Source organism: Taudactylus pleione, unplaced genomic scaffold (assembly GCF_031769625.1).
Source record: "Taudactylus pleione unplaced genomic scaffold, aTauple2 ptg000073l, whole genome shotgun sequence".
Lineage (NCBI taxonomy): Eukaryota > Metazoa > Chordata > Amphibia > Anura > Myobatrachidae > Taudactylus > Taudactylus pleione.
The window spans coordinates 8,328,675-8,464,275 of record NW_028284475.1 but is presented as its reverse complement, the minus strand read 5'-3'; the positions used below and the strand labels follow the sequence as shown (position 1 = coordinate 8,464,275).

Here is a 135,601-nt window from a genome sequence, read left to right as displayed (position 1 = left end):
CAGCTTCGGTTGCTGCTGGTAGAGCCTTTTTGGTTACGGTCCTGGAAAGCAGATGCAGGATCCAAAAAGGCTCTGGAATCCCTGACTTTTTATGGAAACATACTACTTGGAGCAGAATTGGATAAGATAGTAACTACTCTGGCAGCCTCAAAATCTGCCGGTCTGCATCAACAGCTACGTCTAAGCCTAGGAAGTCCTCTTTTCTGTCCATACGCCTTCAGGCAAAAGCAAAAGAACAGCCTTTCTCCAGACAGTCTAGTTCTCGCAGGACCACCAAGCCGCAAACTAAGAGGTCTTGGGTGGTCAGATGTCCAGTTTCCAAGCCGGACAACAAACCCTCCGCCTGATAGGACTGGCCTACTCCTGGGGGTTCCCAACTTCTTCAATTTGCGGACTCCTGGCATCAAACAGACACCTGGGTCCGAGAAGTCTCTCAGGGGTATGTCCTCACCTTCCTGAGGCGTCCTCCCAAGAAGTTTTTTTTAGTACCACTTCCCCATCAGTTTCTCTCAAGGCCATGGCCCTCCAGGAGGTCATTTACTCCCTGTTACGTGCAGGGGTGATAATCCTGGTTCCTGTAGTTCAACAAAGAAGGGGTTATTATTCCAATCTGTCTTTGATTCAGAAACCAAATAGGTCTCATCGCCCTATTCTAAATCTGAAAACACTGAACAAGTTTTTCCGTGTACCCAAGTTTCATATGGAGACTCTTTGGTCAATTGTTCTGGCAATGGAACCTGGTGATTTTATGGCTTCCCTGGACATTCAGGATGTGTATCTGCATTTGCCTATTACGCCATCCCACCAACAATTTCTGCGGTATACTGTTCTGCAGCAACATTACCAGTTTCAGGCTCTGCCCTTTGGACTGTCAATGGCCCCTCAGGTCTTCACCAAAATAATGGCAGTTATGACTGCCCACCTCAGGGGTCATGGAGTCAGAATACTGCCATACTTGGACGACGACCTGATATTGACAGTCTCCAGCTGTTCTACAACACAATCTTCAACTGACCATTGCCTGCCTAGAGACGCACGGCTGGATCATCAATTGTAAGAAGTCCAGGCAGAAAAGGTGTTTATTTATTTTGGCCCTATTATTGCAAGTGCGCAAATTGTTCCGTAAGTGAAGGGTATCCATTCTCTCAGCGATGCAGGTCCTGGGGTCAATGGTATACACCTTCAACATGGTGGAATATGCTCAGTTCCACTCCAGGCCTTTTGCATCAATTGATTCTCCCCCGGTGGAAGAACAGGTAATATCATCTAATACAGTGGTTCTCAAACTCTGTCCTCAGGACCCCACACAGTTCACGTTTTGTAGGTCACCCAGCAGGTGCTTAGGTGTAATTATTACTCACTGACATTTTAAAAGGTCCACAGGTAGAGCTAATTATTTCACTTGATTCAGTGTGGAGACATGGAAAACATGCACTGTTTGGGGTCCTGAGGACCGAGTTTGAGAACCTGTGATCTAATATGGTCCCAGAGTATCATTCTCACTCCAGAGGTTCGGCTTTCTCTCTCATGGTGGCTACAAAAGTCTCATCTGAACAATGGTCGCCCATTCAGGATCCCAAATTGGGTGCTCCTCACCACGGATGCCAGTCTTCGCGAATGGGGCGCGGTGAGAGGTCATCATACCTTACAAGGAAAATGGACAACTCAGGAAAGTCACCTGCCCATAAACATCCTGGAGCTTTGCGCACTATACAAAGCACTCATTCTGGCACAGGACCTCCTCCAAGGCAGGCCGGTCCAGATCCAGTCCGACAACGCGACCACAGTAGCCAATCTCAATCATCAGGGAGGTACGCGAAGTCAGGCAGCCATGAGGAAAGTGGCAAACATTCTGATCTGAGCAGAACGTCCTCTTCCGGCTATCTCGGCAATATTCATCCCGTGAGTCCTCAACTCTGAAGTGGACTTCCTAAGTCATCAGGATATACACGCCTAAGTCTTTTAACTCCTGGTGAACAAATGGGGTCTACCAGATGTAGACCTCATGGCCTCACATCACAGCTACAAGGTCCCCAGGTATAGGTCCAGGACCAGAGACCTTTCGTGGATGCGCTGGCAGTGAGGTGGGACTTCAAGCTGGCGTACCTCTTTTCTCCAATTTCCCTCCTCCCAAAGGTCCTCAGGAAATTCAAGCAGGGAGGTGGCACAGTAATACTGGCAGCTCCTGCTTGGCCCAGGTGCCATTGGTTCACCGACCTACTGAGTCTATCCATAGACACTCCGTTTCCTCTTCCTCTATGGCCGTATCGTTTAGCGCAGGGGGTCCCTGCTTGAATCCGGACCTACCTCATCTGTCTTTGTCGGCGTGGCTCTTGAGTCTTCCATCTTAAAAGCCAAAGGTTTCACCAGCTCTGTGATTCAGACGATGCTTAAAGCACGAAAGCCTTCCTCTGCCCGCATCTATCACTCCTTTGGTCAATGATGTTCCCACAGAGAGTATGACACTCAGGTTTTTAGTGTTACCCGGGTACTTGCTTTTCTCCAGGCTGGGTTAAACCTCTGTCTCCACCTGGCCACCCTGAGAGTACAGGTTTCTGCGCTGTCAGTTCTCAGAGTTCAGCCACCTTTTTGTCCCTCCAATGGCACCATGGGCTCTGTCTTTGGTTCTCAAGGCTTTACAGGCTCCCCCTAGTTGAACCTCTGGACTCAGTAGACTTTTAGTGGTTGACAGCGAAGACACTTTTTCTCCTCGCTGTCTCCTCTGCCCGCAGAGATTTGGCAGCGCTCTCGTCGCTCCCCTATTTAAACTTTTCACCAGGTTAGAGCTGTCCTCCGTACACAGGCGGTGTACCTTCCTAATGTAGTATCACATTTTCATGTGAATTAAGTGATTGTGGTTCCAGTTTCGACGTAGTGCCTCTGAACAATTCTGCAAGGTGCCCATGTGGTCTTCAGTCCTCCCCTTCTCAGGTTCTACGTCTTTGACACCTTTGCCTCTCAGGATGTTTCCTTTGGGCGGTGGATTCTCCTTTCTGCTCAGAAGCATCCCCACCCTTAAGGTAACTGCTTTAGGACATCCCCATGGTGATCCCTGTGGACCCTCTATGGACCCTGAAGAAGAAAATAATAGTTATGGTAGACTTGCAGTTAACTCTTTCTTTGAGGTCCAGAGGGCACCCACCCTGACTCAACTGGCTTCATTGGGTATTTTGTCTCTCTCTGACTGATTCCCTCATCTTCTGAGTTTTTCTGGTGTACATTGTTCTTCCTGCTCTTTCCTTCTACTGCCTTGGACTTGTTTACAAAACTGAATGCCTATGGGTTGGGTATATGTGGAGGCCCCGAGCATCCTGGGAGCTAAAAGCTTAACTGTTTGGTGCCTGGATCACTCCAACCACATTTCCCCATGGTGATCCCTGTGGACCTCAAAGAAAGAGTTAACAAAGGTAAGTCTACCATAACACTTATTTTCCTAGGCTAACACTCTCCTCTTGTAGCCTAATCCTCCCCCTAGTCCCTAACATTCCCTCCTGTGGAATTACACTAACCCATCCGTAGCCCTTCACTAACCCATGTGCCTCGCCAAAACCTCCGCTCCCGTAGCCTAACGCTTTGCTGCCGCAGCCTAACCCTTCATAGTGCCTAACTCGAACTTCCCCTCCCATAGTCTAACCCTTACCCTCCCCCTCCCGTTGCCTAACCCTCCCCCCAGTACATAACCCTAACCCTCCGCCTAGTGCCTAACCCTCCCACGCCATAGCCTAACCTAGAGCCTCGCAATAACCTCTGCTCCCTTAGCCCAACCATCCCCCTAGTACCTCAACTTAACCGCCACTCCCATTACCTAGCCCTCTGCTGCCACAGCCTAACCCTAACCATCTGGTCCCTGCAGAATGTCAACATTTCACGTGTTGACAATGTAAACATGTCGACTCTACAGATGCCGACATGGTCAATGTCGACATAAGTCAACATTATGACTACATCCCTCCAGATCTATTCTGTTAAGTTGGGTACACATTGAACAGGTATATCTGCAGATGATGGTCGTTCATTCACACTGAACGACCATCATCTGTCTTTGGCCGCGGGTCCCACTGACCAGGGGGCATGTCCTGCCCCCCCCTCTTCGCGCCCTCTGCTGCAAGTGTACGGACGGTCTGTAGACCGCCGTACACACTGCTTGATGGACAGATATATCTGCCATCGGCTGTGCAGCACACCCAAATTGATGTCTGTGAACGACGTCGTTCAGACATATCGCTGGTACGCACTGCCCGACGGGCACCCAATATATTGGCCGTTCAATTTACCAACCAATATATCTGCCAGTGTGTACCCAGGATTAGTCAAGTAACACACCTGTGCCTCAGCTAGATGATCTGGAAAAACATACCCTGTTGGGGTGCCATGAGGACTGGCTTTGAGAAACCCTGGTCTTAATAGAGTAGACTAGAGCTACTTTGTATCGCAAACTAATATCCATAAGACTGCGACCTTATCAGTTAGGCACCAGTGACTTTGGTGGTGAGCTATGACCCAGGTTTTCTTGTGCCTTTATAACTTAATGGTGACTGTTATTTAGAGAACTGAGGAGCGACGTTCTCATTAATGTTACTTCACAATGGCTGCCTATGGTCAAGTGGTCTACCTGAATAGTGCTAAGGCTTTCTGCAGTGCTTTATCACAAGATGATTACAAAGATGCATTTCCGAACTGTTCTAAACCTTGTGCTCTAACTGCATAACATATGTTCCCTGATGTGTGAGCAGCCCTTGCTCAGGTGGTGCACAGACCGGACAAGCTTAAAATGCCATTTGCGATTGGCTGCTATGAGATGTTTTGTGTGATGCGGTTTGCGTCTCATGGGATTGTCGCAGTAAGGGCTTCTCAATAAATCTCCTTTACAATGGCTCATTGTCTGGGGAGAAATCCACCTAATACAACTCCTGTCAGACTGATATTGGAACCTCAGTAAGGGGCCGTCTCAGAGTTTCATGCAAGTCGGGTGCACTGTATGTAACGCAAAAGATACAAGATCTTGACAGACATGATCAGGGAGGATACAGGAGGTAGACTTTTTGGGCCTATAAAGGATTAGACACCCTCATTGTGAAGGCAAGATTTTGCATTTAATCTCTCAGGCGTTTCCTTGTGGCCATTTAAACTGGGAGACACTTTGGGGCCGATTGTTGAGTTGAATGGATTTTTGCTCACGTACGCAGGTGGCGAGTTTTTGCGTAACTAAACTAAACCATAGTATAAATATGATAACACCGAGGGCCTGATTCAGACTCGTTCGCTAGATGTGGACGCTCGCTCCCAGCGTATGCAAATTTAGCTTAGGCAGGTGATCGCATGGCAAGGCATAAACGTCCATTATGTCTTGGCGTGCAATCACTTTGTGTATGCAGACGCCCACCAGCCATTCATAAGACGCCCACTTGTGCACGTCATCTCCCGGAAGTGCATGAAACCATCGGATGTGATCGCAGCGCTTGAGGTTGACCATACCCTACTACAAGCACTGCGAGGACTTCAATTTATATTTCAACCAAGTGACGTGTACTATGACGCTGGCTGTTAATTATGCACGCCTCTGAAATGGCGTTAAGATTCTCATGCACGCCTGCGTTTGCACCTCTACTCCCCCGTTTCCAGTGGCCTGCCCGTTACCACCCACAAACAGCTTGACCTGTCATTCAGCTGGGCTGTCTCTGCTGGGCGAGCGAGTGCTTCCCGATCGCTCGGACTAGTTCGCGCACGCACAATACGATGCATGCGCACATTGCAAAAGGGAAGCAGTCGGGAAGCCAACGGAGGGAATCCTGACTGCCGGCTTACCGACTGTCGAATCCCGGCAACAGTTAAATGACAGGCGTCGAAATCTCGACGCCTGTCATTTTACCTACGCTGGGAGCCTGGTATGGTTCTGGCCAGGTAAGTTCCAAGATCTCTGGTTTCGGGCCGACAGGCCGATGCTGAGTCCAAGCGAGCCATTGAGGCCCTTTCCTTTTCTGGTGATGTCCTGTTCGGTCCGTAACTGTACAGGATCATTGCCCTGGCCACGGGCGGCAAGAGTACATTCTTGCCTTCATCCACAGTGGCTCCATGTCGATCCTATTCGGGACCGTACTTCCGGGCCCCTACCAGCTTTTGTGCCAAAACCAGAGGTGCCTCATCTATGACAAGAGGTGGTTAAGTCCAGAGAACATCAGCCCTGCCTTGTACGTCGTCCGAACCCCAAGCCCGCAGACAAACCGGCAGCATGACTGTTTCCCGTCCCAGCTGGGGACCCCCATGGTGGGGGCTTTCCACTTTCGGTTCAAGGACTTTTGGTTCCAGACTTTTTTGGACGTCTGTGTTCGCAGTACAGGCAGGATATAAGAGAGTTCGTTTTTTCTCCAACAGGCCTGCCGTTCTCCATGCAGAAGCAACGGTTATTGCAGCAGGCACTATGCACCGTTCTGGTCTCTAAAGCAGGGATTCCCAACCACGGTCCTCAAGGCACATTAACAAGTCCAGGTTTTAAGGATAACCATAATTGAGCACAGGTGTCTTAATTAGTACCTCAGTTATTTTTATTTAACCATCTATGCTCAAGCATGGGTATCACTAAAACCTGGACTGTTCGTGTGCCTTGAGGACCGTGGTTGCGAAACACTGCTCTAAAGTTTTAGTTCTGGTCCCAGTGCATCAGTGCACTCAGGGCTTTTATTTGAATCTGTTTGTAGTTCCAAAGCCAGACTGTTCAGCCCAGCCTATTTAAATCTTAAATCCTTAATAGGACATTTTTAAGATCGTGCCTGTGTGGTTTAATATGCTGTGAAAAAAATAAGATTCACTCCGTTACTCTTACTAAACCTCTGCCAAAATGTAGATCGAAATTGAGTTTTACCATTGAAGGCAATTTCAAAGGGACAGCGCCACCAGCGAAAGATCTCCTGAACAAACTGAGGAGCCACAATAGGTGCCAAAGAAAGACTCTCAAAGGGATGATTTGGTCCATAAGCACCCAGATGTTTACGTTCCCTTTGAACGACGGGTCTATAACAAAGTCCATAGAAATATGGGCTCAGGGTTTGTCTAAAATGAATAGCAGGTGTAGTGGGAACCGATGGAGCAGGCTAAACCTATATCTTTTGCATCATGAACACGTTGCCAATAATTCTGGGGGCGATGTATCAAGCCTTCTAAAAGAGTGCATACGTTGCTCATAGCAACCAATCAGCTTTTTATCGGTTATTGTATAGAATGTACTTGATAAATGCTAGCTAGAAGTTGATTGGTTGCTATACAAAACTTCTCACTTGTCAACATCTACACTCTTTAGACTGTTTGATACATTTCCCCCTAAGTCGGGATCATCTTGATACGGGCATGATTGACGAAACATTAAGCTTGGCCCATGAATATTAACTTGTGATGGGTACTGGGCAAGATGAAAGTCTTCCCACAAGGAGGATTGATAGGGAACAGAGGTTGTAGTAGCCAAAATACACCTTGGACCAATATTGATTTGGGCTCTCTGGGAGATTTGGCATCATGAAAAAAATGAATAACTGCACCAGTGACTCGGTGTTACTCCCGGAACCCAGACAATAGGTGAGTTAAAGGTTAAAACGTGAGAAGAACAGAGACCCATCTCACTTGTCTTGGATTTTTAACACGGAGCAGACTGCAGCTATGTTTTTAAGATCTGTAGAACCAGTTCTTGGAGACCTAGAAACACTCTAGCAGTGTTTCCACGGTACCCCAGCCAGTTTGACAGGCGTTCCATATCTCCAATGCCATAATACTTCTCGGCTGGTAAAAATGTACAAGAGTTAAACTACTGTTAAGGAGAAATGCGTTAGTAACATTTTAATGTCTGGATCTATCTTATATATCTTATCTATCTATGGGCCTGATCCATCACTTGGATACATTTAGTTACATATAGACTTGTGTTTGTTATGCTAGATGCGGACACTCGCTCCCAGCGTATGCAAATTCAGCTAAGTGATGTCAAGGCAGGCGATCTCACGGCAAGGCATAAGCACGCCCACTATGTCTTGGCGAGCGATCGCTTTGTGTATGCAGACGCCCACTTGGGCACTTCATCTCCAGGAAGTGTATGCAACCATCGGTACATCGGAGTCCATCGGAACTGACCGCAGCGCTTGCGGTTGACTGTACCCTACTGCGAGCACTTCAGTGTATAATTCAACCAGGTGACGTGTACTATGACGCTGGCTGTTAATTATGCACGCCACTGAAATTGCGTTAAGATGCTCAGGCACGCCTGCGTTTGCAACTCCACTCCCCCGTTTCCAGTGGCCTGCCCGTGTTAGCCCCTACAAACGGCCTCTCCTGTCACTCATTCAACTGGGTTGTCTTTGCTGGGCGAGCGAGCGCTTCTTGATCGCTCGTACTAGTTTGCGCATTGCGATGCACACGCATACGCACATTAGCAAACATCGCCAGCAACGAGTGATCGCTTGCTAGTGACCGGGTCTGAATCTGGCCCTCAGTTTGACTACTCATGAGTTAGTCGGAATTGCTGTATGCCGCACTTACAGTACCGCTGGATTTGTGGATTTTTGTTCGCAGACCAGTAGAGCTACATACAAAGACTGACAAATCTGGTGTAAGAAAGGACCTGAGTTCTGATGTCGTTGCTTACATGTCTTAGCAACTGCAACTCGCCGACCCTCCACTTTAAGGTCTTTGCCGCTGCACTTGAAACTTTCAAAGTTGCTGCAGTTTTTAAGATTGACTGACCTCCATTTCTTAGCAAAGAAAAACAACATTTTTTTTTTTTTTTTTTTTTAGTTCAAACTGACCTGAATTTGTCTTATGGAACTAAGGACCTGATTCAGATCCGTTCGCTAGATGTGATCGTTCGCTCCGAGTGTATGGAAATTCGGCTAAGTGATGTCAAGGCAGCCGCTCGCATGGCAAGTCATAAGCACGCCCACTATATTTTGGCGAGCGATCACTTTTTGTTTGTAGACACCCACCAGCCTGTCTTAAGATGCCCACTTGCGAACATCATCTCCAGGAAGTGTATGAAACCATTGGTACATCGAGCCCCATCAGATGCGATCGCAGCGCTTGAGGTTGACTATACCTTGCCGCAGCACTGTGAGCACTTCAGTGTATATTTCTAGCAAGTGACGTGTCCTATGACGCTGGCTTAATTATGCACGCCTCAAACGGCGTTACAATTCTCAGGCACGCCTGCGTTCGCACCTCCACTTCCCTGTTTCCAGTGTCCTGCTGCTGTTACCACCCACAAACGGCTTGACCTGTCACTCATTCAGCTGGGCTGTCTATGCTTGGCGAGCGAGAGTTTCCCCATCGCTCATTTTCATTTGCGCACGCGCAATACAAAGCGTATGCATGCGCACATTGAATAACCGCTTGCTCCGAGTGATCGGGTCTGAATCGGGCCCTAATTTCAAGCACAAGCCTTGTCATCGCAATGTCTTGTAATAATGTCTTTATAGCATGAGAAACATACTTTCAGTCAGGTGTGTACAAACCTTTGACTGGTACTATATAATAAAATAAAACTCATTTGTAGGAGCTTAGAAAAAAAAAAAAAAAAAAAAGGCAAGATGAAACGCGTGAGTTCTTTCTATTTTTTAGGACATTTTCCTTCCATTCTTTACCTTCTCGTTCTGGACTCTCTATCATGGAAGAAACCAAACTCGATTGCCAGAAAAACAGACACACCTATCTACTAACATATAGGGCTTTCTTATGATCGTATTACAGCAGTAACACAATGGGGCATGGGCTCCACCCGCTCTCTGTGGTACTTTGTAGATAGAGTACACAATTCCCTAATATTTGCCAGTGGTGGAACACTGCTATTGATGGCACATTGAACTGGATTCCATGTGTTCAAACCTTGCAATGAGGGGGCCAACTCCTGATGCCAAACTCCTCCAGTCATAGTCTACGGAGCCCCCTTCCGTCTGAGTGAATGCATGACATGAATGGGTGCAAATAATATGCAAGAATGTACGGAATTTCCGCCGGTCAGTGATGTCTGCAGATGCATCATGGATCCTAATACGTGCCGGCTGATTACACCCCACACCATAACAGAGCCACCGCTGCCCTGCACTGTCACTTGTTTGCAAGCGGGGTCCATTTCCTCATGGGGTTTTCTCCAAACGCGTAATCGTCCATCTGCCAACACGGTTGGAACCTCGACTCGTTGGACCAGGCTACAAGTTTCCAGTCATCTTGTGTCCATGAGCTCAGGTTATGTGCAGAGTCTTGTGAGTCGTGTGGTCAGCATTGGGTCCTGAGTGGGCCGTCAACTCCTGTACCCCATAGAAGAAAGGAAACGTTGTAATGTTTGAACGCTGATGTTACTTGTAGCCCCTGTATTGAATTTTGCTTCTATCTGCGGCAATGTCGCATGGCGGTCGGACTCTACAGTGCGTGCCAGATGAAGCTGTCGCCGATTGTCCAAAGTTTTTTTTTTTTTGTGTTGACGGCCACAGCGGTATCACACGTTGGATGTCTTCCCTGAGGTGTAGATGCGTTATACCCTTGATATTGTTGCACAAGAAAATCCAAATTTTGTGTTGATTTCAAATATGGAGTGACCTATATCTCTGGCACACCTACTGTCGAGACTTATTCAAAGTCGGTTAAATTGTGATCTGTGAATTTATAGTGGAATATTGTTTTTATATAAACTAGGCTGTTTTTAAATATATGACTATATCTACAGTCATTATAATTAAATAACATTATAAAATATACTGTGTGTTTTTCTTGGCAAATTTGTATGCAGCAGGTGTGCAAGAATATGCTTGCAGCTGCTGGGTTCTGTATTGAGACGCAGCACGGTCGCAAATCAGTCGATTATCGGACTTCTGTGTAACGCTATAATCGCATAGAATGGGCACAGAAACAGATGCTGGAGCCACAACATCCACCTAACCTCAAATCGCGTTGGCGTGCCATGGAATTTGCGACTAAGCCGCACCAACCATCCCACAAAATGTGTCTTATTTGTATCAGTAATGCAACAAAACAATGTGAGCTACTCGGACTACGGACGCCTGCATTTCCTGGAATTTCTGTGTGTGACTCCGTGCCTGATTCATAATGAATAGCGATTACGCACGCAGTCTCACTGCGATCATATGCTAATCCATTGCGATCGCTATGCCGTCGCAGCACTACATAAGGACGCCCACCTTACCCACATCCGTAACAGAATAGCGAAACCATCGGACACATGGAGTACCATCGCAGCCTCACGCACACTAGCACAAGGGCAGATCTTACTCAGAAATTTGGAACATGACTGCACGCTATGGGAGCAGAAGCTGCGTATGCCCTCGCAGCGGATAAGTTAATGCCGCCCCTGCAACGGCATTCAAACGCACTGACACGCCTGCGTTTCGCTGACCCCCCACCCTCCAGCCACAACCCCCAAATGGCACTTCCATTCAATCACTGTACAATGGGTCTGCGCAGTTCTGATCACAGTGGCCGGCTCGCATACTGCGATGCATACATATGTGCAGAACTCAACAATCGGGCGATCGCGTGCATTTTAGCAGTTGCGTTCCTTGCAGTATCAGGCCCTCAGACACACTGGGTACACGCTAGATGATGTGTGTACCCAGCAACAACACGATATATTGGGTGGTCCGTTCACATTGCCCGATTTGATGTATGACCGCCCAATATATCGTTCACCCACCACATCCAGGAGCATGTAGGCCAACGGCTCCTCAGATCGGCCTGCACTGTAGGCTAATCTGAAAATGCATAGAAATAAGCACGGGAGCGCACAATAGTGAATACACACTTGGCGATTTGTCGTTCGGATTTGCCTCAAAATGACATCGTCCAATATATCGTCTAGTGTGTACCCAGTGTAAAGGCCCCCATACATCAGCAAATGATTGCAGCAATTTGCAATCGATTGTGTATAAAAATCTTTCCCTTTTACAATCGATTGCAAATTGCACAATTGCTGCAATCAATTACTGATGTATGGGGGCCTTAAAGCAGGGCATCCACTATACAATTTTCTGTCAGATATCTGGCTGGCTGGAATGAAAACCTGGTAATGTATAGGCGCACATGAGTCGATCATATGGTTTTAACCACTGAAAAAAGGACAAAAAAAAAATTGTATAAATTTGTGTAACCAGTTTGCCTGAACGACCATTTTTAGCTATTTTCCAGTGCTTGTGAGCAAATGGACGATTGTCATTTGCTCCCATACATTACCAGGTTTTCATTCCAACCAGCCAGATTGGACAGATATCTGACAGATAATTGTATAGTGTATGCCCAGCTTAATCCTGGCAAAATACAGAGTGCCGATACTAGTGACCCGCGCCATGCATTGTTACGCTTATTCTGCTACATTATACCAATTCCTTTTGTGACAAAGGTACTAATCTAGTGGACCTGGCATACTGTGTGTGACTTTATATGTGGATACGATGTGAATTAAGATGCAAGATTCTGGTAAAAGTCTGACCCGCTATATGTGGCGTCCAATGCTGGGTACACACTAGACGATATGTTGTTCTGATTCGTGGGATCAGACGACATATCGGGCACATGTAGTGTGTACCCGCTATGTCGCTGATGATGCGTGCTCCTGTGGGTTATCAGCGACATCCTCCGTTGGCCCTACATGCAGGTTCAACGGGGTGATGTCGATAGTGAGGGCCGTGTTGCCAAATGCAGCATGGTCCCCGCCCGTATCAGCAAGTGTGTTGCGGGTCCCATTGCTGTGGATGTCGGGCAGGGTCTAGTGTGTACCAGCTATGTCGCTTACGATGCGCGCTTCTGCGTGCATGCAGGTCCGACGGGCGATATCAGTGGGGGCCATGCTGCCGTTCTGTCGCTGCTGGTATTGGCAAGTGTATAAGCACCTGCCGATGCCGTAACTTCTGCCTGCTCCGGCCGTCGTGATATCGCGCTCAGTGCACATCATTTAGTGTGTTCCCAGCTTGAGGTGCACCAAAATTACAGGGTGGTCCATAAGTGTGGAAACAAAAAGGAAATGAGTATGGAAATATGAATCCAGTGTCTACACAGATATGCAGGGGCAGAATCCAGTGTCCTACCCATTGGCCAGGATGGCACTTGCCAGGGGCGCCGACCAAAGGGGGGGGTGCCGCCTGGCAGTGCCACCAGTAGCCAAGGGGTGGACAAATCCATCTGCCCCACAAGTTTAGGGCAGACCGTAGTGAGAGCGGTCTGCCCTACACAGTTTACAAACAGACAGCCGCCAGGGGGTGTCCGCTACTGGTGCACTTTATGGGGGGGGTGCCCGCTACTGGGGGCAATTTATGGGGGTTGGCCACTACTGGGAGCACTGTATAGGGGTGGCCACTACTGGGGGCACTGTATAGGGGGGGCTACTACTGGGGGCAATGTATAGGTGGGACTACTACTGGGTACTATTACTGGGGACACTGTATAGGGGACTACTACTGTTGGCACTGTTTAGGGGGGACTACTACTGGGGGCAATGCAGCATAGGGGGATTACTACTGGGGGCACTGTATAAGGGGGGTAGGGGGACGCCAGTACATTACATTGCCAGGGGCAGTGTGTGGGGGGTGGGTAACTTTTTAGGGTCTATCACCAGTATGGAGGCCATCTTAAATGCAACTCTAATTTTTTTAATTTTTTTTTCAAAGGGGAGTCATGTGACATATCAAACAGATGCAGAATTTCATAAGAAAAACAATGGTGGTCTTTGTTTTAAAGTATAATTATGCATTCTCGAGTTTTAACTGAGTTTTCTTTTGCAGTACAGTAAAAGTAGTGGCCTGAATGACAATGGCGCTAACCCAGACAGAACGTGTGGAGTTTTTTTTATAAGGGGGTGTGTGTAAATAAATGTACTACCAGCCCAGGTAATTGTGCTATCTGTCTATGCATTGCACCTTCCCGCCATGCGGGGGAGAGTGACTAGCAGGAGTCACTCAGAGACAAGACAGAACGGGCGGTTGGCTCCTCCCCCCCGCTGACGCGTCACACCTATATCCATACACAGCACGGGCTCCCGCGGGCGCGCTCCCGCTGCCGGTGACGTGACGCAGACGCTCTGCTGACGCCGCTCTCCGTTATCGCCGCCGACCCAGGCCCCGATACGGCTCCTGCAAGTGCCCCCCTCCCCCCCAATTAGGACTAGTGCTGAGTGACTTGTTGTACTTTCCCTGCTTCCCTCCCTTCTCCGTCCTCATGGCGGCCCCCTGCCTGTAACACAGTCGCACACCACACACACCCCCTTCCCTCCTCCCCTAGTCAGCGGCCGCGGGGGATTGTGGGGGAAACAACATGGCGGCTGGCAGCAGCGGCGGTGGCGGCGGCAACAAGGCCTCGGCCCTGGAGGCCACTCTGGACCGCAAGCTGCAGGCTGTCACCAACACCATGGAGTCTATCCAGAGCCTCTCCGGCTGGTGCATCGAGAACAAGAAGCACCACAGCACCATCGTGCACCAGTGGCTGAGGTGGTTCCGCAGATGTGAGTATGGCCCGGGGCAGGGGGGGAGGGAGAGGCGAGCTAGTGCACCCCTGGGTACCCCCCGTCCCCCAAACCATTGCACACGCCCATAGAGGGGGCCATCCTGTGGCTCTGTAGCTGTTGTGGAGCCATAAGTGTCAGCACACTTGGCTCCCAGCATCTGGAAGGTGATGGGTAGCACTGGGCTGTACATGTGCCCCTTACCTGCCCCCACAGTGGCCCCTGACTCCGCTGCTTGTCTGTAAAGTGTATGCAGGGGGTGCTGGGAGTACACACAGGGGTCTTCCTGCAATGCCTGGTGTCTGTGTTCCGCTACACATGCTCACAGTTCTGTATGTTAGGAAGTTATCCATAATGCATGTACTGTCCTTATTCTTGCTGCCACCCCTCTGAGTTGCAGAAAAAGTTCCTGTTTCAGAGGTTCCCAAATGCTCAAGGCACCCCAACGGTCCAGGTTTTAAGGATATCAAAGTTTGAGCACAGGTGGTTTAAATCCAATTGAATGAGGTACTAATTAAGTCACTTCTGGTCAAGCATGGATATCCTTAAAACCTGGACTGCGTTTGGGAACCTCTGCTCTATTTCTTTGACATACTATTCAAATGTCATTACGTTTTGTTGACAGTATGGAAGGGGGAGGGGGGAGAGGAAGAGGAGAGATTTTTTTGGCCGGCTGGGCCTGATGTTATTCCAGGAAGGGCTCATCGCAATCATCGGCATGGCAAATTTGCCAACATGGAGTAGAGTTGTGCGGGACACTTGCAGGGTTGCCGTAGTTGGCATATATGTGGGCTGCCAAGCCTCATGTCACTGCCTGACAGCACATCACCAGCGATTGGATCTCCCTTTATCTGTCAAAATATGGTGGGGGGCTCTTTAACTCATGTGCGCTGGGAAAAGGAAACCAAAACACATGAGTTAATACATATGATGCATGATGTACGTGATGTGTGGAGATTCTGACAGGTCAAGGTAATGTGTAAGAAATTAGGGCTTTTTGTGATTTATAATGTAAATTGAATTTTAGAACACAGTAGTGGATATGTCTTAACTTTTTCTTTTTTTAATGTGCTTTTCATGTGTTTATGATCCTTTAGATGTCTATTCATTTAGGAGTGATGTAGTGTGCACATCAGCCGTCCGTTATTGTACCCCCTAAAATGTGTATTTAAGTATGCACCTCTATGGGGCTTCAAACCAAAATGCCCAATTTAGGGCAATGGAGTATTGCAGATATCCATTGTAATATGCCCCTATTTCAACTGACCATTAAGTGTTAACCAAACCTCACTATAATATGCGTTGTCAAATTGCAGTTTATTTTTCTTTGTTTTTTTCGTGCGCGCTTAAATGAAAGTGACTTGTTTCCGTGTACACTTTGCTGTTGGGCATTTGAGTCTATATTTGGTGTGCAGAACATTGTACACTGTTACAATAGAGTATGCCTTCACTGTTTGTCATAAAACAATGGCTTAAACACACAGCTTTAATCATTTTTATCTGGTACAGTTTCAGGATGTGCACATAGATCTGTATGCAGCATTGACGTGCTAAGCAATTTCTCACTACTTCAAAACCATAAATGGGGGGCACACTTTCATACCCTGAGGGTCCCAGTAATCAGCAACAGTCGGCCACAATGAATCTGATTAATTGTTGTTCACATGTTTAATCAGTGTCTGCACTGTAAAAGTAGGATATGTTTTAAAGAAAAGTTAAGTTGGGCACATACTAGAAAATTGCAACTTTGGGTTGGCAATTTGACATCTAGGTTGTTGTATCAGGTCAAAGCACTGTAATATTTGTGGTAATGATTTTTGCACAAAAGTTTATTCTGTATGTGCTTGTTAGAAGTTTTTGGGACGTGTAGTTTGTATTTATTGACTGCAGTTTTGGAATGCTAATGGCAGCCTGGTATTGTCTTTGCTGTGTTATTATTGTCGTCTGTTTGTATTATTGGTCTATACTTTACGTCCCTAGAAATGTTCGTTCAGGCTTTCCAGCATGTAACCCCTATACCTTGCGCTGTTCCTGCTGGGAGTGTGGCGTTTGGTAATTCACTGTAGCTGGACTGCGCAAGATATCAGGGAACCTGCCGGATAGTATCGGCAATTCGGGGATCAAGTTGTACTTAGAATTCCACCCCCTTCCTTTTCCAGTCATGAATTTTGGCTTGAATTGTCCTTTTAGCCATGTAAGTTTTGATAGACGCCGATTAAGGTTTTCTTTGTGTTGTAGACCAAATGCAATGTGACACTTTGGGCGGAATTTAATTGATTCCTGCCCCCATCGCGCCCGACGGAGCTATTCAATTCTTGCTCCTGTCGGGCACGATCAACTGCCAGCGCTACATTTCAGCTCGCAGCCCCAGGGGGTGAGAGCTGAAATATGCGAAAAGTGACATGTTTGGGCGCCCAAACATCACTTTTCGCGATCGCGCCCAGCACTTTGGTCGGGTTTAGCTGCTATACGCGGCTAAACCCGACCACTTTGGGTGCGATCAGCACAAAAATCTGGAACAATTGCATAGCAGGTAGCGTACTCCTGTCACTTTAGACGGGAGATGCGGGCCGCGAAAACAACTGAATTCTGCCCTCTGTTTACTTGTACAGGTATTTGCTTTATTGATTGTCCTGTGTCTTTGTGCCTTTTGTACACCATTTATATATTCTGGGGACAGAGGAAAAGTTAAGGTCACAAAATTGGTTATTAAGCTTAAATGCTGGGTACAAACTTAGCGTTATGTACCCCGCCCGACATCGCCGGTGACGGGAGCTGGCATCAGCAGGTGCATACACCCTTGCCAATGTGGGCAGTGACGGTGGGGGCCATACTGCTGAATGCTACCGACATCCCCTTTTGGACCTGCATGTAGGGCTGACGATGCGTGCTTCCGACATAGCGGGTGCACACTAGGCGATGTGCCGATATGTCACTCCGATTCCGGCGGATCAGACGACGTATAGTCTAGTGTGTACCCAGTATGAATGAATCCAGCACAAAAACGGCCCAGTGCACAGTAAACATTGCTAAAGATAGGATTTGATATTTAAAATTAAGTACTTGCTGTGTTACTTATTACTTTATTACTTATTAAACTAAGAAATGTTCCCTGCAGTTCTCCTCGCACAAAGAGGTTTCAATAACTTAATATCAAATATATTGTCCTTTATAATAAGTTGCTGTAACACTCAGCTGCTTTGAGCATAATGCAGATTGACTTTGTTATACATCCCAGGAATTATATACGCAACAGTTAATCAATGTAATATGTGCCAATCAGTGCTCATATTAAATACTCAGCTGTGAATGGGTATTGCCTAATGTATTACTGTACATACTAAACTGTGCATGGAATAATATAACTATATGTAAAACTCTGCGCACAGTCACCTAACTTGGTGAAATGGTAGGGAAAATGTTTATTTCAAGGTAAAAATGTCAGGACACAGTGCAGGCCCTCTGGTACACCCCTACCAATGCATAATCACGCACTTGGAGAGGTTTAAATATCCCACTGATGTTTCCACATACATCTATCCCCTGTGCGCTGCAAGTCGTGTTACGCATACCGTGTGAGCGCCGTTTGCACCTCCGCGTACCTGTGCCACGCCGTTTGCACCTCCGCGTACCTGTGCCACGCCGTTTGCACCTCCGCGTACCTGTGCCACGCCGTTTGCACCTCCGCGTACCTGTGCCACGCCGTTTGCACCTCCGCGTACCTGTGCCACGCCGTTTGCACCCATTTTTTTAGCTTTTTAAGAAAATCACCTGGAAACTGTGGCCATATTATGCTATTTAAAACCCTCCAAGAGCGGATTATTATTTCGGAGGGGTGTACCAGAGGTCCTGCACTGTGTCCTGACATTTGTACCTTAGAATAAAGTTACCCTTACACCTGCTCGGGGGGCTGCGTGTTTGCTCAGGTAAAGCAATGCGAGTTTGGAATTGGATTGTAAAACGACCCCCTATATGTAACGTTGTACTTGGTGTTTTGTTGCACTGAAACCTATGGTAGAAAGGTTCTGTTGAAATGAATATACTGTTGTTCATTGTCTCGTGTATGTAACCAGTATGTTAGTGATTTGTGTCCTCCTTAACCGATGGGGGCAAGCCTTGAACTTTGAACCCAGCCTTTGTCAGCAGGTTTTTACTTGATCTAATGTGTGTTTACTGACCCGGAGACTATTCCTATTACTCTTTGAATGTTTTTTTTTCTATAAATTAACTTTTAATCCATGTTACATACAACATTCTTGTAGTTTTGTTTCGGGAAAAATTACTTAAAATATGAAGTGTGGTATGTAAGTGATGTTGGTAGGTTCACTTTAAACCTTTTTAATTACCAGTATTATTAAGTGGCCAAGTTTGTGTACACATTGCAAATGCTTCACTAACGTACCTCCACCCCCAAGTCTGTACCCCAGCTATTTTTCCAGGGGCTCCTCTGTACCTCTGCAGTCCTATCTGTATGTGGAATGGGGGTTTATGGGGGGGAACCATTCACCACATGCGCGCACACACCGCCTGCTGTCATTTAAGTGTCAAATTAAATAATTTGGCAATTCTATTTTACAGAGCCCTGGGAAATATGGCTGCCTGATCATTACTGTTTTGGTTTTAATCGATGAAATGTGCTTCTTTAATGTCTTCCTTTAAAGCAGTGGTTTTAAAACTCTGTCCTCAGGACCCCACACATCACATTTTCCAGGTCACCCAGCAGGTGCACAGGTGTATTCATTACTCACTGACACATTTTAAAAGATCCACAGGTGAAGCTAATTATATTACTGTGAGGAGATCTGGAAAACATGCACTGTTTGGGGTCCTGAGGACCGAGTTTGAGAACCTGTAGTTTAAAGTATTCAGATGCTGTTCAGTATTTATTTGTGGTTTATTTCCTTGACTTTGGCAGAGTTGGTTTGGAATTTATTTCTTGTTACTTTACAGCTTCCTAAACATATTTTATAATTTAACTTTTTTTTTTTTTTTTTTAAAAGCAAACAAATATAATATTTATACCAATTATATAGTCTATTTAGACTGGTGCCCCTTATACAGATTGGAAACATGCTCCCAAATTGTTAGCTTGCTGTCTGTGGGAAGCATGATTTCCCTGCCATAGGAAGGCAGTGTGGTCTCTGTTTTCTGGGTGCAGCAGTAAGAAGCTTATGGTGGTCGAGTACACCAATGTGATTCAGCCTAAAGTATGTTACTTTACAGAGGAGTTCCTAAAGTCATACACATGCAAAGATTGACTTGTTTGCTGATGAGCAAAATATTGTTGGACTAAATTGTTAAAAATGTTTGTCTGAATTGTATACTTAGGGCAGACGTATATAAATAACTGGTTCTTTTGCATAGACAGGAGGATATATACCAGTAGCCATCTGTCTTTCTATAGTCTGAGTGTGTATGTTTGCGTTCAATGTTTATGTAGTCCAGGGCTCGACAAAACCCGGGGGCCAAGTCGCCATGGCGACCAGATTTGGTTGCCCGACTACCTGTTTTTCAGCAAACCCCGAGCCCTGTAGTGCAGACCGCCAGCGCTGTCCACACTACAGAGTAACAAACACACAGCCGCCAGCAGCGGCTGTATGTTTGTTATAGCAGCCGATGAGCCTGTCAGACTCTCATTGGCTGCTGCGTCGTCCACGGAGTGAGCCGGCTGGAGCTCACTCATGAGCTCATGGGGACTACAGGGGGGGGCACTGCATAGCGGGACTACTACTGGGGGCACTGCATAGGGGGACCACTTCTGGGGGAACTGCATAGGGGTGCCCAAAGCATATTCTTGCATATGGGCCCACCACTCTCTAGTTTGGCCACTGCCGGCGGTGGCTTTGCTTGCCCGGGGTTTTTTGGATGCGGAGGGGTAGTCTTTCTGGGGGTTGGTTGCCTGGAGAGGCGGGTTAGCTGCTTGATGTGGCTGTGGGAGGGTGGTTTACCTGGGGTACCCCGTTAGTGGTGTGGCTATGGGGGTTGGTTGCCTGTATGGTTGCTCAGTAATGCTGTCACGGGGGGAAGGGGGGGTCTGGTTCCTACACTTTCATCCTGGCTCCTAGGTTTTAGAAAAGTTTGTCAAGCCCTGATGTAGTCACACCCTCATGCAGTGCCGGATTATCAAATAGGCAGAGTAGGAACTGGCCTTTGGGCCCCCGCGCCTTTTAGGGGCCCCGTGACAACGGATCAAAATAATATTGATTTGATCTGGAAAGAAAATAAAATCCAGCTTCTCTTAAATTTGTTTCCAAAAGATAGAAAAAATTAATCAACTCGAAGAAGCGAACTTCTCGTTAAACACTCTATAGAGAAAATACTGTATTAATGTAATGTACATAAACCATAGACATCAGATTCACAGTACAGTTTGTCTCTTCAAATTAAAAACGTATTGGGAGATAATTTGCGAGGGGGCCCCTTAGATTTCGACTGGCTAGAGGCCTCCACAGGCTTTACCCCGGCACTGCCCACATGCCCAATGCCCACTTCCATTACTGCAATATAAGCAGAGGTAGGAGAAGGGTTAGGATACCTACCGACAAATGTCTGTATCCTAACACTGTCAGGCTGCCGACGTCTGAATTTTGGCCACTGGGATCCAGAGCGTCGGCCATCCCGTTTGTATAGCGGATTGACAGTTTAATGATAAGGATGTACTGAATCCACTATTTTAAGATTTGGCAAAATTAGAAATGTTTTGGGGCCTAAAGAGGATTGGTAGATACCTGAATTTTCACCAGAATGAAATGAAGATATAAATCACAATAAAAATCCTATTGATGGAAATCACACAAACACGTCCTATATGGCCCATCGCTACCCGATCATACATTTGTTGCATGCTGATAACTATATACAGGTGACGGTAACCCTGAGATCACTCCTGACACCGGGACTCTTCTATTCAGGTATTGGTCATAGTCTGTATCCAGTTGGTAGAGATTATTTTTCTCCTCGGGCTTGCTCAAACACTTAAATTACTGTTTTCCCATGTATAAACCTCTGTGTCCCTCATTTCCCTGGGGCTAATCTTTGTCTCAGAAGGGAAACTCCCCCCCCCCCCCCCCCTCCCCTGTGTTAAGTGCGCTCTAGAAAATGAGCATTAACTGTAGTCTCTGGGATAATGGCTGGCCTGTAATTGAATAGCACCAGGCACGTTACCCTGGGGAGCAGACAATGCAAGTCAGCCCTTGGCTAATTGAATCTGCCCCAGATGCTCTGTCATTATTTTTTTTGAGTATGTGAGACCATGTTGGTTGCAGTGATACTACTATGGTACTATTATATTGCCCATCTGTAGGTTGAATCCCATTAAAAAGTCTAAGGGTAAACAAAAAGTTATAGAAGCTCTAAAAATGAGCTAGAAGTAAGGAATAAATGGCGTTGTATGAAGATGGTTATATAAACTCTCCTGACAGTTTTTTTTTATTGATGCTCTAGTGGAAAATTAACATCAGCTATAATCAAATCCATCCACAACCTGTATGTATGTAGTTCCGTCATCAAAAATGTCTTTGCTGTAAATGCGCGGTCATGGTAGCTTTCAGTGCGGGCACATGCATTCGCAGTGCTTAGATCAGGGCATAACAAATTTTTCTAAAACCTAGGAGCCAGGATGTAAGTGTAGGAGCCAGACCCCCCCCCCCCCCTTCCCCCAAGGCAGCAATACTGAGCACCTATGCCCTGGGCAACCAACCCCCATGGCCACACCACTAACTGTGTACCCCAGGTAAACCACCCTCCCACAGCCACATTACTGAGCAGCTAACCCCCCTCTCCAGGCAACCAACTCCCAGAAAGACCACCCCTCCACAGCCAAAAAACCCTGGGCAAGCAGGCAGTGGCCAAACTAGAGAGTGGTGGGCCCAGATGCAAGAATATGCTTTGGGCACCCCTCCGCAGTGCCCCCAGTAGTGGGCACCCCTCCGCAGTGCCCCCAGTAGTGGGCACCCCTCCGCAGTGCCCCCAGTAGTGGGCACCCCTCCGCAGTGCCCCCAGTAGTGGGCACCCCCCTATGCAGTGCCCCCAGTAGTGGGCACCCCCCTATGCAGTGCCCTAGTAACACCCCCCTCTTATACAGTGCCCCAGTAGTGGTTCCCCTGTGTAGTGTCCTTTTAAACAGTGCCCCCAGAAGTGGTCACCCCTATGCATTGCACCCAGTAGCGGCCCCATCCTGAACAGTGCCCCAGTAGTGGCCCCCCATACAGTGTCACCAGTAGCGGCTGCCCCCACAGTAGCGGCCACCCAAACTATGCAGTGCGGCCACCCCTCCTATGCAGTGCCCCTTAATAAAAAAAACGCAACTTACCTGATCCACGCTTCTGCCGACGACCGCCGCTGTCCGCTCTGCACCATGGGAGAGACATCATGACGTCTCTCCCATCACCTGCTGCGGGGTGAGCCGGAAGGCGGAGCTCTTGTGTGAGCTCCAGCCGGCTCACTCCGTGGACGCGCAGCAGCCAATGAGTCTGTCTGACTCATTGGCTGCTATAACAAACCAAACATACAACCGCCGCTGGCGGCTGTGTTTGCTACTCTTTGTGCACCGCGCTCGCGGTCTGCACTACAGGGCCCGGGGGTTGCTGAAAATCTGGTCGCCATGGCGACCTGCCCCCGGGTTTTGTTGAGCCCTAGCTTAGATTTATAAACGTACTGGGTTGTGTTATGTCACTTGGGTTTGGTCAGGACACCAGAGCTCAGGGTTTGCTTCTGATCTCTTGTTTAGCTGTGGTGTCCAGTTCTCGCTGTTACAGAAGTTGCGTGTCACCATAATGTTCTGCTGGTTCTCTCCATAATTCCACTGTAGATGTAGGGTCCGTAAACTAATGGTTATTACATGTTGATAATTTTAATCTGAAATGTTTTTTCTTTGTGAGATTTCCTACAGATTTATTTTCCGAGGTTTAGGGTTAGAAGTGATGGGCGGTTTTGTGCGCTGGGTGTAAATCCTTGCTTGTAGTGTGCATGGGCTTCTCGCCTTCTGTTTCTATATATGTTCTAGTGCTAATTAGGGGAAAGGCGATTGAACGCTATGGTAGATGGCACAATTGTATATTAACAACTTATAAGTCAAATTTCCACTGACGTTCCCTTGTTTTATACTGAGAAGCCATCTTTATGTATATTTAATGGTAGCCGGCAGAAGTGGAGTGAAACCACGTTGGCCCCCTCCTGTATGTTTAGGCTTTTGCTCCTCCACATTACCTCCTATACCAGCAGCGGGCATAGGGTGGGATGTTTCGGTTCTCCCACAAAGCGCTGTTACTCACAATCACTGATAGAGGTGCACAGTGCTGCTTGTAGTCACAGGATTGTCTCCTCAGTGGTGTAGCACCATGGCATAGTAGGGGTTAGGGGCGATGTGTGGTTGCACAACTTATTACCATACCCGAATTTCAGTTTTATTTTCTCCTCGCTGCCATTTGTGCTTATTGAATCCCCCACCGTCAATATAGTCATTGCTTGAGAGTAATGTCCTTGGTTAAAGCCACCTATAGGAAACAGGGAGTATAGCTGACAGCCATGACTGGTCCTTGGAGGTCCTATTCCCTCTCTGAACACCCTCGTTTCTCCTTCCCTCTTACCACATGGGGACTATTTCTACCTGTAGCTCAGAAGGAGAATGGTGCAGGTTCATTTGGAGATAGGAATTGTTTAGCACAATCGTATAGGAAAAGTTCCGGACTACAAGGGGGGAATTCAATTGCATCGCGCTGCCTGCAGCTCCCGTCTAAAGTGACGGGAGCTATTCAATTGTTTATGCCTCGGGCGCCCATTATTTCTGCTTGCACCCGTCTGAGGTGGCAAGCAGAAATACGCGAAAAGTTGGGCTTCTGGGCGCCCGTTACTTTGCACAGGTTAAGCTGCGTTACGTGTGTAAACACGGTCTATTTGAGTGCGATAAGTAATGGGCACCTGTGGCACTCGCACCCATTAGCATAAACAATTGAATATTACTTACGAGCGTGATAAAACCATTGAAGCCCTCGCCAAGGACAATGGGAATGCTTCTAGTGGGACGTTTAATGGTTAGAGAATGACAATTGTACAGAAAATCTTTCTTTTTGACTTGATATCTTTATGTACTGTTTCTGTATTACAAAGATGGAAAGCAGTTCATCCGATACATTGTTTTATTTCGGTGCCTAGACTAGTTTCATTTTATTAGAGAAGGTTTTGCCTTTACCACACAGGTCTGATGAGCGAGCATGCTGGACTTATTTCCTCAGGAAGCCAGCAGCGTTCTGATAATGGGCAAAGCTAGCTCTCATTGATGTTTGGTAGCCTTTGGACATACTGAATGGCGCCTCCTGCATAGTAGCCAAAGATCTGTAGGAAGACATCAGATGTAGCAAAGATTATTATTTTTAAATCAGGGACGCAACTTGCAAGGGAATCATTTCCATATCCGGCCACCTTTTCCCGTACTACCGTACGGCCGCTTCGACTGACTCTGAATGAGCTCCCTAATGTTTTTGCAATCTCTCTGATGGGTTTGTTTTGATTTTTCAGCCTAATGATGGCTTGCTTCACTGATAGTGACAGCTCTTTGGATCTCATATTGAGAGTCGACAACAACTGATTCCAAATGCAAATATCACACCTAGAATCAACTCCAGACCTTTTACCTGCTTAATTGATAATGAAATAACGAGGGAATAGCCCACACCTGTCCATGAAATAGCTTTTGAGTTGATAGTCCCATTACTTTTGGCCCCTTAAAAAGTGGGAGGCACATATAGAAACCGTTGTAATTCCTACACCGTTCACCTGATTTGGATGTAATTACCCTCAAATTAAATCTGAAAGTCTGCAGGTAAATCACATCTTGTTTGTTTCATTTCAAAGCCATTGTGGTGGTGAATAGAGGCCAAAATATGAAAATTCTGTCAATGTCCCAATATTTATGCACCTGACTGTGTGTGTATGTATGTATATATATAATATATATTGTATATATTATAGAAAAATAATAATGAAATGTGCGCCTAATAGTGTGGTATTTTAGAAATAAATGAATCAGTGCTCAAATGTATAAGTAATGTGCGTATCACAAAGTAAACAATCAAAAGCTTATCTGATAGTCAGGCAGTACTTCAATGGTCAGGCAACCTTATGCGCGTGTCCGAAAAGGGGCGTGTTCACGAAAAGGGGGCGTGTCTATAAGACGCGTCCCCTTTTCGTCATACTTGGGGGCGTGTACGGACATGCTTGGCAGCCCAAAGCACTGCAGAAAGGGAGAATAGATGCCGGGCGCATGCGCCCGGCGTCTATTCTCCGGCGGTGACCGGGACGACACCGCATGGGTGAGAACGGCACCCGTAGGCTGTGAGGGCAGGGTTCTTTTTGCCCTCCAGAAGGAGGGCAGGGCGCCGCGCCCCGCTAAAACAGCCTAGCGGGAACGCTATATATATATTTTAGTATGTTTGTTTATTAGTGTGCATATATGTTGTGGCAGGTGGCCACTGCAGAAGCTCCTCTTAGTAGCAGGATGCTGGGAGAGTAGCACTACCATTTCTTCAGAAAGGACCTTGTGTGACTTGATACGGTGCCAATTGGCAAAATAAACTTGTGTGGCTTATTTCATACCTGAGGCATGCCTTTCCTATTTCTATGTACAATACTCCTGAAGCAGCAGGCAAGAAGTTTTATGCAGCTCATTTAATGCTTCGCTACATAATACCAGACTATGCCTTACACAGAAGTAATAAACTCATTTTAAAAATAAAGGTCCATGGGGCTTATTTACTATGGTACAATTTTACAATATCCTGCACCAGTGCAGTGGGAATAAAAGCTGGTATTGTGTTTGTACACTCACTTTAAAAAAACATATGAAAAGCAATTGTCCTCGTATCTCAATATTATTGAGCATTTGCCTTTAGTTTGTGCTATTTGTGCAAGAGTTGATTACAATTGTTTTTCTCTTAACCACATTTGCACTGAAGACTTACGGCAATAATTTTTTTGCAATTCGGGCAGACGCGATGTGACGTTCTGTGACAGCGTGATGCCGAGGAATACCCAGTCTTGTTTTATCACGGTGTTTTCAATTATATAGCGCTACAGATTATGCTGGTTCTATAAATGTTAATAACACAGGGCCTGATTCAGCATGGATCGCATTTGCAACCGCGTAAGCAGATTAGCCGATGGTTATGTACTGCACATGCATATACACCGCAGTGCGCATCGCTCGCACTGCAGTTACAGACGCACATAGGAAGCCTTCGCAGAGTGCGTGACAGGCCGGGAGTGTTTGGGGGTGATGACGGGGAAGTGGCTGAAGAAACGGATGTGCCACTCCGTTGGAACGCTGTTGCATGGGGTTGCATAAATCAGCCACTGTGATTGCCTACGCAGCTTGTGTGCGACAAGACTTGTGATTTCTGAGACAGGTCAGAGCTGCTGTAATTGTACGTGACTGGCCGATGTCACAGATGTATACACAGGAGTGCGAGGTATTATGGAAGTGAGAAAGCAGCAGCGGGCGTCTCTATGCTGGCTGAGCGGTGGCAGACATTGGGATATTTTTGCAGTAGAACTTTATGCGATTGAGGAGCTGTGATCGCAATAGCATCCTGTTCAGAAAAGTTTCCTCATCAAGATTGGGTATAATTCCCTTGAGAGAGTGAAATTATTTCTGGAACCGTAACGACAGAGGATTTGCTGCTGATAATTTTAGTTTATTTACTTCTAATTACATTTATGTATAAGGTGGTCAGTTTTTACATATTGCTGAAGGACACCATTTAGTGTTCATGAATCAGAGTTTTTTTGGATGTCTAATAGTCAGGCTCCCTGTGTCAGTAACTGAAAGGAGAACACAATTGAATATTGTGGTACACATTGGGCACTGATATGTATCTACGGTTGTTAACCAATGTGTCTATGGGGAGGGTCGGCAGGTGGGAACCATTTCTGGAGCTGCGCTGTTTGGCGGCGTTGTTGATCAGACACTAGATCATTGGGGAGTTCAGCAGAATCACAATTATAGGGTTTGTAGGAGTATTTAAAGAATAATTGTTTTTTTCATGATTGCTTAGGTATAATGACATTGAGTTATTTTTATTTTTTAAACTAAATTTTCCAGTTTAAGATATGTTTTTATGGTGAATCTTCCCATCTTATATTGCTAAATTACCCTCTTGCCACGTGATTTACGTCGTCCTGCCTTCAAATGATGTCTGTTTTCATCCGTCACTGGTAAAGACAATCATATTATCTGCTCTTGTTTATGCCTTAAGCTGGGTGCACATTGTACAATATATTGACCAGTCTTACCATCCACAATGGGTCGCAATGACCATCTTATAGTGCAGAGGTTCCCAAACTGCCCCCATTACAGTCCATGTTTTAAGACTATGCTTGAGCACAGTTGACTTAATTAGTACCTCAATCAATTTGATTTAACCAACTGGATATCCTTAAAACCTGGACTGTAATGGTGGAGGTTGGGAACCTCTGCTATAGTGTTTACACCCAATTCATCGTCTGATGAATTGTGTGGTTGCATTTTCCCACCTGATGTGATGTACACTGCATTTTGCTAACATTAATACTGTAACTATATATCGTGCTGTCATACAGAGGATCGTGCAGTGTGTCCAAAGGCACGATATATCGTTGCATCGTATCGGCCCGGCGCAAGATTGACCGGTCGTCCCGCTGTGTACACAACTTAACACTTACCGGTTCCTGCTGCTTGTTACCCAAGTTAAGATTACGTTCATGGTAATATTTTGTGAAAAATATTAAAAGGTTTAATAGAAAGTTGAAAATGAAATACAGTACAGGTGAGCGCAGTGATCTGACTGTAGGTTATTTATACTGTATATATGGCAGTATGTGTGTGTATATACAGCTGTGTCCTCATGTCCATGGAGAGGCTTCCCTTATGTCTTAGAGCATTTTCCAGAGAAACATGGGATACAACTCTGCAGTGTGTAACTGTATGGTAATGATGTACTCAGCATTTCTGACATAGATTATTGCCATAGAAAAGACGGATGCTCTTCCTGCAGGGCTTCCCATTGCTTCATAGGACTTGCTGCATGTGGACGATCCCTGAGTGATAGGTGACAGGGAAATGCTTGTGGACGATCCCTGAATGATAGGTGACATGGAAATGCTTGTGGACGATCCCTGAATGATAGGTGACATTGAGATGCTTGTGGACGATCCCTGAATGATAGGTGACATGGAAATGCTTGTGGACGATCCCTGAATGATAGGTGACATGGAAATGCTTGTGGACGATCGCTGAATGATAGGTGACATGGTAATGCTTGTGGACGATCCCTGAGTGATAGGTGACATGGTAATGCTTGTGGACGATCCCTGTGTGATAGGTGACATGGTAATGCTTGTGGACGATCCCTGAGTGATAGGTGACATGGTAATGCTTGTGGACGATCCCTGAGTGATAGGTGACAGGGTAATGCTTGTGGACGATCCCTGACTGATAGGTGACATGGTAATGCTTGTGGACGATCCCTGAGTGATAGGTGACAGGGTAATGCTTGTGGACGATCCCTGACTGATAGGTGACATGGAAATGCTTGTGGACGATCCCTGTGTGATAGGTGACATGGTAATGCTTGTGGACGATCCCTGAGTGATAGGTGACATGGTAATGCTTGTGGACGATCCCTGAGTGATAGGTGACAGGGAAATGCTTGTGGACGATCGCTGAGTGATAGGTGACATGGTAATGCTTGTGGACGATCCCTGAATGATAGGTGACAGGGAAATGCTTGTGGACGATCCCTGAGTGATAGGTGACATGGAAATGCTTGTGGACGATCCCTGAGTGATAGGTGACATGGTAATGCTTGTGGACGATCCCTGAGTGATAGGTGACATGGTAATGCTTGTGGACGATCCCTGTGTGATAGGTGACATGGTAATGCTTGTGGACGATCCCTGAGTGATAGGTGACATGGAAATGCTTGTGGACGATCCCTGAGTGATAGGTGACATGGAAATGCTTGTGGACGATCGCTGAGTGATAGGTGACATGGAAATGCTTGTGGACGATCGCTGAATGATAGGTGACAGGGAAATTCTTGTGGACGATCCCTGAATGATAGGTGACATGGAAATGCTTGTGGACGATCGCTGAATGATAGGTGACATGGAAATGCTTGTGGATGATCCCTGAGTGATAGGTGACATGGTAAATGTGAATGCAAGAGCGGTGAAACATCTAAAGTTCACTTCTGATTTCACTGTAGCGTTGTTCTCTGCCTGGAGATGCTTGTAAGAACCGAGTGGCTGGTCTCTCTGTGTCACGCCGAATCACCTGTAATATGAACAAGCCTAACAAGTTAGATCTGTGCACATGTTACACCACATTCTTCTACATCAGCTTGGTAGAAGATCAGATCCTCACATAATGATGCTGCTCCTGTCCTCACCATATGCAGCGATGGGCGATAGAATGTAAAATGCTGTTACTGCAGTATTACATGTCATCCCTCCCACCGATAAGCTAACCCATCTGCTGTGTGCACCCCATGACCTTACAGGATCTCACAGGTTACAGATCACTGACCTCCCACCTCTGCTTCTTGATCTGCCCCATTAGATTTCGGTGGGAGAGAGAATGAGTAAGCCTATTTGTTGCTGTAGCGTGGTAAGCCTTTCTGCCTCTTGGCACTGGGACAGCTTGGCCCATGCCAGCATGGACTTACTTTTTGGAGTTTGTATGTTCTTTCTGTGTAACCTGAACCTAATATATACGTGCAGTAGGGTATTTGGACTGTAATCTCTAATGGGGCTGGGACTGATTCTGTGTAGGCAGCATTTCTTTAGGTCTGGAGATTCTTTCACAGTTGGTCTCCAGGAAAATGTCTGACAGAATTAGGGGTTGTGCTTGTCAAAACAACTATAGTTTTTGGTGGGAGTTCTGGATATTAGAGATTCAAAGATAAAGCTATCTTCTATCCCCAGTGATAGCATCTGCCAATAATACCAAAAAATGGAAGATCATGCATTTGGGTCTCAAAAATCCAAAGGCTAAATATAGCATTAATGGCACTATACTGGAAACTACTGAAGAGAAAAGGATCTAGGAGTCACTATTTCAGACTAAAAGGCAAGCAAACATTGTAACAAAGCAATGAGGAAGGCAAGTTGGATGCTTGGTTGCATAGGGAGAGGAATCAGTAGAAAGAAAGACGTGATAATACCATTGTATAGGTCATTGGTACGTCCTCATCTCCAATACTGGGCGGAATTCAATTCTTTCCAGCCCCTATCGCGCCCGACGGAGCTATTCAATTCTAGCTCCTGTCGGGCACGATCCGCTGCCAGCGCTACATTTCAGCTCGCAGCCCCTGGGGGATGAGAGCTGAAATGTGCGAAAAGTAACATGTTTGGGCGCCCAAACATCACTTTTCCCGATCGCGCCCAGCACTTTGGTCAGTTTTAGCTGCTTTACGCGGCTAAACCCAACCACTTTGGGCGCGATCAGCACGAAAATCTTGGACAATTGTATAGCGGCCCGCGAACTTCTGTCACTTTAGACGGGAGATGCGTGCCGCGAAAACAATTGAATTCCGCCCACTGTGTTCAGTTCTAGAGGCTATATCTCCAGAAGGATATTAATACATTGGAGACTGTACAAAGAAGGGCAACTAAAATGGTGCAAGGTCTACACCACAAATCGTTCCAGGAAAGACTAAAAGATCTTAATATGTATATAGTTTGGAGCAGAGAAGGGAAAGGGGGGACATGATAGGAACGTTCAAATATATAAAGGGTTTTAACAAGGTAAAGAAATTAGACATTCTTCAAAGAAAGAGAAGTATTAGAACAAGTTCTGAAACTGGAGGGTGGTAGGTTCAGGGGAAATATGAGGAAAAATGACTTCACAGAAAGGGTAGTGGACAAGTGGAATAGCCTCCCATCAGAGGCGGTAGAGGCTAAGACAATAGAGCAATTTAAACATGCATGGGATAGACATAAGGATATTCTTTAGAAGTAGTAAGGATCAATAAGGGTTGAGATAACAATATGTTTAAAAATGGGGCTGACTAGATGGGCCAAATGGTTCTTATCTGCCGTCAAATTCTATGTTTAATAGCTGGTGTAAGAGTTCATTATTGTGTGTGTGGCATCAACGTGACTATGTATAGTGATATTATATATCAGGTATGCGATACCAGCAGTCTGTGTGTGTAGATATTTAGATATATACAGGGATTCAATTAATTGGGAGTTGATTAGCACCGAGAGGGAGCTCCCAGAGCTTTTCAATTCACTGCAATACTTACTCCAACGAGAGGTAGTTAAGTCGGACAATACCTGGATGTTTAGCCACGAGAACCCGGCATTCTCTGACCAAAGTGCCAGCTGCGAGGCTGTCATCGCCCCACTAAGCCAGAAAACGGCCTCGCCGCCAGTACTTTATTTGTAGTTTTCCTCTCTCCCTCAGGAGGGTGCGAGAAGAAATTTATAGTCGCACTGAATTGAGTAGCTCCCCCCCGGCGCTATTCAATTCCCGCTGAATCTCCTTCAGAGATAGATAGATAGATAGAGATAGAGATATATATATATATATATATATCTCTATCTATATCTATCTATCTATCTATTAGTGTGTGTGTGTGTGTGTGTATATAGATAGATATATAATATTTCCATAGATGTGCACCGGGGGTAGAGGAAAGGTTGTCGAGCCCCTGCTTATTAAAGTGTCTGCGTTTACTCCATTTCCTTAAGACGATTCCCTACAGATATTTATACTCTGATCTGGTTGCCGCGGCTCCTTCAGATCTATTGCTCCCCACCTTGTAAGGTTTGGGATGATTTACACCTAGGGAGTTCCTCATCTGATTTTTTTACCTGATTACACCAATGCTTAAAGGTGCCCATACATGGCGCGGCTGCCAATCCGTCGGTAGACGGATCGTGCTGTCACCGCCGGCAATTGTGCGTTCCCCGCAGACTGCACGATATACCTGCTCCCCCCTCCTTCATCTGATTGGCATCGTACATCGCATCCCAGATCAGATGGTTTTGCAGGAAGATCTGGGGATGCGATGTACGACCCCACGGCAGCGCGATATCAGGTACGATATCGTGCCCATATACACGGCACGATATAGCACCTATATCTTGCAGTGTATGGGGGCCTTTAGAATACTTATTTAATTCTATATTCCAAAAATTTCATAGATAATTCCTCCATTAGGCTTATATTTCACCTGCTCAGAGGAGGTATTGTGTTCCTGAGGAGCTGGGGTGCTCTATAAAATGTGCACATCCAGGACCAACATTATTTCTGGGAATGTAGGAACATGAATCATTTTGGAACAAAATATTACAGTTCCTTGAAACCTTTAATGCTTTACCTCTAACTCTTCATATTATTCCTATGCTCTTCTGCAATTCTGAAATGTTGGGTTCCTGCGCTTCGGGGGCGATATGCCTTCTCTATATTTCCGTTCCTCAGTTATATAAACCATGGCAAAAAAAAGTTATACTTTGAAAATGGACTTTATCCATGGCCCCTTTAACTAAAGCTAAATCTACCTTACTAGAACTCCTTTACTTTGAGAGATGCTATCTCTTTTCAGACATAGAAAAGGGAGTATCAATATTTTATAGTAAATAGGGTCTCTGTATAGGACATTTGGATCCTGCTACCCAAGTGGATATTCTGGATGTTTTTGATAGCACTGCACGGTATCTGTACAGACCACTATCTAATGACAGTTCTACCACGTCCTAATGGACACCGTGGTTTTATGGATAGTGGTTTAGAGAGGTATACAACCTTGGATAGCTCTTGAATTCATATTTAGTGCTGAATGTCATTTTATAAGGACTTCCAATGGTAAAACCTTGCCTAGGTTACTTTTAACAATATCCTGGGCAGACCTCCCCCTTGCCCTCCCCCCTCTGTAATTGCAGCATATTTCTTGAACTTATTTGTTCCTGTAGTTTCTCACCATAACTATTGTATTATACGATCACTGAACCATCCTTCTTTTCAGTTTGCTTCTATGCTCACAATGTGACCTATAGAAAGTATGAGAATCACGCTGTGATTTCTCGTTCCTTTATAAGTGTTAAAATCCTCATAAAAAGATTTAAAATTAAAAAGTATCAGCTGATGGACAAACACTGGATATGGGGATCGGTATGAAATACCGCCGGACGCATGTTCAAATCCCGACGCTGGAAGACCAGCAGTGAAGATCCCGATGGGTAAGTATTCACTAACCTTACCCCCAAACCCCCCTTAGGAGTGCCTAAACCTAACCCCACCCCCTTCCCCACAGCCTAAACCTAAGTCTCCCGGTGAGGTGCCTAACCCTAACCTCCCCCCAGGGGTGCCTAACCTTAACCCCCCCCCCCCCCTTCCCCTAGCCTAACCCTCCAGGGGGTGCCTAACCCTAAGTCCCCCCTGGGAGCCTCTAACCTGTTCCTACCCCCACCACCCTCCTTGCGGCTGTCCATTCACGCCGCCCGGCTTATCTTCGATCGGTATGCCGGGCGTCGGGCTCCCGGCGTAGGTAAAATAACAGGTCTCTGGATTTCGACGCATGTCAATAGACCCTTGCCGGGATTAGACAGTCGGGAAGCCGGCGGTCGGCATTTCGACCGTCTGCTTCCTGACTGCATCCCCAGGATACGTGGCACTACTGTTACCACCAGGAAGTAAAGCAGAGGTGAGAGCATGATGCAGGTGAGGCTTGGGAATGTTTGGGTATACCGTATATAACCAGAGCATGATGCAGGTGAGGCTTGGGATGGTTTGGGTATATCGTATATAACCAGAGCATGATGCAGGTGAGGCTTGGGATGGTTTGGGTATACCGTATATAACCAGAGCATGATGCAGGTGAGGCTTGGGAATGTTTGGGTATACCGTATATAACCAGAGCATGATGCAGGTGAGGCTTGGGAATGTTTGGGTATAACGTATATAACCAGAGCATGATGCAGGTGAGGCTTGGGATGGTTTGGGTATACCGTATATAACAAGAGCATGATGCAGGTGAGGCTTGGGAATGTTTAGGTATACCGTATATAACCAGAGCATGATGCAGGTGAGGCTTGGGATGGTGTGGGTATACCGTATATAACCAGAGCATGATGCAGGTGAGGCTTGGGATGGTTTGGGTATACCGTATATAACCAGAGCATGATGCAGGTGAGGCTTGGGATGGTTTGGGTATACCGTATATAAATTGTTTTGTTGATGGTTTTTGTCCTCTGCTTCAACCATTCAAAGTAGGGTGCAAAACCCAACAACTTTTGAACCACTTACTGTACTGGTGTGCTAAGGGAATTTGGAAGCACTAATGTGACTTGTGTGACCTGTGCCAGGGGAAAGGAATGGAAATCCCTCACCTCAGTCTTAGGTTGCTGCGAATGACTTGCGACTGGATTAACCTCTCCCTGTCCTCCTTGGTACATGGACCTGGCCATGTTAGTCTACTCTGTAGGGTGGGAAATAGCTCCTGCGTAGGACTTGCGTTGAGCAGAAGGGGAAAAGCTCGGCTTGATCTTGATTTTCAGTATGAATACAGACTGTGGATGTGGGGTCTCACAACTTTTTTGTGTTTTAAGCCGGAGGTGTCACGTTTGTACACGGAGTCTTGTAGCAGCTGACGGTGTTTGTGTCAGGGTGAGAATGAGCATTGCCTATTCACCGTACATTATCACAGCTGCTATGGTGAGTCCCTTCCCTTTATGTGATTATCTAATGTAGACGGAAAACTGTCTCAGGTCAGCTGCTGGAGCCACCGACTAAAACGGTCACTAGTTCTGCCTCTGGTGATCTCCGCGGCACCTTTGGGGTTCGGCTTCTGTGAACATGGGGGAACTAGTGTTCTGGCTCAGATTTTCCTGAGGTTTCTCCTTTGCACAGTGCTATAGAGTATGATGGTGGTATATAATTTAAGGATGACCACAAATCCCTTTGCTCTTTTGGATCCTGTCTACTTAAGGGCCTAACTCCCAGCTGCCACGTTCCTTCATTGCTGGTGATTTCCAATTTTATTGTTTACTGAAAGTTTGTTACATTTATAACCTATAGGATAGTTGGTCCTTAAATGTGCCTTGTCTGGCTTTACTACTCCAGGTAATGTCAGAGGCTCGCTGGGCCAGAAGAATATCAAATTGTATAGGGGAAAAAAATGTAAACAATTTCAGCCCACAAGCATTGCTAATAGCATGTGATGATTTGTGCTTGCATGGAGTAGCACGCCTATAAACCTATGCACACACATACAGTGCGCACATTGGGGGTAGTCCAGTTCTGCCTGATGTAAAGCTGGCCACACATCTAAAGATTTTCTGTCCAACCAGCCAACTAGTTGATTGGTTGGAATGAGAATCTGGTAACGTATGGGAGTAACTGATGCTCAGCAATTTGCTCCTAAATGCCAGAAAACAGATGAAAATGGTCGGTCAGACAAGTTTGTGAAATGTTTGATCTAAACAATTTGTTCAAACAGTTTTTGTCCATTTTCCGGCGTTTGTGAGCAAATTGCTGATTGTCATTTGCTGTCATACCTTACCAGATTTTCATTACAACCAATCAACTAGTTGGCTGGTTGGACAGATAATCTTTTAGATGTGTGGCCAGCTTAAAGGTGCGTACACACTGGGCGATAAAGTGGACGACTGAACGATAACGTTATCGTTCAGTCGTTCACTTTATCGTCCATTTTTAAGCCCAAAAAGATGAACGATAACGACGATGCGCGTTCCCGCGGGTCGTTCATCGTCATCTCGTCAGGTTGCTGCATGTCAGGGAATGGGGGAGAGAGCCGGCGCTGAACGATATCGTTCATGATATCGTTCAGCGGCTGTGCTCAATGTCATAAACGACACTGAGCACAGCCTGCCGGGGACACACTAGACGATATCGCTCAGGGAGCATATCGTCTAGTGTGCATGCACCTTTAGTCTGTGCACATACAGTACATGCAGCAGCACATGTTTTCCTGAGCATCTCTATTGGGTGTAAAGGACAACTTGCGATGTTGATGGATGCGATGTTCCCCCGTTTCAGAACGCTACATCACATATAGTTGAATCAGGATGCGGTCATAATCTCGACCGCAGGGATTCCGACGCTCAACACTGGCGCCGTAATCCCCACACCTGGTAAGTAGTGTGGGGTTAGGGGGAGGGTTAGATTTAGGGTGAGGGGAGTGGGAGGTTAGGTTTAGGCACTAGGGGGGAGGTTCGGTTCAGACACAGGGGAGGGTTGTGATATGAAGAGGGGGGAGTTTTAGGATACCGACCTGACAAGTGTCTGTATCCTAACCCTGTCGGGATTCTGACCGATGGGAACCCGAGCACCGGCATCCCGTACCCAACCCATTGAATCACCCATTAGACCTGGGGTGTGCAGTAAGCTGCCCTTCAGCTGTTGAGGAACTACACATCCCAGCATATTTGCCACAGATTTAATATCAGGGCATGCTGGAATGTGTACTTCCACAACAGCTGGAGGGCCACTCATTGCCCACCCCCGCAATAACAGACCTTTCTACTGGTCTTCACTTATTTGTCCTTGTCTTATTTGATTATTGTATGTCTCTGCTCACTATGCTCCCTGTATGTGTATCCTGGAGTCCCCGTTTTTTCAAACTCCTCTCCTGCATAATAATCACAATAAGACCTTTCTTTATGACCCAATACATGACTCCTGCAAATCTCAGTTACTGGGCTTTTTTGGTCAAAATTCTGAATACATACAGGGCACCATTCATATGGTCAGTATAGGAGCTTAGCATTGTCTGACAGTCTGTGATGGTTTCCCAGTGAGATTATCATTAGAGCTGACAGTCTTTCTGCCCATATATGCTACAATTCATGGTCCGCTAGGTCTAATGCTGCCTAGCCACTAAAATACAGGCTAAAGACTGCGCGATTACCACATTGTAATCTTGCAGTCGTTTGTCAGTCTGTGATGAGCCTGCAGTGAACGAGCAGTCATTCAGTGCAGGCTCCTCAATCATCTGCAAGCATGCTCATCCTGACGTTACCGTCGGGTTGTCCAGCATGTTTGCACGATGATAGATGTCTAAACAACCAGCGAGAGCGCGCATTGCTGGTCGTTTCAGACATATTTGCGACCAATTACGATATTATCGTTCAATCGTATTTTATAATGGATGGGCAGCTTAAGATGGCTGCTTTGCCTGGCACAATCACAAAATGTAGCTTAGGCAAGGGCTACTTAGGCAGCATGGGTGAGTGGGATGTTTACTAAAATCTTAGGAAAAGGTTTGTCAGGGTCAAGAGTAAAGTGTGTGTGTGTGTGTGTTTATATGTACTCCAGTCATTGCCATGGTCTGTAAGAAGTAGTGGGGTGATTAGCGTTTACCTTTTTTTCTTCTCTTCGATCCTCCCCTTGATTTGTTTCTTCAGACATTTATTATTGATTTGCTAGTTCTGTAAGTTTGCCGCACTGACTACCTTGAAAATCAGTCACATGGTGCATAATTTAGTAAGCAGTGATGCTTTGGAAATGCCCCTCTGAGCTCTGCTCTCACTCCTTGACCCAGTCACATGATGTGCTGCAAGCTTGTGTCTGTGTAGGAGACTGGCAACCATTTTTTTTTTATTTTATTTATGTATTTATTTACTTTAAAGACATTTTGAAAAGGAAATACTTTGTAAGGGTTGGCTAAGTAATGAATTAAGCCTAAAGGTGTCAGCTTTTTATTAAGAAAAATGTGGGATTCCTGCTTTAAACTTCATAAACCGATCTAAGATTTGAAAGGATTTGTTTTTAATTTTTTTTTATTTTTTTTTTGTCACTGATAAAGGCTTTGCCATGTAAAGTTTCGGGTCTCCAGAGTGGTCCTATCGCTGACCTTCAATCCTTGCCTTAGGCGGGCCATACACGGGGCGATTTGAAAACGTACGACACCTCGGTTACGTTTTCCAATTCAGCCCGATGCTGCTGTGAATGGTCAGCGATGCATCTTACAAGATGCTTCCTTTACCTATTTAACAGCATGACGATGCCGATGTACGACGGCGGGGACGCGCATCGCCGTCGTACAGTATGCCAAACCACACACGATATGCACGATCGATCTAAATCGTGCACATCATGCAAAAAAATACTTAGTGTGTATGGGGCCGCCTTAGTGTGTGAGAGCTGGACGCAGTCTTCTGTGCTTTCTTGACTAGCTAAGTAAATATGTTGCAAATTTAATCTTTAAAATAGTTTTTGTTTATCAGCTTTCTTTATTGTAATGGTGCCATTTGTTTTCCTTACAGCTGCTTTTTCTCACCGACTAAACCTGTTTTACTTGGCCAATGATATAATCCAGAACTGCAAAAGGAAGAACGCGATAATCTATCGCGATACATTTGCAGATGTGCTTCCTGAGGCTGCGTCTCTAGTAAAGTAAGTGCACATTGGGGGCTTACAGACACACTAATACGGTTTGTGTTTTCAGGTTACATACCACGTGGCAGCAGTATACCCCCCAGATGATGATTGTATTCATGTTTAAAGACTTTAAACCCCTCTGATTTTCGCCACATCATGGCTGGAGCAATTTAACAATTTGAGATATATTATTATTTTAAATGTTTTGTAATTTCAGAATCAAATAAAGCCCCTTCCCTCCCCTTGTTAGTGCGATGGTGATAACTGTTCTATTTATGTGCACGATAAAGGTAATGGCAAACTGTACTGAAATGCTTGAGACTTGGTGGTTTCCCAGATAATGCCGTAAAATAAGGGACAACTTATCTAGCAAAAATATCCCTAATGTGAATTTGTGTATGTGTAGATTCTGTGAATGGTTAAATATCTGTGAAGCGCTGCGGAATTGGGGTGCACTATATAAATACACAGTACTGTGTACAAGTTTTAGGCAGGGGTGGAAAAAATGCTTTTAAAAATAGAAGTGATAATAGTTTATTTTTATCAATTAAAATGCAAAGTGAACAGAAGAGAAATCTACATTAAATCAATATTTGTTGTGACCACCCTTTGCCTTCAAAACAGCATCTATTCTTCTAGGTGCACTTGCACACAGTTTTTGAAGGAACTCTGCTTGGGAGGTTGTTCCAAACATCTTGGAGAACTAACCACTGATCTCCTGTGGATGTAGCTTGCTCATATCCTTCTGTCTCTTTATGTAATCCCAGACAGACTCGATGTTGAGATCAGGGCTCTGTGGGGGCCATATCATCACTTCCAGGCCTCCTCCTTCTTTACGTTGAAGATAGTTCTCAATGACATTGGCTGTATGTTTGGGGTCGTTGTACTGCTGCAGAATACATTTGGAACCAATCAGATGTTTCCCTGATGGTTTTGCATGCTGAAGAAGTACCTGTCTGTATTTCCCAGCATTGAGGACACCATTATTCCTGACCAACTCCGTGCTGAAATGCAGCCCCAAACTTGCACGGAACCTCCACTATGCGTCACTGTTGCCTGCAAACACACATTATTGTATCACTCTCCAGCCTCTTGGCAAACAAACTGCCTTCTGTTACAGCCAAATATTTCACATTTTGACTCATCAGTCCAGAGCACCTGCTGCCATTTTCCTGCACCTCAGTTCCAATGTTTTCGTGCATAGTTGAGTCACTTGGCCTTGTTTCCACATCAGAGGTTTGGCTTTTTGGCCGCAATTCTTCCATGAAGACCACCTCTGGCCAGACTTGTCTGAACAGTAGATGGGTGTACCTTGGTCCCACTTGGTTTTGACAGTTCTGAGCTGATGGCACAGCTGGACATCTTCTGATTGCGAAGGGAAGTAAGCATGATGTGTCTTTTATCTGATGCACTAAGTTTCCTTGGCCGACCACTGCATCTATGGTCCTCAACGTTGCTCGTTTCTTTGTGTTTCTTCAAAAGAGATTGAACAGCACATCTTGAAGCCCCAGTCTGCTTTGAAATCTTTGCCTGGGAGAGACCTTATTGATGCAGTATATCGACCTTGCGTCTTGTTGCTGTGCTCAGTCTTGCCATGGTGTATGACCTGTGACATGAAATGGTCTTCCACAACCTCACCTTTGTAGCAGAGTTTGGCTGTTCCTCACCCTGTTTTAAGCCTCCTGCACAGCTGTTTCTGTTAATGACAGAAACAAAATCCCTGACTTGCTGCAAGTGTACCTAGAAGAATTGATACTGTTTTGAAGGCAAATGGTGGTCAAGCCAAATATTGATTCGATTTAGATTTCTCTTCTGTTCTTTCACATTGCATTTTGTTAATTGATGAGAATAAACCATAAACATTTCTATTTTTGAAAGCTTTCTAAGCTGGCAGCATTTTTTCCACACCTTCCTAAAACGTTTGCACAGTACTGTATGTTAAAAAAAAAAAAAAAAAAAAGACTGGCGGTTAATTTCAAGGCGCACGGAATTGCAGTTACCAGAGGAAAGGTCACACTTTCCAATACTAAAGGAGACAAAACTCAGTACTGCGCAAATGTGTTCAGTGCTACATGTCTGACCGATGAACATTTCCGTGTTAATGCTGTCTCAGATCACTGGTTCTAAATTGGCGTAGCAGCAATCCCAGTCCATAGTGTGTGCGGTGTCACATGACTCGGAGTCCATGTTGTTGTCTAAGGAGCAGATACGATATGCTTGTATCCATCTCGGTCTTCTGTATTGGAAATGCTCATACCCACCTTATGCTTACTGCCGGGCCTACCTTTGGGATTGGGGTCCTTCCAAATATAAAAGCTTTGATAACAATAAGAGTTTGCCTTTTCAGGTGGATTAAAATGGCATAAATAACAATTTTATCTTCTACCGTTCTTTAAAATACGGCATTTGTGGCAAGTCACTGGCAGAAGTCTAAAGGAAAGCCTGCAAACTACACAATGCAGATTTTCTACAGTACATTATGTAATGGTGTCTTTGGGTAGAGGAAGGCTGAAAGGACTACTACCTGTAATATACTCAGCAGATGCAGTAGTTCCACCGACAGCCAGGTCCATGCACACGAGAATATTGATTTTTGAGGAAGAGGGTGAACACATTCTGGTGGGGAAAGTTCCTGCTTTCACAAATAATAATGTGTGCATGTTGTTCATGAGACAGCATCTACTTCCAGCTATCGGGGCTGGTCTGGGGATTGGGAAAGTAGGACCCCCGCAGTCATAATGAACCTGATGTTGATCGGCAGAATTTTCTGGCTCAGAGCTATGAAACAGAGCTATGCATTGGACTTTGGGTATGCAAGTGCATGCTTTTTTTTTTTTCTTCATGGTTTTTCTCTTTTTTTTTTTTGAGGATACTCTGGCCCTGATCCAGAGCCGGACGCTCTGACAGAGCGTTCGCTCTGAATCAGGGCCGTCCCTCTGAATTTAAGAGCGGCCACCTTGCCGCTTGCATAGCTGTGGGTTACCACCCACAGCTATAGCGAGAGGCCAAAATGATGGTCGTGATGGTCGCGACCATCGGGCTTGCGACGAGACCCTTGCGGTAGGGTCTCATTGCCACAAGCCGTGGAGTGCTTTTGCCTCTATCAGAAACAAAAGCACTCCCACTGTCATCACTTTTGATGCCAGTGGGGCTGGCCCCAGACGGTAGGCGTTCCCATGGGAACGCCTCCGTCTGGGCAGCCACGCCCCCGGCACGCCCACCAAAGGGGGCGTGCTGTCACTCACCATCGAAAGCACGCCCCCTTTGGTGCGAGACCCATGACGACGGCTTGGCCGTCGTTCTGGTCTCGCGCATGCGCACGATGGAGCCGCCTCCGTCGTGCGCACTTGGCCAACATCGACCCGCTTGCGAGCACTCAGCATTAGGCCCTATGTACGTTGGCCAAGAAAGTTAATGTGATGCTTGGAAAGACTTGAGTCAGCCGCTGCATTTGCAAATGATGTATTTGGTGGATCTCAGTGTATGGGTCGGAGAAATTGGGCAATGTTAGACAAGACCCTTAATGCAATGTTTCCCAACTCCGGTCCTCGGGGATCCCCAGCAGTGCATGTTTTACAGATCTCCTCAAGCAAAGTAATTTGCTCCACTTATGGATCTTTTCAAATGTGTCAACTAGTAATGACTAGATCTGGGTCACCAACTAGGAGTTCTGTGAAACATGCACTGTTTAGGGGTCCTCCAAGGTGTCGCCTATACTTTCTGTATATTACTTAAGGTAGTAGTTATCTTGGTGGCTTGTACAATTCTGATGATCTTACACCACTTGTTTGGATATAACCAAGAGTGGGGTGGTGGCCCGTCCTCTTCGTCAAATCCACCGTAATGGAGTTAGTGTGGTTAATCCATTGAACAGTGGTTGCTATCTTCAGTCCTGGAACACTAACCATGCATGTTTTCTGTACTTGGTGCTGGAGCACATGTGTAGTCATTACTGACTCTATATGTGTTTCTAATTATTTCAAATGTGATTCTGTGAGATTTTGAAAACATTCACTTTTAGGGTTGTCTGAGGGCTGAACCTTGGCAAACACTGCTGTAGTGGAATATGTTATCAATATGTTATCTTATACCTCTTAAGGTGCGTACACACGGAGCGATAAAACTGAACTATAATAACGATATTGTTCATATCGTTATCTTTAATTTTTATGTACTTACCAACCTGCCAACGATGTGCGTTCCCGCATGGATGATAAAGATATCGTTCATCGTCCGTGCATGCAGGCCAACTTGGACGATATCGTCAACTTTGCCTGGTCAGAGATGTGGCAGGATGACCATACTGAGAGATATCTTTCAAGTCGTTGGTGGTACAGATTGTACCATGTGTATGCACCATTAGTGAGTCTGGATGTTATGTTTACCATAGCAATGTATGATCTCTGTAGTGACAGGCCTTATGCCACTAACAGCACAGCAGGGGAAATGTTGCTAGGCGGGCCCTATTAGTGAGTCTGGATATTGTGCTCACCATAGCAATGTATGATCTCTGTAGTGACCGGTCTTATGCCACTAACAGCACAGCAGGGGAAATGTTGCTAGGCGGGCCCTATTAGTGAGTCTGGATATTGTGCTCACCATAGCAATGTATGATCTCTGTAGTGACCGGTCTTATGCCACTAACAGCACAGCAGGGGAAATGTTGCTAGGCGGGACCTATTAGTGAGTCTGGATATTGTGCTCACCATAGCAATGTATGATCTCTGTAGTGACCGGTCTTATGCCACTAACAGCACAGCAGGGGAAATGTTGCTAGGCGGGCCCTATTAGTGAGTCTGGATATTGTGCTCACCATAGCAATGTATGATCTCTGTAGTGACCGGTCTTATGCCACTAACAGCACAGCAGGGGAAATGTTGCTAGGCGGGACCTATTAGTGAGTCTGGATATTGTGCTCACCATAGCAATGTATGATCTCTGTAGTGACCGGTCTTATGCCACTAACAGCACAGCAGGGGAAATGTTGCTAGGCGGGACCTATTAGTGAGTCTGGATATTGTGCTCACCATAGCAATGTATGATCTCTGTAGTGACCGGTCTTATGCCACTAACAGCACAGCAGGGGAAATGTTGCTAGGCGGGACCTATTAGTGAGTCTGGATATTGTGCTCACCATAGCAATGTATGATCTCTGTAGTGACCGGTCTTATGCCACTAACAGCACAGCAGGGGAAATGTTGCTAGGCGGGACCTATTAGTGAGTCTGGATATTGTGCTCACCATAGCAATGTATGATCTCTGTAGTGACCGGTCTTATGCCACTAACAGCACAGCAGGGGAAATGTTGCTAGGCGGGACCTATTAGTGAGTCTGGATATTGTGCTCACCATAGCAATGTATGATCTCTGTAGTGACCGGTCTTATGCCACTAACAGCACAGCAGGGGAAATGTTGCTAGGCGGGACCTATTAGTGAGTCTGGATATTGTGCTCACCATAGCAATGTATGATCTCTGTAGTGACCGGTCTTATGCCACTAACAGCACAGCAGGGGAAATGTTGCTAGGCGGGCCCTATTAGTGAGTCTGGATATCGTGCTCACCATAGCAATGTATGATCTCTGTAGTGACCGGTCTTATGCCACTAACAGCACAGCAGGGGAAATGTTGCTAGGCGGGACCTATTAGTGAGTCTGGATATTGTGCTCACCATAGCAATGTATGATCTCTGTAGTGACCGGTCTTATGCCACTAACAGCACAGCAGGGGAAATGTTGCTAGGCGGGACCTATTAGTGAGTCTGGATATTGTGCTCACCATAGCAATGTATGATCTCTGTAGTGACCGGTCTTATGCCACTAACAGCACAGCAGGGGAAATGTTGCTAGGCGGGACCTATTAGTGAGTCTGGATATTGTGCTCACCATAGCAATGTATGATCTCTGTAGTGACCGGTCTTATGCCACTAACAGCACAGCAGGGGAAATGTTGCTAGGCGGGACCTATTAGTGAGTCTGGATATTGTGCTCACCATAGCAATGTATGATCTCTGTAGTGACCGGTCTTATGCCACTAACAGCACAGCAGGGGAAATGTTGCTAGGCGGGACCTATTAGTGAGTCTGGATATTGTGCTCACCATAGCAATGTATGATCTCTGTAGTGACCGGTCTTATGCCACTAACAGCACAGCAGGGGAAATGTTGCTAGGCGGGACCTATTAGTGAGTCTGGATATTGTGCTCACCGTAGCAATGTATGATCTCTGTAGTGACCGGTCTTATGCCACTAACAGCACAGCAGGGGAAATGTTGCTAGGCGGGACCTATTAGTGAGTCTGGATATTGTGCTCACCATAGCAATGTATGATCTCTGTAGTGACCGGTCTTATGCCACTAACAGCACAGCAGGGGAAATGTTGCTAGGCGGGACCTATTAGTGAGTCTGGATATTGTGCTCACCATAGCAATGTATGATCTCTGTAGTGACCGGTCTTATGCCACTAACAGCACAGCAGGGGAAATGTTGCTAGGCGGGACCTATTAGTGAGTCTGGATATTGTGCTCACCATAGCAATGTATGATCTCTGTAGTGACCGGTCTTATGCCACTAACAGCACAGCAGGGGAAATGTTGCTAGGCGGGACCTATTAGTGAGTCTGGATATTGTGCTCACCATAGCAATGTATGATCTCTGTAGTGACCGGTCTTATGCCACTAACAGCACAGCAGGGGAAATGTTGCTAGGCGGGACCTATTAGTGAGTCTGGATATTGTGCTCACCATAGCAATGTATGATCTCTGTAGTGACCGGTCTTATGCCACTAACAGCACAGCAGGGGAAATGTTGCTAGGCGGGACCTATTAGTGAGTCTGGATATTGTGCTCACCATAGCAATGTATGATCTCTGTAGTGACCGGTCTTATGCCACTAACAGCACAGCAGGGGAAATGTTGCTAGGCGGGACCTATTAGTGAGTCTGGATATTGTGCTCACCATAGCAATGTATGATCTCTGTAGTGACCGGTCTTATGCCACTAACAGCACAGCAGGGGAAATGTTGCTAGGCGGGACCTATTAGTGAGTCTGGATATTGTGCTCACCATAGCAATGTATGATCTCTGTAGTGACCGGTCTTATGCCACTAACAGCACAGCAGGGGAAATGTTGCTAGGCGGGACCTATTAGTGAGTCTGGATATTGTGCTCACCATAGCAATGTATGATCTCTGTAGTGACCGGTCTTATGCCACTAACAGCACAGCAGGGGAAATGTTGCTAGGCGGGACCTATTAGTGAGTCTGGATATTGTGCTCACCATAGCAATGTATGATCTCTGTAGTGACCGGTCTTATGCCACTAACAGCACAGCAGGGGAAATGTTGCTAGGCGGGACCTATTAGTGAGTCTGGATATTGTGCTCACCATAGCAATGTATGATCTCTGTAGTGACCGGTCTTATGCCACTAACAGCACAGCAGGGGAAATGTTGCTAGGCGGGACCTATTAGTGAGTCTGGATATTGTGCTCACCATAGCAATGTATGATCTCTGTAGTGACCGGTCTTATGCCACTAACAGCACAGCAGGGGAAATGTTGCTAGGCGGGACCTATTAGTGAGTCTGGATATTGTGCTCACCATAGCAATGTATGATCTCTGTAGTGACCGGTCTTATGCCACTAACAGCACAGCAGGGGAAATTCCATTTGCCTAGTGTGTAGCCTCTGGGTTAGCTACATTGCACAGTGCTCTAGTTCTATTGATGTGAACTAGCCAAAATTACACTGTCGTTGCTAGGTGGGAAATGATGTCAAAGAATTCAAATGATAAACTACTTTTATATATTGTTTATACCAGAGCACATCAGAAAAGTTATTGTGGAATATTGCTAAAAATAAAACATCAGCCCAATCGTATACAACCTTGTAAAGGTGCCCACACACATAGCGATATTTTACACGATTTGGCCGATTTCGACGAATCGTGACGACTAATCGGGTAAAAAAAAAGTACAAATCGTGAGTTTATACTCACGAGCACGATGCCGATGCGCGTCCCCGCTCGCCGTACATCGCATCTTCTGATCTGCCGTGCTGTAGGGCAGATTAGCCAATCTGGGGATACAATGCATTGGCTGCAAGATGGATCTTTAGTCAGATTGGACATTTTTAACTCCAAATCGTGATCACGACGGCAAGGGAGCTCCCGTGAAAGTTCATGAGGAAATTGGCCATAAAATCGTATCGTGAGGACATCGGTATGTGTGTGGGCACCTTTACTCTCCAAATCACCATTTGTTTGTTTTGGATATTATTCATAAAATAAAAGCCCTATGGTAGCCCAGAATTCTTATACCTGAATATTTTATTCTTGGTATATCAACAGAGGTAAAAGTATATAAAACAATTTACAATACATAAATAGCATAAAACAACACTTAAGGTGCGTACACACTAGGCGATCAGGAAAGACAGTACGATTACGACATCATAATCGTACCGTCGTTCCTGATCCCCTGTAGTGTCTGCACTGAACGATCAGTCGTTCAGTGCAGGCACAGTCCATCATTCCTGAACATGCCAATCTCTCGTTATTGTCAGATTGTGCTGCATGTTCAGGCGATGGACAATGTCATAAACGACCAGCGGGAGTGCGCATCGCTGGCCGTTTCCGACATAAAAGTGCACGATTTGTGCATGATTACTGAGCGATTGCACGATTACGATGTCTTAATCGTGCGGTCGCTTAGTAATATCGCCCTGTGTGTACGCACCTTTAGTAAACCTGCCCCAGTACAGAAGGTTAGATGTTATCTACCACCTACACCCTTGCAGGTGTGAGCTCTTAGGTGGACCTCTTATGTGGTAGGTGCAGGTTTTTCAAAGCGATGGCCCTATGTGTTTCGTCCACATACAGGACCTCATCATGGGTAAACGCAAAAATGGAACTGGTCTGAATAAACACTTTATATATTGAACTAGTTAGAACACAGTGGTATAAGCTTATTTTCTGTCCCTTCATGGGGAGAAATTCCTAGAAAGGCTCAGAAGCCAAGTAGTTCTTCTAACGATTTTACTGGAACTCATCGTTTTTACACATTGGGAGTATATGATACGACTTCATATTCAAATTGCTATTAAGGAACCTGGTTACATTTATCGGTTGAGACATCAATCTAATTGTTCCAGTAAAATTATAAGAACTACTTGGCTTCTAAGAGACTTTCTAGGAATTTCTCCCTATCAAGGGACAGAAAATAAGCTTATACCTCTGAGTGTTCTAACCAGTTCCATATCATCAAGTGTTTATTCAGACCAGTTCCATTTTGTGTTTACCCATGATGAGGTCCTGTATGTGGACGAAACGCATAGGGCCATCGCTTTGAAAAACCTGCACCTACCACATAAGAGGTCCACCTAAGAGCTCACACCTGCAAGGGTGTAGGTGGTAGATAACTTCTATCCTTGTATGGGCTACCATAGGGCTTTTATTTTATGAATGATATCCAAAACATAAACAAATGGTGATTTGAAGAGTAACCAGAAGGTCTTGTTTGACCAACAGCTAATATTGCAATAAATCCCCCTAAGTGATGGAAATTTCTCCTATTCAAATAATATTCAAAGTTGTGGTGCAACGCTCTAACCAGACGCCTGTACACATGACTGCTCAGCGCTGCAGAGGAGCTTCTTCCTTCCATAGAGTATACATTCTATGCCTGGTCACCTGCCCGTCTCCCCACCTTTCTCTACATACAGCTACATTCCTCTTTCCTGCCTTGTTTTGGCCCTGCACCCCTCTTCCACACAGTACAGCAAAAGTGGAGAAATCGGGCACTCTAGGGAATATTAAGCCTATACCGTGGTAAAGTGCTTTTCAGTGTCCTGTGCCCTAAGTCATTCGTCTTCCTCTCTACAGAGCTGATGTCAATAAGACCATGGACCTGGGGGCTATAGTTATCTAGTGCGTCAGTAAAACCTGAGTAAGGTGAATAGATCACAGTAACAAAATACAGGTACTCATTGTATTCAACTTGTAGGTTAGGTATCCAATCCAGTGGATACAATGAGTACCTCTGTTTTGCTATTATGATGGCCTATTAACCTTTCACAGATTTTAATAGTGCACTAGAAAACTACAGCCCCTGGACCGATGGTCCTATTAACATCCAGCTCTGTAGAGTAGCGACCTAATGATTGTGATCACACATTTTCAAAGCGTGATCTCGCCGGCGACGGGACCCTGCATACCCTCTTGCCGATGACGGGGGAAGGGACGTGCCAGCTGCATTCTGCAGTATGGGAACGTAGGCGAGTTCCCCCGTCTGCCCTGCAGTGGGGCCAACGGGCGATGTCGCTAACAACACGCGGGAGCACACATATGTACCCGGTATGTTGTTATCAACCCGCGACATCGGATGACCTATGGTTTAGTGTGTACCCACATTTTAGTTTTGTTTGCACCGAGCATATTTAGGTATTAGACTTTGTGTTACTGTTTGAGTTGTGTGAGTTGATTGAATATACTTGTTGATGGCTGTTTGAGTTTTTAAGAAACTAACCCAGCCAGACGCGGACTGATTGACTACACAACAGGAAGTCTTTGCAGAGTCAAGATTGGTATTAAAAGGCAGCAGGAGTGGACTTATGGTATCTTTTGATAGTCTTGTTACCAGACAAAACGCGTTCGTTCCACTGGGGACGAAGTCTGCCAACACTAGTTTCGGAGTTGTGCAGGTTGAGTCTCCCATATCCAAATATTCCGAAATATGGAATTATTTTGGCATGACTGAGATAATGAAACCTTTTGATTTTTGATGGTTCAATGTACACCTTTGTCTAAGGCACAAATTATTAAAAAATATTGTATAAAATTACCTTCAGGCTGTGTGTATAAGGTGTATATGAAACATAAATTTAACGTATGTACACAAACTTTGCTTGAGCTACAAAATTGATGAAACTATTGTATAAAATGTACTTGCAGGCTGTGTGTATAAGGTGTATATTACACATAGAATGCATTCGGTGTGTATATTGGGGTCCCATTCCCAAGATATTTCATTATGATTTGCAAATATTCCAAAATACGGAATATTCCGTTATCCAAACTACCCCTGGTCCCGGGCATTTTGGATATGAGAGACTCCACCTGTACGTACCTCTCCCTGCCAGGAGATGAGTGTAACCAGTCACCGGAGACTTGAAGTGATATATCGGTTCTCCTGTGTTCCTAATAGCCTATCGAGCACACACAGGTGACCACCTAAACACAAGGTGCCTGCAGATTTAGGGAAGGGGGGGGGGGGGGGAGGGAAGGGAGCCAGAACTAACTGTTAAATGACTAGGAGCTCACCTTAAATGGGGATTAGCATTCCAGCCCTTGTGTATACTGCACAAGGTGAGGACCTAGCTTTCAATGGACTAGACCAGGAGTGCTCAACCCTAGTTCTCAAGTACCCCAGCAGCTCTTATTCTCAAGATTTTTATCTGCGGAAACAGGTGGTAATTACTGACTCGGCAAAATAGATTAACTCGCCTGGGCGTGATTAAAGAAATCCAGAAAACATGTCCTATTGGGGGGGGTACTTGAGTTAAGGACCACTGGGCTAGGCCATTCTGTTAGAACATCTCAATGTTTATGGTTTTATTAGCAGTTTATTATTGCGCAGCATATTCCGTTGTGCTTTACAATTTGAAAGAACATTAATAGAACAAAACTGGGTTGTAAGAGACAGACTCCATTAATGGCAATCACTGTGCGACTTGCATTGTTCACTATGGGTAGATTCACCATATAGTAATGTTGTCAGCCGGACATCGCGGTGATGTCTGGCGGAAAATCACTAAGCCCCCTCAATGCAATATTGTTCCCATGGAAGTTGAATTAACAATTAAATGAAAAAGATTTTTGCCTTAATAATCGCCTCGTATAGGGTAAGATGTACTAAGCATCGCATTATGGATGCGGTACATACCACCTCTAATCAGGGACATACCGGCATTAACGCCGGATAAAAACGCAAATAACAGCTCTACCGATAAGATCTGTCCTTTGCGATAGAGGGGCTTCCGGGGTTGTGACCCAGAAGTCTCTCTATGCATACGTCATATGACGCTCGCACAGCTGGGAATGCTAGGATGGATCAGATTGGATTCATCTCACAGCACACTGCGATAAGAAGCCGATTATTAGGCAATGTCTTCTGCAGATGGCGTTGGTTACCGGGTCTAAGCAGCTTGGTACATATGGCAATGTGGTCAAAACTCTAAAAACGGGGGGGTTTCTGCGCTTTGACTGCGTTTCAGACTTTAGTACAACCCATCCAAAGTGCAATGACATCTCCTACGATCTTCAATCCGTGTTTCAGTTCATAGCGGGGGGGGGGGCAAAGTGCCTTCTCAGCAGTTGTATGAAGGCACTTCATGACCATTATCTAAACTAATTTCCCCCTCACACCCCATAAAGGTAGAAGGGAAAATTAGCAAAGATTTTTCTTGCCGTAATAGCCGTCAGTATGTGTAGACGGACACCGCAGTGATGTTTGGCGCCACATCGCTCTGGAATGAATTTCCCACACTTAAAGTATAGGCGGATTATTGGTTCAATCTGGCTGCGGTTGCATATAGGAAACGATTATACTTTACATTTGCTGTGTGTCCAATGTGAATGTCCTGCGTGATGCACAGTCTGTGCTGTGCACATTACATGTATTGTATGTTCATATGCACATGGTAACCAGAACAAGTATTGCTTCAGTCTTCTCATCATGAACTCTAGTATAAAGGACAATGCAGATCTGAAGGTGCATATACACGGTACGATCTGTACCACCGATGACATGAAAGATATCTTTCAGTGAAGTCATCCTGCCACGTCTCTGACCAGGCAAAGTTGACTATATTGTCCCAAGTTGGCCTCCACGCATGGACGATGGGATATCTTTATCGCCCATGCGGGAACGCGCATCGTTGGTCGTTGTCAGGTTGGCGACTGCAAAAAAATAAACGATAACGATATCATTCATGAAAGTCGTACCGTGTGTACACACCATTAGATACATCGCCATAATGGATGCTTCTGGACAAGACTTCGAAGCCACTGTAATGTGAATTCATTTACATTTGTACATGTTTTGTTTGCACATAAACTCACTAAATCCTATTCTAAATGAAAATCTTTTTTTTTTCCCTAAGGGACCAATCCGTTTCCAAATCTGTCGAGCGGGTCTTTAAAATCTGGGAGGACCGGAACGTTTACCATGAGGACACGATCGCAGCTTTCAGGACAGCTCTGAGTGAGTGTTACTTGCATCACCTGGCTACGTTCTCATGTATGGGGCTTTGCGCTAAAGTGAGCTTATTACTCTTGGCGAGATGAGTATCTGGGTTATGATGTGGTGGTCTGTGAGCGTTGTTACATATGAAATTGTCCATTTTAAGTACAAACCAGTGTCAAAGGGGAACCAGATTCATAATGTAATGCCTGTAGCTGAAAGTAGATCATCTAAAATAATACGTTTATAATTTAATGAAAGATCAGAATCTTCTACAACACTGATCATTGGCGTATTAAGGTGTCATGTGTCACTGACTTTCCATAGGTGGAGGCTGGAGCAAACGGGAGCGCAGTAAGAGTTCCCGCCCTAAGCCGGCTGAGAAGCCGCCAGAAGGTACGTGGCTGCAGTGCAATGGTAAATACGTGTGTGTGTATATGTGTAATATATATGTGTGTATATATGTGTATATATGCATGTATGTGTGTGTGTGTGTATATGTATATATATATATATATATATATATATATATATATATATATAGTGTGTGTGTATATAAATGTGTGTATGTATGTATGTATATATATATATATATATATATATGTATATATATATATATGTATATATATATATATATATATATATATATATATATATATATATATAATATATGTGTGTGTATGTATATTTATATTGATTTATTTTAATTTTATTTGGGTGGATATAATTACTTGTATACATATCGGTGCATCTTTAGAAAGAAAAAAAATTGAACATGCCTAATCCTATTATTGCTGCATGATGATGATTGATGCAGTGTATACAATCCTGAAAGTGCTGTTCTTTTTAATATACTGTTACCTACGTGGAGTTCATCCCCCCCCCCCCTGTGCTCTTACATTACAGCTCCGCCATCAAACCCGAAGGCTGCCTTAAAATCGAAGATTGTGGCTGAATTCAGGGTGAGCTTCATATTGAGAGGAGCTAAAGTTAGGGATCTTTATTTGAATCATCTTTGGTGGGGTACTGGGCTGAGCCTGATAAAGTTGCTATAAAGAGTAATCATCCAACATGGGCCTGAATCTGAGACCCCCTCCAATGTACCAATATAAGCAACAATAGCTGATAATATGGGGTATACCAGGGGTTCTCAAACTCCATCCTCAGGACCCCCCACAGGTCACGTTTTCCAGGTCACCCAGCAGGTGCACAGGTGTGGTCATTACTCACTGACACATTTTAAAAGATCCACAGGTGGAGCTAATTATTTCCTCTGTAAGGAGATCTGGAAAACATGCACTGTTTGGGGTCCTGAGGACAGGAGTTTGAGGACCTGTGGGGTATACTATAAAAATTATTCAAATACTAAAAGTATTTTATGGTAAGTAGAGGATGCCTGGGGAACATATTCGGCAGATAGTTAAGTTGCTAACACAGCTCCCTGATTGTGCAGTCACAGAAAAAAAATCCCCTTTAAATATCTAATTTTAAGCTGATTAGGACATTACGCTGAACTTTCTCCTATAAGTCTAGACTGTGTAAGGCTCACTGAAAGTAACAATGAATGTATGCCTGCGTCACACAACTTATTAGGTTTTTTTGCACTTATTTCTGCTGGAATGCACCCTTCAGATCTTTTTTTTTTATGTTGAATGCTTTTACTATTGATGGAGAGCATTGAGAGCCAGTGGCTGTTAGCCATCGATGGATGAGTGGGAGCGATGGTGTTTTTTAATTTTTTGACTGGACAGCACTTAGTGGCCCCCCTCCCCTGGCGATCTCTAAGCTCCACTCCCATTTTTGATTGGCCAGCGGCCCGCCATTCCCCCAACGGCGGTGGCCATTAAGGGCTGCAAACCCTCGATGGTTCACCATAGATGGTTTGTGTGCCAACGATGGTAAACACCGATGGACACATCGATGGTAACTATTGATGGACACCTCACCGATGGCCATCCCTACAGCGGATTCATGTAGTAAACAGGGGACTGTGCTGCTGCTTCTTCACACCCTCGCTGCTAAACACTTGGGTGGGACAGAGCATGTTGTTTGTGCAGTTCCATTCACCAGTGTTCATCCCAGGGGTGGAAATCTGGTAGGCAGGTTCCCTCAGCAGTAGCTTCCTGCACGCCAGTGAGTGCTCTTGCCACAAGCAGAACGTGGAGAGATGGGTTCAGCAGTTACACGTTGGCATCCCAATTGACGCAATTCTGCCCCAGGTTTAAGTACCCAGAGGCGTTTGTTGAAAATGACAGACCCATGGAAGTTTATCGGTTTCCTATATTTGGTACGCTTCTCTGCATTATCAAAAATGTTTAAAAGATGGGTTCAGTGTGCTGTTTGGGGAGCCACACTGGTTAAGACAGTCATGGTACTCGGACACGATCAGGATGCAGTGGGTCCATTGCGTCAGCTTCCCCTGAGGCTGGACTTAACTCAGGGACTCTTGCAGGGGCGTATCTATAATGGGTGCAGTGTGTGCGGGGCACACGGGCCCCCAGGTCCAGGGGGGCCCCGCAGTGCACACACCCTGCACCCATATTTTTTTGTTTACTTGCCTGCCTGTGGTCCCGCATCGGGTGTCAGCGCTGCTCAGAACACGGGAAAATGGCCGCCGTGGCCATCTTTCCGGTGTTCTGCGCATGCGCAGTAGACTCCGGGCACACAAGTGCCCAGTCTCTACAGAACGCCGGAAAATGGCCGCCGTGGCCATGTTTCCTGCGTTCTGCGCATGTGCAGTACACACTGGGCACACTCTACTGCCCGGAGTCTACAAATGCTCTAGTGGCTGGCCAGCCACCGGGGGTAGAGTAGTGGGTCCCGCACGGGGAGTGCACACAGGCCCCCTCCTCTGTTAAGACGCCCCTGGACTCATGTACCTTTAGGGATTAGTGTGGATTACTTTAATGGTATGGCAGTTGAAACTGTGATCCTTAGGAGAGCGGTTTTCTCTGATGGTTCTAGAAACCGTGCTCCGAGCATAGACAGCCTGTCTTGGCAGATCATTATCATTAGTTTTGCAGCACTTGAGTTTCATGGTAAGAGCAGACGCTTTTATGCTTTTTTTTTTTTTTTTTTTTATATTATTTTATTTATTCCAGCTATCTTGGTTGCTCCTGTTTTTGCAGGATGGTGTTAGCTAATGGAATAAAAAGGAGTTGCATAACCCTTTGCTGTTACGGACAATTTAGACTCTTTACCAAAATATACATTAAAGTTGCGAAGGATGAGCCCCGCTTGTCCTAAGGACTATAGGAATTAAATGGCTGGAAAATTGTGCTTAAGGGGGGTATTTAAGTAGGCTGCGAAAAGTCGAAGGTAAGTTTTCGCCGATGACGTCATTTTCGCATGTTTCATTTATCCCCGTATTCAATTTCAAAGACTTTTCGCCGGTTTGAAAAGTCTTTGAAAAAAAACGGGGATAAAGTGCAGAATCGGAGTTTAGGGGTGCAGGTTTAAAAAAAAAAAAAAAACAGCCTGCATCTTTGGAGATGACCCCAAAAAACATTGTGGTTAAAAAAAAAAAAAACAGCCTGCATCTTTGGAGATGACCCCAAAAAACATTGTGGTTAAAAAAAAAAAAAATAGCCTGCATCTTTGGAGATGACCCCAAAAAACATTGTGGTTTAAAAAAAAAAAATAGCCTGCATCTTTGGAGATGACACCAAAATACATTGTGGTTTAAAAAAAAAAAAAAAAAAAAAAAAAAAATCGGGACACCCCTAAATTTTTTTTTAATTTTTGGGGTTAAAAAAAAAAAAGTGGAAACACATCCTAAAGTAATGTAAGAGATTCCAGAGGGGTTCGGAAGTATGCGGCAGGTGTTTTCTTCTTTGCAGGGACTAGCGGCAGGTGCATTGTTGCTGAATTTTTTAAATTAACTTTAGGGACTTAAAAATATGTTTACCCCCATTTTCATGTACCCCAAATTTGATGGGAGCGCTTTCAAAAAACGAAAAAAAAAAAGGCTAAGCGCTCTTCTACATCACTTATTCATTGTCGGGGAAAAAAACACCTGCCGCGACTATTTAAAAATGCAGAACACATTCTGCAGGGTTAAACGGGGGTACCCAGACTGAACCCCCATGTCTGGACATCTTTAGGGGGTCCCGGTGACATTTCCCGAAAATTCCCGAGTTTTTCCCGATACTTACCATTCCGCCGGGTCCCTTTTTCACACCTTCCTAATTGAAAACTGGGATAAAGCGGGCGCGAGCCCGATACTTTATCCCCAGAAAATCAGCGATGTGGAGCGAGAAGTCCAGCTCTGACTTTTCGCTCCCATATTGAATACGGCTCTAAGACTCTACTGCTGGTAACTGCTGCTGTAGCTGGTGAGGGCACATGACGTTTCCGTAGAGCGGTGATTTCATGCCATTAAGCTCTGCCTTTTCTCAACAAGAACACTGCACTCAAATGTAAAGTGCCAGGTAATAGGGCATGGGGCAGCTCCCTGGTTAATGCTCCCATATTTAAAGGTCCTAGAGTTGGTCCTTTTGATAGTAAGTGTGCGGGGAGCCATATGCTAGGGTGAGCTGTTATGTTAGGTCAACCTCTAGAATTGCACTTCGGCTGGCCAGTGGCATGATCTCCAACATTTTATAGGTTTAATGGGTTTTGCACCCAAGGACACCTGTAATGGGCAGATGTGTGCTACACAGGGCTCACTTTGGGATTTCCCCATAGTCCAGTCTTGCTGTTATTTACTGGACTGCAGCTGTATGTACTAGGTGTTACCATTCATGCGTTTGCCTTGAGTTTACTTGCCATTTCAATTGAAAGAATAGTGTTGGGTTTTTTTCCTCTCCTTTGTTGGGTACATTTTCTTTAGTGTGTGTATAAAATCACTAATGGTATTTTATGGAAATTCAAAGTACTGTCATTTTTGTGGGTACTGCATCAAAAACTTACCAATTATTGATGTTTGACTGTGTCATGCTGCACAGAAAGTGTAAAGATAATAAGGGGCTGTATATGAACGCGACTACCTAAATACTGTGTTCCTGCAAGATGCCTATTTGCTGCTGAAATCATGGAACCTGCAGATAAGATCTAATCCACCCATGGGCTGTACTGAGTTGAACCCAGCATTGTGTGTCCACTATCTGCCCACCCCCCCCCCCTTCTCCTAGCCTGTAGTTCTGAGCCAAGTAAGCAGTCAACAGGAACCAGCCACAATCACTAGCAGGTGCCGGATAAGGAGTCTGGTTGTGGTAGTGACTGCTCACATGTGACTTGGGACAACACTTAGTTGACCCTTATGCTGCGTACACACGCACCGATTTTTAGGCCGAAGGAACGATAACGATATCGTTATCGCTCAGTCGTCGCAAAAAAATTGATCAATTTCATCCCCAAAACTAACGATAACGACCAATGCGCGCTCCCGTTTGTAGTTGGTAGTTATCGTTCATTGCCCAAACCATCTGTCCAACCTGACTATATTGTCAGGCTGAACATGTTCGGGGATAAGGGAGGGAGCCCGACACTGAAAGAAATCATTCTGGTTTTCGTTCAGTGTTTGTGCTTAGTGTTGTTAACGACGCTGAGCGCACCCCTGCTGGGGACACCCGGGACGATGTCGCTCATGGAGCGATTCGTCCCGTGTGTATGAACCATTAGTGTCTGGTGGCCGAAGAGCAACAGTTGGAGAAGTCAAAAAAGACGCAGACTAGACCGTAAGAGGAACATAAAGCCTGTAAAGCACCTCCCCCATCCTGGGTATAATTCTATGTCATTTGATGAATAAACAGCTCTGATCAAAGATTAAAGCAAAAAAAATAGTCGTACATGACAATACTGTTCTATTGCACAGTAATCCTCACCACATTTTCATATTTGAGCATATTCCTATTACGTGGTCCTTATATTTAGTCTCTAAATTTAGACTGTTTCTTATCTCACTCTAGCCCCAAAGTCTGATCGATGATTTGCTGACGTTCAAGCGGTCCGTGGATCATGTCGATCTTAAGGAGAAACAACTGTCAAACATGAGAGTTGACGTGTGCAGCACAGAAACTCTGAAACGTCTAAAAGGTATTTATTCTGACCCCTATGCTAGGAATTAATCCTCTCTGTACGTGTGTCTTAAGTTTGGCAACATTGTCCATTTTCCGTCATGAAACCCAGACAAGGCCGGGGGGAAGAAGTTTTCCAAAGACTTTGAAGAAGCCAGCGCCAAACTGGAAGAGTTTGTGAACGTCCTGGACAAGCAGGTGAAAAATGGCCCGTCTCTGACCGAGGCTTTAGAGAACGCGGGGATTTTCTTTGAAGCTCAGTACCGTGAAGTTAAGGTTGTGGTGAACGTAAGTATACCGTGTTTTACTCAATCTGTGTGTGTTTCCGGATGCAAGCTGTAAGTTAGGGTTAACATTAATTGAGTGAGCCCGACTGTCATATCATTATGTAGTTTGGCAACTGGGGCCACAGATTATATAGGTCGGAACGGTCCTTATTAATGGTGGCGGTACTAACATTTTTGTAGAACCTCCCCATTAAATCCTGCAGCAAACCCAGCCTGAGCACACATGAGAATGGAACGGTCAGATGGACCACTTCTCCTACAGCCTATGTCATAAGAGCACAGTTTGGTCAGCACTTGGCCCAATAAAATGTACCGTTAGGAAAGGAAACTTGGTGTCAGACGCAAACTATTGGAGGTGCCAAGGCAAGAGGTTCCCTGTTCTGGTGCTCACACCAATTGCTGACTTATTAGCCTTTACTTCCGTGTGCTTAAATCCCTATTGAGGTTTCCAGCTAGCGTATCCCATCCCTTAGCTTGCTCCCTGCTAGCTTTGCAAAGCTCTCTGCTGTGGGCAATAGGGCGCTTTCTATTTGCTGTAATGCATTGTCCTCTAATAGCTGCTAGTACTCACACGTTCCAGCTTAGTCTAAGCACTTTATTTATTTTGATATGAAGTGATGGTGACGCAGCATAAGGCTAAACCCAGTGCTTGTGGCCGCGATAACTACTAATGGGCTCCCGAACGGAGAAACAATTGAATTGCTCCATCGGTCGCCTATTAGTATAGGTGCTCAGCATGGGGTGGCTATAACAACTGAATCACGGCCAAAAAGTGACCAAGTTCTACAGCCACCTCTATACATAGTTCCAGTGTCCGTAAAAAAAGGTTTTTAATGGGAGTACAAAAATAGTGTTTAGACAGCTACTACAAAGTAAACCTAAGTGATGCCTACTAACAGTCTTACCCGTAATATTGTTTTATTACTTCACAGGCGTACAAAACTTTTGCTAATCGAGTAAACAATTTAAAAAAGAAGCTTGACCAACTAAAGGCAACGCTTCCAGATCCTGAGGAATCACCAGTGCCATCACCCACCACTGATGCCCCTTCGCCAACCGGTTCAGAATCCCCGTTCCAGGGAATGGGTGACGAGAGCCCTTTGTCACCAGAGATGGAGGCTGTGCAAACTGATTCACCCGAGCCTCCCAAGGACAACCGGATGGTAGAAGATATGGAGCTGTCAGACGTGGATGCAGACGAGGAAATGCCAGAGATTATTAGTACGTTTTATTTGTTGGCTTGTTTGTGTCTTTAAGGCATAAATTTGTAACCTCTAAATTTCTACTTCAGGGTCCATAGGGGGTCCACAGGGTTGACCTTGGGGTTATAGCTGGAACAGGATCCATGGGCACCACACAGTTAAGCTTTTAGCTCCCAGGATGCACTTGGGTCCTCCTCTATACCCCGCCCCCGAGCCACAGGCACCTCAGTGTAAGCTGGTGCCCGGCCGGAGTCGGTCACCGCGCAGGGGGGCTGCAGGAGCAGCCCCCAGAAGCTTTTTATTTTAAGTTAGATTTTATTTATTTTTAATCTCTTTTTACTACAGACGGCAGCGAAGGGCTGTCTGTACAGACGCCCACGCTGCCGCTCTGATCCCCGACTGGCGCCGCGACGCCAGTACTGATCTGGGGATCGCGGCGGGAGGGCAGAGTCCGTACTAGCCGGACTCTGTCTACCTCCCAGGACTGCTGCCGGAGTCGCCGGGGATTCAGGTAAGCCGCGCGTCGCTGGCTAGCGGCGGCGCGCGGAATGCTTTAAATGCAGTCCTTTAGCCTCCGGTCCTGGGGACAGACCGGAGGCTGCTGGCAGTGGCGGTGGGCCCCCCCCCCCCATAACCCGTGGGACCACTAGACCACCAGGGATAAAGGGGCTAGCGGGAAGCCAGCATCCCTGGGGTTATGGCCAGCCAGGGGAGGAAGCCTTCCCTGTCAGCGGCTCCTCCCCTCAGCTCAGCGCGCCTTTCAGCACGCAGTCTGGCGTCGCTGAGCTGCAGTTACACGGCCACTCCTCCTCTGAGGTCTCCAGCGGCCATTTTCTCAGTGGCAGCGCAGATCTCAGGGAGCACGCGGACCGGTCCCCCTGTGTACCTCTCCCCTGATTAAGGACAGCGTACACAGCACTATAGCCCTCCCAGACACTGAATCTGGGCAGGTTGATTGTAGTGTAAAGGTGCAGTGAGTATTACTTCTGCATGGTATGTGACTTTTGCTAGTGCTGCCTGTCTGTGCTTGTTTTCCGCTTACTGTCAGCTTATACCTATCCCTTTACTTCTCCTACAAGCCCTACAGGTGTGTGGGGGAGGGGCGTTTCTACTGACCTCACTTATATAGATCACGTATTTGTGAGGTCCGTCACATACAGTTGTGTGCTACTCAGTGCCATATTGTGGGCTGTTGTTCAGCACACCGGTGAGTGCGTTTTACTTCTACCCTGGTGCCAGATAAGACTGACATGCCTTCTAGGATTTCAAAACGCCCACTCATGACACGGGCTGCTCAGGTATCGGACTCAGAGGGTTCCTCAGATGATGGGGAGGTCCCTGATGACACTGACTCGGACGCCTCGGTCCAGGAAATGGATACCAAGTCGTCCATTAATGTGCGAGCACTAGTTAGGGCGGTGCGAGCTATTCTTCTTATAGAGGATGAGGCACCGGATCCTAAGTCGAAGTTTCCTAGTTTCAAAAAAACTAAGGTGGCTTCTGCGGTGTTTCCCCTGTCGGATCAGTTGACGGATCATATGGCGGTAGCTTGGCAGGCGCCCAGTAAGAGATTCCTTCCTCAGAAGCGGTTGGCTTCTAATTACCCCTTCCCTGAGGCACATTGTAAAAAATGGGAAACTCCACCGGCGGTGGATTCCCATGTCACCCGTTTAACTCGGGGCGCCACCTTACCATTACCGTCGATATCCTCGCTGAAGGATCCCACAGACAGGAAAGTTGAGACTTGCTTAAAGTCTATTTACTCCCTCTCCGGGGCGGTGGCCCGACCGTCCATGGCCATCTCCTGGGTGGCCAAGGCCATTGAGGGGTGGGCCAATGCATTGGAAGATACCTTCCCAGACGACGCTCCGGATGTCCAGCGGGCGTTGTTGGGACAAATGAGGGACGCTGCTTCTTACATTGGTGAAGCTTCTTTAGATGCTAGTCTGCTGACCACGCGGGTATCGGCTGCAGCGGTGTCTGGCCGCCGATCCTTGTGGTTGCGGTCCTGGAGAGCGGACTCTGATTCAAAGAAGGGTCTGGAGGCCTTACCTTTCAATGGGGAATTACTATTTGGTCCGGACTTGGACAAAATAGTGGACACCCTGGCTAAATCCAAGTCGGCCTTCCTCCCTTCGGCGGCACTGCCTGCTAAGGTTCGGAGTTCGGCTTTTCGTTCCTTTCGGGTTCAGGGTAAGGCGAAAGGTCAGTCCTTCCCGAGACAGTCTGCGAGTAAGACTGCCTCTAAACCCAAGAAGCAAGCCTGGAGTGCTCGGCGCCCTTCTTCCAAGCAGGAAGATAAACCTGCAGCCTGATGGGACGGGCCTCCCTCTGGGGGACCTCAGAGTGGGAGGCCGACTTCTTCTATTTGCCCAGTGCTGGCACAATACCACCACGGATGCCTGGGTTCGAGAAGTGGTCTCCCAGGGGTACGCCCTGTCTTTTCGGCACAGACCACCCCACCAGTTTTTCTGCACAAGTCCTTCTCAGGACAAGACCAAGGCGTTACAGGTTCAGGAGGCTATAGAGTCCTTGCTGAAAGCAGGGGTCATTGTTCCCGTTCCTCTATCACAACGAGGGACGGGGTATTATTCGTCTCTGTTTCTGGTGCAGAAACCCAATGGTTCTCATCGCCCTATCCTCAACTTGAAGTCTCTGAACAAATTCCTCAGAGTTCCCAAGTTCAGGATGGAAACGTTACGTTCCATCATTCTGGCGAAGGAACCGGGGGATTACATGGTGTCCCTGGACATCCAGGACTCCTACCTCCATGTTCCGATAGCATCTTCACACCAGCGGTATCTGAGGTTCGCTATCCTTCAACACCACTATCGGTTCCGGGCGCTACCCTTTGGTCTCTCCACGGCACCGAGGGTGTTCACGAAGATTATGGCGTCATGGCCGCACATCTTCGGAACCAGAATGTACGGCTGCTGCCGTATCTGGACGACCTCCTGTTGCTGGCGAGCTCCCCGGAGGTACTGCTTCAACATCTCCACCTGACGATCGCTTGCCTGCAAGCACACGGGTGGTTGATAAATTGGAAAAAGTCCTCCCTGATTCCATCACAGCGGATGGTTCATTTGGGAGCCCTGCTGGATTCGCGTCAGCAAAGGATCTTCCTGACTCCGGAGAAGGTCGCCTCCCTACAGCTGCGGATACGCAGTTGCCTGAGCCTTTGCCGCCTGTCGGTCCATTCGACTATGAGAGTTCTGGGGTCCATGGTGTCGACATTCGACATGGTGGAATTTGCCCAGTTCCATTCCCGGCCCCTGCAGGGGCTGATTCTATCAGAATGGAACGGGTTACCTCACCGGATCCGCTCTCAGGTGCTGGTGTTGTCTCCGGACGTTCGGCAATCTTTGGCTTGGTGGCTTCAGACAGCTCATCTGGTCGAGGGGCGCCCATTTTGGATCCCGGACTGGGTCCTGCTCACGACGGATGCCAGTCTCCGGGGTTGGGGGGCAGTGACCGGCTCTTTGTCGCTTCAGGGTCGTTGGTCAGCGGAAGAAGCACTTCTCCCCATCAACATCCTGGAACTGCGGGCAGTATACAGGGCCCTGCAGTCGTCCGGCCCCGCTCTTCACGGAAGGGCGGTACAGGTGCAGTCCGACAACGCCACCACGGTGGTGTATATCAACCACCCAGGCGGAACTCGCAGTCAGGCAGCGATGTCGGAGGTGTCTCGTATCCTGACTTGGGCGGAGGGTCACATTCCGGCGATCTCGGCGGTCTTCATCCACGGAGTCCTCAATTGGGAGGCGGACTTCCTCAGCCGTCATGACGTGCATCCCGGGGAATGGTCGCTTCACCCAGAGGTGTTTCAGCTACTCGTGGACAGGTGGGGACTGCCGGAGCTGGACTTGATGGCCTCCCGTCACAATCACAAGTTGCCCGTTTACGGGTCAAGGACAAGAGACGCAGGCGCAAGTCTGGTGGACGCGCTGTCGGTGAAATGGACGTTTCACCTGGCGTATCTGTTTCCTCCGCTATCCCTGCTTCCTCGGGTTCTGCGGAAATTCAAGCAGGACGGCGGCATGCTCGTGCTGGTAGCTCCGGCGTGGCCCAGACGTCCTTGGTACTCCGATCTCAGGAGCCTCTCCATCGACGCTCCGTGCCTTCTTCCTCAGCGTCGGGACCTGTTGTCTCAGGGGCCCTGCCTTTACCCGGATCTGGGTCGGCTGTCTTTGACGGCGTGGCTCTTGAGACAGCCGTCTTGAGGTCTCGGGGCTTCTCCAGTTCGGTTATTGGTACCATGCTCAGGGCACGCAAGCCTGCTTCAGCACGGATTTATCACAGAGTGTGGCACACTTACTTTCAGTGGTGTGAGTCCAGACATTATGATCCTCAGGTGTTCCGAGTTTCTAGGATCTTGGAATTTCTTCAGTCAGGATTGGATCTCGGCTTACGCCTTGCATCTCTGAAGGTTCATGTGTCCGCCTTGTCCGTGTGGTTTCAACGGCGGATTGCAATACTACCAGATGTTCACACCTTTTTCCAGGGTGTTCTCAGGATCCAGCCTCCCTTTGTGCCTCCTGTGGCTCCTTGGGACTTGGCGGTGGTGCTACGGGTCCTGCAGGGTCCTCCGTTTGAGCCTCTTGAGGCGGTGGAGCTCAAGTGGCTGACATTTAAGACGGTTTTTCTCCTGGCAATTGCTTCGGCCAGGAGGGTGTCTGAATTGGGGGTGCTTTCCTGTTGCCCTCCTTTCCTGATTTTTCACCAGGACAGAGCGGTGCTCCGCACTCGTCCTGAGTTTTTGCCCAAAGTGGTCTCGAAGTTCCACATTAATCAGGAACTTGTTGTGCCAGCTTTTCAGTCCCCTGATCTTTCAGCTGGTGAGACTTCCTTAGATGTGGTCCGGGCGCTTAGAATTTATGTAGACCGGGCGGCTTCGGTTAGGAAGTCTGATTCCTTGTTTATCCTCTTTGGTTTTCACAAGAGGGGTTGGCCTGCCAACAAACAAACGTTAGCCCGTTGGCTTCGTTCCGTTATTTGTGAGGCTTATGCACAAGAGGGTTTACCTGTGCCAGCCTCTGTTAAGGCTCATTCCACTCGTTCTGTGGGTCCCTCTTGGGCTGCTAGACGTGGCGCTTCTGCTGTTCAGCTGTGTAAGGCGGCCACTTGGTCTTCTATTCAAACGTTTTTGAGGTTCTATGCGTTTGACACCTTCGCCTCTCAGGATGCTTCCTTTGGGCGCCGGGTGCTCCTTTCAGCACAGGAGCGTCCCCGCCCTTAGTTGAACTGCTTTGGGACATCCCCAAGGTCAACCCTGTGGACCCCCTATGGACCCTGAAGTAGAAAACAAGAGATATGGTAAGAACTTACCTTTGTTATCTCTGTTTCTACGAAGTCCATAGGGTCCACAGGGCGCCCGCCCTGACGCACCTGGCTTCAAATGGGCTGTGTGGCTGGTCACCGGTTTTCCGTCTCCTATTGCTGTGAGTATGGTTTCTTGTGTGTTCCAGTCTTCCTTCTCTCTGTTCCATATTCTCCTCCGGCCTAGGCTGCTTACCAACTGAGGTGCCTGTGGCTCGGGGGCGGGGTATAGAGGAGGACCCAAGTGCATCCTGGGAGCTAAAAGCTTAACTGTGTGGTGCCCATGGATCCTGTTCCAGCTATAACCCCAAGGTCAACCCTGTGGACCCTATGGACTTCGTAGAAACAGAGATAACAAAGGTAAGTTCTTACCATATCTCTTGTTATTTATTGTTCTAGTTTAATTTCTGAAAAGATCACGGCGCATGTGCTAAGAGATTAATTAGAGAAGGCTTCTTATAAAATCAAGTCACCAGGAGACCTGAAAAAAATATCTTCCTAGTAAAATTAGTTGGTATGCCCAATTTCCACTTAAATTATTGATGATAAACAGAATTTCTCCTTCATCCACCAGGGGACACTGGAACTCAAGACACTGGGTTATAGACGGTAGTTGAGTAGAGCCTGGCACTTTAAATCTAAAAGTGTGACTGGCTCCTCTATGCCCCATCAGCCCCAGTTTTGAAATGTGCCTGAGAGAGCCGGTGCACATTGGGGCTGTTTCCAGCCCTTTAGTTAATATTGTACATAGTGACCCTGAGGAGGAGGAGGAGGCATACACAAGAAGTCATCAGACCCTGTGAGGACCCACCACAGCTGACACCTGCTTGTGTCCGGGTCTTCTTCATCTCCCTGATTAGCCCAGCAACCCGGTCGCAGCAGCAGGTAAGTATGACCACTGCTCCTGAGTAGCAGGAGCAGAGGATGTTTTCGCTGGGCTCAGGGACAGCATGGGGCTGCTGCGGCTGTCACTGACTAGAGGGAGCGGGGCTAAATCACTTCGGCCATAGTCTCTTGCAAGGAGAGCTATGTGCTGCCCATAGCAGCTTCCTCCCCTGTTTTTGGCGCGTCCAGCTCACAAGAAGTGGCGCCATTTTAATAGAGGTTAATCTCCTGTACAGTTCCTGCCCTTCAGAATCAGCTGTGCTGTTTATTTACTCAAAAGCCTCCACAATCCTTTCAGAAGCGCTTCTATAATGTTTCTGAGCTGCTGCAGACGATACAGAGCCAGGGTCTAGCAGGAGTCTGTGAGTTCCCTTAGTGAGGGAGCTTTCATATTATTCTATTCTGCTGCTCCTCTATTGCTGTCTCCCTAGTATTTTCAGCTCTCTGGCTGTGTATTGGAGGCTGTTTTTTTTTTTTTCTGCATGTCTGTATATATCCTGTTTGTGTGGTAGGGAGTGTATTATGGCAGCTAAAGCAAAAGACAAAAGTACTTGTGAAAAGTTGTTTGCTTCTAATTGCAGAGAAAGGGTTTACGCAAGCTCGCTCTGAGGGTTCATCCCTTTGTGAGGCTTGCGAGTCAGAGGGTCCAGTTGTAGCACAATCTAGTCAGAATGTTATGTCCTCCCTGTTAAGTAGCCTGACCAGGGTTATGGCTGACTTGACCTCTGAACTAGCCGCTTCTCGCAGGGAACTGGAAGCTGCCAGGGACGTTCCTCGCACAGCTCACTCTAGCGAACCAGCTTGGGCCTAGGATTTAGCCCGTTACCTGGATAGTCTGGTCCACTTAATAGGGACCTCATCTAAATCCCTAAGCTGTAGTAAGCCGGCCTCCTAAAAAGAGGAACCTTCCAGCGGTCCTGCCATCAGAGGAGGAGTTGGACGCAGATCACTTCTCTCAGGAGGAAGGTGAGATGCTGGAGGATATGGAGGTTTTTTCACAAGAACCTGTGGCATCTACACAGGGTAGTGAAGCTCTTATTCTGGCGCTCCGGGAGGTCCTTCATGTGTCGGATTCTGAAAATCCAGTGTCACTGGATTCCTCCTTATTCAGTAAGAAGCAAAAGTCCACTATTACTTGATTTGTTTCTCTCCAACTAGATTAGCAGATTGCAACATTGTGGAAACATCCAGATAGGCAGTTTCAACTCTCTCGCCATATACTTTCCCCATAGATAACAGAAGCAAAAGGGAAGCTCCACCACCTGTGGATTCCTTGGTTTCTTGCCTATCAAAGAAGACTACGCCCCCAGTCCCAGCTGCTTACGGCCTTGAAGGAAGGCTCTGAACGAAAATTTGTATACTACTCTGAAGTCCATCTACACTGCTGCTGGTGCGTTACTCAGTCTGACCTTGGTCAGCTTCTGGGTTAACAAGGCGGTAGAAAAGTATGCTGAACAATTGGCGGAGAGTCTAAGATCTCATACTTCCCAAAGTGATTTTATTTTGCTTGCAAAACATATTCAGGAATTGGCTGTCTATCTGGGTGAGGCCTCCAGAGATATTGCTCTAGTAGTTTCCAGAATCTCTGCTTCAGCATTAGCAGCTCTCCGCGCTCTGCAGCTGCGTACTAAGCAAGTGGACGCCCAGTCTAAGCGCGCTGTAGAAAGCCTTCCGTTTACAGGTGATATACTTTTTTGATCTGGAGATGAACAAGTTGATTTTTCAGGCCACGGGTGGTAAAATTACCTTTTTTGACTTCCTCGGCAGCTAGTCTGCGACGTTCTTTTAAAGTTCGTTCCTTTCAGGCCCCCGCTAGGTTTCAAAGCAGACCTCTGCAGTTCAAGGAGGTCATTCTAGAGGATGCCAGGCTTCAAGTTCCTGTCGTCTGGACCCCAATCCAGCAGACAAACCAGTGGCATGACAGGCTTCCTACCCACCTGGGGAATCTCAAGGGCCCGCCTTCTGAGGTTTACAGAAGTTTGGGTCCAGACTTGTTTCGACTCTGGTTCGGAATCTCGTCCCAGGGTTACAAAATAGAATTTGCTTTTCCTCCTTCAGTTTGTTTGTTCAGCATGGGTCTTCCAGTCGATCCCTTGAAATGACTAGTCTTTAGTCAGGCAATCGACAGGCTACTGGACTCTGAGGTTCCGGTTCCAACTCCCCAACGAACTCAGGGATTCTACACCAATCTGTTTGTGGTTCCGACGCTGGATGGTTCGGTCAGGCCCATCTTAAACCTAAGATCCTTGAATCTCTATCCTTTCACAGATTCAAGATGGAATCCCTTCACTCGGTCATTGTGGGGTTGGAAGCAGCGAAGTACATGGTATCCCTGAACATCAAGGATGCGTATTTGCACATCCCTATCTGGAAACCACACCAAGCATTCCGACTGTTTGCGTTCAAGGAATCTCATTACCAGTTTCAGGCCTTGCCGTTTGGCCTGACGTCAGGCCCCCAGGGTCTTCACCAAGGTAATAGAGGTTATTGCTCATCTTTGCTCTCAGGGAGTTAACATTGTCCCCTACCTGGACAACCTGCTCATCAAGGCCTCGTTGGCAGAGTCTGTTGGACCAGGTGGAGCTGAATTATCAGCTCCTTATACAGCACAGCTGGATTGTCAATTTCCAGAAGTCTCAACAGGTACCGTCCTTGAGATAATTCTGGACATTGATTTACTACGAGTAGTCCTTCCCCTTGACAAGGCGCTAGACATTCAAGAATTGGTTCGTTTGGTTCTCAAGTCAAAACGGGAATCTGTACACCTTTGCATCAGGCTTCTAGGAAAGATCGTGGCATCCTTCAAGGTCATCCAGTTCGGCAGATTTCACTCCAAGCCGTTCCAGTTGGAACTTTTGTTCCAGTGGTCCGGGTCACATCTACAGATGTATCATCTGGTGAGACTGTCTCTGCAGGCCCACATTTCTCTAACCTTCTGTCAGGTCATCGTTTCGGCATCTGGAATTGGATTCTGCTGACTACAGATGCTAGTGTTCGTGGATGGGGAGCAGTGATCCTGGGCATTCAATTCTAGTGGCGTTGGTCTCATCAGGAGTCACTCTTGCCGACCAACGTCCTCGAACTGCTGGGCTTGCCGGTCAGAGTGCAATCCGACAACGCCACTGCAGGGGGAGAAACGCAGTCGCATGGCATGCGCGAGGCCAGCCGCATAGTACAGTGGGCGGAAAGACACATCAATGCCATCTCCGCGATCTTCATACCAGGAATGGACAACTGAGAAACCGATTACCTCAGTCGTCAGGATCTTCAGCTCTACATCCCGAAGTCCTCCTACAGTAGGTCCGCCGTTGGGACAGGCTGCATATAGATCTCATGGCCTCCAAGAACAATTGTCAACTGCCTCTATACTGCTCCAGAACAAGGGATCCCGAGGCTGTTGGAGCAGATGCGCTGTCACTGCCTTGGCTGAACGATTGTGTACCTGTTCCTGCCAATTCCACCACTTCCACTCATTCTAAAGCACGAATCCATGACCGTTATAGTGGTGCCGGACTGGTCCTGTCGGGCTTGGTACTCTGATCTCGTCTTCTGGTAGACAAGCCGTGGCTGCTTCATCTACGATCTGATCTTTTGCAGTGTCCGTTCGTGTACCCCGACTTAAGTCTGCTTCGTTTGACTGTGGTGTGGCTATTGAGACAGCCATCTTAGGGAGACTTGATATTCCCTGAGCGGCGATCCCTACAATGCTCCGAGCTCGTAAGCCGGTTACATCGGCACATTACCATAGAATCTGGACGTCCTGTGTCTCCTGGTGCGAGGAGCGCGGTTCTTCCACGTCCTCATATTTACTTGGACTTCTCTTCCTTCAAAGGGGTCTAGATGCTAGATCTCGTTTGGGCTCGCTGAACGTGCAGGTCTCGGCCTTGTCTGTTGTCCCGGCATTGTTGGATTCTTCTAGGGCTTTGCACTCTTTGGATGTGGTAAGGGTTCTCTAGGTTTATGTGGCACGTACATTGGGGCTACGTAAATCGGTTGCTCATTTTGTGCTTTATGATGCGGCCCGGTGGGGTTGGCCTGCATCAAAACAGACCTTAGCCAGGTGGTTCTGTCTGGATATTTGGCAGGCTTATGTCGCCAATGCTCGACCCTCTGCCTGTATCCATTTCAGCATTCTACGCGCTCTGTGGGTACTTCTTGGGCTGCGCACGGGGGGGCTTCTGCTTCTCGGCTTTTTCGTGCAGCTACATGGTCTACTCTGCACACTTTTGTATGGTTTTGTCGGTTTGATACCTTTGCGGCCTCGGAAGCCAGATTTGGCTGCAGGGTGTTGCAGGTTTCTCAGCACTCTCCCACCCGGGAGGGAAGCTTTCGAACATCCCCAGTGTCTTGAGCTCCAGGATTTTGGTACTTACTAGTAGATCCATTTCTGATTCCACAGGGGACACTGGAGCTCAAGACACTAGGGTATAGACTGTGGCTGAGTAGAGCCTGGCACTTTAAATCGAAGTGTGACTGGCTCCTCCCCCTCTATGCTCCATCAGTAAGTACCAAAATCCTGTTTTTACGGATACTCTAGTCGGCAAGAAAGGTCAGTTCTACCACCTGATACCTTGCTAGGATTAACCCATTACAGTTCAGGTTCATGAAGGTCCATTGTAAAGTATATTTATCTTGTCTCTTGCTCCCCAGGGCCACTGAACCTTTCTTCACTAAAATAAGAGAATTTTCCCATGCGTTTCACACCTAAAGAGTACATGTAATCTCTGACTGGCTCATTTTATACCAGACAGCAGCGTATGCCGTTCTCCCATGACCAATCATCTACAGTTTGGTCACAGCCAGGAGTATTAAAAGTTGAGTGACAAGAGGAACTTATATCTCACGTAGGGGGAGATCTAGCAAGTGGTGGAGAGAGTGTGGATGGAAATAAAGTACCAACCAACCAGCTCTTAACTGTCAGTTTATAGGCTGTTTTTGACAGGGGTTGATTGGTTGGTTTATCTCTGTCTAGTTAAGTCTCCCCCAAACATTGTTTTACCCCAACATTCAGCTACATTGGAGGAAGGGGGGGGGACTGTTGAGCTCAACCACTTTACCATCATTCTGTTACAGAGCAATAAGGTAAAGCATCCAGATAGTTTGACTGGCTTCTGTCCTTTTATATAGCTTTAGGCACACATTCACATATATCCTATGGGGTAGGTATAATGGGACCCTCAAGCATGTTCTGTTTATTCTGCCACCCTACACGTTACGACCAGAATACTAATCATTGGTTATTTGATTTGCAGTTGAAGAAAGGAAGGAGCAGGAAGAGCCGACTACATCAACAGTGAAGGATACAGTCGACAGTGCTGCTTCTACACCACTCATCGAGGCCACAGCTTCTGTTCCAGTGCCTGCTGCAGCTCCTGCCCAGACTCCTTCCCCAGCACCTGCATCCATCTCTATAAGTGCGCCAGCACCTGTCCTCCCCTCCACTATGGCAGCTGCTCCTTCTGTGCCAGTGGCTCCAGCTAATGCAAAAACAGTAACGACCCCTGTAGCTGTTCCATCAATTCCCCTCGCATTGCCAAACTTGGCCAATGTAGACCTGGGGAAGATCAGTTCCATCTTAAGTAGCTTAACTTCTGTCATTAAAACCGGTGAGTCTCATCTTGATTTTGTCTGTTTCTAGTCTTGTTATTGCTCAACATGTGTTCTACGCAGTTCAACAGCGAATCTGCAAGACTAGCGTATGTGGGTAATTCTTCTTTTCTGGAATGTATTAAATATGCTAGTTTTAGGAGACTTTAATATTCATAATTGAATGTAGGGTCATGCTCCAAAACAAAATGTTTCTTTTTAAGTAGTATCGTTAATTTCAGTACGCTAACTTCCTCTTTTCTGAAGTCACGTACATATACTAAATGTTTCTCTTCTCTATTTTAGGAGTGAGCCCGGCAGCCAAGCCTTCCCCTGGCACACCCACAACTCCAACTAGTACCTTAAGTGGTGCTGTAAAGCCGCCAGTTCAGAACACGCCAAATCCTTTGGCAAACATACTTTCCAAAGTCGAAATAACTCCTGAAAGCATTCTTTCAGCTTTGACTAAAACGCAAGTCCAGTCTACGGCAAACTTGCAAGGTAAATTTTATACCATTGCCACCAGTGCTTTTCTTAAGTGGCCAAATCAAGCTTATTTGTTTATCGAGAGGTATTATTCAAATATTGGGATCAATCCAACGAGTTGAGTTTGTTTTTCATAAGATTTGCACTAATGCGTGCACCTGACTATTCTCCAATCCAATTAAAAATGCCTGTTTGCGGTACTCGCAGCGGGGGTTTGTGAATTGTCTGCCAAATGTGATGTAAAAAAAGTGCATGAAAAAGTGGGTTACCTTCCTGGACGTTAAAGTGACAATTTCGTTTGTAGGATCCTACAGAAGGCTGTTAGTGGGCATAAGGAAAGTACTGGAACTTTTTAAATTGTTAAATGGCTGATTTTGAGATATATATATATATATATAGATTTTTTTTATTTTTTTAAAAGTGAAAAAATTTAAATGCAAAAAAAAAAAAAACAAGTAGGAAAAAATATGCTTTTGGGGTACATCAAGGTGACCTTAAAGTATAAAACATAACCGTTATTCAAAAAAAAAACATTTTTCCTTAAACCCCAACATTATTGGACTAATAAGCCAATTGGAAACTTCAGTTGCCTGATTAATATATAGGGAGGTGTCTAATGAGTTCTGCACAGTGTCCCGACATTTTCACCTTAAAATAAAGACTTACCCTACCATCTCTCACCCCTGGGGTGGTGCAAACATAAAAATGCGAGTTTACTCTAACTGGCTCAATGCGAGCTTCTAATTGGATTGCAAAATGAATTTGCAATGTGAATTTTCTGAGAAACTCGCAACTAATTGGCTTGACCCCATTGTATTTTGCAGGGTGACTAAATACCAACAAATCAGTTGTTGTAATGGGTACTTTACTGGCAAGATTTCAGGTGTTTAGTGGGAGGTTCGTGTCTTTGGAGCAGGATGCATGCAGACACTGAGCTGTTTAAGCGTGTTGGATTGTTTAGGTTCATGAATATGGAATGAGGTTTAGGCCTTACATTTTATACACATTAACGTTTTTGCACACATTCAAATTTAGGAGTATTCCTTAATTGGATGGAGTTTAACGGATAACTTTAAAGACCTGTTACACTTTCGTCTCATTTGGGGGACACTGCGACCCTGGGTTTAGAGGGGAGGCTGAGGGACAAAGCAATGTTTTATTTAGGATTTATGAAAGTAAAATAGTTTTCAACTCTTTGGTTTTCCACTATAGCTTTGTTAGTAACATTTTATAACGTATGTACTCTTTCTCAACCATATAGCTATTAAACAGCGGGTAAAGGAAATTGAATATAATAGAAATATATTATTGCTAAATATATTAATATGGAAATTGGCCTGTAGTAAAAAAAAAAAATTCTCCATAAATCTTTTTAAGTAATTAGCTTGTTGCTTTAGGACTGTTTCTGAAGCATTACAGCTCTTCACATATATGTTCCATAATATATAGTTTGTATTAACATGTGTGCAATTGTTTGATTCTCTGCCCTCTACACTTTAATGTTTTATTTTTATTCAAGGATTCTTAGGGTGAGTTGCACTTTTTTTTCTTTTATCTATAAGTAACTTTTGTTTACTTTTCAGCTAATGTTTGAAATTACGTTTCTTGGTTTATTTTACAGGTTTATCATCTTTGATTCAAAGTGTTGCTGCGAGCACTGCTCTGCAAAGCGGATCGGCAACGCTCAGTACATCAACTGCTCCAGTGAATACTACGGTGCAAACTGTAAAAGACCGAAATACTCCCTCTGTAACTTCCCCTTTCATGCCTATAAGCTATGGTTACTCCCCTACAAACTCAAACCGTAATGTTTCTTCCACCTCTGTCTCCAAGCCAGCTGCTCCACCTAGTTCAAGTGTAAAACAGACAGGTAATCCAGCTGGGTTTGCAGCACAACCTAATATATCTACAGAGAAGACCATTAACCAATCTGCAGAGATGCCTAAACCTGTTGACGACACTGAACCCTCCAGTCTAGAAATGAAGATTCATAATTTTTTGAAGGGAAATCCAGGCTTCAGTGGTCTAGACTTGAACATTCCCATCCTTAGCGGTTTAGGTTCCACTGCTGTGCCGGACACATCGTCAGAGTTTAACAGTGGGCCTACGAGTACCTCTCTGGATAATGTAGATGGCACCCCGGTCCGTGATGAAAGAAGTGGTACACCTACCCAGGATGAGATGATGGACAAGCAGACCACAGGCAATGTCGATAGTGTGTCATTGTTATCAAAAATAATAAGCTCTGGCTCCTCAACACCCAGCAATTCAAGATCTCCTCTCTTAAATAAAGACAATGAATTTCAGATGCATCTCTCCTTACCATCCTATAGACCTTTTGGTATTGATGGAAATTCACCCAATGCATACCGGCAGTCATCTGATGCTATGGAAAACCAATCACTGGTTGACAATACTTTGGATAAGTTTTTTCCAGATACATCATTTCATGAAGATGAAGACTATCGGGACTTTGAGTTTTCTGGGCATCCATCTGCTGCCATTGGTAATCTTGATACAAGGCCATCGAAAACCACTCCAATGGAATATCCACCACTTACTCAGAGCTTCAATCAGCCCCAAGATTTTAATAGACAGTCCTTTCCTCATTCTATAAAGCCTCCTTTTATTTCTAATGAGAACAGTGGCCAGTTGCCCCCATCTTCTGATATGTATGGTGGCTATAATTTAAGAGGGAATAATCTTGAGGGTAGCAGCTCATCTTCCCCTCCAAAAATTGAACCGTTTTACCCATCTGATACTAATCATAATAGAGCATTGTTGCATTCTGGTATGCCACCCCAAACTCAGTATTCTGATTCTTCTCATGTTTCTCAAAACAGACATTCAAACTTTCACCCCAAGAGTAATAATCCTACACGGACAAGTGCTGAACAATCGGCCTCGGCTATTTCAGCGTCCACAGCAATGGAGTTTAAAAATATGCTTAAGAATGCTTCTCTCCGAACATCTGAGAACCAGTTTAACCAAGCAAGTGTAAATGAAGATGCCCATATCTCTAGGCTCGGTCACCCTGGTATAACTTCTGAAGACCGTTCTGAAGAGCAGTACCGCATAGAAACTAGAGTCTCTTCCTCTTGTGTTGACTTGACAAAGAGTACAGAGGAAAAAGGGGCTCCCATTGAAACATTGGGGTATCACAATGTTGGTAACATGAGGATCTCAGGGGAACCTATTAAAACTGTAGAATCAATGAGGGTTGGCATGAAGGGGGGCAGAGGTCATGGGCTAGATGGGGGTAGAGGTGGTTGGTTTGAAATGGGTAGCACAGGGAGTTCTTTTGATGATGGTCCTCAAAGTGTTGACGAACAGCCTTCAGTCAGTGGCAACAGTGGTGGGGTTGGTTTTAATACACAATATGAGGAGCACTTACCACGATTTCCAGACTCTGTCAGTGACTTCAGAGCAAAAAATATTCCGTCTTTTGACCCTCACTTACCACCACCATCCATGGTTTCTCCAATGGATCGTGGTGTTCCCTTTCCAATAGATCAGACTGTGCCACCTCCTTGCCCACCACCTGGTTTACCACCTGACCATGGAAATCTCTTTCCTAGTGATATGCCTATCTCCTCACTTTTACCCTCTGTGGAGCCACCTAAAACCTTGCCACATATTGCACACCCTCCACCAACAGAACATGGAGGAAACCCCTTTAATGTGCATCACTCAACAGAACATGGTGGCATTCCCTTTTCACCACCTCCACGTTTAGATATGCGCAACCCATTCTCACAGGACCATGGTTCTGTTCATCAAGGGGCTATGAAGGAACCTTTCACCATGCACCCAGGTTCAACAAGAGAACATGAACCTTTTCCCCATGACCATAATAGCCAGCACAACCAAACACTTGGTAGGATGAATGAGCCAGTGGCCCATATTCCTAGAGACCACCATAGAGGTTTTAGTGGTCCTCCCCATCACTTTGGCCCACATCACAGAGACCTAATGAACACTGGTGGCTTAAGGACCCCGCGACCTCAATTCAGGCCTAGAGAACCATACCACAATTTAAAACGACCACGGCCACCTTTTGGAAGGGGACCACAGTTTTTCCCCCCAAAGCGTCCTTATTTTCCACCAAGGTATTAACACATCTGCTAATGTTTTTGAAGTTGTGGCACTGACTTTTTGTACTTGTCCACTAAAGCCTGCATTTGGTTTGGAATTTCTAAGATCTTAAGCTAATATCTGAGATAAATCAGAAAAGCGTGTTCTTTGTTCTCCAAGTTAATTGAGAAGTCCAAAAAATGTATGTTGGGGAATTTTTTTTTTTATATAGTTTTTTTTTCCCCCCCTATGTTTTCACGTGACTCACTTGAGGCCGAAGTTATAAAGAGGTTGTTCGGAATGCTGTTGTCTTTAACAAATGCACAACTTCAAACTAATAAACCATACCTGAATCAATCTATGGAGTCAAGCCTACCCAGATCAGCCAATTGCTTTCTATATACCGGATAGGTGAGTCGCAAGGGGAAGTAATCAGGAGATCAGTGTTTTGGTTTTTGGGTTTTTTTTGAGGATAAATAATGGAATTTGTCTCTTAAAATGTTAAATTTTCTTCCTCTACCTACTCCCTCTAATTCTCTTCACACCCTACAGTCGAAAGAAACACCGCTCCAAACGCAGTTAAGCTACATTTCAGCATGACGCGTTTCAGGACTTAATCCGGCTTTGATGAATTGCAGCCTGAGGTCCTTGGAGTATGAGGAGGAGAGTACGAACACTTGGTGGCATTAACTATACTCCCAAGTTGTACTTGTTTTTGTTTTAGTATATGTTTTATGCGTTTGAGATTAGTCATGAATTCTACATAACATGTTAGTTTATACTAATTGCAAATTTATATGCCCAGTGTTTGTACTTGACACACGAGATGTTTTTTACATTCAGTTTTAACCTGTATATTGCATACCAATCTAATAATCGTTAGGTGTGTGTAACAAAAGCCCACAAATACTGAAGTGCGTAATTGAATGCACAACATTTAAGACCTTAGTAACCCAATGCTATGATCGTTTTTCATCTAACGCTATTCAGCTTGCAAACATCATTCTTTTTTACAACATGGAAGTGAACAAAAATTGACGATAACAAAATGTTTTAAATGTGTTAGGGTAGCCTGTACGTACACAGAAGTGCATTTATTAAATATATGCTTAATAGAGTATGAATTCCAATAAGAACGGTTGTTTTTTAAAAAAAAAAAATATTTTTTTTTAAAGTGTATATTAAGGAAAACAGCACTTGTACACAAACTGTGTAACACTTAATCAGTTTAGTAATGGTGTAGTACATCTTTTGCCCTAATGCTTCTGTATCTTGCGTAACACTGCAAACATTGGAATATGTGATACACAGCTTGATCTCAAAATGTTTTTGAATGTAAAAATCGCCAAAAATTAAATCCTTCTATTTTTTTTTTTTTTCCCCTGAAGTTGACCACTGCTTGTTGGTGTAATGGCTTTTGCAGTGTGTTGCTTCACTTATCAGAACAACGCAATGTACTTGGATAATCAAAAAATTGCACTTGAAAAATAATTCTGAAAGCTCTGTTGTGTCTGTGGATGCAAACCGAACCATGGGCTAATTATTATTATTGGATCTACCTAGAAGATTAGGAAACAAAAAATTGTTTGCTGGTAGTCCATAACATTTTACTCTGAAGGGTTACGTCATTTGAATCCATAAAGTCACAGGTGTACATATTGTTACTCCAGTAAAAAAATGGGGATGTGAAACTCTGGGCACACAACTCTGCTGCTAAGATGGAATGAGTCAAGTCAGCATCACCTACTGACAATATACAGTAAACAGATTTTTTGACAGATTCCACCAATGTGCTGAGTACTAATGAAAAATATAATGTCAAAGGTGATAGTGACAAATGGGCAATAAAATCACATAAATAACAAATCAATAGAATAAAGTGCAAATGCTATTGCACATAAATAAACAATACAATAAAGAGCAAATATGGCTGCACAAAGATAAACACCCCCAAAATTTGAATTAAGGGGTGTACAATAGATGCAAGAAGTAACAATGAAATAGGAACAAATAAAAATGAAATCATATAGATCAATAAAATTACGTGCAAATGCTAATGCACAAAAATAAACACCCGTACAATAAAGTGCAAATGCAGCTACACATAGATAAACACCCCCAAAGAATGGAGGGGGGGGTGGGTGTGTGTGCAATTAATGCAGGGTGGATACAGCAACACGTACCCAGTGAAAAAGCACTGGGACCCCTAGGTAACCGGTCCAGGGATCATCCGGAATCTCCTTAGGGGTCAAACACAGGGTCCCAATGCTTTAAAGGTGAAGGTGCTCTTGCTTCCTGTCAGAGATATATATGCAGGCAGCCAGCGCCGACGCGTTTCGACCTATAAAGGTCTTTTTCAAGGCATCTGTTCTGTTTAATGTTACTCCAGTGTCTACAACCTTTTGGGGATTTGTAACCACACACAGTGCTTACGACAAATAGTATGGGATTTCTATAGTCAAATTGAGTAGATTCAGAAATTTTAGTTATGTTTGGATTCTAATCAAGACATCCCCTCAGGATTATTTAAAATTATAATGCCCAAATTGTTTGCAGTCATTGGTGGTTTCCCTGCTGCCCTGTAGCAGATAGACAGTGGGCTAGTATATTGCAATAGCAAATAAAATTAACAAAATTAAAAAATTGGGAAGAGGGTTTTTTTTTTATTTTTTGAAACATTAAGAAGGAAAATTCAATAGTTTTTTTTTGTGCCTGACCACCTCTTACGGGAGATCGTGGGGGCGATAGTCAGTTATTTTGGGCGTCCATGCCTTTTCGCACATGTCGCGCCCAAAAGCACCTTCGATGTGGAAAACAGCTAAACCCGTGCAAAGCCCTCGGTAGCATGCCCAAACAAAGGGGCCTTTTGTGGATATCTGTTCACCACCTCAGGAGGGTGCAAGCAGAAATGTGTGCGCTTGCAACATTCACGCCCAATGGAGCAACAATTGGATTGCTTCGTCAGGTGCCCACTATTAAAGGTGCGTACACACTAAGCGCTGAGCCGCGTCGGAATGCTATATCAGCCACTTTGCTCAGTGTGTATGGGTGATTGCGTGCTTCCGTATGTCGTTCGTTTCATCTTGTGATCTGCTGTGCATGAATGGCAGATCAGAAGTTGCAGCGGCCGACCCCATGCAACGGAATGCGGCAGGGGACGATACATCGGGCGGTTGTACACCAGATCGTACAGTGTGTATGGACCGTCCGATATATCGTGTTATTGCTTGGTACACACATTTTGTAGTGTGTACCCGGCTTAAAACCCGTGCGCAAAAACAATTGAATTTCCCCGTAAATGCATAGATACAATGTTAGGGCGATCATAAATACATACGAGAGTCTAGCTGCTCTACAATAAAGTAGCTAAATAATTAACTTTTCCCAAAATAAAACTTACCAGCTATTTCTACTTTTTGTAAAGAATTTTTTTTCAACTCTCCTTCAAATTGGCCTCCAGATGGGCTTAAGTTAGAGTGATGTGTGCTAGATTGCTCTGAACGGGAGAAGTCGCATCATATTATCACTCTTTCTGCATCCTGCACCTAAGTAAAACATTATGAGTCTTGTGTTCCAAAGGACATCCCCCTAAATGTAATCTCATCCACTAGTGTCCCTTCTACCGTCAATAATGTCCCCTTTAGAAAGAGCAGTGTGGTAATTGTATCTTGTAAATGTTAGATTAGGGTTACACAACTCTATACCAAAAAAGGAAAAATAGGCCTTATTTTATGGCTGCCTCCCAAATCCATTAATACATTTTAATTTCTCAATTTTTGGGGACACAGGAACAATGGGATGTAGAAAGTGGCACGAGGAGCCTGGGTAGTTTAATACTTTCCTTGGAAAGTCAGGATCCTCCCCTCTATTTTCCGATTGGCCGGTTTCTTCTCAAGTGCCCGCACCTTTTATTAGGGTCCTGAAAATAGAACAAAATATTTGACCTTCACATCGTGGAGTTGTGCAGTCCTGAACTAGAAGATTGCAAGCAATGTAAACATCTTAATTTCAAAAGTTTATATGAAGATTAGTCTCAGAATGTCTGAACATGCAGCTTTGTTTAAAGAAGAAAAGAAAAAATGAATGCTGTACATATTAATCGCTTTCTATTTTCTCCTCCTCTTGTGCCTGTTCTTTAAATGCTTTATATTCTCATGCTCCTTGTGAAAAGAATCCTTTGCATTACAGCTAGTAACAATAAACTGAAGGTCGTCTGTGTGTTAATATAATTAAAGTTAGACATTACGTTTCCACCACACCACTTTTTTTTTTTTTTATTTAATACACAGTTTTTGCTTAAAAATTCATGATGTAATTGCTACTGTACTTTTGTGGTATCTGCACACTTGACTATTGTCACTAGACTAAGTAGGCTGGGCCTTTTTTTTTTTAATAATGTAAACTGCAGTTTTCTGTCATTGGTGTTAGGCAAAATAACTAGTGACAAATCTTTCCTGCTGCAATAAGAAACAATAGCAGGGGTCTTGTACTTAAAGCGAAAAGTCAACATGTGCACTTACTGTACTACAGCCATTCACCCTTGTAGGCACATGGTGAAGCTGTAAATTGAAATGTTGACATTTCACATTAATGTTTCAAAGTATCCTGATCTGTACATTAAGGAATGTGGAGATATAGATATATATTAAAAAAAATATATTTATATATACACAAAATATATGATTTTATACATATACTTATTAAAATGTTTTGTGTATATATATATAATATAATGATTTGTAAATATGTATATATATTTATATTATATACATATATTATAAAAAAATTAAATATATGTATAAAAAGTGTGTAGATGTTAGAGAGAGAGATATATATATATATCTCTATAATAAAAAAAAAAATTCTTGTTCATAAGTATTATAATACATTCATTGTCTTCCAAGCTGGGGGTGGTCTGTTATTAAATTGAACCAGTATTCATCAGATTTCAATTTATTTTCTCTTTAAGAAAAAGTGCTACCATGGAAGCGCGTGACTGAGACAGCCATTTTGTGTCCAGTATCTATGACATTGCAGTTCTTGCTTTCCAGGAACTAGTGTAATACCTGAGGCATGGGACACTTTGTCTAGGTGATGGGTTGGAATTTGAAATCCCAGCCTTTCCTAAACTGCTTCAGAAGTATTGGCCTCCATTTGGTATGCTTATTGAATGCTGATCAGGTTTCCCTTACAGTTATGTATCGGAGTTCAATGCAGTAAAATGCATTTTTCACAAAATATTACATTTCAACATTTTGGGTCATTGTGTAAATACAAAAAAAAAAAGAAATAAAAAAAAAAAACTTCTGCAGGTAACTGTCGAAAATTGTGATGCTGCTCATAGCACCCAAGCGTTTGTCTCATTCTGTAGACTAGTAGAAGATTATTTCGTAATATGCCTTTAATGATCAAACACTTAAGCCAACAAAGGGGCTGATTCTGAGGCCATTTTGCGGGAAGCTGTGGAAGCCAGATTTACTACCTTATGCGAATGCTAGTTTCCACGTGACTTCAAGAGGGAAGCCGCACAGCCCACTGGTTTTCCATCCACAGCTGCTACCATTGCTTACTATACATGACTTAGAATAGCAAGGAACTCTAGCTGCACTCCCATCACAAGACAGATGTATTGCATTTGTTTGCATGGATGCCCCCCCCAGGAACGCCCATTTCACGCAGAGATCTGGCCACGATTTGCAATATGCAAAAAATTTCAATTTACTTCTGCGCTTGTGCTGTATTCTAAAACTCGCTATTTGCGTTTGTGAAAACCAATGCACCAGAATCGGCCCCGACTTGTCATTTGTAGACTAGATAATGTTGCTTATGCTTTGACACTTCACCATGGTTACAACATTGTGCTTCTGGGGTTATGCTTTAGCTCATGAACTGTAATGGTCATGTAGCTTTTTGCTTTTGTTTACTGTTAATGTAGTTGAACTGTAGAGTTTACCACTTATGCCAATGTTCTGTTGCATCTAAAAATCAGCTCTTGTCTTTTGGGTGGGGAGGAAGATTCAATTCATAGTTATGCTTCCGAAACATCACGATGCTGTGCACAGTAACATTACTGTGGCCAATCGTCCCTAGTTTTCCTGCGTACCGCTGATGAAAAATGAGAAGATGCAGGCCGTGGAGTGCTTTTGCCCGTCAGTTCCCCTGGCACATTGTCCACATAGCTCATAATAGAAATTATTTTGAGTGCTACCACTTTAGGATTTATGGCAATGGATACCGAATACCTCTCCATTAATCCTAAAAGGGGCAGGCACTCATGTACTGGGTTACAGCCACTGGGCCAGCTGCAGATCTTAAGTGCCCTGAGAAAATCAAGGCTTGTCTTATCATTCTGGACACCCGATAGTTTCAGGACCATGCTGATTATACAGTTTTCTCCTGTAGGGAAAAGGTCTGGGTCCTGTACCATCCATGGAAAAGGACCTTTCGTGTTGGAGCTAATGTTTACACACTATAACCTAGTCTTGGATGTCGATCATATCCAAGCCTATGTCGTTGCATGTCTAAAGGGGTTTTCCGTCTAAAATACATGAGACTTTTTAATATGAGCAGTGAATAAAAACAATCCAAATAAGACAAATTCAAGCAGTGTGGTAGCAAAATCCCCCTAAAAAAAATATAAAAATATGAATGGATGCTCATCTTCCGTGGATACGTGTACAAGATCCTGCCTTCTAGAATTCAGTGGCTCCTGTACTCTGCAATGGCCTGTGGTTACTATTCAGGAGATGATGCTTGGTAATACAACAAAATATGTATTCTCGCTGGGTATGGGCGTGTATTTTGCCCCTGCCAAATTCCTCCTAAGAGCTTTCAGAGAACTTCCTTACCAGTTTTAGTATTTTACATATTTTTACATTTTATTGTGACACAGAACAACACCACAATAAGATACACATTTATAAAACCGAATTTACATAACTGTTAAGGTGCATATGCATTACACGATTCGCTCCCATGAGCGATATCGTGTAGTGCGTCCCCAGCAGTGGTGTGCTAAATGTCCTTAACAACATTGAGCACCCACACTGAACGATATATCGTTCAGTGTCGGCACCCTCCCTCATCCCCAAACCTGCACAACCTGATGATCTCGTCAGGTTGGACAGCAGGTTTTGGCGTTAAGCGGCTTCAATGACAAGTCGGAGAGCGCATCGCTGGCCGTTGACTGCATATCCACTGGACAATGTAATGAACGATTGAATGTAATCGTTCATTGTATTGTCTAAAGGATACGCGGCTTTAATCTATTATGTTATTTTTCTTCGGGGTCCATGGGGTGTAGTTGGTTGGAGTGAGCTGTGCACCATACAGTTAAAGCTTTAGCTCCCAGGATGCACTGGCCCTCCTCCACATATACCACAGCCACGGGCAGCCAGTTCTTTCAGTTTGGTGCTGGCAGAAGCAGTCGCACCTTTGAAAAAAGTGGGTCTGTGTTAGACAGCCCCAAGCTTTTATTTTATGTTTTAACGTTTTTAACTTTGTTTCTGAGTAAGTCGCACTGAGCGTCCTAATGGACGCCTGCGTGACTGCTTCTACTCCCGCCGGTGCTGCAACACCGGTGAGCGGTCCAATGATTATGGCGGGCACCAGTAAAGCTTGGCTAGCACTTCCCTGGGAGCCCATGGACTGCAGCCAGATAATGGGGATGTCAGGCTTGCGGGGAGTCGCATCTGATTGCAGCCCTTAACCTCTGGCTGTGGAGACCAGCCGGAGGCCGCTGTTGTGGGGTGTCTTGTGCGCCTGCTCCCCCACTACACCACCAGGGCAGTAAAATCTGGGGCCTTAGTTAAGCCAGTAGACCCGGGGGTTAATAGAGCAGTGGGGAAGTAAGCTCTCCCCTAACAGCCCCCTCCCCCAGCTCAGTGTGTGATGTCTCAGGTGAGTCTTCCAGATCAGAGCTGCTCTTCCTACACTCTCCCTAATGAGACGCTCAGGTGCCTTTAATCAGGGCTATTCTGCAGCTGTAGGTCTCAGGAGATCCGGTCCTGTCTCCCTGTATCTCTCCCTGGAGCCAGGTTATACAGCACTCGTATCCTACCAGCCTTGTGTAGTTGATTCAGTGCCCATTGCAAGTATATTTGTATTTATTTGCATTGTATGTGACTTGTGCTAGCCCTGCTGTGGTGATATAATGCCTTTAACTTTCTAACTGTTATATCTATCCCTGCTGCTCTTTCTTATCCCATCACTACCAGGTGTGTAGGGGTTCATTTGTACTTCACATTTACTTGTATTTGTGAAGGTGTCACATTTCACTTTTAGCTATACACTTTGTGTGCTGTTTACTTGTATTACTATGTCTTTCAAAGGCAAGGAGGTTTCGGGCCCTGTCCTGGCTACATGCATAACCTGTTCAGAAGGCTTGTTCTCTCAGGATATTGTGCAGGATAGTGAGTGCTAATTGTCATGTACCGTTGCTCCTGCCTACCTTACCAGTGCAGGAGCCACCTTGGGTGTCCTCCTTTGCACAGGTTATGACTAAGTTAGTGGATCGCTTATCAGCTTCAACACTTCCTCCCACTCTGGGGTACCCACAGCAGTTACAGCTTACTAGGTTGGTACCCCCCATACATCTTTCCTGAATGGATATGCCCACCCAGCTCAGGATATGGCTCATATGTCTGCCACCTTTCAGCAAGATATGTTACAGGCAGACAGACCGTTATCCACCGTGGCCTCCTTTTATTTCAGTCTTCCCAGCATTCAAAGTCTGACACACTGACACATCATCTGAGGAGACTGATGATGCACATGGTTCTCCTCCAGGGTCCCCCTTAGGTGAGGAGGCCCATCATTTGATAGTGGATATTCCTTCTCTAGTAAGGTCGGTTAAATCAATCTTGAATATAGAGGATGAGAAATACGCTCCTAAGCCTAAAGCCCCGGTGTTTAAAAGACAAAAGGTGGTTAAGGCTGAGTTCCCTCAATCAGAACAGCTCACTGAGCTTATGGGGGAAGCATGGAATATTCCCAACAATTGGTTCCAAATTCCAAGAAGACTAGCGGCTTTTTTTTTTTTCAACCCTCTCCAACCTGGTGTGTGTACTAAATGGGAAGTCCCTCCTATGGTGGATTCTCATGTGCATGTTTAGTTAAGCACTCTGTTGCCTATACTATCCGCAACCTCCCCTAAGGATGCTACAGATAAGACAAGTCTCTCATTTTCGAAGTCTGTTAACTCGTTATCTGTCTGTATCACTAGGCCCGCTTGGGTTGCAGCCTGTGTTGCTAAGGCTGTTGAAGGATGGACGAATGCACTGGAAGACAGCATGTCATCAGACGCTACCAGGGAGCAACTGGCCTTCATCTCCCATAATGGGGAGGTGGCCTCTTATTTGGAAGAAGTGGCATTGGCTACCGGACTCCATGTTTCTAATGCATCTGCAACCTCTGTAGTCACCCGCAGAGTCCTTTGGCTACAATTCTGGAAACCAGACTTGGAATCTAAGAAGGCCCTCGAATCCTTGCCTTTCTCTGGCACTGTACTGTTTGGTGCAGAATTGGAAAAGATAGTGGCTACTGCTTTTTTTGCCGTCAGCAGCTACTTCTAAGCATAATAGGTCTTTATTTTGGGCCTTTTGTCCCCAAGGCAAGGCAAAAGGACTGTCCATTACATGGCAGCCTGCTTCAGACAAGACCAACAAGTCTAGATCTAAGCAGTTTTGGGCGGCCAGACGTCCAGCTCTTAAGTATGATAAGCCCTCCGTCTGATGGGGCAGGCCACACCCTGGGGTATCCCAAGGTGGTAGGCCGACTTCTACGGTTCACGACTCGGCATCAGGCAACTACAGATGCCTGGGTAAGAGAAATTGCTTTATGGATACGCTTTCACTTTCCGGAGACATCCTCCCCGGCAAATTTTTTGTACAGGTCTTCCATCATACCCCATCAAGGCCCAGGCCTTCGAGGAAGCCATTCACTCCCTGCTAAGTTCAGGTGTAATACCTGTTCCTATGTTTTTTTGAGGAACTGGTTTCTGTTTCTCCCTTTTTGATTCAGAAGCCGAATGGGTCTCATCGGCCTATTTTGAATCTCAAACCCTCAACAGGTTTATTTGAGTGCCAAAGTTCCACATGGAAACACTACGGCTATTGTTCTGGCCTTGGAACCTGGGGATTTTATTGTTTCCCTGGACATTCAGGATGTGTATCTGCATGTGCCTATTACGCCATCCCACCAACGATTTCTACGGTTTGCTGTTCTGCAGTGACATTACCAGTTTCAGGCACTGCCGTTTGGTCTGTAAATGGCCCCTCTGGTCTTTACCAAGATAATGGTCATTATGACGGCCTACTTGAGGCATCTTGGAGTCAGAATCCTGCCATACCTAGACAACCACTTAATCTTGGTACAGTCATAGGCTGTTTTACAACGCCATCTTCAACTGACCATTGCCTGTCTGAAAGCACATGGCTGGATCATCAATTGGAAAAAGTCCTCTTTCCAACACTGAGGATGGTACATGTGGGGGCACTCCTAGATTCTCAGGTACAAAAGATCTTTCTGCCAGCAGAGAAGATTTTGGTACTGCAATTGAGTGCGCGCAAATTGCTCTGCAATCGCAGAGTATCCATTCACTCAGCAATGCAGGTCCATGGTATCCACCTTCAATATGATGGAATATGCACAGTTCCACTCCAGGGCCCTGCAACAATTGATTCTCTCCTGGTGGAACGGATGGTATCATCTGATCTGGTCCCAGACGATCCTCCTCTCCCTGGAGGTTTGGCTTTCTCATGGTGGCTACAGACGTCCCATCTAGACGAGGGTCGCCACTTCTGGATCCTAGAGTGGGAGCTCCTCACTACGGATGCCAGCCTTCGCAGATGGGTTGCGGTAACAGGTTCTCGAACCTTTCTGGGAAGCTGGACAACTCAGGAAAGTCACCTGCCTGTAAACATCCTGGAGCTTCGAGCTGTGTACAGATGCTCACTTTGGTGTGACACCTCCATGGCAGGCCGCTCCAAATTCAGTTTGACAATCAACCATCAGGGAGGCACGCGAAGTCAGGCAGCCATGCGGGAAGTAGCACACATCCTAATGTGGGCCGAATTGTGTCTCCCGGCAAACTCTGCAGTATTCATCTCCAGAGTCCTCAACTGGAAAGTGGACTTCCTAAGCCATCAAGGATGTACACGCAGGCGAAGGAGTTCTTCACCTAGATGTCTTTCAACTCCTGGTGAACAAATGGGGCCTACCAGACGTAGACCTCATGGCCTCACGTCACAAGATCTCCAGATATGGGACCAGAGACTCTTCAGCAGTTTTTGTGGATGCTCTGGCAGTGCGATGGAATGTCAAACTCTCATACCTGTTTCCTTCGATTTCCCTCCTCCCCAAGGGTTCTCTGGAAATTCAAGCAGGAAGGTGACACAGTGATACTGATAGCTCCAGCCTGGCCCAGGCGCCACTGGTTCACCGATCTACAGAGTCTTTTCATAGACGCTCCCTTTCCACTTCCTCTATGGCATGATCAGTTGACGCAGGGCCCTTGACTGCGCTCGGACCTACCTCGTCTGTCTTTGATGGCGTGGTTCTTGCATTATCCCACTTAAAAAACAAATGTTTCTCTAGCTCTGTGGTCAGGACAATCTGTCACAGAGCTTAGCACTCTTATTTTTAAGGGTGCTCACCCAGAGGTTATGACCCTATGGTTTTACGGTGTTCTGGGTGCTTGCTTTTTATTGTTTCTCCTTTTTTTTTTTTTTGGACAAAGCTGTCCCATGTACCTGGATTGGTTACCCTTCCATAAGTGTTATCCTGGGTTTTTCATTTGAATAAAGTGTGTGGTTCCGTCCACTCCTTCCTTAGCTTTTTTGCCTTTGAGACTTGCCTCAGGATGCTTTCTTTGGGCGCAGGATTCTTTCTGCTCATGAGCGTCCCTACCCTTGGGGAGGAAACCACTTTGGGAAGTCACCATGCTACTCCCTGTGGACCCTGAAGAAGAAATTAAAGCGTTATAGTATGAACTTGTTAACTCTTATTTCTTCGAAGTCCACTGGGTGCCCACCCTGACGCACCTGGCTTCATTGGGTATTTTTTCTCTGTCACTGATTCTCTCATCTTTTGTGAGAATGTTTTTTGTGTAGATTGTTCTACCTTCTCCTCCTACTCCTGCCTTGGGCTTGCTTACAAAACTGGGTGCTTGTGTACTTGAACTTATCAAACTGAGAAAATGTAGCTAATATCAATCTTTTACAAAAGAAAATAAAATTATGTATTTAGATAAATTTTTCACCCATAGTGCCACAGTAATGGCTCCATGTATCTGACCTATGTTACCAGCCGTGGGCAACTGCTCGTCCATGGCCCTAGCTGTGTTCCAACATCACAGATGTTCAGACCACTTCACGCAGTAGATTTAGCCACTGATTCACATGTTCTCAAAGGTAACAGACACAAAACTTGTTAACCACTTTAGAAATAGTTTTAATTTGAGAAATGATTGGTTTTGGGTATATATGGGCAGGCTCAGTAGTGATTGGTTCTGAGTATATATGGGTAGTCAGTGTGTGTGATAAGTGGCTCAAACATTCCAAAACACCTTATGAAATTACATAGGTGATAGAAACAATCCAAAACACTTAAAAAAATTACATAATTTTGGAGTTAGTGCGTGTGTCTGGATGTCTGACTAATTTATTTTGAAGGCTACTCTTGTATGTATTCATTGTAGAGACAGGCTGGTCGAAGTTTCAACAATTTTTCGCACTTTAAATGTTTAAAATAATAATAAAAATAACCCACTTTAATTAGGTAAAATTGATGGCACCCATTGCAGTTTAAAAAAAATATATAAATGAGTAATAGTTTAATACTTTTTCACATGTTCTTTTTGTTGTATGGTTTTACTAGACTTTGCAACCATTCCTAATCAGATTATCAATTCATACCACCACATCTGATTGATTGTATTTAATATATTACTCACATGGTACAGTTTGTGGTGCACTATTACACTTGACTCTTGTGGGGGAATGTATATGTGCTTCAAATACCAGTCCACCTCCACATTGAAGACCTTGAAATAAAATTGAACTTTGTTTTCAGTAGCCCTGCAGTGCTAGTTGATAGTGGTTGGAATGATGGTGCTGTACGTGATATAGTGTCCATAGATTGTGGGTGAGGGAGCATGGTTGGAGAAGGCATTTCTGAGATTAGAGGTTGGAGTGGAGAGATCTTGAGTAAAGGATCTTTTGTTATTGCCAATTATGAAGCAGCTGTTGAGGGAGTAATTGTATTAATGGATTCAAGAACAACAATAATAGGAATGAGGGGTTTTGTGTAATATGATACGAGGTTAAGGAACTGGCATGATTTCTGTGAGGTAGCCACTAGATTTAAAGCGGCAATCAGAAGGCAAAAACAGCCTCATAACTGATTTGCCGATTTTAAATGCGAACTCGCTAAAATTGTGCTGGTTCCGTACACTCAGAACCTATTGCATAACTCCCCTTAGCGAATGTATTAAAGAGAGTATTGGAATCTGTATGTTTTAACAAAATGATAGTAAATAAGTGTAGGGGTATAGGGTATTGGAGTAGTATCAGTGGGAGAGTGATAACCGTAATGAGTAAACAACGTAAGACAGACTTACAGAAATGTATATGTGAAGTATAAATATTAAATGTAGATAGTCTAGCATTATTGATCATTCACCTGCTAAGACAGATATATAAAGAATATACAGTATAAATTCATTAAATGATAAAGGTAATATAGTAGATTGAGTAATGAGTTAAAATTAGTAAGTTTAAAATGTAATTGAGAAATGTAAGGATAATTTTAGTAAACAAGGTAGTCAATGTAAAGAATATAATAGAGAAATAATTGATCTAGTATGTAACAGGCAGGGGCGTAACTAGACCTAGGGGGTCCCATAGTAAAATTTTCAGGGGTCCTGCCATCCTCTGCAGTGATTTACGGCTGCTCCGTGGTTGTCCTCCAGTGTGTGCTGTGCAGGGCAGGCACATCTGATCGGGTTCATCTCTCACTGACTGATACTGGGAGAAGGCGTGGCCATTCTTAGCCTGCTGGGACATCCTCAGATCACGGCCATGCCTCCTCCCGGTATCAGTAAATGAGAGGCGAAGCCGACCGGGAGGGCATATGTGCCTGCCCTGCACAGTATGAATAGGACCATGGCTGGCCTAGTAACACAGAAACAGAATTTGATGGCAGATAAGAACCCCTTCGCCCATCTAGTCTGCCCTTCGTAGTGTAGGTGCAGGAGGAGGGCCGGGCCCCATAGCAGCTGTACCTACGGTAGTTACGCCAGTGGTAACAGGTTTATAGGAGATTGCCGTAAGTAGTGCAAATTGCGAAAGATTTAAAGAAAGACTAATTTATATTAATTATAGTATATAAAGTAAATTCTGCAGAATAAAATATTCTGTGCATTAATATAAACTGAATCAAAGTGTTGTAAAGTTATAAAACAATACTAAATGATTTGTTACATGTAAATATATAGGAAATTGCACCAGGAGTAGTACCAACTGAGAGATGGTGCTAGGATGTGACTATAAACATGACAAAAGATAATACAAATGTAAAAGAATAATTTATAAATTAAATATAGAATATTACAGAATTTAAAAAAGTCAAATACAATAGTATGCAATAGCTTGATTTATAAAACCGTAGAAGATAATAAGCTTTTTTTTTTGGAGTTAAAGTAAGTGAAGTTGAAATCAAGTGATGAGTATTCAGGAGTAGTTTCAAATGCGTTTCACCACCGGCACGTGGCTTCCTCAATGGTTTATTTTTTTTTTTCCAAGAAGTGGCACATGGTTTTAATTTTTCTTACAATTCAATTAAAAAATTAAGCACTGTTTTTACAGCGTATGGCCAGTTTTAGAACCAGAGCATACTACTTTTGACATTTAGGTATGTTTTCCTTTTCCATGCCAACATCCTTAAATGTTAGTTTTCTCAGCAGTGACCCCAAATCTTATTAAATGTATTCCTTTTTACCAGCAATATGGTGTACATCGATCTAGTAAATGTAAAACCTATCTCACCTGCAGGTATGAGAATGAAAGGACCACTCAACCTAATACAAGCTTCATATTTATGTACCTCTAATAAATTCACAATTCTAAATGTGCAAAATTTGCATCTGACAGAAATGGAGATGATTTGACACTTTTTTCTTTATAAAGGACTGCAAGTGTTGTTTTTTTTTAACCCCTTCCCACACATAAGGCTGGTTGTAGTGTCCTGCAACATGATTGCTTACAGGAAGTTTGCTTGTGTAGGAAAACTTCCCCCACAACAACCCAGCTCTATCAATTGAAGCTTTATTAATTGAAGGTTTTCATTTTATACATGAGTGGTCCCTTAAAGGTGGATATCGTCATACAGAATGACTTGTATAACAGTATTTTACTAGTAATATAATCTAGACAGAAGACATTGGTGGGAAGTTTATTAAGCAATTATTTGTTTAAAGTGATGCCTTCGGGTGTGATTTTGGGTGAATTAACAACTGTCAGATTTTTTTTTTAAAGTAAACTGCTGGAAAATTTCAGTAAACCTCCCATGAAACTCCACACTGCAAGTTGCCATCTTAAGTTTTTACAGGTTAAAAAAAAAACACTTGATTCAATTAACTTATGGATACACAAACAAGTGGAAAACTTGCTGTAAAAACCACAAACAAAAAAGCAGTTCCATGTGAGAGACCTCAAACAGCAGTTCTCTTGCCTGTCAGTACATAAAAAAAAAAAATGAATGCGTTAACTTGTAAAGTACCAAGGTCACCTCGTGAGTACCAAGAGAAATGTGTACCCCCTTAATGGTTTTAATAAGTAAGAGCCATGATCCCTTCATCTGTAGTATTTGATGTGTAGTATAATGTAGAGTTGTGGCTGTAATACCTTGCATCTTTTCTTGACCCTATGTAGTCCACTTTTTTAAAAAACAAAACAAAACCCCAAGTCCACAGGTTAAAAAAACAAACCCCTGTGAGAGCAAAGCGGACCTTACACTGAGTTCTACAACCCCGACAGTCGTACAATCAGAAATTGTCTTAAATTTCCTGCTAGATGATGGTGGTTTTCCATAACCTGCATGTGATACAGGACTTGGGGGTTTTAAATCGCTGGCAATTTTAGGTTTATCTGATGGATAAAATGGTGGTTAGGAGGGTAACATTGTCTGTGCAGTAATTTCAAAATCAACCGGGTAAACTGGCATTTGATGACTCTTAACCGATTCTCTAGGCGATGAAACAAATCTTAGACATTGCATTTCTTATGACCAGCAATACATTACCATTTTTATTTTTATGTTGTGCAGTATTATGCAACACAAATAAACAAAACAAATGTAAAGCATAGTGCAAAAAGATTAATTCTCACTTAAAATTGCTTTATTTAACTAAGGTCCCACTTTACTCGTGTAATTTATGGTATTTCAATAATGTAAAAACATCCAAAGCCCAGCAGCCATGTCACATTCTTATTTTTGGACAGCATATTTAAGTCTTACAAATTATAAACTTTAAAAATAGTTTCTCTTTCCTTTTGGCAAATATATGACTGTTGAATTTGTGTTATGGTGGTGTATCACTTTAGCATTGACAGTTATTTGCACAACTACAAACTCCAAAGAACTGCACAATAGAATGTTATAGTGTAACAATGTTCAAGAAAACCAGTGTACAATTACCCTAATATTATTGAAATTACATTTGCAACTTTTTTTTTAATATGAATTCTCAAAAAGCTGCAAGTAGTTTATTGCTGTTGTCTGTATTTTATTTTTAAACTAGTTCCCAGCTGACTGGTTTATTCAAATGGAAGGCCACACTTCATTGAGGCCTTAAGCTGGCCACACACTAGACCAACTTACTTCCAACCAGCCAACTAGTTGATTGGTTGGAATGAAAATCTGGTAAGGAATACAATCAGCAATTTGCTCCCAAACGCTGGAAAACGGACCAAAACTGTTGTTTGAACAAATAGTTTAGATCAAACATTTAACAAATTTGTCTGAACGACCATTTTCATCTGTTTTCTGACATTTAGGAGCAAATTGCTGATCATCATTTACTCCCATACGTTACCAGATTTTCATTCCAACCAATCAACAAGTTGGCAGGTTGATTGGTTGGAATGGTAAGTTGGTCTAGTGTGTGGCCAGCTTTAGTCTCTATTTGTAGCCATGGCTCAATCTGGGGGTGGTTTGGTAGACCCTCATTTTGCTAGTTCTGGATGCAGGTTGTCAGAGATGATGGCCTCTGAATCCAGTGCTTTGCTTAGTCAATTTTATTTTGGTCCAACTAACTAGAAGTATGCTGACACTCATGTGGTTTACTTGATTATTGCAGATGTGAAAAATATATGTAATTTTAAAGCATACTTTGTGTACAAAAACCTATACTTTTAAAAAGAAAATGAACCAATATTTTCATCATGTCTTGGCTTATGCCAACTTAGACCTTGAGAGTTTTTGCCCATTGTTGCATTTATAATATATTTTCATGGAAGCAAAAATGGTCTTCATAACTTAAGGTATACAGTTGTTAAAGGACACTACAATGACCTCAGCCATTGTACAAAGTACCTTGTTCAGTATATGTATACATCACAAATGGATATTTAAATGAGGTAAATTTCTGGTGACTTAATTTGCCTAAAATTAGCTATGGGGATAATTAAGTGTTCCTATTGCCCAATTTTTTTCTTTGTAAGTTCCCTATATATATTCTAGTATACTGCCACATATAAACTTCATTTGTCCTGGAAAAAAGAGGATTCACAAACTAATATTTGTTTAGATAGATGAAAAAATAGGAAAGAGATAAAAGTGAAGTTGATGCCTCAAAAAAGTAATTCAAATTATGAAAAATATCCCAACATTTATTGATTTAAATATATATTTTTTTATTTAAAAAATACTAAGGTGTAAAAAAAAAACCAGCTCCAAACTGCATGTGCCTTGGCCTTATATATGTTTATATAAAGGGATAATAGAGATGATTACATTGTCCTATAACTAGATGCCAAATCTATGGGCCTTTTGCTCCTCTCACACATAAATTACTGCATTTTTTGTATCTTCTCTTTAAACTGGAGGAATGTATCTTAAGCTATTCAAGTGGCTCAAAAAGGAATCAGTTGATTTATGGAAATTTTCTTGTTTTTAGTTAACTACACTACAAAATTATTTTTTTACTTTTTTATTTTGAACTGCAAAAGCTAAATGGTTTAAAATTATTTTTGACAAATTCTGTAACTTAATTTTCTCTTTTTAATATTAACTTTAAGCTCTTTTGAGCTTGTGATGAGATAGAAGTTGGTATCTGCAGAATCAATTTTTTTTTAAGCACAAATATGATGGCTAATGCACATTTGATGCCTTAATATGCATATGCTGTATTTTTTTTAAATATCTGCTGCATTAATTAAACATTGGTATTGCGAGGGTGTTATGATCCCTTTAAAATAATATTGAATCATACATTCTTTATACAAATTTGTAACTAGCTAGAAAATGTAATGGAGAACTTTCATGCTATATTTTTTAAATAATAAAAGTAAAGTTTTAACATTAACATCAAAATAAAAACTTGATTTTAGACAGATTATCTACAAAAATAATCTAGCTGCAATAGCTACAAAAAAATAAAAAAATATATATTCTGTCAAACTAAACATAATATCTTTTACAAGAGAGATTTTCACTTATGAGATATAATCATTCAGCCAAATGAATGAATTAAAATGGTTGTATTCTTTTTAATGCAATATATGGTTGAGGTTTTTTTTTAATCCAAAAATACAGTACAAAATTTCCAGAAACAGTATATTAAAATGTGCAATTGAAACCACACACAACATATACTAATTATAGAAAGTGATACTAATTATAGAAAGTGAACTGCAAGATTAATAATTTATCCAGCATAATACAAACAAATTATTAAGAGTAAAAAAAAATCCAGTAAAAGTGAAAACCAACCCACATAAGAAGGGAATGGGACAAAGGGCGAGGAAAGGGTAGAGTTGAGGACCCCCAAAAAATAAAATAGAAGAGTACCTAGGAAGGGGCGGCTGTCATGGTTGTTGTTTTAATAATAAACATGTAATCACGACTGCATAATAGTTTGCATGTACCATTGCATAATAATATCTGAATAAATGCAACCGCCAGACAAGACCGTTTAGTACACTCCACCCTAATCCTGAATGGAGATGCCTTGAAAATGGGAATCTCATTTATTGGTTATCACAGTTGACCATTAAAACATTACCACCCCACCACACCTCAGTCTACAGGCAAGAAAAAAAAACTTCTTAAATTTCTCTATTCTCTGCATGTGTGTGTATGTATATATATATATGTATGTATGTGTGTGTGTGTGTGTGTATATATATATATATATATATATATATATATATATACACACACATTTTGGAATAAACAAAAGTTATTTTAGAATAAGAATTGTATTTTTATAATTTGTGTGTGAATGTACACTTCTTATTTCCTGTTTGTATGAGTGGCTATTATGGTATAATATTTCTCTGATTTATGAAATTATTCTTCCAGCTGGAAAATATTGCTTAATAGTTACACACTTTTTTTAGGAAATAGTTTTTTATTATAAGGTACTGTAGGTGATTGGATGAACTTTGAGCTAGTCATGCCTGGTACAATACTTCAAGACTTTTACTTCTGACACCCTATTGCTATATTACTTTGTAGCACTAATGCAATATTTTGTTTTAAGGCTTGTGCTTAAAATGAATGTGCTTAAATGTATTGTAGTAGTCTTGGGCTTTTATTTATATTTTGAACACCCGCTTTTATGGGTGGTGTTAAATTGTTTTAAATACAGCCATGGATTCCATGTACGGTTTAGTGAAGCCTACGCAAACACTTTGAAGTTTCAGCTCTTGTGCCCAAATGCTATATAGTGATTGTAGCTGTATTCTGGCACACTGTGACCAAATTTACGTCTTCTCGATGATTGATTTATAATTAAGAAATGTAAAGGCAAATTTAACCCAACATTGCAAACTTACAGTACAATAGGTCTGCCACAAGTATTGTTTTGTGAGGCTCCTCTAAATTACAGATTATAGTAAAGGCTATTCAAAAAATGAAAACTGGAGCATTATATTGGAAACATACATAAAATTAATAATTAAAGTGTATTTATTAATCTGCAGTCATATCACCAATTTGAATATTGAGGTTGGTCAGTTATGTACATTAAACCAAACAAAACTTGATAATGGGCTAAAGCTGCTTTAACCCCTGTGATTTATCTGGTTGAAACACACTGCAAATTTCAGTTACTGCATAATTAGTAGGAAAATTGATATTTTACATCACCCAATGTGTTTACTTGATTTCTTATGGAATGGATGGCCTGAAAGTAATACTGTGTGTGCATACTAGAGGAAAGTAGTTTGTGCGGAAGTAAAAAATCCATTCTCTTATTGTCATGATTTAATATGGTGTGTGTGTATATACCGGGCTGCTCCCATGGTGTGTTCATGTGGGTTCCACTGGTGTAAGGATCTCCGATCCCAAGGCATACATTTGGGTTGATGCGCTTCATATACGGTCAGCCCTCTTCTGCCACACAGTATCTGCAACGCTGCTTTTAGTTATATGTGTCCTGTTTGTTTGCAGCCAACTTCTGGATAAAAATATATAATTACTTTGAGAGAGAAACCTATTTACAAACATTTTTTGTTGGAATTTCTGCAAACTCTTCCAAGACTTTTTCATGATCAGAGCAAAAACCGTTAAGTATAACTAAAAAGAAAAAAAAATATTCCATTTAAAGCCCCTTTAATTTGCAAAGTAACAATCTGGTAATAATACCCTTATGCTGGCCATACACTAGCGTGATTTCGGGCCGATTACACGATTTTAGACACGTCGTATGATGAATTGTGTTAAAATCGTGTAGTATTTAGGTAGGAATACGATCCGATGCGCTCTCCCGCCACTGTTCTATCATATCTTATGATCAGACGTGTGGCCCATATTATCCGGCGTGATCGTATGCAGATCGTGCCATGTTTTTGCGCATGCAATGCATCGTGCGTCTGACCGGCGTCATTTAAATCTATTATGATCGCATGTTTTTGGTGAGGCACACGATCGATCCTATCACGGCCAGTCATAGGGGCGAGTTATCGTGTGTGAAAAAAGCACCAAATGCTGCGGTCGGGACTGACAGGGAGCTGCCGGGTGTTCAAGGGAAAACGTATGATGAATTGTATCTCATGCTGGTCGTACTAGTGTATGGCCAGCATAAGAGTTCTCCTTTAATTTTATTCATTCAGCTGAGACAGCAAGACTGACGTCAACATGTTACAAGTGACTCTCTTGCATGGTAACATAATTAACCAATAACACACGCCGGACAGTGTTTCAATTGAACATTTATTTACCTACATCACACATATTTGCCCCCTTTTGCTTTTATTTGTTTTTTGTGATTTTTGGTTATTTTGTTACTTGCAATGGTTGTTTTTGTTATGGCATAACTAAAGGCTTTTGTGTAAAGGTTAATAGGATTAAGTTACTCCTGCTAATAGACATTTTGGAAGCTGTGTATTTTTTACACCACTCCCTTACAGGGAAGGGCCCCAACAGCAGGATCATCTTATTAATTCCACCTTTGTATAACGACAAATGTTTTAAAGGAAAAGGGAAAGGTGTATATACAATTTCCCCCTCACCTGACAGAATGGTAATGGTTATTCCCCGGGAACGTTGACGCGGTAGTTTACAGACTACTGTAGATTTTAAATCTCCAAACTGCTTTATATAATCTTCATAGTGTGGAGGGACCCCCATATTTTCAGGGGCCATCAATACTCTGAAGGTTTAGCCTCACAGACGGAGGCCCAAGTTGCATAGACCCAGATTTGGTATCCAGTCTGGCTTGACTAATCAGTTGGTGAAACTACACAGGTGCCTACAGCCTCACTCTCTGATCAGAAGTTTCTTTCCATAGGAGTAAACCCATTCAGCATTTGTTCCGGTCACCTCAAATGGATTGTAATTGTCCATATCGGTCTAGCTGCTTTTTAGATTTTTATATTAGCTCTCTGTAAAAGCACTGATCCCTGTGACAGAGGGCCTCAAGCCAAGTTGACCTTACGTCCGTTTCCATAGAAATTTGCCCCACAAAGAGAACTCATGCACACGCACCAATGCACATTTGTGTATCTGGCACTGGAGGTACAGAGAGGGGCGGTCTGCCGCACACAGATTACAGTCAGAGCGTGTCCTTGCTAAAGCAGAGCTGCAGGAATGTGCGTATATGCGTGCTGCCGATGACTTGCCATAAATCAGGCATTTATACTGCGGATGTATGTCCAGATTTGTTTACTTATTTTTATTTTTTCTGATTTAAGCCCAATTCGCCAACAATTTTGCATGAGATGTTAAAATGGCAGACGTGAGTTTTGCATCAGTAGCAATGTTTTATCCAAGTTCCGTGTGAAAATGACCCCAGAATCGTAATACATTCTCAGGGGTCTTTGGTAATTATACCCAAAAATATCTGTATAATCTAGTGTCCTGTTTTGTCAACATTATCTAGACATGTCATTCATATGCCTTGCAAAGGGGCCGATTTTATTTGTGGTGCTGAAGTGCATAAACCCATAGTAACCAGTAACCGTTAAAATTGTAAGAACATTTTATTTTTTATATTAGTTGTGGGTTAGAGTAAATTTGCACAATATTGCTAAACCAGGTACTCCCCAGTGTCTTCAGCCTGGACACTTGGGCATTAAAAAAAAAGTCTGTTTAATACATGTCCACAAACCTAATAAATTCTCTCCGATGGGTCCAAAAACTAAGCAAATGGACTTTTGTGCCCATCACATTCAAGGCCCAAAAGTCATTAATGCTCAGTAATATATTTATTTAGTGCCGCCAGACTCTGCTGTGGTTTACAATTGGGAACGCCGTGATAAATCAAGACTGAGCATTGTCAGACAGACAGTAGATTGCCAAGCACGCAAGCTTACAAATCTAATGGTGCGTACACACGTAGCGATTTAAATGAACGATTTTAACGATAATGTTACTGTTATCGGTCAAATCACTCTTTTATATGGTCCCTACCATCGACCAGCGATGTGCGGCCACGCGTGGATGATAGCGATATCATCCATCGGCCGTGCATTCCGGTCAACTTGCTCGATCTCGAGCAAGTTCGATCGCGGGTCACTATAGTCGTTGGTAAGCAGGTGGTGTGCTGGATGATCGATAAAAAATCATCCAGGAAACCAGGGAGGGTGCATAACGATCAGCCAGCGATATCGTATCGCTGGCTGATCGCTACATGTGTACGCACCATAAGTTATAAGGATATGCTCATTTAGCCTGTGACGGCACTGTACTGCATTATTGCCCAAATGTAACAGGCTCTGTTCTGCTGGTCCGGCGCGAATCCAGCGTTGTACTGTAGCCGCTAGATTTAACACGCCAATAAGTTTTAAAGCCAAAACAAACTTGTCTAGGCTTTAAACTAATTGCTGCTTTAAATTTAGTAGCTATATCGCAGGAATTGTGCTGGGACCAGCAAAACGAGGCCTATTACGTTTGGGCCTAATTGTCCATTAAACTATCCGCCACCGTTATCCCAACGGTAAGTATGGGGGGGGGGGGGAGAGAGTTTGGATAACCCTGTTGGGATGTTGGCATCCCGATTGAAAGTGTCTAGGTAAGCTCTAATCACCTCCCGTTTTGCAGTGAAGGTTCTGTGCACAAAACACGTTAGTTAGGTGATAAATGAGGGTTTTTGACTTAAAACTATTATCAATTTTATAATGCCGCATTTGTATAACCCTAGTTTTACCAGTGTTTTAAGATAGAGGTGTGTTCATATGCAATTTTTATATGATGTAAATACTGCACAGAACAACCTGTAGACCAAGGAGTAAATTTACGAAAGATCGACTTTAATCAATAAAAAATCGATGAACATTGATGTGTTTTAGGGGCTAAATTACACATTTACTAACACTTAAAAATCAATAAAGAAAAAATGTCTGTTGGTAACTGTGTGATTCAGAACATCGATGTTGATAATTTTTTTAAGAATCTGTCTAAATCGATCAACATCAATGTGTCTCAGATGCTAAATCACACATTTACGAATGATTTTATTTTTTTTCAGATTTTTTTTTAATATCTATTTTTAAAGTGTTAGTAAATGTGTGATTTAGCGGGATGTAGTCTGCATCCCGGCATGCGGGACGCCGGTAGGCATCGGAGGGTGAGGCACTAGGGTAGGGATGGGGAACCTTAGGCTCGGGGGCTGTATAAGGCCCTCGGACTCATTTGGTCTGGCCCTCTGATCTTTTTTCTGCCTAGAATGGCACACTGCAACTAGAATCTATGCAGCTGTGCCGCCTGATGCGTCCTTAGGACGCTTCAGATGGTCACACTGCTGCCCTTACAGCTCCTGAGGATGCTCCGGGCATTGCTGTAATCACTGGCAATTGTGGCCACGCCCCCGTGTGACATCACAGGAGGGGGTGTGGCCTGAACCGGGCCTGCAAATAATGTTATATATATCAAAATGGCCCTTGGCAGAAAAAAGGTTCCCACTTCTGTACTAGGGGGCGGGTTAGAGTACTTACCTTAAGGGGGTCTGGATTCTCACTGGTGGGATGCCGCTGTCAGTGTTCTGACCAGCGGCATCCCGAGCAACCCGATTTAGCCCCTGAAACATCAATGTAGAACGATTTTTAATCAATTAAAATCAAAACTTTTAGTAAATTTTCCCCCAAGTGTGTGTTTCTTAGGCCGGGCCTACATTATGCCATTATAGTCCTGATCCGCTGATTATAGGCGGCCCAGGCTGGTATTCGCATAGTGTAAGACCATGATTTATCAGAGGTGATCGGTCTGTCGGGCATGCTGCAATCATGTCTGATAGATCCGTTCATTTGTCTGCAGCATATGGCTATGCGCGGCCGACCGCCCGACATTTCCCCTGTTCCTTCACACAGGCATAAGTATGTACACATTTGTGCACCAATCTGTCTCTCATTTGTGCACCAAATGTCCTCTTCAGATGGTATTGGCAATTGGCACAGCTTTTTTAGGGAGGATAAGTAGCAAACCTTGTAAAAAGGCCAAGTGTAGGCGTTCACCATAGCTCGTAACCAGCTTCTATCATATATCTAGTACGCTGTATAAAATGATACCTGGAGAAGCTGCTCGGTTGCTATGGGTAACTTGTCCACTGTAGAAGGTCGGCATACATCCCCCTGTTGGTGCACATGTATGTGCGGGAACCCTGCCAGGACAGAACCTGCCCATGTAAACAGGCCGATGCCACCAGCGATGAAAGTACAGTGTATAACATTTGCCTGGGCACCGCTGCCACAAATGATAGTGACTTCTGTTTATTGTACTTTCATTTAAAAAGAAAATGTTTACTGTTTTAGTGTATATGTGAATTGGTTTGCCCCATATCTGCATAATACACAGTTTGCTGGAAAAGGAATTAGCAGTTGTACTTTATAATGTATTACACAAGCTTTGCAGATGTGGAATAGTGACTTTTCTTTTGAAACCTATGTACAAATGGTATCTCCTGATTTTATCAGTGAGGCTTGATGCTAGTCTAATGCCTTGCAGCCATCATCATCAGTGTCCTGTGGCTGGTCAGCCACTATGTGGCAGCACTCACTCACTGTTGCACACAAATAACTATAATAAATAGGTGTAATTGCAGCACTGGAGCTATGTTGGAATATTTGCTCCCAGGTCCCTGCTCAGTGACTCTGCTCTGATCTCTGGCTGCTGTGACAGTGGATCTCAGCAGCAGAGAGGGCTGGAGTCACATGACGCAGCCCAGTCACATGACCTCCGGGGGAGGGATGGGCGTGCCAGGAGTCTTAATGGCTGCCCTGTGTGCATGTAAGAGAGATGGTGGAGTCTGCTGCAGAGTATGAAGTTACTATCGCTGCTGAAGAGGAATCCCCTTATTAGGCATAAGCCTCTGCCTGATGGCATTTGTAGGGTCAGTTGTCTCTTTTGCATCTTTAGTGGGGGTGATTTCTGTGTTCTGTCTGTGCATACTGTACTAGGAAATGACCTTAAGCAGCACATGTGCTCAGCTCTACTCAAACAAAACAGACTGCCTGCTAAAAATGCTGGATGTGATCTGTTAGTGCATCACAATTTAATAACATTTAACTTGGAGATGAGCATGTATTATCTCTTACAAGCAGTGACTAGTTTTAATATTATTTTAATTGATGATTGCTAATAAACTTATAAGGTATGCTCTGCATCACTGCTGGTATTCTGCATTAATGAGAATGTAGCCCATCGACTTCCTCGAAACTAGTACCTTGATGGGCGATATAGTGGTCCTGTTTACAATGTGATTGCGTCCTGTCAGCTGCACATCTGCTGTGCAACATGCGTGTGACATACGTGACCTCTTTCCAGGTTACTCCTCCTGGTTCCAATTAATGACATGGCAAAGTCTCAACGACAGCTTGTTTGCAATTTTATTTTGCATATGACCCCCACCTAATTTGAGTCTGTGTAAATACCATCCATTTAGTCCAGTGGTTCTCAGACTTGGTCCTCAGGACCCCACACAGGTCACATTCCCAAGGTCACCCAGCAGGAGCACAGGTGTAGTCATCACTCATTGATATGTTAAAAGATCCACAGGTGGAGCTAATTATTATTTCACTTGTGATTCTGTGAGGAGACCTGGAAAACATGCACTGTTTGGGGTTCTGAGGACCGAGTTTGAGAACCTGTGATTTAGTCGATTCTTTGTGTGACTCTGAAATCCAATGCTAAGGGTTGCAGTGACATTCGGCTGTAGGGTTTTAGAATATCTGTCCTTTTTAAAGCAGAAATGTGTTATCTGGATCAGTATACTCGCACAGTGGTTAGCATTGCTGCCTCACCGCACTAGGGTCATTGATACGATTCCAGGCCATGGCCTCATCTGTGTGGAGTTTTTATGTTCTCATGTTTCTGTGGGTTTCTTCCAGGTTTACCAGTTTGCTCCCAGAATCCAAAAACATACTGGTAGCGTTTGACTAAAAAATTAACCCCCGTGTGTATAGATTTGTCCATTTGGTAGGGAATATGGATTGTAAGCTCCACTGAGGCAGCATTGATGCCAATGAGGGAAATACTCTGTAGAGCGCTGTGTAATGTGTGCACTATATAAATAACAATAAATCTGGCCCGTTCCATGACTATCAGCCTAACTTCTTTGGGGATTTATTTGATTAGTTAAAACATGAGAATAAAAAATAATTTGATGCAGCAGATATTGCAGTATTGCTTATAGTATGTATTTTGTTTTTAAATATTTATTATATTTTTTTTTGTGCATACACTTAGCGTTCCAGTGACGGAGGTTCTCGGGCAGGAAAGGTACAATGGAAGCATAGTTCCAGCAATGTGAACCAGCATACAGGGGGGCAGGTAAGTTGTGCTTTCCGACCCTGCTTTATCCACACTGAATGTGGAGTTTGGTTGTTTTTCCTTTTTACAGAGTGGAAAAAACAAACTGGTACTAGTGTACCTATTGCTGGTACTTTGTGGCGGCAGCCATTTTGTTGTCTGCATCCACTTACATGTTTGTGTTTGTTAGTCAATTTAGGCCACATTCTAGTTGGTATTGCAAAATGGCTGCCCCGCTGCATGTCACGTGCGCTTTAATGTGGGTTATTAACCTGTAATGTACCTGAGATAATCACCCCTGCAGAACGTCCTCTTTAAGTTTAATAGAAACCGTATATATAGGTCAGTAGGCAAAACCTGACCTGGCCCCCCACAACCGTTGAAATGAATGTGTCAAAATCCATTTCAGGATGTCCCAAACTTGTTTATCCACCATCAGCTTTTGGGTATTATCATTAGAGGTGGTTATTTCTGGAATTGAATCCAGCTTGTAATAGAAGGTTCTAGGGACCACAGGACAACAGATGCTGGCGCAAAGAACTGTCAGAGCTGGCTCTTTGCTTGCCGTAAGGAATGGTTCGTTGCTGATGGTCTTTATTTCCATTTCAGCCCAAAGTCCTGCCAGAGTTCATCCACGATCGGCTTCAGTGCTTTGAGAGGCTGAGGCGGCAGTATGAGGCCAGGCTTGCAGATCGAGTGGCTGAAGAGTCCCGTCCCATCAGAATTTCCTTCCCAGATGGGAGGGTAGTGAGCGGGGAGTCATGGCAAACCACTCCTTATGATCTGGCTGTAAGAACCGGGTGGGTCCCTTTTTCTAATTGTCACATTTCACGTGTTGGTTCGTTACACAGCTGCTAGAGGTGTCCCTGGTCTTTTCTGCAGGGCGGGTTCGGCGCACCATATCCTAGCTGCCCGAGTAAATGGTGAGGTGTATGACCTGAGCAGGCCTCTAGAAGCGGATGCTGACATCGACTTTCTCACATTTGATTCCCATGATGGACAAGCTGTGAGTATCAAACCCACTTCTCACTCTCTGCTTACGCTGTGATTGGTGTGGAGGACACTCTCTTATCTAATGAGCATTTGCCAGACTTGGCCAGCAGGTGTCAGTACTGCACCATGCTCGCCACCTACGTTTTGATATTTTCGGACAGCGTGCAGGTTATAGATAGGAGCCACCTGCATCACGTGTCCTCAGATTGTTTATTGTATATGTGCACCCTTATCAACTCGTTGAATAATGAATTCTAATAATAATGATCAGGACAGCACAGATGGCGTAGTGGTTAGCATCACTTCCTCACAGCATGAGTTCAGTTCCCAGTTATGACTCACCTGTGTGGAGTTTGTATGTCTTCACCGTGTTTGTGTGGTTTCATCCGGCTGCTTCTGTTTCCTGCCACACTCTAAAAAAAAATATACTGGTAGGGTTTTGCTTCTGACAAATAATTATCCCTAGTGTGTATGTGTCTATATGTACTAGGGAATATAGCTTGTAAGCTCCCCGGGGCGGGGACTGATGTGAATGGGCACAGATTCTCTGTAAAGCGCTGCGCCATATACATGTAATAAATGAGAGAAGACCTTCCCCCTGATATTATACTAAAAGGTGAATTTGCAATAGCCGGTAAATGTCTGTGTTGTCCTAACCATAGAGGACCTATAAATACTGTTATAATTTACTTTTATTCTGAACCTTTATGTCAGTGGTTCCCAAACTCTGCCCTCTAGGCACCCTAACAGTCCAGGTTTTAAGAATATCCATGTTTGACCACAGAGTGAGTTAAGGCCCTCATACATCAGCCGTCCGATTCTCCGATCCGCCTGGAGCCACTTGTTGGAAATACCGATTGGCGTCTATCGATGTTCACAGATCTGTCGTGGAATCAATGAAATTCTTAATGTTAAAAATCACTGATTTGCTGATACTGATCATATTTTGGCAAATCTGGGAAATCCAACATGTTGGAATTCACTGATGCCCCAGCGTCTGGGGATCGGGGAATTGCCCCAATATATTGCAGATAATTAGTACCTCATTCATTTTGAGCAAACCATCTGTGCTAAAGCATGGACATGCCTAAAACCTGGACTGTTATGGTGGAGTTTAACAGTCTCTGAATTAGACCTTGTATTCTGGGATGGTGCAATAATTAGCTTTATGCAAATGCTGATAGACTTTGTATTTACAACGCTAAGGAAGGTCTCCCGATTCTACCAAATGTACTGCTGCCCCCACAGTCCCCTCGCACACACAAGACGACGGTCATTGCTGTGAGTTACACTTACTGAAATGGAACTTTTGTCCTGTGTAACTTTGTTTCGTGACCTATTGCGTTATGGGAAAATTGCTTCAAAAATGTTATTGCCTCTTTGGGGTAAAGGTCGGTTTTAATTGATTAACAATTGATCAACATCGAAGTTGTGTTTTTGGGGCTAAATCACACATTTACTGGCACTTAAAAATCGATAACAAAAAATCATCTTTTGGTACATGTGAAACACAACATCGATGTTGATCTATTTATAACAATTTTTAATTGGCTAAAATGGACCTTTAGTAGATTTACCCATTAGTGTTTGTTATGTTTGAGTGCGTCTGTTCCTCCTTCGTCTTTTTCCCACCCACCTTATTTCCTTTCCTAGATATTTTGGCATTCGAGTGCCCACGTCCTTGGGGCCGCCCTGGAGCAGTTCTACGGAGGTCTCTTATGTCACGGACCAAACACTGAAAATGGCTATTTCTATGATGTATACATGGACAGCGGGTAAGATCAGCCACGTTTGTGTACTTGTACACCTCAGTACATGCTTCCCTTTCATTATGCTGTTTTCCATTTGTTCTTGTTACAATACATGAGTTTTGTTAAGTTTAAAGGAAGCAAATTGCAAACCAGGCGCTGCCTTATATGCCAGCAGTGGGAATTTCAGTCTGAATGCGCCAGGCTGCATACAAAACCATGAGCCGTCTCCTGTAGTTCATTGGGCATTCAGGAGTGATTGGAATAGGCGCTGCGTCCTGGAAGTTGTTCACAGGGTAGGAAGAGAATGAAATCCTCCTGCAAGGTGCGGAGTTGAGTTCAAGGATGGTCCTGGGTCCCTCTGTATCGCGTGTCTGAATGTTTGTCCACTAGGTTGACATTTGAGCTTCTCGTGCTGGGCAGGCAGAGGTTGATTGATGGCTTTGCCTTCTTGCTGTGCAGAAAATTAGTTTGGTTTAAGGGGGTCAATGATGTCACAGCATGTTTTAGCTATCTGACCTTCATCCTATCAGGACGCTGTCCTTAAGATATGGGAGTGGCTTCAGCTGCCTGGTATCGTGCTTAATGTACTGTACAGGAGGCGCTGGTATGGTGAGGCTGGCCATTTGCTGGGTGCAGTAGACTGAGGCGGGGGCTATACATTGGATGTGTGATATGAGGAACCACCTTGCTTATACAGTTATTGCGTATTACTAAGGGTAACTCCTAAACCCTTAGTTTGGGGTTTCCATAATGGTACTATAGGCTTCTCCCCACGAGGAAAATGGGGGGACCTCAGCCTCTCTGATGAGCCCCCCAGCTTACTGACTGCTGTTTTCTCCTCTCCTAGCACTGTGCTGGGCACTGACCTTCCTGATCTGGAAGCAGCCTGTAAGGATATAGTTAGACAGAAACTTCCCTTCCAGCGAGTGGAAGTGACACAGGAAGACCTGCTGGAGCTGTTCAAGGTGAGCGGCTGTATACAGACGTTCCTATTCCTCCGTGTCTCAGTGTGTCACCACCAGCTGTGTGATACAGTTCCTGCTTCTGCCTCTGCGGTCACCAGGAACGCAGCGATAGTAAGATACGGAACCAGGAATTATCTGCTGCCCATATGGTTCCCTGTACAGGAAACACAATCTGCATTCTGTACAAATGGGCACAAGTATGTATTTTGATGCTGTTCGGCCTTGTGTACAAGGTAGTGTCCTGTGATCTATATTGCAGCAATAAAACGTCTGATAATGTTTTGCTCATTTGCTTTGTAATCGCGGTGTGTGCTGGACCAAAATGCATGTAATTCTGACCATACATGTTATAATAATCTCCCCTGTGTTGCGACATGAACAGATCTGCAATTAGGACATGCATGGATTACACTGAAATTGGCTAAATTACTGTTTGTCTGGCTGATATTTCCTTCCCTCTATTCTGTTACGGTAAATTATCCCGATTTTTCCATCCTGCTGCTTGTCCAGTTTGTCCCGCTCCAGGGGCCATATTCAATTAGAGGCGAAAAGTCCGTTATCGGCGATAATGTCATTTTCGCCAGTTTCACTTATCCCCATATTCAATTTCAAACTCTCTTCGCAGGTGCGAAAAGTCTTTGACAAAACGGGGATAAGTTTTCACCACTGAATAGGTGGCAAAAAAGGTACACCCCAAAAAAAGGGACTTTCTTTTTGGGGGCGAAAAAAAAAATAGGGGACAAACTTCTAAACGAATTTAAATTGATTCCTGCGCGGTTCCCAAGTATGCGGCAGGTGTTTTCTAGAATGCGGGTGGTTGCGGCAGGTGGATTTTTGAAGAATTTGAAAAAAATCACACTAGGGACTTAAAAATTAGCTTGCACCCGTTTTCATGTACCCCAAATTTGATGGCACTAGTTCAGGGCTCGACAAATCCCGGGGGCCAGGTCGCCATGGCTACCAGATTTTGCTGCCTGGCTACCAGATTTTGCAGTGGGGGAGGAAGCAGATCCTCATGAGCTCTGTCAGAGATTTGTGCCTATCGTATTGCGGTGTTCATATCATGCATAGGAGTGCATGTGCTGAGTGTCGCCTGCGGTGACTGCTGTGCCTGTGTCCGTCCCGGCCTGCACTGACTACTCCTCTCCATCCTGGATTGCTCTGATCCCTGCTGTCTGTCTCAGTCTACGCTGATCCTCCTGTGTGTCCCGGCTGTCTACTGTCTCCTATCTCCGGCTGCATAGAGCTCACCGGTAGTATGGTCTATGCGTAGCCAGGGATTGCGGAGCGGCTTCAGAGGGATAGTGGTGTGACCACGAGGGGAGGGGGTTTGGTTGTACTTTCTGGCACCAATATTTTATGTGAAATGTGGTCCATTATTACTGGGGGGTGGGGGATGGAGCAGGGGAGCTGGGCAGAGCAGTGAGGGGGGGCCTCCATTTTACTGTAGCCATTCAACTATGACCATTTTGTGGACTAGTATAGTGTGTATAACACACAGAGCTGTGCTCACTCCTGTAATTATTTGGGGGGACGGTGGTCTGGCTCCTACACTTTCATCCTGGCTCCTAGATTTTAGAAAAATTTGTCAAGTCCTGGACTAGTTATTTTTTCCAATAAAAACCCAGCTAAGTGCTATTTTTCACCACTTCTTCAAAGCCGCATTTATGCATCTGCCGCGGTTATTTAAAAACTCCAATTACCTTCAGCTGACCAAATTGGGGGTACCCATAGTGATCCCCCATGTCAGACCATCTTCTTGGGGGTGACAGGCTGATTTCCCCAAAAGTGACAGGACTTTTCGATACTTACCTTTCCGCCGGGTCCCGTTTTCGCTGATTCCTAATTGAATACGGGGATAAGCGGGCATGTGCCCGATACTTTATCCCAGCAAAAAACGGCGATGATGGCTAAAAGTCCGACCTCTCCTCAAATTGAATATGGCCCCAAGTCTGAAAGATGCAGATCAGATTGGATTTGGTTGCTGGTTTGGGCACATGCACAATCTGATTTGCCAGTTATTTAAAAACAAAAAAACACTTGGGCAGCAGAATCGCAACTTGCATCCGGCACCATACAGTCTTCTACAGCCGCCAGAACCAGGTTTTCCACAACTCTCATTTCCTGGTTTTATACCACATATTCATGAACAAAATATCAAACTCCTGTTTATATCTAAGTATTTAGTTAAATACTTAGACAGGGTTAACATACCGACACTTGTGCGGTATGCTAACCATCCCCCTCTCCCTACCTTAGATCTCACACTCCCTGGTGCCTAACCCTCCATTCCTGGTGCCTAACCCTAACCTCCCCCCTTAGTGCCTGAACCTAGACCCCCCCCCCTCCAGCACCTTAAACCTAACTCTGCCCCCAATATTTACCTTCGGGATGCTGGTGGTCGGCTTTCTAGTGCTGGGTTGCTGACTATATCTCCTTACTAGATGTGGTTAAATTATTGAAGATGTTTTTGAATGGAACATTTGGTCTTCGCAGATTCTCTTCTACTACTTAAGACCTAAAAAACAGACTATGGCTGATATGGATCGGTTATTGATCAGGCCTACATATGCTCATGTAGGCCTGTAGCATGTATGGACTGTAGTGTTGTATTTTAATATCTTGGGTGCTTTTCTCACTTATTCTGCTTCCCATCACATATTTAGCCATATTTACCATTTGTAATACCCTTGGAGAACTCCATCCTTGTGTTATAATGTGTTTTTATTTATTTTTTTATTTTCAGTATAACAAATTTAAAACGAGAATAATTGAAGAGAAGATAGAGAAAACAACCACCATCTACAGGTAACAGACCGTTACTGTAATGTATTAATGTCTTGCAAGCAGTTACGCATAACACAATATATGTATGTTATTAATACTGGAGCTGTGCGGTCTTCGGAACAGACTTGATGTTGGGGTCTTTGGGGTACAGTTATGTTCTTGGCACGATCAGGATGTGTTATCTCTGATTTCAGGTGCGGTTCCTTGGTTGACCTCTGCCGGGGCCCCCATGTCAGGCACACAGGGCAAATTAAGGCCATCCGCCTCCTGAAGGTCAGACGAAGTCAACTTTTAATTAATGACAAATGTTTAGCTGTTGCTTGGTCTCATCCATAAAACAGCTGTGAATTTGGGGCAGACTGTGATGGAGTTTTCAACGCCTCCGTGTCTTGAGCAGTTTTGTTCTCCTGATTTAAAGGGGCGATCATTTACAATACAAGACACGCCCGCATTTTGTATTAAATATAACTTCCCCTTTAAATTTAGTAAACGAGAACGGTGAACATGCAGCGGCTTTCAAAATCGCAGCATAGTAAGTTTTGCCCCAAAACTTTTACGATCTGATCAGTGGGTTCTGAGCATCACCTCAGTTTCCTCCTCCCTAACAGAATTCCTCAGCCTTCTGGAGAGGGGACCCTACACAGGAACCACTGCAGAGAGTGTATGGGATTTCTTTCCCGGAATCTGTGCAGCTAAAAGAGTGGGAGAGAGCTCAGGAAGAGGCCGCCAGCCGGGACCACCGCAAAATAGCCAAGGTATTGCTTTCATGGCATCATACGTTTAATGTACAAGGTTTTACAGCATAGCCAGCAGAGAAAATGTCCCGTCTTGTATCAATCAGCTTTCATTTTAACTAAACGGCATAATATGATGATTTTATTGTAAGGGTCCCTAAATGGGCGCAGAAGTGAAGACTTGGATTTGGTTTAGTCTTGTCTGTCACAGCGATTAATGGTTGAGACATGGACACATCACATGTCAAGTACGGGGAGAATAAAAGGTTGATTTGCTTTTACATTAATAGTAATAATTTTCTCAGCCATCCAATTGGGGGCACTGAAGATATTATTGCGTGGACAGAGGAGTGCGGGTACTTTAATCCTACAGCTGGTCTGTAGAACCTTCCTCACTAACCTGCACCTTGAGGAACCTCTGGTTAGGCAAGTGCAGATGTTTTCATATACCTACATGCTGCCAACTGACGAAAGCCCGGCGCCAGGATTTCACTACCTGCCCGGAAGAATGGCGTCTGAATACCAACAGTAGGTAACATGCCGACGCCGGAATCCTGACAACCGGGATGCCGAACGTAGGTATAGCAGGTCTTAGCCGCTGGGGGGGGAGAGGGGAGTGGGGGACAGGGTTAGGTTTAGCCACCAAGGAAGGGGCTAGGGGAGGGGGGAGGTTAGGATTAGGCACCACTGGGGGGGGTGGGGCTTAGGTTTAGGCTCCAAGGGTGATGGGTTAGGTTTAACGGGTGGGGGTGCACTAACGGGAGGGTTAGGATGGGGTGGGGGTGGGGGGTTTAGTGTTAGAATGTAGGAACAGAGGGTTAGGAGGAGAAGGGGGGAGGGTTACTATACTTACCAGACCCATGTCGTCTGGATCCTGAGCATCGGGATGCCACTATCGGTATACTGACAGCAGGAATCCCAACTGCCGGGATTTCGTACCCATTCCGTTTTTAGTTTGCTGCCAGGTATCGTGTTTGTACAGACCACTGCAGCAGTCAGATCCTGCACAGAAACCTGGCACCGCGCTGGCGAATTCATTCAGTCTGGTGGCCGCACCAGAGAGTCCCTGACTGTGCTTCAGTTCCATGTGCGGGTAACATCAGGCGCTGGTGGTGTATCGGTTCCATGTGCGGGTAACATCAGGGGCTGGTGGTGTATCAGTTCCATGTGCGGGTAACATCAGGCGCTGGTGGTGTATCGGTTCCATGTGCGGGTAACATCAGGGGCTGGTGGTGTATCAGTTCCATGTGCGGGTAACATCAGGCGCTGGTGGTGTATCAGTTCCATGTGCGGGTAACATCAGGCGCTGGTGGTGTATCAGTTCCATGTGCGGGTAACATCAGGGGCTGGTGGTTATCAGTTACAAGAAGTCAAATGTTACTCCCAAAGTATGGTCTACCCGGGGTTACCGTCCCACTTCCCACACCCGGCAGCAGCAGATGGGCTAGATCCTCTCGTTACAGGGATTGGTAAAGTCCATGCTGGCTCACAGACAAATATTTGTTACTTGTTGGTATGAGGACACTGAGAAAGATGGTCTTGACCTGCGCGGCGGTACACTTTGTGCTGTTTCACTTGGGATCGGCCGTCTGAAATTAGTGATGGCTACAGTCCGCCTCTTGTTATCTGTGTTATCTTTCACTTAAGTCCTGCTGACCTGGAAGCTGTATGCCGGTAACCTATTGGTGTATTCTGTCTGTCTTCTTCTAGGACCAGGGTTTGTTTTTCTTCCATGAGTGGAGTCCTGGAAGTTGCTTCTTTCTGCCAAAAGGCGCTCACATCTACAATGTCCTGATAGAGTTCATCAAGGTAATTATTCTCATGTGGAAACTGTGACTTCTCCAAACTTGTATATCACAGCCTGTTCATCATTCCGCCAAGTAACCGGAGTGTGTTATGCTTGCCTAGATCTGTCCGCCATGCTTCCTCTGCCTTCTCTGCTGTACGTTACTATATCAGAGAGGGAGGTGCCTTCCCAACAAAACAGGCTGCTATGAAGACCTCCACTGATTCTTGGTGGTCACGTCCGTGTTTAGCGGACCACAGTAGTAGGCGTAGGCTTCCCACTTGCTACTTACTTCACATTCATAAAAGTCAAATTGAATTCTGGAAGCTGGGGGAGCTTGGCCCCGATAGGATAACATGGGAAAGATTTCTGGACTGCACAACCTGACTATATATATATAATGGGAAGTGCTACCTGATGAGACTAATTGCAGGCACAGAAACAGACAAATCTCAGGTGCACAACTCCAAATTATTAATATGTATAAATGCAATAAAATTTTGCAATCAATAGAGGTTTTTAGCATAATCATGGCCAAGCTTATGGGCCTACCCACCATATCCAGGTAACCTCTTTCAGGTAGGTCCCTAACATACTAGGGTTCAAATCCAGAGCGCAGGAAAACCCAAAAACTGCCCCAGCCAAGCCACCCCAGGGCACCAGCATAGTAAGAAAAGTGCAGTGTAAAGAGATAGTTAGGAGCAGCTGCATATAAAGAGTGAAAATCAAAAAAAGTGAAGTACATATATATTAGACACACAGTGAAGGGTTAAAATGTGTTATAATGGAAAATGTGTTATAATGCAGTGCCCTGAGACAGATTAACCAACGCAATCCAGGAGGACCCACGCCCCAAAAATGAACCAAAGTTGCACTACAGTATATAACTTGTAGGACTTACCTAGAATTGTGCCTAATACAGTGTGCATATACATTACCATACTCCATGCTTTTAAACCAATAAGGTAGGGTGCTAGTCCCTGATAGGATAACGCCAGATGGCGTTATACTACAGTAGCCTATGGGCTAGCGTTTTGCAAAATCTTCTGGAGAGGACTTCTCTGGATCTCTTATTGTTGGCCCCTGGCAATGCATGTGCCAGGAGATAGATGCCCATGTGTATTAGTTGCGAGGGACCTGAACCAGGAAGCAGTGTGATAGTGTTACGCTTATCTGAGCCTGTTTTTCTGGCAAGAGGGTTTATTCTACTGCCTCCACTAGGGGACACAGGGATGACACTGGGGTGTAGCCTGTAGAGAAGAGTCTGGGCACCAAACTGTTAATTAAAATTACCCACAAGCCCAGGCTCCTCTCCTCTGTTTTTTGTTTTATTTTTAGTTTGCGTGAAATGAATAATCTTCACATTGCGAAACTGGGAAGCAGGGTCACATTAATATCTTGTAAATAGACCCTTTTACGTACATCATCCTTATTAAACTACTAAAAGACAAAGTCCATGGAAGCGGACTTGTAACCTGTCACTGCGAATCCATTATTCAGCATTATGATACCGTTTTGGGATCAGTATATACATTGCGTAGAGAGAGGTTATATTGTCAATTGGTAACCTTTATCAGAGAAACCCTGGGAGAAGCGGTATCCGGTCTTTAGGTCTACATTAAAATAGTAGACAATGTCTAGGTAGACCATACAAGTTAGACATGCAATAGGTCGACGGGGTCTGAAGGTTGACACACTAAAAGTCGACAGGGCCATTAGGTCAACACACAAATTGACGACACAAAAAGGACGACCCATATTTTTTTTTAAGGGTTAGACACTTACCCTGACAGGGTTAGGCACTAGAAGGGGCGGTTTGGGTCAGGCACCTACCCCAATGGTTATGGTTGGGCACCAAGGGGGAGGGTTAGAGTGAAGATTAAGGCTAGAAAATAAAGGTGCGTAGACCTAATGACCATGTCAACTTTCTGTCCCTGTCTACCTTTAGTGTGTCGACCTTCATACCCTGTCGACTTTCAGACCCTGTCGACCTATTGCCTGTCTAACTTGTATTGTCTACCTTTTTATTGTAGACCTAGTGATCGACACCCGGTAAAAGCATGGAAAGCTGACTGATATTCCATATTTTTCCTATAGAATTGGTTATAAAAGGGTTGTTTGCATGATGTTGCCAGAAAGGAAGGGCGGTCTTATAAATCATCTAACATTCCCCTGGTTAGACTCAGAAATAATAATAAGCACATTGTAATATGGGAAAATCTGTATTCTTCTTATATTGGGAAATTGAAGCCACGTGTGGCCACACTAGTAATATTACATCCTTTGTGCATGACTGGCCAGAAAGCAGCGTAATATTACTGGCAGACGGCGATCTCCGCAGTCAGACTTTGGCTGGAGTGTGAGGAACACTGAGAAGGGAAAGTTGGATGGTAGAGAAGAGACTTGCAGACAATCCTTTCTCTTATGTATTATTCCCAATCCAACCTTCCGATCGTGGTCCAGAATGGGGAAAGATTGGTGTTGGGAAAACCCTGTCATTAGGAAAGTGCTAATTTCCAGGTCTTGTGTGACAGCATTTCCTCTCTATAGCTGCAGAGCACTGACATGTACACACAGAAGCTTTATCATTTACTCTGTAATTATCTCATTAATGGACTTCCCAGATCTCCTTCCCTTTCACAATTACAGGCTTTACGTAACTGGCTGCAGCACTTACACCACACGTACGGCACCAGTTACGGTAAAAACCAGTCACTAATTTGCAGACCTCATGTTAAAGGCTTGGTCCTACCAGCGCCCAGATTTTAGTGCTGGGGGTGACTCCGGCCCCCTGTCACTGCTAGCCCACACCCTGCTCTCTGCTCCGGCTCCCTGTCACTGCTAGCCCACACCCTGCTCTCTACTCTGGCTCCCTGTCACTGCTAGCCCACACCCTGCTCTCTGCTCCCTGTCACTGCTAGCCCACACCCTGCTCTCTGCTCCGGCTCCCTGTCACTGCTAGCCCACACCCTGCTCTCTGCTCCGGCTCCCTGTCACTACTAGCCCACACCCTGCTCTCTGCTCCGGCTCCCTGTCACTGCTAGCCCACACCCTGCTCTCTGCTCCGGCTCCCTGTCACTGCTAGCCCACACCCTGCTCTCTACTCCGGCTCCCTGTCACTGCTAGCCCACACCCTGCTCTCTACTCCGGCTCCCTGTCACTGCTAGCCCACACCCTGCTCTCTACTCCGGCTCCCTGTCACTGCTAGCCCACACCCTGCTCTCTACTCCGGCTCCCTGTCACTGCTAGCCCACACCCTGCTCTCTGCTCCGGCTCCCTGTCACTGCTAGCCCACACCCTGCTCTCTGCTCCCTGTCACTGCTAGCCCACACCCTGCTCTCTACTCCGGCTCCCTGTCACTGCTAGCCCACACCCTGCTCTTTACTCCGGCTCCCTGTCACTGCTAGCCCACACCCTGCTCTCTACTCCGGCTCCCTGTCACTACTAGCCCACACCCTGCTCTCTACTTCGGCTCCCGGTCGCTGCTAGCCCACACCCTGCTCTCTACTCCGGCTCCCTTCAGGCTATTTTCTATGTCTGCAGCGTACACTATATCCATATCGGCCTCCCTCCTGCGTCCTTGGGAACAAGATGACATCTAGCCCTTCAAACTGATATGAATGATGAGCTTGGTCTCTTGGGATTTCTTTATTCATTATTAACTCATCATGTATATGCATTTTATAGTAAACTTGTAAAAAAAATTACATGAGCCTTTATAAGTTTGTGTGTGTGTATGTATAAATATGCAAACTTTACCTGGGCGGAGTTTCGTTGTTTTTATGTATGTAATTGTGTGTTGTGCTCTGCAATCCGGCCGTGTATGTATATAATTGTGTGTTGCGCTCTGCAATCCGACCGTGTATGTATGTATATAATTGTGTGTTGCGCTCTGCAATCCGACCGTGTATGTATATAATTGTGTGTTGCGTTCTGCAATCCGACCGTGTATGTATATAATTGTGTTGCGCTCTGCAACCCGGCAGCCCATGTGACAGTGTATGTATATAATTGTGTGTTGCGCTCTGCAATCTGGCAGCCCATGTGACAGTGTATGTATATAATTGTGTGCTACGCTCTGCAATCTGGCAGCCCATGTGACCGTGTATGTATATAATTGTGTGCTACGCTCTGCAATCTGGCAGCCCATGTGACCGTGTATGTATATAATTGTGTGTTGCACCCTGAAATCCGGCAGCCCATGTGACAGTGTATGTATATAATTGTGTGTTGCACCCTGAAATCCTGCAGCCCATGTGACCGTGTATGTATATAATTGTGTGTTACGCTCTGCAATCCGACCATGTATGTATATAATTGTGGGTTGCGCTCTGCAATCCGGCAGCCCATGTGACCCTGTATGTATGTGTGTGTTGCACTCTGCAATCCTTTTGCTACGTATGGCGTATAGAGGACACCTCTGTAGTACTAATACAGGATGCAGTTTCCATTCCACATTTGCATATTCATGTAAGGTGGTTACATAGGATCCATAGACTGTTGAATACGATTCGGGCACCTGAAAGCAATTCTCTCACCTTCATTTCAATAAGCCGTCCTCTGCATGTTATGAATGAGCTACTCATGTATGTAGCTTTCCTTGCACAGTATCTATGTAATGAGACAGTACTCTGAGTACTAGTGTGTTACTGATAATGGGTGTGTGCGCTCTCACCCCGTATGTTTATTACCCTGTGCAGAGTGAGTACAGGAAGAGGGGCTTCACCGAGGTCATCACTCCAAACATGTACAACAAGAAACTCTGGCAGCAGTCCGGGCACTGGGAACACTACGGCGAGAACATCTTCTCTTTCACAGTGGAAGACGAGACTTTCTCTCTGAAGCCGATGAACTGCCCTGCTCACTGGTGAGTCGCAGCATGAAACGCGTCAGCCTGCCCCAGTCACAGCATGAAACGCGTCAGCCTGCCCCGGTCACAGCATGAAATGCGCCAGCCTGCCCCGGTCACTGGTGAGTAACAGCATGAAATGCGCCAGCCTGCCCCGGTCACTGGTGAGTAACGGCATGAAACGCGCCAGCCTACTCTGGTCACTGGAGAGTAACGGCATGAAACGCGCCAGCCTGCTCTGGTCACTGGTGAGTTGCAGCATGAAACACGTCAGTTGCCCGGGAACTAGCATTGCTGCAGGTAGGAGTGGTAACACAAAGCAATGCGGTATACTCAGCAGCTTTCCATTCATTTATCAGCCGCCCAGACTTTACACAAACACGGAACAGTGGGCCTGATTCAGAGCCGGACGCTCTTTCAGAGCACTCGCTCTGAATCAGTGCCCGCCTATTGTATTTTTAGAGCGGCCTCCTGCCCGCTCGCATAGCTGTGGGTGACCACCCACAGCTAGTGCGAGTGGTCAGGATGATGGTCGCGATGGTCAAGACCATCGGACTTGCGACGAGACCCTTGTGGTAGGGTCTCGTTGCCGCAAGTCCCAGTGGACTTCTTGCTCTTACAGAGCAAGAAGTCCACCCACTGACATCACTTGTGATGTCAGTGGGGCCGGCCCCAGACGGTAGGCGTTCCCATGGGAACGCCTCTGTCTGGGCAGCCACGCCCCCGGCCCACCCACCAAAGGGGGAGTGCTGTCACTCAACATCGACAGCATACCCCCTTTGGTACGAGACCCGGAGCGACGGTTTGCCCGTCGCTATGCGGGTCTCGCGCATGCGCACGACGGAGCCGCCTCCGTCATGCGCACTGGGCCAACATCGACCAGCTTGCGAGCGGGTCTGAATTAGGCCCTGTGTCCAAGTGTCTGAATTCTCAGGAAAGTGTCAGAGCATGAATGTTACGCTTATTCTCCTGACCGAGAGGTGAAAGTATCCTGCTGGCAGTGCTAATATAGCTTCTCATTTTAATGCACAAGAGATGCCGCAGTTGCAGGGCAGGAGAGGTTGTAGCCTATTTTTTTTTTTTTTTTCCAAATACACCGTGCACCCTGCCCCCTACATAATCATATTACCCAAACACTGCATCTCCCCCCTCCCCCCACCTCGTATTGTCAGATCCCCAATAAGCATCTGCCCCCCAATTCTTGTAATGTACCAGTGATTAACTCTCATGCTCCCCTCATGACCCTCCCCCTCTCATTTTCTATGGCTTGAACCTCTTATAGTAAAATAAATAAATAATAATTATTTGAGTGACCTGCCCAATGTTTATTATAGGTGTACTCCTCCGTTATATCTGCTCCCCTCTATCCTGTCCTGTGGGGCTTTGGTTAAACATTACTGGAATTCCCAGCACTCCCAAATTCCATCACTATGCCCACAACAGTCCCAGTGTCACCCAATGGACTCAGAGGAAATGTTCTCTCGGAAGTATGAAAATCCCCTTATTTGCTTTTCTTACAATCTCTGGATTACGGCCTATGCACTCCAGTTACATACCCTGCTGGACCCGTTTACTATATTACATCTTCTCTTTGGATGCCTGCTTAAGCATGGAGGTGTGCCATTTTATTTATTAGGTTAATGGTGTAAGGGATGCTTGTTTGTAGCAGGCTTATAATGTGACTAGCTTATAGATAAACGGAATACATACGATCCACCGGACCATGGCATCCCGATGTTCAGGGGCCCAAGTAGCCTCCCCCTCCCCCGGTGGTGCCTAACCCCCCCCCCTTTCCCTGCACCCCAACCCACCCCGGGAGGTCCCTAAACCTAGACCCCCCCCCCCCCCGCATTCCCGGCCTGACTCGCATACTTACCATTGGGATGCCAACGTCAGTATCTTGATGTCTTCGGGATGGCGGCGTCGGGATTAAGATCCAAAAGATGGTGTCTCACCTCCCAACACCAAACCAAACACAGAAATAGTATAACATAACGCACCTGCACTATATTAAATGTATACCCAATATATATAGGTTTAGCTATGGGAGAGGACTACACCAGGCAGAAGTAACTCAGAATGTTTATACATATTTAGTGCCTGGTGTAGTTTTCTGCTGTAACTATCCCTGTATTGGTTTACATGTAATATAGCGCAGGTCCGTTCTGTTAGTGTAGAGATGGCCTGTTTGTATTTAGTATCGGTAAGTAGTCGGTTTGTCCTTCTCCAGCTTGATGTTTGACCATCGACCCCGGTCATGGAGGGAGCTTCCTGTGAGACTGGCTGATTTTGGGGTGCTGCACAGAAATGAGCTCTCCGGGGCCCTGTCGGGGCTTACACGTGTCCGCCGCTTCCAGCAAGATGACGCCCACATATTCTGCTCGATGGACCAGGTGAGATGATCGGTTCCTTGGCGGTATAACGAGGGAGGGCAGTAAAGTTGGGGTCACACTGGCACCCCACTTCTTGTAGTTTATCTGCAGCATATTAGTCATCATTTACCTCTGATACAGCAGTTGCTTTCCCAGGTAATCTGTGTGTGATCACCAGAGTTTACACTTGTGTTTCACTGAGGTCTGTAGAGCCCAGGGCTCCGCTGGGGAACCTGTGGCAGATTGTCCTCGCCAAGGCTGCCCCACACAAGGCACAGTCCCAGCACAAGGTGCCGGTCCTACAGGGTGATGGCTGCTGACGTGCTGCGTTCTGGTTAAAATGGGAAAGGGTCCGGGTACTGTTAGTAGTCTAAAGGGGCTGTATCAAGAGTGGAGATGTTGCCCATAGCAACCAATTCAATTCTGGCTAGCAATTTATCAATTACATAATATACAATTATTGGTAGAAACTGGTTGCTAAGGGAAATTCCACTTCTCCACTCTTTAGAAAGTTTGGTACATTTCCCCCTAAGATAGTCGTCATACACAGCTGACCGCCTAAGAATGTTAGTCAGTCTTGGCTTCCTCACCGCCGGGACCTGTTAACCCAGAGATGGTTTTGGGTTTAGCATGACTGGGAGCGCAGACCACTATTCAGTCCCTTAGAATTTAGTGTTGAAGGCATTACAACGGTCTCCCTGTGACCCACTGGATTTAGTGGCGTTAGTGTTTCTCTTTTGCGATTTCTTTGGCCCAGGGGGTGTCAGAGCTGAGAGTTTTGTCTTGCAAAGCTCCATTTGTGGTCTTTCATGGAGACTAGACTCTTCACATCTTTTCAGAATAAGGTGGTTTCCAAGTTCCTCTTAAAGCGAGACATTGTAATTCCTGCATTCCCTACGGAGAATGAGGGAATCTCTTCACTCATTAAATGTCATTAGGGCCTAGAAAATCTCATGCAAAGACACGACGTCGGGAAATCGGATGGCTTTCTTGCCCTCTGATACCGACACAAGGGTTTGGCTATTGGCTACTGCTAGGTGACTAACATGGCACTAAGAATACAACGTGAAGGGCCATTCTGCCAGATCAGCGCGTGCCTTTTCCGCGATGCGTCTCCGTGATTTGGCAGCCATGTGACCTTTCCCCGAGTACTTCTAGAAAATTCTACAAATGTATTTACAGAAAAGAGTCGACAACCTTGGGTGTAAAGTGCTGTACACTGCCACTCTATGTGTGTGCCCAACCAATGGGGGCAGCTTTGGGATGTTGTCAGGGTTTTGTGTCTACCATAGGATGATGGAGATAATGAGAAACACCCTAGTGGCACCAGCCTAGTTCAGAAGTTCCCGTGTTTGCTTTGCCATAATCTGGAGATCACACCCTAATGCCCCTAATGCATCTGCTGTTGACCTCCCCAGCTTGAGTCTGAAATCAGCGGCTGCCTGGATTTCCTCCGTGCAGTGTACTCTGTGTTTGGCTTCACCTTTAAGCTGTTCCTCTCCACCCGTCCAGAGCAGTATATGGGAGAGCCGGAGGTCTGGCAGAACGCTGAACAGGTGGGGGATTTTCTTACACTGATTCTAAGTACTGAGTTTGCTTTTGATCACCATCGGCAGAGGAATACACCGAGTAATCGACTCCTAAATCTCTTGTAGGAACTTGAGAGAAGTCTGAATGGGTTTGGCCTTCCGTGGGAATTGAATCCAGGAGACGGTGCGTTTTATGGGCCAAAGGTTAGTGATGGATAGATAGATATATAGTACTGTCGCACAACTTCAGAATGCAGCGTCCACAAGAGGCCCTTGTTCTTTCCTGTTCTCAGCCATTTCCCCTGTGAATTTTAAAATGATTAAGCAAATAATTTGGGTTTCTGTATGTATTTGTCAGTTACAATGTTGACATGCTTTTAACGTCGACATGTTAATAATGTTGACATTTGGTGATGTGGTGGTATGTACCCTAACCCAGCGGCTGCAGCTAATGTCGCAAATCTGCCCTTGCGGAGGTAAGTGTGTCCATAAAACTATTGTCGGCATCTAACTTATCGACATTCTGACCACCAACATGCTGACCGCATCCCATAATTTGGACGGTCAGTAGAAAGCTGTGAGGGAATGGAATAGGCACTTTACTGCTACCGTTTATATAGCATCATTGCTTAATCAGAGCTGTGTTTAATGTACTGTTGGTGCACCGAAGGATCCGATCATTGTGGACAGTTATTTTATAGTAAAAAAAAACCCACAAACCTCTAGTGTACTTGATTTCTTCCTCCCCTACGTCTCCATTATTTACCACCTTTGCAAGCAGTAGGTATAGGAAGGATCCCCGGGTTCTGGGTGATGGATACGCTATGCACACTCGCTCCAATGATGTCATAAGCACCCTGCTCATAAGCCAATTAGTGATAAGCGAACTTGATGACATTCTTTCCAATACCCGATGCTTGCATGTAATGCAAAAAGTTGTGGAGGAGGGGGGATATGAGAAGTGTATGAGGGTGGGCAGGGTTATTTATATGTTTTTTGTAATTTTTTTATTTATTTTTTATTTTTTTAAGGGAACAAAATATTATCCCCATAAGCCAGGCTACTAGGATGACCATTGGGAAGTGGCATGCCATTATTTTGCACACCAATAGGGGACAACATACGGGACGAGAGAAGTGGTGCTTTGTTAATGTCTCTACATATATATTAAAAACCGATACTGATTCCGCAATGCACGCTAATGCCGCCACAACCGGCGATAATTTGCAAATGCTGGTATCAGTCTTCCCTTTCCGTACTAACATGCGCTGGACTGTGCAGGCTGCCCACTTTAATATTCCCGTGGACTGTGCAACTCCGCCGGTGGTTCCAAGCATCCACCATCTGTGTACCAACAGCGTTCATCATCGGCTATGGCTGGCGCAGTGTGTCCTTCTGAACACCTATGCGGCTGCAGCCGCTTTCACGGATACTCCCATAACATGCCCTGTTGCTTTTGCGTAAACTGCAGGCCGCGTCCTAGCCACCGCACAGGAACGCCCATGGTATTGCCTAGCTGTATCTAATGTCTGCAACTACACTCAGGGTGACGCATTCGCCTTAGGGTGACGCATGCGCAGTAGCAAATCGCTCAGCTACCCAGACACCGGCGCTGCGTTCATCTGTGAGTGAGGCCCTGAGAGTTGGTGGCATTAGGCTGTCCCTACATAAAGAATAAGACTACTAGATGGTGAGAGTTACAGACAACATAGAATTAGTTCTGTACCGCGGTTATGGAAATGAATAGAAGGAATTCTGGGGGAAATTGCAACACACACAAATCTGGTTAATTCCTTGCAAGACCGTAAAGACTTGGCAAATGCCAGATGCGCACACACCGGTCACACAGTCTTATGGGAAACTTATGTAATTACTGGGGAAAAAGTGGTGATCATTCTAAACACTTGTGTCCGCGTTCATCTTACCCCCGTGCACTACAAGTCGTGTTACACATAACGTCTGAGCACCGTACAACTCTGTAGCACCGAGCGTCTTTTTGTGTGACATTTCACCTTCAAATGGATGGAATAGGACGCACAAGCAGCTTCTGCTGATTAAAATGATATACGGCATGCCTATATTCTGTGTGTGACTGTGGGTGTCTCTGCATGTGAAATGCTACGTTACTATGTCACACTCGCTGGCACGGCAACGTAGCATTTCGCAAGCAGATGCAGTCACACACAGAATACAGGCATGCCACATATCATTTTAATCAGCAGAAGCTGCTTGTGCTAGCTATCCGCATCACTTTGCGAATAAGACACAATTGAAGGTAAACCACTATAGGCGCTACTGAGTCACAACACAGCATGGCGCGACTAGAAGCGCTGTTTAACGCGTAAGGAAGTAAGATCTATGTGGACATATCTGTATTCTACCATTATTGTTCTTCTGACAGTAGCGGGAGAGTGAGACGTTGCCCCCTGCTGGTTGCATGTATGTAGGGTGTAATTACACACTTACCCTGCCACCGAGGTATTTATGTAAGTCTGTGTAGTTGCTCCAGATGTGTCATAGATAAAGCGAATACTTGCAAAGCTGCTCACTACAGCTCTGTAAATGACTTTTGACGAGATGCCTGATATTTGGCTGATAATGACTGGGGAGGATCTGTCGGGATCCATCTGTCTTTCACCCATCCAGGGTACTTATATAACTGAAGTTTCATTAATTTCTATTGTTGAGACAGGTGTTGTATTTGTGTATAATAATACTGTAATAGCTAAACTTTGGGATGTACTGAAATACAATGTACAGGTGAGGTCATAGTGTTATCTGATGAACCATTTCTTGTCGCTGTACCCGTCGCAGCACCAAATGTGCCATAGACACCTAAAACTGCACTGCCACCCCCTAGTGGTACATTCTGTGTTTTACTCTCGGGTTCAGTTTCATTTCTGGTTGAGTGATTGTATCTAGCGTCTCCTATGAGCTCCAAGTATAAGCGGTCTTCCGATTGGCTGATAATAGGTAGAGGGGAAGGGCTTAGCTACAAACAAGTTAGGTTTATCTGGCCAGCTCCCTCACAGCGTCCTATACACCCCATGGTTGGCTGTGTCCCCCAGGTGGAATAAGAGTAACAGATGTAAGGTTGGGTACACATGCATTTAAAAAACAATAATAAATTGTTATTTCGATGGCGTGAAAGCGAAGGATAGAATGGCAGAAAGACAGAAATGTAATCTGATTTTGGGCGTTATTATGTGTAAACACGTGGAGTATAATTTGGCCTTAAGCCCCTGTAGAGCGGATCCTTTAGGTTTTGCAGATTATAACGCATCCATGATATCACAGGCGTAACGAGTGTCTGTCACTTCTGTGCATTACCCACATCTCCAGCTGTGTTTTGGGAGGTTAGATTCAGTGACTGTCTGGCTACATGCGATGGAAAATGTTCCCTTCTGCCAGGCACCCACATAACGCTAATACCTGGAAGTGAAGATTGCTGAATAGACTTTCCCTAAACGAGTCTACTCTTGAGAAATGACCAATGTCTGTCTTCCCGGATTTGTGTATATGCTGCTCCTGCTCTGCCCCGGGGGCATCTGAAACTTTCCACAATAATCTCAGACGTTGCTCAGCTCCTCCCGAGTTTCTGGCTGTCTGTATAACACAGTGTAAGCCTCCGGATTCCCCTACACTCAGGCCTACATCTGGCAGCCTGTCCGTGCATGCCGCAAGCTGGAAATGATCGTCCTTTCCCCTTCACTGACTGCCAACGTTAGTGTCCTGCTTCCTCCGGCTAAACTCATTGCTTTGTATTCCTTTTCCCGTTTCTAATATACATGTTTCCATTTTATACTGGGGCTGGGGAAAAAAAAAAAAGCTTCACCATTACGAGGTTGTACTGGCGATACGTTCATTTGAGGGGTGATCAGAGCCCCAGAACCTCGCCATGCTGAGGATGTAACTGTATGTTGTTCTTCGCTCCAGATTGACATCCAGATTGAAGATGCCATGGGCCGCTACCACCAATGTGCCACCATCCAGCTGGACTTCCAGCTACCAATCCGCTTCAACCTCAGCTACGTGGGGTAGGTGCCCATCCTCGTCAGATTGTGGAATGACTTTTGCAACGTTAACAGGAGGGGACAGGTTTGGTTGGCGTGAGAAAATGAGCTGTACCTGGCATCTCCTTGTAGGGGCTGATGCCAAGTGCCCAAGGCGGCTTCTCGTGTCTGCTGTGGTTAAAGACTTGTAAAGATTTAAACAGGAACATTAGATATTTTTGCTGCTTTTAAAGTGCATGAGAGCTCTGTGTAAGTGCCTGAGGGCCTGATTCAGACACGCTCGCGAGCGATGAGCGCTCGCAAGCTGGTCGATGTTGCCCAAGTGCGCATGCGCACGACGGAGGCGGCTCCGTCGTGCGCATGCGCGAGACATGATTAACGACGGCCAAGCCATCGTTATGGGTCTCGCACCAAAGGGGGCGTGTTGTCGATGGTGATTGACAGCACACCCCCTTTGATGGGCGTGGCTGCCCAGACGGAGGCGTTCCCATCACAAGTGATGTCAGTGGGAGTGCTCTTGGCAATGATAGAGCTGAAAGCACTCCAGGGCTTGCAGCAGATGAGACCCTACCACAAGGGTCTCGTCGCAAGCCCGATGGTCTTGACCATCGCGACCATCATTTTGGCCGCTCGACTTTGTCACCCACAACTATGTGAGCGGCCAGGAGGCCGCTCCAAAAAGTAAGAGGGCCGGCCCTGATTGTGTACACTCAGCGGCCATTTCATTAGCGCTGGTTAGGACGCCTCCCCCTTAGTTCCCAGAACAGCCTTGGTCATAGGGGGGATTGTACATGGTCACGTCATCCACTTACCACACATGCTGCGACTCTCCCATTCCTCCACATCCCATAGGCCATTTGGGTACACAGAACTCATTGTCCTGCTCGTGGAACCAGCATGAGGTGACGATTGCTTTGTAACACATTAGTCTAGTAGAAGGTGGGTAGACTATGACCTTAAATGGATGTACATGCTCGGCAATAACACTCCGGTGGTATTAATGTGTGCCAAGGAAACATTCCCCACACCATAGCATCACCGCAACCAAGAACTCTGTAGCCCCAATTTCCTGGGCTTAGCTGGCGGGAGTGGAACCCTCTGTAGTCTTGTGCTGCTGTAGCCCATCTGCTTCTGATCAGTGATGGTCCTCTGCTGACCACAGCTGTAACACGTGGTCATTTCATTTTCACTTTAACAAGGCATTTTTGTCCCACAGAACTGCCTCTTGCAGTTTTTTATTTTGCTACATTCTCTGACATCAGCCGTTTCTACTCAATCCACCCCATCCGGCACCAACAGTCTTTCCATGGTCAAAGTTGCTTTAGATTACATTTCTTTGGTCTAGACAACAACTGAACCACTTGACCATGTCTGCTTGCTGTTGAGTCGCTGTCGTCTGACTGGCTAATTAGATATGGCCTTGCTTTATTGAGCAGCTTTACAGCTTTAACTATTAAAGTGGACACTGAGTATATAACCTGTGTGTCACATTTTACATTAATCTGCTATTTATTTTAATTGGCAAAGTAAAAAAAAAAAGCTCTGTCACAAAAAAAAGGAATAAAACTGGCACTTGAGTACAAGAAAGAAAAAAAAAAAGTTAAACCTGATGCGTAACCTTATACAATTTGTGGTTATTCATGACCAAGGATTGATGGGGGCCCATTGGTCGACAGTCCATCTTTCAACTCGAAACATGGCGGACCCCGGCTGCTCCTATGCTGTTTTATTTCACTTAGGTTATGGAGGAATATTAATATTGAATATATATATATATATATATATATATATATATTGTAAATAAAATCTGTTTAATCATTTTCTGACACAGGACAAAACTTTACGTCAGGGGTATTCAACATGCGGCAACTCCCAGCTGCTCTAGACTACACATCTGATCATGCCTTGGCACCATTTTGCCATAAAGGCATGCTGGGAAATGTAGTTCCATTCATTGCAGCTGGAGGGACTCATGATGAATGTACTGTAATAACCATGGTTATTTATTACCAGTTATTTATATAGCCCACACATATTGCGCAGCGCTTTACAAAGAATATTTTGCCATTCACATCAGTACCTGCACCAGTGGAGCTTACAATCTATGTTCCTTATCACACGTACACGTGCACACACACACACACGGGTTATTTTTTGTGGGGGGAGCCAATTAGCCTACCAGTACATTTTTGGAGTGTGGGGGGAAACCAGAGCACCTGGAGGAGACCCACGCAAGCACAGGGAGAATATACAAACTCCACACAGGTTGGGATATGGTGGGACTCGAACCCACGACCTCAGTGCTGTGAGGCTAATTGTTACAGTCTGTGCTGCCATGAGAAACGGGAATGACTCTAATGAGCAGTGTTTACCTGGGCAGGATAAATGAAACACAAAGGAGATATAACCAATCATGTAAAGGCGTTTTATCACTTATGGCAGTTGCTGTGAAATACTAACCAATGCCCCCTTCTGTTTCCCGTGGCAGTAAAGTGGACGGCACAGTAGAGAGGCCGGTGATGATCCATCGCGCTGTGCTGGGCTCTGTGGAGAGAATGTTGGCTATCCTGGCTGAGAACTATGCTGGGAAGTGGTAAGTGTCTGTCCGTCAGCTAATGGATGTGTCCTGTCTTGGCTTTATCCGACGGTGAACAGCTCGTGGAAGTGTCTGCCGGCAGCAGGATGATACTCTCCCGCTGTGGTTGCCCACCTAGGTCTTTAAAGGGACACTGACCACAAACTGTTCTTTACTGGTGTCGTGTGCTGGAAAGTATAGGAGAAAATACATTCTGCTTTTACGTTATAAATTTTGTTTTATACATTTTTTGTATTCATGGAAGTAACAAACTGTATACTGAGAGCAAAAGGTTTAGCAGAAAAGAAAAAAGAAATCCAAAAATATAATGAATGTAGATGGAAGGAATTGTAAGAAACAGCTGGTTCCCTTCTCCAGTGCCTCACTCCCATCTTACACTTACGCATTGTGTCTTCTCCAGGCCATTCTGGCTTTCACCATTCCAGGTCATGGTGGTCCCTACTGGAACCAGTACTGAGGATTATGCCCATGAGGTAAGAGGCGCAATGTTGTCCCTTCCATGGATTCTCCCAACAACGGGAGGACCTGGTTTCTTATTGATCAACTGTTAAATGATGCAATTATCTCACAAAGATATGTTTTGGCTTTTAACTGGTTCACTTTCATTGAAGAATGGAGTCACCCCAGGCGGAGTGGTCTTTTTAGTACAACGAGCAAAAAAATAGTCCTTTATCTTCTGTAAAAACGCACATGATCAGTAATTGTTTTTAACTTTCCCTTACCATGGCTGTTATAATTAAAGTATCCTCCAGAGCAATTTCTGATGCTCATATTAAAGAGAAGTTTGGAGATCAGGTACTTTAGAGGATTCGCCAGGCATTTTTTGAAAATATCTTATTAGTTACAATCGTTGTCACTGGGTGGCTATACAAGTAACTTGAATATATTTAGACTGGAGAATGGGTCATCAGCCGCTACTTTCAGACGTGTCCACCCCGATCACCGGTCTTCATCCCATGCAAATTTTTGTGTGAGGGGTGTTTTTTTTTTCTTTGAGTCAGGTGTGTAGGGAAAGATGTCATACAGTACCCTGTCAGATCTGAAAGATTGCATTATCCATCATATGCTAGCTATTCCACCTGACATGCTACACTCTGCTCTAGAGAATGCTGTTCTCGGAATGGAAACTGTTGTTGACCACAATGGAGGACACATTAAACACTTATAGTGCTCTTAAAGTGATCTATATTGCAACCTGTTGACAAACTGAATGACTAATTTTTTTTTAATAAATGGCATTCGCTGAAGTACCTGTTTGTTTAACAAAAAAATATTGTTGAGCTTTTGTGACATGGTACCTGGAGTCACATAGTGACTGGTGCTCTAGTACAGTAACTAGAGTTTATTCTGTGTTACGGCTTTATCTGTCTGGCAGGTACATAGAATCATTCATGACAACGGCTTCATGGTGGATGTTGATACAGACCAAGGAACCACCTTCAACAAAAAAATCCGCAAGGCTCAGCTGGCACAGTACAACTTCATTCTCGGTAATTTGACCTTTCTAATCATTAGGTCGTCCTCGTTAAATCACATCTCGTGTCAAAGGGTTCACCCTTGTGTACGATGCATGTCTTGCTTTTCCACCAAGGCTCATGGATTTGTGGCGCAGAAGGGGAGAGGTGGGTGGGCTAAAGGCGATCAAAGCTAAGTATGGAGAGTTTTTCCCAATTTTTCAGAACTCAAATTTAATTTTGTGGAGTAAAATTATTTAAAGAAAGAGGTGGAAGGCGCACCTTCCGTAGGATCACTCCTTGCTTTGCAGAGGGGTCCCACAGCCACAGGTCAGAGCTTAGAGGTCATCAGGTCTGTCCTGTAGTTTCAATGAAACCCATTTTCCGTCTTGATGCTATTGCGCAGAGAATCTCCTTTTTTGGCGCGCTCCGATCAATGAAATCAGTAAGGTTCACACACAGGTCCTTACGCAATGCCGATATTTACTTAATAGAGCGATTATTGGTCAATTGCGCATGCGCTAAAGTACATTACTGTAGTCTCAAACATAAATGTTTTACTTGCAGTGTGATAGACAGTTAGTGAGGGTTTGGAGAAGGTAACTGGAATGGCAGTAAAGAAAACACAGGCGTGTCGCAACCGTATTCGGGACCTGTCACAGCCGGCGTTTGCGCTCCCTTACGCCATAGAAATGAGTGGTACTAAGGACCTCATTCAGAGTCGGTCGAAGCGGCCGCACGGTTGTACGGAAAAAGGGGCCGGATATGCAAATGATGCACTCGCATGTTGCGTCCCTAAGATCGGATCGGCAGCTGGCCGACCAAAGGGAGGAAGCGGCCGGAAGACAAAAAATACGCCCCCTTCTCGTACGCATTACACGTCATCTCCGGGCATATAAGGATTAATCGAGACCATCGGGAACCATTGGAACTGGTCGTAGAGCTGAAGGTTGACCATACCCTCTCTTAAGCTCTACGATCATGTCAGTGTAAAAACCTCCCATGTCACATGTGCCATGACGCTACTTTGTTAATTATGCATTCCCATAAAACGCCGTTCGCATAATTAGGCACGCCTGCGTTCGGATCTCCACTCCCCCGTTTTCAAGCACCTTCCCCTGTTACCACCCACAAACGCCTCATCCTGTCACTCAAACTAACGACCTGGATGTGTACAAGGAGAGAGAAATTTCTGATCGTAGCAGCTAGTTTGCGCACGCGCATTGCGAACTTTACGCAATGCGCAGTTCAGCGAACATCGGTGGCGTACGACCATGCGGCCGCTTCGACCGACTCTGAATGAGGTCCTAAATGAGGTAGAGTTTAGGTCAGGGGTTCCCAACCACGGTCCTCAAGGCACACTAACAGTCCATGTTTTAAGGATAACCAAACTTGAGCACAGGTGACTTAATTAGTACCTCAGTTATTTTGGTTTAACCATCCGTGCTTAAGCCTGGATATCACTAAAACCAGGACTGTTGGTGTGCCTTGAGGACCGTGGTTGGGAATCACTGGTTTAGGTAATCGAAGCATAAAGTTCCATGAGGCAAAATAGACCTTATAGTACTGCGCTGACCTCCAAGCGTAATCGCACATGAACACCGGTTTGGAAGCCATTATAAAATGTACGTATGCCGCTATGTATGCTAACCTATGAAAATGCAAGCGGGATCCCTCGCAGCTACAGTAAGTACTTTTTATGGGACGGGTGTGGATAGTATGAATTGCTGACTGTTAGCTGGAGGCAGTAGGTAGGTTCCAGTTACGTCCTGTGTTGGTGGAGGAGTACGCTTTACCATATCACAGTATTACAGCCTTATGTGTTGCCTGATACCCCACTACTCTCCTCTCTTGCACCGTAGTGGTTGGGGAAAAGGAAAAGCAGAACAACACCGTCAACATACGGACCAGAGACCGCAGGCAGCACGGAGAGCGCAGCCTATCGGAGCTGATCGCGAGGCTGGCTGGGCTGCGGGACGCACGTGTCGGGAACGCGGAGGAGGTCTTCTGATATTCCTAGGTCACATGTCGCTTTGAGTGACTGAGAAGGGTTAAATGGCAAATTTACCACCAGTCCAATCGTAACATCAAGTGGAAACACTCGTGTACGGGAACTGTATGTACCAACAGCAAAGCTTTGTGCTGTACCGGTGCTACTGGTGCAATATTACTGAGGTTACCTGGTGCCTCGCCATATTACACTTGCTAGCTCTACCCATTCACAGCACCCAATGCCAGTTCCCTAATGTTCTTACGCCAATCACACAGTCATGGTGTGTTATAATAACATACAAATTCTATCATAGTTATGTTTATTTTCCGTGCTTTCTGTACGTGTTAAGGAAAGTCTATGGATGAGAGTATGATGCCGGGAGAGTCTCATTTCTCTACAGATGTGTCTCTGGAGCTGCCATAGTGACTGCTGTTCTGAATTGGGAAAAAAAATGATAATACAAGAGTGATGATCATATGTACAGTTCTGTAACAATAAAACTAGCAGTGAGTTCTGATGTCACAGGTGAGTTGTGATGTCATTATTTCAGCACTTTTGTTAGGAAAACTATTTTAAGGAATTATGCAAAAATATAACTACAAACAACAAGTGTTGGCCTCAAATATTAATGGTCGATCACCCAAATAAAAGTCGAATTACAAATAAAAACATTTTTATTATCAACTAGCTGTTGCCCGCGGCTTCGCCCATGATGACATCGATTTTGCCAACATTTTATTAGCTGCGCTAGTTGTACTGCTTTGCATAGGGGCCCTGTCACAGGAGTGGCCCATGTGACCAGCTGCGCTATACAGACTGGTGGCAGCACCACCTTCACTCACCACTCATACCTATGTCACTGTGTGCCCTGTGCACAGACTGCTATGTAACCTCTCCTATTCACCCACCACTCACACCTATGTCACTGTGTGCCCTGTGCACAGACTGCTATGTAACCTCTCCTATTCACCCACCTCTCACACCTATGTCACTGTGTGCCCTGTGCACAGACTGCTATGTAACCTCTCCTATTCACCCACCACTCACACCAATGTCACTGTGTGCCCTGTGCACAGACTGCTATGTAACCTCTCCTATTCACCCACCACTCACACCAATGTCACTGTGTGCCCTGTGCACAGACTGCTATGTAACCCATCCTATTCACCCACCACTCACACCTATGTCACTGTGTGCCCTGTGCACAGACTGCTATGTAACCTCTCCTATTCACCCACCACTCACACCAATGTCACTGTGTGCCCTGTGCACACACTGATATGTAACCTATCCTATTCACCCACCACTCACACCTATGTCACTGTGTGCCCTGTGCACAGACTGCTATGTAACCTCTCCTATTCACCCACCACTCACACCAATGTCACTGTGTGCCCTGTGCACAGACTGCTATGTAACCTCTCCTATTCACCCACCACTCACACCTATGTCACTGTGTGCCCTGTGCACAGACTGCTATGTAACCTCTCCTATTCACCCACCACTCACACCTATGTCACTGTGTGCCCTGTGCACAGACTGCTATGTAACCTCTCCTATTCACCCACCACTCACACCAATGTCACTGTGTGCCCTGTGCACAGACTGCTATGTAGCCTATCCTATTCATGTGACCGCGGGCACAAAGCACCCGTCCCCGTTGTACTGAAAATCATGTTACTTTCAGGATAAGTGCTCTTACCAATGTGCACCATGATGCCGTTTGCTTGTCCTATCTTCTGGCCATGAGACAAAGCGCGTCATGTCATGCGTGACCTAAGTGGAATTAGCCACCCTACATCCAAAACCAAACATGTACACTGGGAGGTTTATTGACACACTGAGCCCCTGTAATGCTACCGGCTAATCTAGAGATCATCGGGATTGCTCTTAGGGGTCTCGCCTGTTCCCGGATTAGAGGCTGTAAGCTGTAGAGCCTGTGTGTAGTTCTGTCTGTAAGTATCCTTCTTCACTGAAATGTATATTCATATCTACAATGAGCCCTGTTGTGTTTGTCGGTGACAGCTGCACTACTTGTCCTGCAGCTTGTGGGATTTGTGTATTATCATTTTTTATCTATTTTTTTTTTTAACTGGGTTCTGGACATTAGTTTCTTACTTAATTGGGTGTCATGCCTGCTAAGGCTTGTGTACGCCATTCTCTCTGGAAGTGTTTACCCACCCATGGAGCATTCCGTGGAACCAGACAGCCGCTCCTAATATGTGCCCAACACAGGCGGCATTGAGCCTTACAGAATGAGAGACACTTCTCCATGTACACATCTCTACCCAGCTAAAATGCAGCGCCCTTATAAAGTACCAGAGACCTGCCCCGGGAGCAATTTTTAACTTATGGCCATAGTCGTTTTTTGGTTTTTTTTAATCATCTTGCCTGGTAGACGGCATTAGTTGCTTTTTTTCCTGAAATATTTAATTTTGACGTGACACATAAAGTTGTCCTTGAGAAAAACAGTCTCCACTTCAGGCTAACTCCAGCCACGTTACGTGTCTGTCCCAGTGCTGTAGTTATTGTCATACCACTGCAGGGTCTTACTGGGAATTGGACTGGTCTGAAATTAATCGTTTTTCACATAAATGAAATAGAAACGGTAATAAATTGGAAAATCTTGAAATTGTGTATCAGTAAACGGCTTACATCAATTTTTGTGGAGAAAGCGGATAATACGTATCAGTCTCTACATGGTATAATATAAAGGCCATCGTTGTGATATTTATGTAACGGTTTAGGCAGAGTCAGCCAAGAAAGTGCTCAGACGTCCGTTTTTCCATTGACTTGTTTTACTAATATCATCACTGCTCTGCTCCCTTGTGTCATACATTACTGTGTCCTACACCTAATCCTTCCTCCACACATGCTCTATACACTAGTGACACCTACATCACTAATATCATCACTGCTCTGCTCCCTATTGTCATACATTACTGTGTCCTACACCTAATCCTTCCTCCACACATGCTCTATACACTAGTGACAGCTACATCACTAATATCATCACTGCTCTGCTCCCTATTGTCATACATTACTGTGTCCTACACCTAATCCTTCCTCCACACATGCTCTATACACTAGTGACAGCTACATCACTAATATCATCACTGCTCTGCTCCCTATTGTCATACATTACTGTGTCATACACCTAATCCTTCCTCCACACATGCTCTATACACTAGTGACAGCTACATCACTAATATCATCACTGCCCGGCTCCCTTGTGTCATACATTACTGTGTCCTACACCTAATCCTTCCTCCACACATGCTCTATACACTAGTGACATCTACATCACTAATATCATCACTGCTCTGCTCCCTATTGTCATACATTACTGTGTCATACACCTAATCCTTCCTCCACACATGCTCTATACACTAGTGACAGCTACATCACTAATATCATCACTGCCCGGCTCCCTTGTGTCATACATTACTGTGTCCTACACCTAATCCTTCCTCCACACATGCTCTATACACTAGTGACAGCTACATCACTAATATCATCACTGCTCTGCTCCCTATTGTCATACATTACTGTGTCATACACCTAATCCTTCCTCCACACATGCTCTATACACTAGTGACAGCTACATCACTAATATCATCACTGCTCTGCTCCCTTGTGTCATACATTACTGTGTCATACACCTAATCCTTCCTCCACACATGCTCTATACACTAGTGACATCTACATCACTAATATCATCACTGCCCGGCTCCCTATTGTCATACATTACTGTGTCATACACCTAATCCTTCCCCCACACATGCTCTATACACTAGTGACATCTACAGCACTAATATCATCACTGCTCTGCTCCCTTGTGTCATACATTACTGTGTCCTACACCTAATCCTTCCTCCACACATGCTCTATACAATAGTGACAGCTACATCACTAATATCATCACTGCCCGGCTCCCTATTATCATACATTACTGTGTCCTACACCTAATCCTTCCTCCACACATGCTCTATATACTAGTGACACCTACATCACTAATATCATCACTGCCCGGCTCCCTATTATCATACATTACTGTGTCACACACCTAATCCTTCCTCCACACATGCTCTATACACTAGTGACAGCTACATCACTAATATCATCACTGCTCTGCTCCCTATTGTCATACATTACTGTGTCATACACCTAATCCTTCCTCCACACATGCTCTATACACTAGTGACACCTACATCACTAATATCATCACTGCTCTGCTCCCTTGTGTCATACATTACTGTGTCATACACCTAATCCTTCCTCCACACATGCTCTATACACTAGTGACAGCTACATCACTGATATCATCACTGCTCTGCTCCCTTGTGTCATACATTACTGTGTCATACACC

The 135,601-nt window shown here is 44.9% G+C and overlaps 2 protein-coding genes and 1 long non-coding RNA gene across 3 annotated transcripts in view; 2 read left to right on the top strand and 1 right to left on the bottom strand.

Annotated features, from left to right (window-relative positions):
* Positions 1-14,008: 14,008 nt before the first annotated feature.
* RPRD2 (regulation of nuclear pre-mRNA domain containing 2) lies at positions 14,009-76,301 on the top strand. Its single transcript, XM_088467664.1, has 11 exons — positions 14,009-14,476; positions 38,744-38,873; positions 52,012-52,112; positions 52,419-52,487; positions 52,998-53,053; positions 58,001-58,127; positions 58,221-58,396; positions 59,328-59,616; positions 71,051-71,404; positions 71,691-71,885; positions 73,492-76,301. Exons 1-11 carry the CDS (start codon positions 14,290-14,292, stop codon positions 75,984-75,986), a joined length of 4,179 nt encoding a protein of 1,392 aa, XP_088323790.1. The 5' UTR covers positions 14,009-14,289; the 3' UTR covers positions 75,987-76,301.
* Positions 76,302-101,806: 25,505 nt separating this feature from the next.
* TARS2 (threonyl-tRNA synthetase 2, mitochondrial) lies at positions 101,807-131,817 on the top strand. Its single transcript, XM_088467665.1, has 19 exons — positions 101,807-101,991; positions 103,347-103,430; positions 104,019-104,209; positions 104,292-104,415; positions 106,056-106,177; positions 107,001-107,118; positions 109,865-109,926; positions 110,100-110,178; positions 110,514-110,660; positions 112,350-112,448; positions 117,126-117,292; positions 119,505-119,667; positions 121,065-121,202; positions 121,302-121,379; positions 125,112-125,212; positions 127,677-127,781; positions 128,185-128,257; positions 129,160-129,274; positions 131,101-131,817. Exons 1-19 carry the CDS (start codon positions 101,920-101,922, stop codon positions 131,247-131,249), a joined length of 2,187 nt encoding a protein of 728 aa, XP_088323791.1. The 5' UTR covers positions 101,807-101,919; the 3' UTR covers positions 131,250-131,817.
* Positions 131,354-135,601, bottom strand: part of LOC148532615 (uncharacterized) — a 45,996-nt gene continuing 41,748 nt past the window's right edge. The window contains exon 3 of the long non-coding RNA XR_015877711.1: positions 131,354-131,665. This is a non-coding gene — a long non-coding RNA (uncharacterized LOC148532615). The remainder of the gene's footprint in view (positions 131,666-135,601) is intronic.

Coding starts and splice junctions, on each gene's coding strand:
- TARS2 (XM_088467665.1), top strand. CDS start 101,920: ATGAAGTTACTATCGCTGCTGAAGAGGAATCCCCTTATTAGGCATAAG. Junction 104,210..104,291: donor GATCTGGCTGTAAGAACCGG/GTGGGTCCCTTT, acceptor TCTTTTCTGCAG/GGCGGGTTCGGCGCACCATA. Junction 112,449..117,125: donor TCCTGATAGAGTTCATCAAG/GTAATTATTCTC, acceptor TACCCTGTGCAG/AGTGAGTACAGGAAGAGGGG.
- RPRD2 (XM_088467664.1), top strand. CDS start 14,290: ATGGCGGCTGGCAGCAGCGGCGGTGGCGGCGGCAACAAGGCCTCGGCC. Junction 59,617..71,050: donor GGAAATGCCAGAGATTATTA/GTACGTTTTATT, acceptor TTTGATTTGCAG/TTGAAGAAAGGAAGGAGCAG. Junction 71,886..73,491: donor GTCTACGGCAAACTTGCAAG/GTAAATTTTATA, acceptor TTTATTTTACAG/GTTTATCATCTTTGATTCAA.